Source organism: Polyodon spathula, chromosome 21 (assembly GCF_017654505.1).
Source record: "Polyodon spathula isolate WHYD16114869_AA chromosome 21, ASM1765450v1, whole genome shotgun sequence".
NCBI lineage: Eukaryota > Metazoa > Chordata > Actinopteri > Acipenseriformes > Polyodontidae > Polyodon > Polyodon spathula.
The window spans coordinates 1,686,960-1,808,855 of record NC_054554.1 but is presented as its reverse complement, the minus strand read 5'-3'; the positions used below and the strand labels follow the sequence as shown (position 1 = coordinate 1,808,855).

The following is a 121,896-nucleotide window of genomic DNA, read 5'->3' as shown; positions in this document are numbered from 1 at the left end:
AGAATCACCTCACTTTGTTTAAAAGGACGTCATCTGATTAAAAATACCCATTGAAAACTTAACGGGATACTACCGTATTCATTTCACTGCTCTGCTAGAGACTGCAACTGGACTATTCGAATAGTGTTTGCGCTCATTAAACCCCACTAAACATGAAACGGTACTTCAGTGTGGACACTTTATTTATTTAAATAAATAAATAAATAAATACATAAATGTTAATCGTAATCGTAATTATTTGCAATCTGATAATCGTAATCCATCAGTGACATTTTCTGAAGAAAAAAACAAAAACAAAAAACGGATCAAAACGGTCCAGATAAAAGTAATCTCGATCACAAAATATAGGTTTACAAAATTCAGATTACTTTTTATCCAGATTACAAATTTTGAAAAACCGGCCAGTGAGCATTATTGTTTCTTATTTCTCTCTGTGGAACTACGCTACTTTTCTATACTAAGAAACCGTGTTTAATTTATGTAATAGTACCCTGGGTGGAGCGTGGAAACTTTTGTGTTCAAGCATTTTTTTCCCAGCTGGGTTTAGTTGCTGAAGGTCATCACAAGTGTGCAGAACAACAACACGACAGTAAGTTTCTTTCTCGTATAAAACAGTTGTTATACTGGCCTTACTGTGTCAGAAAATAATAATAATACAAAACAATGTTGTTAGCTTTTATTGGATATACGTTTTTAGTTTTTCATTTTTTTTTGCCACTTTGGTACACGAAAGAATGTTAAAAGTACATTTGAGAAGCACGAGTGTACTGTAGACATACGTGTTGCAATTACATTTAAAAAATAATTGATAAAGTCTGAATAAATGATTGTATTTTTAGTGGAAAAGGCTATTTTTTACTTAAAAAAACAAAGTTAAGCAAATGTACACATGGCGGAACGTTCAATATCGATTCTGCATGTGTGGCTGCGCTCTGCAATGTAGATTCTGCATGTGTGGCTGCGCTCTGCAATGTAGATTCTGCATGTGTGGCTGCGCTCTGAATTGTAGATTCTGTATCTGTAGCTGGGCTCTCACATGTAGATTCTGTATCTACAACTGGGCTCTGTAGTCACTGCCCATGCATTTTCAAAACGTGTAACTTGTGATCGAGATTACTTTTCTCTGGATCGCATTGATCCCATTTTTCAGAAAATGGCACTGCTGGATTACATTCTCCAGATTACAAATAATTACAATTACTAAATCAGTTTTTAAAAAAATAATCTCGAAAATCACAAAATATAGCATTACAAAAACCTGATCACTTTTATCCAGATTACAAGTTTTGAAAAACTGGCCCCAGGTGTCTAACCACACTGCGCCATTGACTCACACGGGCTTTTCTTTTCATCAGCACTATATAACACACTGCAGCCCCTGTCTGCCTGGATTTGTGTTTTTTCTTTTCTTTTCTTTTCCAGGCTTCTAGTGCCCAGGCAGACTTCTCTCTCCATGTTGCTCTGGGACCCCCTTCAGTCGCTGTGGACTGCATGGCAATCGCAAGGATGCACAGTGACATCACTCCTCGTCATCATGCTTCTAGCATGGTCTTCAAGCACCACAGTGGAACAAAAGACCTTGGATTTAATGAGGAGAGAGCCTCTTATTGATGGGTAAGTGTCTCATTGTGTTTATTAAAGCAAACAGTAAAACTGCAAAAATAAAGTGGTAATCTTTTATAAGGGAACTGTCAGTATGTGCGTACGATTGCATGGTCGGGTCGATGCATGCTGTCTGGATCCTGCAAGAGCTGCAAGGTGTGATCAGTTCAACGTGTTGCTGGCTGGCTGGTTTGCTTCCCTGTTTTGTTGTGTGGCAAGTTTCTTAATTGCCCTGATTGAAAAGCTTCAATCTACAGTGCTGAAGACACAACAATAGCACATTCACGTGGTGATTGTTACAAGGTGCTGTGTGTGCGGATTCTGTACAAGTGGAAGCAGTTCAATGTTTCTGTACCCCAATAATCACGTACATTCTTATACTGAGCCATATACTTTTTAGATAAACTATGGGTTCTTTTCACAAAGTCTTACCTCGCAAGCCACTAAAAGAGTGTTTTAATGAACTAGATATAGTGTATAACAAGTTTTATACACACAACAGTTTATTTAATCCATCGAAACCTTTGAAGTTTAAATGTCTTCTCCCTGTGCACCAGTATTGCATTTTGATTTGATTTTATATTCAAAGACTGCAGCCTTGGAAAGAACATTGCCTTTACTGTGACTCTTTATTTTGTTAAAAAAAAAACAAACAAAAAAAAAAAAACCCTTCATAGATTTTCTGTGGATTTAAATCAGCTGGAAAACAGTTTGGATTCCAAAAACTATAATGTCTAATTATTCTTCAGAGCCTGAAATAACAAATTCAATGTTGTCCTGTCCCCCTCCCTCCTCTCCCCTGACTCTGTAGACATAACGACCTTGCACTGCGATTGCGAGTCAACTACAACAACAGGCTGAGCACCATTAACTTACTCAACCTCTCAAAAACCCACACTGACATTGAGAGACTGAAAGCAGGGCATGTGGGAGCACAGGTAATCCGCACGGGAAAGGTTTGTTAATGCAGCCACAAAGTGATTTATCATATTATACCAGCCCTGGCAGTAATTCTGAGGACATGAAAGAGTTAAACATGCAGGCTTCCATTCATCAAGCACTAGAACCTCAGGTAGAAGGCATTGCCTTCAAGAAAAAAAGGAGAACAGACAAGTTCACCAAGCGAGGAATTGCCCAACATGGGGGAGATAATGTCTTTATTGTGCTTTTAAACATTTTCAAGCTTGAATTTACATTTTCAATGTGTTTCTTTGCTTCTGTTTAGATTTTTTAAAAGTGAAGTCTGTTTGATGAACCACAGTGGTCTACCAATGTGCCAGTGCTTCCTGATTGGCTGGTGGAAATTCTGAGGGCCCTGATATATTTGTTGAGTGCCGTGTTCTACGCTAAACTGGAAGCAGTAGACGACTCTAAACTGGTCGTTGCAGTGGAGCTATCTCACTTCCTTAAATAGAAAAAAACTCGCAATGCAAAGTGTGCCCTTTTCATTTCTGTACTTCCTTGTACTCCTCCTGAAATAACAGAAGCTGGCCTTTAAAAACACTCGGTCATGCTTGTGTGTGTGTATGTGTGTGTCTGCCTGGAAATAAAAAGAGAGTGTCTGTAATTTGTCATGCATGTTTTCTGGAAAAAGAAGTGAATGATATACATGGATATAAATTCAAATGAACTAGAACAGAGAAAAAGTTATTAAATAATATTTAACTAACAGAGGGGGAAAAAACCTTGAATATTACATATGTAGTATGCAATTAATTAAAAATAATATATATGTAACACTTAACATTGTGTCTCTAATTACTGTGCATTTAGATGTGTAAATCTTGTTCCATGATATATGTACAATTACATGATTTACACATTAAGTACATTATAACTACGCATAATAACATTGCAATTATTTACCAAGTAACTAGAGGCACAATGTGCAGTGTTGCCATGGGTGTGTGTGTGTGTGTGTGTATATATATATATATATATATATATATATATATATATATTAGGGCTGCCAATTAATCACAGTTAACCTCTGCGATTAACATGTTCATTTTTTTTAGATAGATTTTTTAAACATGTGTTAATCGCCCTCTGCCTTGACCCTCTCAGCATGCTGTAATTAATTCCCAGCAGCACTAGTTTAATCTAGTTAGTCACAGAACTGCATTATGGATCAAAGCACTAAAAGTGAAGGACATATGAATGGGAAGTGTATTTTTTGTAAACTTTCTGACAGTTCATTTGATAGAAAGCCTGTTACTTGTATCTGTTAGTTCCAGTATCACAGAATGCATCCTGTCTGCTGTACCCCCTGCGTACTGTAAACTCACCTTCACTGCTCAAAATACACTTTCTAGCAGTCCTGCTACAGGCATCAACAGCACAACAAAACATGTCAGTTTCGACCAATATTTATGGCTCCAACTCTATGCAAGTCAATGGAGTTAATTCATAAATATTCATACCCTTTGCCTTAACTCAGTTAGTTCATCATTTTTTTAACTAGCACTTGGTAAAATGAATGATCCGTGTAAGTATAGTGTATAGTGTATCAAACAGTATTTATAACACTTACTACATTGGTAAATAGCATTGTTGCAAATAGAGACAGCTGTTTTTACAGGTAATGAGTATATGGTGTTGTTTGCAGATGTGGTCAGCCTATGTGCTGTGCAGCTCTCAGGACAGGGACGCGGTGAGGTTGACTCTGGAGCAGATTGATGTGATCAAACGCATGTGCAGCAGCTATGAGGAGCTGGAGCTGGTCACCTCCTCCACAGGTACAGATTCAGGAATGATACCTTACTGTGGAGCCTGTAGGATGTGCCTATATCAACACTGTGGAGCCTGCCAGACGTGCCTATATCAACACTGAGGATCCAAACAGTTAAACAGCAGAGCAAAAAACCAACAACAAAACAAACAACATTTGTCATGTTTCTGTGTTCTGTAATTACCTTTCAGAGAAACCCTTTTTTTCCCTATGCTATTATGCCATTAAGTTTAATTGGGTTAATGGTTTTCATGTGTTTAGCTGTATGCATTTAGTACTGCAGTTCTAAAACTGTTTTGTAAGTCCAGTTGTGTAGTTTTATGCTGTGTTGATTGTGTGTTTTTCAGCTGTCAGGGAAACAAAGAAGATTGGCTGCCTCATTGCGATAGAAGGAGGCCACTCAATTGATAGCAGCCTGCCAGCCCTCCGCATGTTCTATGACCTGGGTGTTCGCTCTCTTTCTTTAACCCACACGTGCAACACTCCTTGGTAACTGGGTCGTTACTTTGAGTACCTTAAGCGCCCGTCTTGAACAAAGCAGAAAGCAGTCTCACACACTACTGCTGATTTCCAAGAGTGAATCTGGTAGCTAACCACTGGTTTCAGATTCCATCGAGAGTCAAGGTCACGTAAATAAGAAAAAAAAAAACAGTATTTATTTGAGCTAGTTCACAAAACTTTAACTAACGCAGTGTTGAAGCTAATTATTAAATAGTGAGTTTTCTGTTTTATCAATTACTATATACACTGCTATGCAAAAGTCTTAGACACATTCAGGAGATTATTGTTATTATTATTATTATTATTATTATTATTATTATTATTATTATTATTATTATTATTTATTTCATAGCAGACTCCCTTACCCAGGGGGACTTACAGGTGTATACAAAAATACATATAAAGAATTACAGTACAATTAAGAGCAAGATACAAAATACAATGACTTCAGTCCTAATAAGAGCAAGTACAAAACACAGTACGATTTGATTTCGGGGCAATTCAAGAGCAGACAACTGTTAATAGTTAATCCACATTGATCAGAATCTTCCAAAACTTGTGATCACAACTCAACATGAGCAGCTAACTGAAGTGTTGTAGTAGCTAATCCATCACATTTACCCAGTGGTTTTTTTTTTTTTTTTTTTTTTTATTTTAAATTTAAAATGTAACGGGACGTGACGTTAGATGGCACGGGTTGATTCTATGTTAGTATAACCCCCCCCCCCCCAAATGTGCAAAATGTCTAAGACCTTTGCACAGCAGTGTGTGTGTGTGTGTGTTTGTGTATATCTATCCATCACTTTGCTAACAGCGCACGATGCAAATCCATTGTTTCTTTGCAGATTTGCAGACCGTGGCAGATGTTTCAAACCACTGTTTCTTCCTTTTTAGGGCAGAATCATCATCCAACGTTCACAGGGTTTACCAGAAGGATACCAGCTTGACTGAATTTGGCAAGGTAATATGCTTCTAATGCATAGCTGTGTATACTAGAAATGTTGTTCTCCATATTTGACAAGGTTGATTTTGTTTATGCAGCTTGCCCAGTATTTATTAAGCAAACATATCTCATGCTTAACTCTAGTCACGCTCATAGTCCATTTTCGTACAAAAAACAGAGCTGTGTCATCCATGACTATTAAACACACCACAGCGCTGAAGGAAGCAATACTGAAACACTCAAATTCAATGTTAGTCCTTTTCAATGTCTTCAGAATTGTGTGTGTGTATATATATATATTTAGCATTATTCTAATTATAACTTTCAGACTTGTTAGAAATAAGGAGCCAGCCCTTTCTGCTAATGCTCTAATCCAGAGGCTACCCCTCTTTTTTACCTGAGGCCCACCTGTTCAGCTGAATTAGGCACTGCAGCCCACTATTAGCACACCTGGGAAAATGGCAAATTAAAAAATATGTTTAGACGTGTAAAATAAATAACCCTGATCTAAAATGTCCATTATTCCTTTCAATATGTATTCTAAATGATGGAAATCACATAGAATATGCATTGAGTGAAAATATATATATTTTTAAGCAGTAAATAAAATAAATTGCAAAAACCAAAAGATTATTAGCAAACCTTTAAATTAGGTACCTTTGCATAATTGAACATTTTTTAAATGCAGTTATTTTTCTTGGACATCAAACAAGAAGGTTCATGTCTTTTATTATTTCCATTCATAAATGCCTGAACAGGAATTACTTCTGAGTAAAACCAGTACAACATGCACAAGAACTTAACTCTTAAATCCAAATTTCTGAACACTGGGTAACTAAAACATCCAGCCATTACCTCTCACGCTGAACTGTCATGTACAAAAAAGACGAATGTGCAACAGGAAGAAACGAGAGCCTTGCATAAGTTACTTTTCTGCCACCAGTCTGTACAACCAAATTCAAATTGCAAAATCACATTCACTTGGATTGCAAACCCCCCCCCCAAATAAATAAATAAATAAATAAATAAATAACAAATCGGAGCACTGCACCACTTAAAACATATTTTTTTAAGACGACTGTTAACGAACCAGTAATCAATTAAATAGCAGTGTATCCAAACATTTTAATAAATCAATTACCGGTAAATAACAAGATTTATCAGTTTGACTTGATTTGGTTAATATTGAAACATACATCAAAGCAGTCAATATTTTAAATGTTAATAGCTAATTAGTCACAAAAACGTATTCATCATAGGCATCAATTACATTTTTAAATGAATGTTATCAAGTATAAAAGTTAGTATGAAAACGTTTCCAGCACCTCAAAACTGAGCCCATAGTACAAATACATTAAAACTCCTGTAGCTGCCTTTTTTGTTCTTTATATTTTGCAAAATGTTTTATTTGGTAGCGGATTCAACATATTGTAATTTTATTATTACTGAACACACTGTTCACATCTGCCAGCAGAGCGATCACATGACCTTAACACTGCCCTATTGTCAGAGCTGTCGCTCTACATCGGATTTGTGAATTTCTGCTTTGATTGACAGTCCACCAATACTGCCTTGCTACACTTTATTTTTCTACAGTTCCAACTGCCGTCGGCGCCTGCTTTTCACTATTAATAGAAAAAAATACATAGAATGTCATTGCTGCTGCGGCCCACTTGGGACTGTGGGCTGCCAACCTCTGTTTGGGAACCCCTGCTCTAGTGCTGATATCCCCTGTAATAAATAATACACATATATAGCAGTGTCCTTCATTGAGCACATTTCCACCAACCCACTGATGTAAATATCTAAAAACCTGCTGTGCCGACACCTCTAAGAACGGATGTGGTTTCATTCCTGTCAGAAAAAGTGCTTCAAAGAAGAATCCCTTTACTTAGATCAGGGATGGGCAACTCTGGTCCTTCCAGACATGCTCTTCATTCAAACCGTGTTCTTAATTATTTAATTGAACCAATTCAACCTCCATCCAGCTTCCAAAGCTGTCAATTATTTCACTGAAGCTGGAGCAGAATGTCCTTCCAGGACTGGAGATGCCCATCCCTGACCTACACCCTTTCCAAACCACTTATGTAATACAAGATCAGCATGCATTGAAACCACAAGATTGCCATTCACTTCTCTTGACGATCATGCATCATGTGGATAGCGTATTAGACTATGCAGGTGTGTTACGAGCAGCTTATGCCTGACTGACGACCCTGTTTTCTAGGAGGTTGTAAAGGAGATGAATCGTCTGGGGATGATGATTGACCTGTCCCATTCCTCGGTGTCTACAGCCAGAGCCGTGCTCCTCATCTCCCTGGCGCCTGTTATCTTCAGCCACTCTTCCGCTTCCGCTGTCTGCAACAGCCCCAGAAATGTGCCTGATGACCTGCTGCAGCTGCTGGTAAGCAATGAATCAACACTAACACATATACATAATGCACAGAGATTGGGCATGCCTTATCTAAAACACTAGACTAAATACAGCAGATCACAATGATCACAACTCTACATATTCTCAGTGCAACACGCAGCTCAGATGAACATTCTGTATTGCGTCAGTCTGCTGTTTCTCCTTTAACTTCACATTTATCTGTGCTGTTTGGTGCAGAGTTCCTGTTTAACAAAGAGCCTTTACAGTGTGTCAGATTTCTGAATCTTCTGCAAATATTAAGGTCATCACTATGTAAACTACGGTGGAAAAAAGAGCACCAGTGTTTTTTGTATTTAAAAAATAAAACGTAAAGCTCTTACTCAATGCACAGTCACCTCACCCCTGGACAGTGACTTCTACCACAGCTTGACCTGACAGTAACTGGTATTGTGACAGAAACTGTGACTTCTATAGTCCTAACTCCTCCAGCTCCAAGTGTTTAATCTCATTTTTAAATGTAAAACCTCATGGCCCTCAACAGTGCACATGTGACCTCTTTCTTTCTTTAATACATCGCTTTCTTCAGCTTCCCTCTCGCTGCTGTCATTTTGAAAGTGTTGCTTGTGTTTTATTCTCAGAAAGAGAACGGGGGCATCGTGATGGTGAACCTGTACAGCCAGTTTGTGGCCTGTGGGAAGAAAGCCAACATCGCCACAGTAGCAGGTCCAGCAGCTTTGTTTTGTTCTTGTTTATTAGAGTATATGTAAAGTGCTAGTATAAAGTGAAAGCGTTCACGCAAGCCACAATGATGCAGCGTTTATTAAGAGCGACGTTGTTCTTTACTCAGCCCCTATAGGCCCAGCAGAAGTGTGGATTCTGTACTGTGTTACGCATTTGACAAATGAACCACATAAAACAAAGGAAGTGTTTGCTTTTAAACTGCATGGATTATTGGGGAATATAATGTATCAAATACTTTACAATAATACTCAGTAATGAAAATAAGCAACTGAACTGAAGTTCTTATTTTGCAATATTATCTTTCCCAGATCATTTCGACCACATCAAGAAGATTGCTGGTCCAGAATCAGTAGGAATCGGGGGTGATTATGATGGAGCTAGGGGGTTTGTAAAGCATTTCTATTTATTAAAAAAACAAACAAAATACCAGAGTTCAGCTAAAGACTAGCACTGAGTGTCTGTCTTAAATGTCTTGACAGGCTGCAATTTGTGAACTCTGCTGACCCTCTAACAATATCTAAACAGTGTGAATTTCAAGGCATCACAAAATTGTTCCAGACACAGAACAACGTATTTTCGGTGCAGGGGGGGTGTGGGGCTCCTCCCTCAACACCGTTGCAGAGGGCTATAGGGCTCCTGTGTATCTGTGTTTGCACCATGCCTTTTAGCACTCTAAAGGGCCTGGACACACCAGCGCTTAACTTCACTTTTTTTTTTTTTGACGCGTAGTAGGCAGTGCCACACCAGCGCAGCTATACCCAAGCGCCAGTTCCCTTTCCCAGGTTAAAAAAAAAATTCTTTATAGTATTACATTTAGAGCACAAACCCCCTCCCTCCCCCACTGCTGCTGTTGCCTGATATACAAAGAAAATACGGCTGTGTTTTGGGAAGACATGGAAAGTGTGACATCAACAGAAGAGGAGGAAGAAGAAGAGATTTGTACAGTACATAAGATTGAACAGACATTTCCATTTGACTTGAACTTCTTAAAAATTTCTTCTAAAAATAATGAACTTAAGGACCGTGCCTATTTAAACAATGATAGATAATCACAGTATGTGCTTATATGTATTTGTGTGTGCGTGTTTGTGTGGGTGTGGGTGTATTTTTTATCAGCATTTTGTGTGTAAACTGTCAATAATATTACTTGACCACAGTTTTACAGCAACTGATTATGCAGCAAAAGATCTGACTGGTACGTCTTGTAGCTCATATAGTGATATTTTTCCTTTCTTGAATTAATTGTATATGCTAGGTTTCAGATCGTTCTTCTAAGTCAATGCATAAAACATTTTACAATGCTACAACATATACTGACTGTGTTTCGTAGTTACCGACTCGGGTATATGATTGTATAGTTTGGCTGTCAAGCTTGTAAGCTCGAAACTGATTGGTCCATTCATGGTGTCCATGGAAACATAAGCTTGTAAATGAAATTCCCTCAGAAGGAATGTTTTACTCGACTCACATACGCAATGAATTGTGGAAATTGCCGCTATTTTAGCGGAACAAAATATACAATTTTGAATACTATTCACTGGAACATACGAGCACTGTAAAAACTTTTTTCTTTTCTTTTTGGAATAGCTATTTGAGGCGGCTTATCTGGCAAAGTAGACGGCAATTTAGCCAGCCATAGGCTGGAAATGAGAAGGGTGGAACCTCTGTATCCTGGGTTGGTTAAGTTGGAAAACATCCTTCCACGTTGCAGCTGTGCTCACAATATTTGTTTAACCTTCGTTGACCCCTACTTCATAAAGACACATTTGTTATCAAATTCCAAAAGAAACCAATTACTAATGTGTGGATTCCTTGTGCACGTAAAGCTAGCAGTTCATTGTAGTGACTGATCGTAGGTTTCCAGAAGGCCTTGAAGACGTTTCAAAGTACCCTGCTTTAATCCAAGAGCTTCTGCAAAGGGACTGGACTGAGCAAGAGTTGGCTGGAGTTCTGAGAGGGAACTTCCTTCGTGTGTTTGAACAAGTGGAACGGGTGAGTCAAAGGGATGCATTTGATCTACAGCATTTGGAAATGGCTGGGAGCACTGGAGAATGTTGGTGGGTTTGGGGTGTACAAAAGGGAGAGAGCAGGATCAGGGACTGACTTGGTTCAGAAGAAGCTGGAAGCACTTAAATAACTTTGTTGATTAATTAAGGGAAAGGTTTTCTTTTTCAGGTGAGAGATGAGCTTCAAGCAGAGCCAGCAAGCGAAAAGGAGATTTCACTGAAAGAAGTAGACAACCCATGTCGTTTAAGCCTCAGGACATTACCCCCCAGCTCTGGCTCTCGCGGCTGACATCACCCTTCTGCTTCTTTACCTCTTCCTTTATTATTTGCCATGTTTTTTCTTATCGTGTTTTGATAGATTATTCATGTTGTAATATATTTTTTTGTTTGTTTGCACAAAACCCCACTAAATTAAGGGTCATTTCTTTTTGTTTACTTACTGTATGTCTTATTGTTGGAAATGCCTTAGTATATTCATAAATGTATTATTTGTTTGCAAGACAGAAGTCTATTGCAAATATAACAAGGGCTCATTGGAAGAACGTATTGGATTTTAAACAGCCTTCATCTGTGTCAATGAGAAGGTTTAGCTTAAATACCTTTCAATTGTCCTTGTGTTGCTCCAGTATTGAGATGTATTTAATACACTTGCTTTGTACTGTATGTTTTGAGAAAAAAAGACAATTGTATATAGTACTTTATTGGAAAAAAAAGAGAATCTGCTTGCTTTTTATATTTGGTGCAATTAAAAAAGTTAGCGCCTAGAAAAGTCAACAATAATGCAACTGTCAACAAGTTATAGGGTTAAAAGCTATAGATATAAAAGCAGACTTTAGTTCTGTCTTGGCTGAATGAACAATACATTATACAAACACCCACTCATATTCCATATCATAGCTCTGCTCATTACCAAGACAACTGGTATTTTATACAACTTTATTTTGGGAGTTTTTAGCAAATAAATAATAAAATAAATCAGATTTTTTTTTGTAGCTCGCAAAAAGAAGACAAACCCCATCTTAACATTTTCACCTCTCCGTTAGCATAATAACCATTGATTACTATGAAAAAATAACTCTGGGCTTTTCTAATAAACCTGTTAAAAAAATTAAAAAGCATACGAAGTAAAATGGCATATTCAGCAGTACAAGAAGCATGTACTGCCATGAGTGGACGCACGTAAAGTTAGTGTCTGTCTTGGAAACCCTTGAAGAGGCTTGATCTGGTCCGCAGTGTTTCAGCTGTGCGTAAACCCAAAAGCACTCCCCCAGTCACATTACACAGCTCTGTACTGCTATTCCCATCCAGCAACAACATCTTCCGTTTCAGCTGCTACATCTTGAAATCTGCCAGAGACGAGCATTCTTCTAAACCATCGCTCTAAGGATATGTATTCTGTACTCGGGACAGAATAAAGGCAATAAAGTCACTTGAAGAAAGCTCTGAGCTTGACCAATCACACTTCTAATGCTCTGGCAAAAAAGTAAAATAAAAATGGGTGTCCTACTTTGGAATGTCTTCAATATACTGGAAAAAAAAGGGTAATAATACTGCTGGAGTTTCAGGAGTAGATGGTGATGACTTCTCGGCCGCCCCCTCGAACTAGCAGCACTCGCTCCAGACCCTCTGTCAACACCTCCAAGAATTCCATGTCTGTGCAGAAGAGCAATCAAGGAGAACACTGGACCGGGAGGGGCTGCACATTATTTAAAATATTCAATCTCAACAACACTTTCAAACCTGGCTGCCTGGTAAAACACAGGCTCGATTACAAAAGAAAACTCCCAAAACCTCACAGATTTCCTCACCCAATCAGGTTCTGAGTCGCACATCTCATTACCCTAATAGATTTAAACATCATAAAATCATGATCCAGTCTAAAACATATCCCAAAAAAACTACCAGTAGAAAATGAATCTTCGGCTCAAGACTGTTGCCATGGTCAGTTATCTAGCAGGTAATGGCTGCTACATTGGACAGTAATGCTTAAAGGTAGAATGGAAGAAACTTCCACCAACAGCTGAAAAAATGGCTTCAACACATCAGAGTCAATCAAGTTAAAATAGATTTAACACATGGATGAGAAGTTTAAAAGCTTGGATTCAGGGAATAAAGAATGCCACTGCACATCTTTCCAGAAAGGTTTCTGACTACTTCTTTTCCATTTTCAATATAACATGACTTTTCTTACCATTTATTTTCAAATTTGAAACCTTGAAAGACTTCAAGAGTTAAAGTACTGGATTTTCCTTCACTGTAGTACTACAAGGAAAAATCAAAAGGGAAGTGGTAAAGTGTAAGTGGTAACAAATGTTCTGTGGGGAGTGTTTTGTTCTATGCTTCGTTTAATGTTATCCCTGCTTTGTATCTGTTAATTCAGCACTGTAAGCTCTTTATGTGTGTTTTTAATTTAGCTTCAGTGGAATGCATTTTTTCTGGACTCCCTTCAATTAAAATTCTAATTCTTATTTAGACATTGTATTTACTATGTTGTCATGAGTTCCGATTAAAGGCAGAGTAAATGTTCCTTCAATGACTTTAAATCTGCAAGCTTTAACTCCTACACACACTGACCCGCGTGGTCCAATAACAACACAGGGGCAGCCCTAGCCTGGGAAATGTTCTGCTTCCATTACTTCATCTGGTCATTGACATCTACAGAAACTGTCACACAGAGAAATGCCTCTCCCATAAGCTGCAGATGTAGTTGATAAAAGGGAAGGAGGGGGACAGAATGACCTCACTGCACAACATGGAGCCAGACAGTCTGATCTGTACTTGACTCAGAGTTATGTTCCTATTTAAATCTGGGGGAAGTAATTCATATACATCTGTCTGTTAAGGTGCAATATTTAACCAGGTTATCGTGTAGAAATAAATTCAGTACGGGTGAAAGCTTGCATCATAGTTGCAAGAATTCGTCAAGGATACAGTTCTCATCTCCATCTGAGTTCCTTGGCGGCCCGGGCATGTTGAGCAGCACCAGTTTGGCATCATGGGATCTATCGACTATGACTTCGTTGAGCTTCACCGCTGTGTGCATCCTGCGCACGTTCGACTGGTCCCTGCAGATCACAAGCAGTGTCTCAGACCATGAATAAATTACACGTGTACTTTCGAAAAGAGCAGCCGAGAAAAGGAAAAAGAAAAAAAAAAGGTCAGGTTTTCCCACTCTCTTCCAGCGTGAATGCGCACAGAAGAAAAAAAAGAATTACTGTGTGAAGAGAAAGACATATTGCAGCACAGGCTCTCACCACATAAGACATGCTAGAGCCGTTTACTAAACAAGCAGAAACTTGCACACAAGTCTCGACTGATACAGAAGGAGACAACATGCACAGAAAGATCAGTTTATTCTAGAATGTAATCTCTACAATGTTTGCTTTACCTCTGGTCAGCGGAAATGTGCTGTTTTTTTCTGGGTTTAATAATATTGAAGTCAGTGGCCACAGAGTAGATAAAAAAATGAATACTCTCCTGGCTATCCAAGTGAGAAACTTTGAAAGAATAAAAAGATAAAACTGTTTGACAAACTGAGCAGCACAGACTTCTGTTCTTCAGTCAATGTATTTTGCGAAGGTCTTTGTACTCACAGTTTAATACTGATCAGTTCTCGGAAGTTCTGCGGGGCGCTGTGCCTGTTCCTCCTCTCGGACTCATACTTGTCCTTCGTCCAGGTCATCTGAATCTTCTCAGGAACGCTCTCCACCACCTCCTCCTCTTCATCGGAGTACAGACTCCCCATGCGGATCAAAGAGTGCCGGTCCTTCACCAGCTGAGCCTGCAGGGACAGCCCCAGGAAGAGCTGTGTGAGTGGGCAGCTATTCAACACTGCTAACCCCATTTCAAATGAAAGTGAAACAATATTACATTACAAGGGGTTTTGGTTTTTTGGTTGGGTGTTGGTTTTAACTAGGGATGAAGTACAGCAGCTATTCAAGCACCTATAAGAAATTCTACCAGTTTAGCAGAGTACAATTCCAAGGCCTTCGTAAGTAAGGGTTAAGTCAGAGAAAAAGGGTAGCGTGTCTCATGATCAAACGTCCATACCTCTCTGTCCCTCTCTGCACTGGACAAGCGCATCTGCTGTAACATCTGGGACCTCTGTTCCATCATCAGGGTCCGTTCGTACGTGTACGCTGAGATATCACTGTTGTGCTAGAGCAGGGGAAAAAATCAGAGCACAAATTCAACTGAAATACAAAGAACCCTGCTCTTGTTATTATTTTAACATTGTGTACCTGTGCAGGAAGATTACCCCTCTCTCCCTTCAAATGCTTCCTTACCATCTCCACCACCTCGACCTCCGCCTCTATTCGGAGCTGGTAGAGGAATGTTGCAAGATCCTTTTTCATTTGAATGCTGTTGTCATTCATTTGCGCAACAGTGAAAATACGCATCTTACATTTTCTCCACACCTACAAAACACACAAAAAAAGCACATTGCAATTAGGGGTGCATTGTACAGATCCAAAGGGCTTGTCATGCAAGCTTGAGGACTAACTATGACATACTGTATATGTTATATACTGTACTGATTCCAGACAGAATTAGGCAGATCTGTCCAGTTATAGTTTTATCTGTGGTAATACTATATCAAAGCAGCAGCCACGTATTATTATCTCAGGCGTCATCAGAGGACAAAAAATTGGCTGTATGCTGCACCTAATTTCTGATTTTCAGCTGCAGCTCAGGACCCACCTTGTGCTGTTTCAGCAGGAAGGGCAGCAGCATCAGCATGCCGCCGTCGTGCACGATCCACCACACGTCCACGTGGCCCTCAGTGAAGCGCTCATGGTTGCTCGGGTAGAAGGAGACGTTCTTTGGTACCATTAATGCCAAGTGAGCTGCCGTAGTGCAACGAATTGTGTCTGTGGAGAAAAACGAAGCAGGGCATGAACTGATGAATGACGCTTTGAAGAGCCATGATATGCTTCCCAGATATTGAAAGCAGGGTCTTTTTGTTGGATGTTGGTTAAAAATAGGTCTTTCTATTCCTCAGCCATTTGTTTAATTTATTTCTAGAAATCTTTATGTTGTTCTGTTGGTGGCTATGTGGCTAATAGGGTTTTTATTGACCAAAAGTCGATGTTTTAATGCAACCTGCTAAAAGAAAACAGCACAGCAACAACTGTGTTTTTTGTTCAAGAACAGGAAGTTAAAGATCTAAGTGCACATACAAACCCAAGTGGCAAAAATACTATTGCTAGTAAAGTTAACATCTTACTGATGAATGTTTTCCAGGCTCGTGGGTCCTCGCTCTGCCTCCACCCGTAGGGCCAGCCCATCACCACTGTGTTGTGTTTCATGCCGCCCAGCCCACAGGACTGAATCAAATGAGCAATCCCGTCACGCACCTTATTGGCTACGATCACTTGACAAAAGCCTTTCACCTTTTCAATCTCCATCATGTTCTTAATGGCCTAACGGGGGAAAAACAAACAAAACTGATGGTAATATTAAACACATCTTCTATACAGGACATACTTTTAGCAATTTGGAAAAAAAAAAATCACAACTTTACAAAAGTTACGTGATTGTAAAAATCAAAAACGAAAAGTTTTTTAAAGTTTATCACAAAAAGCAAACCCAGACTGTCGATACCTGTTCTGAAGCCTGTGCCTCTCCAAAGGTCTCCAGGTAATTGCCTTGGATCACTGATCCCACAATCGTGAGGCCTTTCCCGGCTTTCAGCTGGGATGCAAACGTCAGCAGTCGGGGGTATTTTACATGCAGGTCCTCATCTAACTTCAGCAGCACAAGCAGCTGGGGCCTGTCAAAACACAAAAGCACGGCTTGACCCAACATTCTCACATTCACTGCACTCTAGAATTCTTGCAAAGTGGTTCAGCTGCTGCTTGCCTTCTCTATGCGTAATCAAACATTAATCTCCTGTTATGGTGCAGAGTTAAACTGCATTGCTTTCCAATGCCTGCAGGAAACTTCAATCCCCATTCATGTTAGGCAGCAAAAACAGTATTGAAATACATTCAGGGACAAACCCCCTGCACTGGCCAGTTACTTGCCTCCAGTTCTTTGTATGAGGAGGGCCAGCTTCCAATCTCAGCAAGGCATAGCGGGCTGCACTTAAAGACAAGCCCCTGATACCATCCCCCCATTCCTTCTCAGCTCTGGGGAAAAAAGGATTATGCTGGTTTATAAAAATAAAAACAATAACAACAATAATACTAATAATAAATCCAGACCTACCCCTGGTACTCAATGTACTTGTAGATCATGCCTGCAATCACCATTGCCACTAATGCATAGTACCAGGACGAGATGAACATGAGTGCCAGACAGAGGCTCATCCCCAGGAAGGACAGAGCCCTGAGGGAGGAAGCACAACACCTCATTCAGAACCATTGTGCAGCTTCACATGGGCTTGTACACAACAGCAGTGTTGAACAGCTGCACTGCTGGGTGTCTTTCACTCATCAGCTGCATAGTCACTTACGACAACGTCCCACCCGAATCACACAGGATCACACAGCAGGAGCTGGGATTTGAACCAGGTACCTCCTGGTTACAAGCCTGTTTCTTTAACCAGTGGACCACACAGCCTCCCACACAGACATACAGACACACAGACACACACACGCCTTTAATAGTCACTCTGAAATGTATTCCTGGCCGTGGAGTTCTGTGTCAGATTGCAAAATAAGTAAAGATTACAGCAACCACAAAGTGAAGCTTTTCCTTTTGGTAAAAAAAGAAGTGATAATGACCATTGAACATAAAGAAAACAGACGACACAAAGCAATGGCAACAGGACTGTACTGGCAATAAAACAGACTTCTACAACGTGGCATTCAACGCAGTACCAGCCTCGACAAAGTCACTGTTGCAGAAAGTCACATGGTAATACCAGCAGATTAACCAAGGAGGGCTGGCCATTTCTCTAGGGTACAGCATGCACTTCTCTTCTTACCAGTGGTAGTATTTGAACCGGGGTCTCCAGTTGGGGGTTCTCAGCAGAGTCTGCACAGCACACGCCAAGTTAACAAAAAGATAGCACATCAGGAAGAACCTGAAGAGAAGATTCAACAAACAAATTCTTCTTTCTAAACAGCATAATTGTTACCATTATTATTATTATTAATAATAATAATAATAATAATAATAATAATAATAATAATAATAATAATAATAATAGGGCATTGTTGAATGTATTTGTGTACTATGTGAATGTGCTTACATGTAGAGCAGGTGGCAATGTGGCTAGTAGGGTTTTTTTGTTCATTCATGTTTAGGCCATGATGACCATGCATTACCATGAACTGTTCTTCAATGTGCAAGGATCCTAATGAGAACATCCACTGGTTAAATTAATATATTTAATTAAGCATGTTGCCAAGTAGTGCTCCTGGTAATCCAATTTACACACAAGGGAGTTTAAGGGCCGTAGTGATGTTTAAATAAACAGAGGCAAGTGAAACGGGACCGCCAACCAAAATTAGGCCAATTACAGTGTGACACCAAACTCCTGTCTTTGTATATTGCAAGTGGAAAAAACCCTGTGAGAATCTCAGGTCTTAACAAATCCTGGGTTATCAGATCCTGAAAAGCAAGATCTGTTGCCAATTCTGTATGACATGCACATATTTCTGAAACAGTGTGGGCTGCTCACATGGAGAGGATAGGAGCCACCATGTCCAGGGAAGCGATGAGGATCCCGAGCTCGGCGATTAGACCGGTCAAGAGCAGCGCCCAGGTCGGCTCCCCATTGGCCTTCCCATGACCAAACACCTGTCCAACAAACAAACAAACAAAGCAAAGGTGTTAAAATGAGGTGCACCCATCTTACACTGCTACAAAAACAGAAGCCAAGTTCAAACAAGTGTTAACGTAACCTCATTAGCACATACTGTGCAGCAGTATTTAAAAACAACAACTCGAGGGTATCAAAATATAAATGTGTTCTGGCATAAAGTCCACAGGTGCATTCATTAAACACTCAGTAACAAAAGAGGAACAAAAACAAATAAAAACAACCAAAAACAACTACTGCCACCAAACAGCAGCAAGCTGGTGCTGGCTGGTCTACTACTATAGAGTTCAGAGCCAGCACAGAGCAGCCAGGCAGGGCAGGGCAGGTCAGAACCATCTCTATTAATATGCAGAGGGCAACAGGAGGGGTGGTACGAACCCGCAGGAAGGGGATGATGTTGTCCTTGGCGATGGCCTGCAGGAGCCGAGGCGCCCCAGTCAGGCTCTGCAGGCCGGCCCCGCAGGTGGAGAAGAAGGAGCCGATAACAATGACCCAGGGGGAGGGCCAGGACAGTGTTCCCACCACCAGGGTCTTCTTCACAGCGTCCCCGAATCTGAGGGGAGGCGAGCAGCAGCCAGGTTAGGGGTGTGCACATAAAAACATCTCACACCCTTCCTCATGCTCCACGCAACTCCTCGTGCTGGCCCTGGTAATCTTCCGCCTAACTACTGCAACTCCCTCCTGGCCGGCCTCCCTGCGTCCGCCAACCGTCCGCTCCAGCTCATCCAGAACTCTACTGCTTGCCTAGTGTTCTCTCTGCCTCACTTCTCCCACACTACTCCACTGCTCGCTCACTCCACTGGCTCCCGATCACCGCTCGCATCCAGTTCAAGACTCTTGTACTCACCTACCGATGCCTTGACCAGACTGCACCCAGCTACCTCCAGACCCTCATCTCTTCTTACACCCCCACCCAACCTCTCTGCTCCGCCTGCACTAAAAGACTGTCTGTACCTTCTCTACGCTCCCCTGCCTCCAGAGCCCGCTCCTTCTCCACCCTCGCTCCGCAGTGGAGGAACGACCTTCCTATGGATGTAAGGACTGCCCAGTCCCTGACCACCTTCCGGCGCCTCCTCAAGACACAGCTCTTCAGACAACAAAAACTCAACTCTTCCCTTCTGGACAATACAGCACTCTGCCTTTAATGCACTTGAACTTGTACTTATCTGCTCCCTATTGTACTGTATTTAATCCTGCACTCAACCCAATCTGTAATATCTTGTATTTCACCTGCACTCGTATCTCACCCTGGTGTAACTCTCAACACTGTTGTCTGCGCTTGAACTGCCCCGATATCAAACAGCACTGTGTTTTGTATTTGCTCTTATTAGAACTGAAGTCATTGTATTTTATATCTTGCTCTTAATTGTACTGTAATTCTTGATATGTACTTTATTTTGTATACAACTGTAGGTTGCTCAGGGGTTGGTTGTAGGTTGTAGGTTGGTAGGGGCATCTGCTAATACATAAATAATAATAATTATTATTTTTTTGTACTTATTTTGTGATTTTTAATTTTTTTTTTTTATGTATTACACTTTTTGATTTTGTGTACTCGGTGCTCACTTCAGTTTGCATCCTAAGAGCTTCCCCTCACAGCTTTGCGAGACAGCGCCCCTCAATCCTGACCTGAACACTGGGTTACAGTTACTTTACTGCCCTACAACCATGACAAGCAGAGACTGCCAACGACAACCGCAAAATAAATATCAGATTCCACTTCCTTTCACGCCAGAGATCAATACCGAAGCTTGCGTGATTGATGTTACAGATGAAAAACTTCCTCCAAAACGCTCAACAGTGTTTGCTTAGGATACAGTCAAACTTGTTTTAAAAGACAACAGTGCCTGGGCTACATCCCACTCTCAAATCGAGCCAGGCTGGATTGAGTTGAAACACTTCTGAATCGACAGTGTTCAAGTACGGAGCAGATGAAACTGCTCTTGAGAACAGTGACAGAAGATGTCCCCCAGACCAGAGGAAGCCACGCTTTTATTAACGCACTTACTTGTCTCGTAGGACCACCCCTTCAAGGCAAGCTCCGAACAACACCACGGAACTGAAGTCTGAGTCATGAGGTCAAGGAATTGAAACACACACGTCTGTGAGAAACTGCACAGATTCATCACATTTCACATCATAATAAAACGCTACAAATATACATATATATCACATTTCAGAGCTTATATTTACAAGGAACTTATCCTTAGCAATATCAATATCATGTATGTGTAAGTGACAAATCATGTGGTAGATTAATATTAGTCTAATACCAAAACAAAAAAAAGACAACAGTGGTTGAAATGCTAGTTTGAGTTTTTTAACTGAGTTTTACTATAATGCTGTTCTTATCTAATATTAAAAATTTAGAACGAACTATATATAATATATATATATATATATATATATATATATATATATATATATATATATATATATATATATATATATATATATATACCAATTATTTTCTCCCCAATTTTTCTCCCCAATTTAGTCGTGTCCAATTATTTTTAGGCTTAGCTCACCACTACCACCCCCTCGCTGACTCGGGAAGGGTGAAGATGAACACACGCTGTCCTCCGAAGTGTGTGCCGTTAGCCGCCTGCTTTTTTACACACTGCGGATTCACCATGCAGCCGCCCAGAGCTACAGCGTTGGAGGACAACGCAGCCCTGGGCAGCTTACAGGCAAGCCCACTGGCGCCCAGCCAGACCACAGTGATCGCTGATGCACGATGAGCTGAGGACACCCTGGCCGACCTGACCCTCCCCCCCCTTCGGGCAGTGCTTGGCATATTATGCATCGGCCCCTGGGAGCTCCCGTCCTTGGTCGGCAAAGGAATAGCCTGGACTTTGACCGGCGAACCAGGCTATGGGGCGCATCCTACACTCTAGGTGGAGTACTTTTACTGGATGCACCACTCGGGAGCCCCCTCAAAGCACTTACTTTCATCTTTAATTTACTTTTTACATTTTTTTAAAAAAAGGAGAACGCCCCCCCAAAAACTAAGTAATATAATTATTAACAAACAAAACAAAAACACACCCAATACTTATAACTAATCTTGTCCTTTCTTATTTGTTTTTGAATTGTAATTCATTTTCTTTCCTTTCAGAAAAGAAATTGTGCAAACGATGTGGAGGAAATAGCTGTACGAATCTAGCCTGTTCTCCCACGTTCTTCTGTATCTCCGTTTTGTAGCAATTAAGTTAATTACATACCGGAGGAAATGCTTTTACCTAGAGAACAGTAAATGCTTGTGTTACAGGGGATGGTAGCAACAGACAATCAGGTCTTCTTTGTGCCATGAAAGGATACAAACTAGCGATGTTGTGATGATAGCCAGGATTGTCCCAACAGGGATGGATTTCTGTGCGTCTTTGAGATCTCCGGATCTATTGGAACCAGCCATAATTCCTGAGCAAGGCAAGAAGACAATTCTTGACAAGACATAAAAGCCCAACTCTGTAAATTGAACAACGGGTGTGAATACATTTACACTACTGAGATGCTAATGCTGACTCAGAGAATATTTCTTGCGTCAGAAAATAAAGATTGCATTGTCTGTCCGGTGCTATTGGAGAGAATTCATTTAGTGGCCTGTATGGTGCTACTGTATTGATTCGTTTAGTGGTCTGTCCGGTGCTACTGTATTGATTTGTTTAGTGGTCTGTCCGGTGCTACTGTATTGATTCATTTAGCGGTGTGTTCGGTGCTACTGTATTGATTCGTTTAGCGGTGTCCGGTGCTACTGTATTGATTCGTTTAGTGGTCTGTCCGGTGCTACTGTATTGATTCATTTAGCGGTGTGTTCGGTGCTACTGTATTGATTCGTTTAGCGGTCTGTTCGGTGCTACTGTATTGATTCGTTTAGCGGTCTGTTCGGTGCTACTGTATTGATTCGTTTAGCGGTCTGTCCGGTGCTACTGTATTGATTCGTTTAGCGGTCTGTTCGGTGCTACTGTATTGATTTGGTTAGCCGTCTGTTCGGTGCTACTGTATTGATTCATTTAGCGGTGTGTTCGGTGTTACTGTATTGATTCGTTTAGCGGTCTGTCCGGTGCTACTGTATTGATTCGTTTAGCGGTCTGTTCGGTGTTGCTGGAGTGCAATGCTCTTCCTGCATACAGGTTTGCAGTGCAGAATGAGATCCCCTGCCCAGCTCACCGGTCACGGAGGGGAAGAAGATGCCCACGAGCACAGTGAAGGAGGTGGCGATGTCAGAGGACACATACAGGTACAGGTTACTCAAAGATCCGTGCACATCTGCGGAGGGCAAGCCAGGCTTCTCCAAGATTTCGCCTTTCTCCATGTAGCTGGCCCACAGGTTGCCTGAAAGAATCAATCCCCACAAATTAGTAGCGGGTCTATGCCTTCTTGAAAACGCCACATGCAGTCATACATGTCAATAACGATAAAGCATGGGACATTTTTTTGTTGAAAACTGTTGCAAATCGGTATTTTTTGTAAGATCACTTCTTTCTTTTTTTTTTTTTTTAATATGTTTTGAACCTTTTTCGGTTGTTATTTTCATATTAATTCAGGATATGCACAGTTTGCAAATGCAATGCTATAGATACTATACTGCTGTTGATCTGATGGGTGCTAGACCACTGGAGCGAGTCTGAACTACATTACTAACCCCATGCAGCCAACCTAAAAGTACTACACCGGTCTCACCAGGCATATCTTTGTAAATGTACAGGACAGTTCTAAAGCCTCATTTCCATGCAGTACCTCTTATGATACCACTGGCCAGACCGGGGATCCCCTGTATTTCAGTGACATTGTTGCGTGCAAAATATTCATCGCATGTTTCCACCGTCATGTTTGCAGTGCTGCAGAAATTCTCCCACAGCTTGCTCGCTACAGTCACATTGTTTTCCACCACCGTCTTTGCACAGACGTCAAACAGGTCTCTAGAGAGGGTCCTGTTGCCCAACATGCAGATCCTGATTAAAAAAAACAAAACATACAAGCTCTCAGCGAGGAGGTGACTCTCACCTGCAAAACGTACAATACACCACTTCAAGATAATGGTTTAGCCCTTTGTAACAATAAACACTAATTAAGATTTCATTATCAGGCACTACATCCTTTCTATGCTTTTACCATTGTTTAACAAAATAATGTTTAACAGCAGTGATCTTTGAAGAAGCGTGTCAGGATACATGTCTTTACAGTATGTCTACAGGGAACGGTCTTAATCATTACTGTAATGATGTAGAGTATGAGGTGAAGGTAAAAGATATGACCACGCACACGCACTCACACTTACGGAAACTCCGGAGGGTTAAAGACGGATTTGACTGCCCCAGCATATATTGACAAAATGGATATTATCACGCAAGCCAAGAAGAGAGAGGCAAACTTGTTGACATATTTCACCCCCACAAAGACAACCAGCGCCATGAAGCTGAGGAAAAGGGTCCCATAGACTCTCATGTTGTTCAGCATGATGCTGTCCATGTCTTTCACGTTGCTGCTGTGGAATATCGCTGCCTGGGGGACGATGTATTTCTGTGCAAAAACAAATCAAACTGGGAGGTCAAAGCTATAATTGGAGGAATGTTTAAGGAGGCGTACAGAATCGCTGAACAGGTGCTGAAATAATCTGCTCTTTTCCTGTCTGGCAGCACTAAAACACAGTTTGCTAGCTGCTGTTTGAAATAAACTTCAGCATATATATTTTTTCAAGACGATGCAGTACTTTGCATGATCTGCTTTTCTTGGAATGCCAAGAATTACGCCATGACTTGTTTGCTCTGTATCACCTATGTAATTGCCTTACTAACTAGCTAACTAACTCTAACCCTAACCATAACTAACTCTAACTCTAACCCTATCCCCTGCATTACTTACCAGTAATATTTCAATAGCACCCAGAATATACATGGCTGCTGCGAAGGTGGTCCCCAAGTAAAAACACAGCCCCACTGCTCCCCCAAACTCAGGGCCAAGCGACCTGGAGATCATGAAATAGGCACCTCCAGCTGCAAGACAAAACACAACTCAGGCTTGCATTTTAATAAAGGGACATGCACCTGCACTTCTTGAAGGAAGGATTCCCATAACACTTGATGTGCTCCCGACATTGCAATTTTAAATGAATAATTGTTATAATATGCAAAAAGAGGAAAATTAAAAAAATTACAGTGAGATTATATATATATATATATGTGCGCTAAATAAGGCTTACTCTACTTGCACACATGATACAATCTAAACGTAGCAGAGAATGGAATGAGATGCTATACCTGGAACAACACCATTTGTAGCAATGGCACTCATTGATATGGCTGTTAACATTGTCTAAAGAGAAAGAAAAAGAATATTACACGCATTCAGGAAAGCAACTGTCACACTGTCTTTAAAACTATAAATTATATCTTTTTGTTTTAAGAAAAATACGTTTTGGCAGAGTCTTCTGAAACCCGCACTGAACTGTACTGTATCACTGATACATAAACAAGACAAATCACCTTCTTACTGAAAGCTTTCTGAAAATCTATTGTACCAGAGACAACTGATCTCTTAGGATTGCAGATTGAAGTCTGGGACATCCATGATGCAAGAGCCTGTAAGAGCCCCAGCGGCTAGAAACAAAACAAACAAGACAACGGCTCTACTGTCGTCAGCAGAGTGCTGAGTTTAGCATGAAGACAGAGCGCTCTTCTGAATGCAGAGCCCCACTCACACAGCAGAGTGCTGAGTTTAGCATGAAGACAGAGCGCTCTTCTGAATGCAGAGCCCCACTCACACAGCAGAGTGCTGAGTTTAGCATGAACACAGAGCGCTCTTCTGAATGCAGAGCCCCACTCACACAGCAGAGTGCTGAGTTTAGCATGAAGACAGAGCGCTCTTCTGAATGCAGAGCCCCACTCACACAGCAGAGTGCTGAGTTTAGCATGAACACAGAGCGCTCTTCTGAATGCAGAGCCCCACTCACACAGCAGAGTGCTGAGTTTAGCATGAACACAGAGCGCTCTTCTGAATGCAGAGCCCCACTCACACAGCAGAGTGCTGAGTTTAGCATGAACACAGAGCGCTCTTCTGAATGCAGAGCCCCACTCACACAGCAGAGTGCTGAGTTTAGCATGAACACAGAGCGCTCTTCTGAATGCAGAGCCCCACTCACACAGCAGAGTGCTGAGTTTAGCATGAACACAGAGCGCTCTTCAGAATGCAGAGCCCCACTCACACAGCAGAGTGCTGAGTTTAGCATGAACACAGAGCGCTCTTCTGAATGCAGAGCCCCACTCACACAGCAGAGTGCTGAGTTTAGTATGTACAGAGCGCTCTTCTGAATGCAGAGTCCTACTCACACAGCAGCAGCATATTAAGACTATCAGGAGAGACTGCATGATCCCCGCAGTGCCTACGATCCAGGTCATGCGCAGGAACAGGATCACCCCCAAGATATTCTGCAGGCATGGCAGGTACACCCCCATCAGGGTGCCCATGCTGGGGGCCTGGGGAGCAAAACAAAAACCAGCTGTGAATCACACACGTCAGTAAAAAGATAACGAAGATAACTAAACACTGCCATTTATTTTTTATTTAGTTGTGAACTTGTGTACTTAGAGCATCCGTTTCTATCTGGCAGATTTTGTAAAATTACATCTACGGGGAAGCTGGTGTGTATGTTGCAAATAACCCCTATTTTATTCCATTAAAAACATACATGGCTTGCTAACAACCTGTTCACTGACAGCCAGACCGGTACTCTTGTTAAATATATTACCCAAGGGCCTGTAATTAAAACACAACAGCAAATATGTTTTGTGAACAAACAGCACATACTACATGGTGCACCATTTCTCTGCACATGTGAACAGAAACAAGCTATTGATTAAAAGGCATTGATCAGGACTCTGAAGGTCACAGCACCCCCTCTCTCTGCAGCAAGCCAGGGCTGCAGGTATCGGACAGCCTGCTGGCTGCATCTCATGCCTAGGAGGCCCTGGGAGTCAGACAACTGCCGAGTTATCTAAATAACTGCTGATGTCATGGGCAAACCCTATAGGGCTGGGTACATTGTTTACACGCTCTCCCACTGTGGATCTGACCTAATGGTCTGGCTTTGATTAGTGACTGCAGACACACAGTGGTTCACACCCGGCAGCCTCCCGTCTGCAGAGCAGAGGCAGGTCTGCTGGCTATTATTAGTTTCAAACCTGTAAAGGAGGAATATTCTTTCCTGGGTGTGGCCAGGCTGCACTATGTTTTCAAACAGAAAAACAGCACAGGGCTTCTGTTTTGGAAGCTTATGGCTTTGGAAAAGAGAACAATTGGGGCTCCCTTTGCCAACAGTAAGCAGACAGCTGCGTAACTTTATGTTATGGTTCAGAGGACCCCAAATTACACTTTGTGCAGCAAAGTGGAAACCTAAAGGTGGGCTGCAGGACATTGTCCTGTATTGGACTCTTGAACTTCCCCCTGGGACCTGATTTGCAACAAAACATTTATGCACAGTGATTAATCTAGGTTTTTAAATGGGCAGAAGTAACAAAATGACAAGACAGTTCTCAATTGTCTTCAGATGTCTAAAGGTCCCATTAGTCAGGAATGATAGGCATAACTTAATATTGGTTGCCTCACTAATTCTTTATAGTCAACATGCTGTGGCTTCTTGATTTAACAGAGAACACCTAATCAGTGTAATATATGACATAGCCTGATGACCGAGTTCTGGCACGCTGTATAGTAGGTGTACAAGGTCCTGATGTCTTTTTCGCAAGTGGAATGAGTGCCCAGTTATTACCCATCCTGTCTCACAGCTGTGTGCAGTAGCTGGGTGTGGAGTGGAGCTCAGTTATTACCCACCCTGTCCCACAGCTGTGTACAGTGGCTGGGTGTGGAGTGGAGCTCAGTCGTTACCCACCCTGTCCCACAGCTGTGTGCAGTGGCTGGGCTCACCTTTGGGATCTTCTTCTTGGAGCCCTCTGCACTCTCTGCCTCCTCGTGCTCCTTGGCTCCCTGGGTGATGTTGGTGTAGTTGACCAGCCGGTTGAGGAGGGAGGACACCTTGGGGCGAATGTCCAGCTCCTCCTGCACACAACACAATGAGAAACCTGCTCATCATTTACATGCAGCACAGACTTTCATTACATAGCAGCTTGATCCATTCCTGGTTTTACTAGGAGTTTAATAAGACACACCTGAGCTTGTGACCTGTACACTGTGGCTAATCAAGCTCGTAGTAAAACCGGGAATGGCATAACTGCTATGTAATAGGAGTCTTACATGCATTTAGATCCCTGTCATCACAAACATATCCCCTATACAGAAACGGTGTCTTTCTGGGTTAGCATGAACTATATTCACATTATTCAACCTTTTCAAAATTCAGTTTTTCATTAACCCAACCAATCAGAGGGCAGAACTATCATGACCTATATTTCCATACCCTTAAAAACCTGTGCTAAGGAATGCCCCATTTAAATTGGATGAGCCTCAAGATACTGCTAAGATTTGAAAGAGAAGTCCTTTACCGACACTGGATTCTATCAACTTATCTAAAAAACAAAGGCAGATGTTAATACTGCCACTGTTTAAATACTCAATATTTTGGAAGACAGTTAAATCACATTTCATTTAGAACGACTTGATTCGGCAGCTGCAGCAACCTAGATGTAAAGCACAGGAGAGAAATGGCACTGGGTGAATACACGGTACCTCAAACAGGGCCAAGTTCTTGTCATAGTAGTCATTTCCATTTGCCGTGTCAGCGCTACTCAGGAAAGGGCTATTTTCTTTATGTTGGCTGTGACCTAGAAGAGAAAACACAAGCAGCTATTTCAATACAGCAACATAACGGGGCACTGTACAGTGGCAAGTGAAGGGCACTGAGACAAGAGCCTTTACACAGCTTAGCGGTGAGATCTGGCAATGGCCAAGGCTTTCATAAGCGCCCACAGTGTATTAAACAGGGAACCCAGTGAGGTACGGCTGGAATCAGGAACAGTAACATTGACTGGCGTTGTGGTTAGGTTAGGCTAGACTCGGAGCATGAGTCAATACAGTGGCTGTGCTCGTCCTGGCTTGGAGCCCTGTACAGTACTAGGGGGCTTCACAAACATCAGTTCATTATTTCAGAATAGAATACAGTGCCAGAAATACATTGATGCAGGTGGGATGTAAAAACAGTGCACATGCATGTTGAGGGATGCTTTTATACCCCTTTCTGACCCAGGGGTGCTGTCTGGGTCAGAAAGGGGTATAAAATGCTTCAAAATATCTGTTAAATTAAAAGAAAATGGGGAAATGCAATTAACTCTAATAATTAGATTAGCGTGATCATTTCTGCAGCATTCAAGACCATTTTCTCTTTAATTTTGAGTAAGCCCAACACAAACAGATTAGTCTCACGCAATCCTACCAAACCTCAACGAGCATTAATAAGTGATACTTCATATCACATCAATACACAAACAGGGCCTTTTTAAATGCAATAATATCCATGAAAAAAATGCTTATTCTTGAAATTGGATTTAACGAACATTGAAGAATTACTTGGAGCCAATGCATGGCATAAACATTTCCGTACCATAGCACAAAGGGAATGCAATACCACTCTTGTAAGAATGTGTACACTTCTCAATGTATAGCGAGACTAGTCTCGTATTTTATTGTCGATCGCTGTGTTTATATGGATAGAAATCACCCATGCTTGGTAGCCAGACTCCAGCTTGCCATCGGCTCTGGATGAAAATCTGTGTATAAGGTGTGTACAACAACGTATAGCGCTGTGACCTTGTGTGCCTCATTTAACTTGTGGGCTGTCTAATTAAATTATTGCTGTCTGAAATGTTCAATTAGAAGGCATACCGGCAGATCTTTTGTTTTAGTAACACTGCAGCTCCTGTTTGCGTTCCAGACAAATCCTTTACTCTAGTGGTTCAGAGAGCCAGAGTTTCAGAGACCCTGCCTGGGGTGGGTGTAGGCAGCAGTGTGACTGCAAGACAGCAAGGTGCATTAACAGGACTCTTTTACTCTTTAGAGATTTACAGTTCGGTCTTGCCATTTCAAGAGAATCAGCTACAATACCAGCTTAGAAAGTGCATTGAGACATCCAAGATGTAAACATGCAAATATGACTGGGGGCTTACTGTTGATATGCCGTCCAGTCCTTCACACAGGTGACTGGATGCAAAGGAGATGTTTTGTTTTTCAAAGCCTGTTTCTACACATCCACTATCCTGGGAGTAGTTAAGATTTAGCATCATTAAACTATTTACTCTGCTTTTGTTATAGATAGTGCATTACAGGGTTGCACAGCATGGTTTCTTTTGCAATATCTCCACATGCATGATTAAGACAATTCATTTTGCACAGCTCTTTTTCTGCACACACAAGACACCTACCCTGGAACCGTTAGTCATCAAATCACACGTGGTTAACTCATCCTCAACCACAAATGGATGAAACACCTCTGAGGTGGCACGTTGTTAATAATCACATACTTCTACATTTCCAATTATTACCTTAAAAAAGAAAGTGTGACGGATTTTAAAATTTTGTGAAGATGAAAATAAAACCCTAAACTTTCCATAAGACCGCACTCTAGACTCTTTCAGCAGCTCAAAAGCAAGAACAGAGCATGAACTCGTTATCTGAATGAACGCTGTCTAATCTTGAGATGTTCACAGTAGTTCAGAGCAAGTCCATTCACAATGTACAGTACTATCTCTCTCAAAATATGAAGGTGACAGTTCTATAGTACAGCAGAAGAGTCTGCAAAGAATCCTTAAAGGAATTTACCTGGCTCCTTTGTTAGAGCTGCAGTACTGTAGCTACAGGTGCAAGGTCAGTACATCCTTTGAGGTGTTGTATACAGCAGGAAACCCTGAACAAATTTGAAAAAACACAGAAAAACCCCACAAACCCCAGGTAATTCTAATTTCCAATCACTTTCTAATAGACTGTGTTCTAATACAATTAATAATCTCCATGTCCCCCTCCCCTTTCCACCATTGTACCATGAATTACAATAAATCAGTTTTAACCCCAAGACCCATTATCCTTCGAGGAAGCGGTTCAGCAAAGCGCATTCGGTTTTCAGGAATTACACAAACATTACACTACATTATAACTTGCTTTTAAAAGCACACTTCTGCCAATAGTCCTGTATTTAATGTAAACACTGCCACCACGGTGCAAGCAGGTTAACTAGAGTCTAGAGAAAGGCAACAACACAGGGTGCTAAAGTGGCTGGCTTAAACGTTTCCCAGCACATTCTACATCTGGTTTTCTACATTGTACAGTAAACCACCCATCTGTAACCTGATACATATAAAAGACCAGCTCATTATTAATATCTAGTATCAGAACCCAAACTAATCTGGATTTACACATGGTATGTAATTAAGTGTGTCCACTGCAGTATATAAGCTGATACGAAGCTGAAAAGGATCATTATCAAAATGTCATATAACAACAAACAAGCAATCAAACCACAGCAATCAAATTACCACGTTCTTTAGTGCCATTTCCTAACTAAGATCTCATGTCTTTGGTTGCACCTTAAATTATCCAAGTGCATCTCGGCAGCAAGAAAAAAAAACAAACAAACACTTAGACTGTTTCCAAGACACACCAGGATAACCGTACAGCCCACTATGCTGGCTGGTTTCCCCGTCCCCTCACAACAAACCCTGCACACTTCAGTCACACTGGTGACACTGCAATGCTAAGGCTCCATGCTCCAGCATGCTAAGTTATGCGTAAAAGGGCCATGCACCCACCTGTTTTGAACACTACCTTTCCATTTTCAGTAACCTGGTTTACCATTCTTCTCACACGGCAGCCCTCATTCAGTACACATTCCAGCTGGAGCTTGGGAAAGCCCTATTGCAAAGGGTATGGTGTCCCAATGGGGCTGTGCTGTGTTGACGAACAACTGCATGCATCATCAAGCATCCAGCAACATTAAGTTAGTTCTGGGACCAATAGGAAACCTCCAGGGGGAGGACTGTGGGCGCCCACTGAAATCCTACTGGAGTAGATGGCACAGGGTTTACTAGTTGCAAAGAGTTTACTTTTTGCACGATATAGGCAAGTACACAATTGTATAAGAAAAGGGTTAGGGTTCTTTTGGCACTATATAACTTTCTATGCAAATACACAGTAATTAGAGACACAATGTAAAGTGTAACCAAACTATGATATTAATAAATAATCACATTGGGTGGGTAGTTCTCAAATCAACCACAACTTCACAACAAAAAGGTGAAACTGTAAGAAACTCAGTCATATTAAATAAGCATTTTAGCTAGTTCCTCCTCCAACAGTACACTCTATATGGTTTATTTTATTGTAAACTCTCAAATTAATTTCTGTATTTAGATATTTTTCGAAAAGGAGAAAAAACACCTGTTAAAAGTTACAAATTGAGTACCAAATTAAAAGCCTTTGCAAAGTGTTTCTTTGTAGTTTGAAATATTTAATATATTTTAAATAATTCATATTTAAAATATCTGTATGGGTTACTAGATTTTTTTTTTTTTTAAATTGAAACTTTCAAAAAATTCCTTTCCCCTCACTGCTGTTGACCTTTCAGTTCCCATGACAACAAGTAATGTGCAGAGGCAGTTCCCAAAACTCTCAGACATTAACTCCAGATAAAAACAGCTGATTCAACTTCATTTTTTACAATTTTTTCATTAGTGGATTCACTAATAGAACTAGAGCTTGCCTCCAAAGTTTGCACCACTAATGTTTAAAAATTGAAAATAAACAAGTTGTTAGTTCGAAGCCTATATGTAGGGCAGCGTGCTTTTTTTTCTAAATGTTGCATAATCACCTGTAAAAAAAGAATTATTCACATTTCTGTGTTGCAGGGTTTTGCCCTGATCTGCTGAAAGAACCAGGATTCTTCTTGACTTCCGATGCATACTCAAATTCACAGCAGACGATCAAAAAGGGTACTGTATAGAATTCAATAAGCCAGGCCAAGAGCAAGATCACTTGAGGATCCTTGTCCTACACCACCACTGATGGTCTCCAAGACAAACAGTGATTGTTCTGCCCAATGCTGCCCTCTTCCCTCTTCTGAGGTAACCCTGTATCACTTATCGTTTGAGACTAACCTGAGCGACTTCAGCCCCATGCAAACTGTGCACAGGTTAAACTCATTAAATAAAGAGGGGAATGCAAAATAGCTCTGTACACACTGGGCTAGCAGACATTCCTCGATTACCTGATGTCTTGAGGTTGGAATCGCATAATAAATAATGGTTCAGTTAAGTAATGAGATTAAATAAATGTTCTGTAGAATTAGTTATAACTGGAATAGGTAAAGTACATAACCATTGGTAATTGTATACTTTATAAATGTAGATGCTATGAACGCACTACCCTTCTTTTGACAAATCTGTTTTTTAACAGATAAACAACAAATCAGCGATCTGCCTGTAACTCTGTAAGGTCTTCTCGACTGAACTGTAGTTTCAAATTTCATTGGTTTCAGCAGTTCAAGCATCGCTGGCCCACTAAGACATAAAACAAGCTCCTAATGATTTTTTTAATAAGTGGATTACCGCTTACAAGGATATTACAGTCACTTTGATGCTCACCCCCCCCCCCCCCCCCCCCCATTGAGCCCTGCTCAGAAAAAACAAGAGCTTTGCATGACAAGCCTGAACAAGTTCAGCTACATGAGGAATGTTTTCCCGTTGACATATCAAAGAATGTCAGCAAAAATTATTATAATTCTGCCAAATCTCTCTGTTATCACGCATGACAGAAATTAAGAATTACTTGGCATCATATTGTTGCCAGGACATTTATACGTCAAAGGTTTTTAAATTCTCTGTTGCAGGGTTTTGCCCTGATCTGCTGAAAGAACCAGGATTCTTATGGACTTCTGAGGTATACTCAAGTTCACAGCTGATGATCAAAAAGGTTACTGTATAGAATTCAATAGGCCAGTCCAAAGGGCAAAAGTACCTTATTCAGTGCAGAGCACGCTCTGGGATTTGATGCTTCACCTGTACATTCCTCTGGGGTTCACTGACTATAATCACTGATAAACTAGGGAGCACCTCAGTATCACTTGTTTTGGCTTTAGACTCAAAGAACACAAAAAGCTAACAGAAGGAATCCACTGCGCTCTTGTAAATGCTTTCCTCCTGTGAGTCACATCACAAGCAAAACTCTGTACAGTGTGCCGCTGACCTGAGACAACAAACCCCCAAGCTGAAGTCAACAGAATTTAAAATAAACAAATTTACACAAACTCAAATAACATTACAGTTACACAGTACAGGCAGGAGGGTAACCAGCAGTGGAGTGGCAAAAAAATCCCAGTAAATCTGGTCTCTTAATGAGACATAAAAACAGGCTTTTCTTTTAGAAAATCCAAGCCCTGAGGGGATAACTTTTTTTACAGGAAAGGTTCATTTAAATTTCAATTGGATAACAAGCATTACTTTGTTTGAGAAGTGACTCGCTATTTAAAGTTCAACTCCCTTACAAATCCAAACACATTTTCATTCTTGTTAAAACTGTGTTTAGTTTTCAAATTTTTTATTTAAATACACGACAATCACCCTCAAATTCAAGAAACAAATCTTGTTCTATTTACGTCTCCAAAAACACGCATAACCTTCTCGGAAGTCAAGAGCATTAATGTAATAAATTTGACGGTACAACACTTCTCAAAAGTGTTTCTATTAATAACACATACAATGGCCATTTGTGTACAGTCTGTGCTACCCTTTCCTTAAGAAACAGCTGCTCAGATAACAACAGCGGCTGTGATGCACACGTTTCTCTGAGAGCACTGAACGACTGCAGCCTATTTAGGGGACTGATATACACCTACTGTAAATACAAACTCATCTTTATTAAAATTGAAGATGAAGCGCACCACACTACATTCAGATTGAGACTTCAGGCCAGTCAATAAAACACAGAGATGAGATGAGATGAGATGAGGAATCAAGAAATGTAGGTGTTCAATCATATCTCTGGACCCTCTGTAAGGAGTGTGAATATTCTTCAGTGCTACAGTATGCCACCATTCGATTTGTGGATTTGTTGGAAGACTGGGATGAGTTCCAGTTGGTTTCCAAACAGCCACCAGAAATCCTACTGTACACGTAGGTCAAGTACTAACACACATCATGCTTAACCCAGATATAGAAACATAGGGAGGGCATTTACAGAGGAATGGAACTGGAATGGTTTGATCATGGTAGGTAAGACTGAATAAATGGCATCACCTGTGCCTTCAGGTTTGGAGGCACGACTCCCATTACATTCCATGCAAGTCTCATTTTCATTTCTTGTAATGGTGATCGTAACACAGATGTGGCATTTATTTATTTATTTCAATACTAGGAATTCTTATTTTCATCATTTTTTAGTCTACGCAAGAAAATGGTTACAGCAAAACGATATCAAATAAACTCAATCAAAATGATAAGGACAATATATAAGAAACAAAGTCAAAGTTCTCTAAAGTTTTTCTTTCCACTTAAAACTCCGATGTAACAGAGTCAACTGTTAGGTCTTCCTTTCTTTGTTTTTAAATTAACTTTTAAGATAGAATTAAACAGCACTAAGTACCATTAATTCAGCTAAGCTTGTTTCATGTTTGACTGCATCCCGGGCCATAAGGTTATGCAACGTTAATCTTTCATTTTACTTAAAAGAGGCACACTTGGAGGTGACATTTTTGGGGGGAGATTAATTTTTAGTCCTTTAATTAAAAATGTAACAGAAAAAAAAATGCCAAAAACTTCACAGGTCTAATAAATGCAATGTTGCCAAGATTGTAATTCATTCACGCCACAGCGAGCTCCAGCAAGCTGTTCGGGACCAGCTCACTTCACAACCACTCAAGCATGCACAGGTAATGTGTTTGTTTCAGTCTTAATAACTAAGAACCGGTCCACTGTTTACAAACATTAATGGATTAAATAAGGCTTTGCTTTTCATGAAACTTTTCCAGACTGCTGATGACATACTGAACAGCAGACAAAGAACATTCATAAACTTTATTTAAATGAACAGTCAGGGTAAGGTAATGGTGAACAGTCTAAAGTATAACATGCATGCTTCTTCATTTGACAAGTCTTGACAACCTACAAAGCAGGAAAGTACAATTTCCGGTAATTGTACTCAATCCAAACTAACACTGGGTTTACAGTAGTCACTCTGACTACTGCAGTCTGGGAGGGTGTGCTTTCAGCCAGGGGTTGCCAGTTAGAAGGACATGATGCATGGAGGTGAGATCTTTTCTGTGGCTACTCGCATGTCATTATCTTTGATAGTAATGTCTGGTGAATACACAGAGAGAAAAACACATGTTCTTCACACTATTAATATAATGTATTTGGGCGCCATGCAGGACCAGTAGCCCCGGGTGGATTTCAGGGTTTGTGGGACTCAGAAATGTACTTTCAATATCTGCATTATTGTACCTTCACTGCAGCCCATTGCCTTAGACCTTACACTCGATATGTTTGGTAAACAGAAAGGCTAACTAAGGAGGACAGTGTTTTCAAAGTGTTCATTCCAGTCTTTAATTAGATTTATTTATTTATTTTTTTAAAGAGAGCACCTGTCACGAAACTACTAAGTTATTTGTACACTGTAATAAAGACACACTGTAAAAATGTATCCCTGAAGTCGTTAATGGTGATACAGTGTATAACAGCATGTTGGTGTTTGACAAATGCTAGCTGCTGCTTATGGTGACTTTGTAACTACATAAATATTTACCGATCAAACTTTTTTTGATAATTATAAACACTATACATTTCCTGTATTTTTAAATGCAAATGCTCTGTACAAGGATGGAAATAAGACCCCCATTGCGTAGAACTTTGATCCATTCCTGGTTTTACTAGGAATTTGAGAAGACACACCTTAGCTTGTTACCTATACACTATGGCTAATGAAGCTTGATGTAAAACATGGAATGGGTGAAACTGCTATGCAACAGGAGTCTTATTTCCATCCCTGTGGCAGACTAGGACCTGCTAAATCCTATGCAGTTGTTACCTGTGTAGTGATCTGGTTGGGCAATCACTAGTGCCTGTCTACATGCTCTAGTTTGTCAACTGCAATAATATCAATGATACACCTGCACAGGGTCAAGAGTTCAACTGCAGATCACCTAAATGCAAATTACATGGATACATCGTATAACTAGTCAAAATACAACAGATTGCTGTTTTTCCATATGGTAGCCTGTGTCAGTCTATTTCAGGGGTGGGATGTAATAGATGAAATACCCAGTCAGAAATATATGGTAAATAATAAGCGATACAATCATCGCACCTTGTCTAACAATCCCTGGGGCTGTTTGTAAGCAAACTAAACAGCAGAACTATAAATCGGACAGTTTTTACTATAATGATAAAATTAATCAGGTTGGGGGAAAACAAAAACAAACAAACATTCAGAGGTAAACAGTGGCTGAGTTTAGCTTCGTCACAGGTTAATATCATTAACATTAGACCCAAAAAGAAAAAAACAAGAAAAGAAGGGGTCTCCTACATCAGGTAATACTCTGTGGATCAATATTCCAGATTGCCATTTAATCTGAATACTCTGACATTATGCCTTTGTTGTACTGCATCATCGTTTGAACAGCAATACTCTTAATGCTTAAACCTGTTAAGCTTAGACAAAAATGATTTTCTTCAAACCTCGTCTTAATTTCGTCCCATTTTTTTCTTTTTTAAAAGAAGAGCACCTGTTGATGTTAGAAATCTAGAAGCACAGAAACGACTCGGTACCAGGAGTTCTCTTTAGCACTGTCTCACAGGTCGCTTGTTTAACAGTTTGTAACATTAACTAGAATAATAATCACTATTTGTTAATATTCCCAATGGTTCTCCAAGCTATTTGCAGCTCTGTTCATTGCTGCAGGACTCATGTGACCTGACAGCTGCTAACAGTAGCTTTGCTGGGCCACTTAAGCACAAAGATCAGCTTGCTTTTTTCTTTTTTAACCTTTAACATGCAGTTTTTTTCCGCTCTGTGTACGGTTAAGATTTCGCCTTTATGGAGTAATACTATATTTGCAGCATGATCCAAACACAGGCAGTATCAAAGGTACATGCTTTCTCTGTGTGTGTCTTTCTGAGCTGTGGCTGCTGTCAGTGTGAGGGACCTCACTGCTCTCTACAGGATAAGTCAATAGTGTCTCAAAAGGTAATTTATTGTTACTTCCAATGAAGTGTTTGGTGAGCAAACTGTTAAACAAGGGATATGCCTTACCTCCAACACCCCCTACCCCTTCTGCTGCATGCAATGTACTGCACATCATATTATTAAAGTAATTCTACTGAAGCATGGGAATGTTACCGGGCACAGGGCCCAGAGCCGTCAACAGACAACACCCATTCATAGGCCATCACGATGCAACCAATTTAGTGGAAAAAAAAAAGGTAATCCACACACTCCAAAAAGTACTGTATTTACAGACAAAAACAACACAAAAAAGTGCCAAACCGTCTCACCAGACAAGATGTGCAGCTGCTGCCCCACAATGAATAAAGGACTGTATAAAATCACAGCAGCCAGGGAATCAGTTACTTCTGGAAAGTGTTACAAAAAAAAAAAAAAAAAAGTTCAGAACTTACCATCAGAGCTTACTGTGTCATTGTGGTCTCTCAAACCTGGCCCTGTATCTCTGTAATCAACCCAGTTGATGCCCTCCAGACTGTCATAGTTCGAAGTGTGATTGTCTTCCACCGGCACCACTGTGTAGTGAGGCATTTTCCTACAGCAAGATGTGTTGGCTTTTGTTACTTCTAGCTAAGACCAGCCTGTTACACTGCATCCACTACCAAACTCAGAACTGCATTCCAGCGGAGTTTGGTCACTTCCTCCAAATGAGATTACCATCCTCCCCCTCCCTCCAGCTCCTCCCATTGACTGGGCTCAAAGGCACTCTGTGAAACAGCATGCACAGACACAGCATCATTTATGTCTGAAAAGTTTTCCAGGCGCCCCAACCAGAAATACTGAAGAACAATGCCACGGGGCAAGATATTCAGTAGCCATTACAATAGGGAAAACCCAGCAAGTGACAACAAGGCTACAAAACGGGAATTCCACTGCTAACTAGGAAATACACTGCGCTGCCACAATAAAAAATACAAAAACTCATAAATAAAGAATCTAAAGTTTGCATAGCATTGTTTTCTCTTTTGCTTTTCACTATAGGGAGCTGTAAGAACTCCTCTTTCCGGTTGGCTATAAAAAGCACATACCCTAGGATGGGTCGATTTAGTTTTCCTCAATAAACAGTTGTTTTTTCCTGGTTTGGACACAAATCAAAGAGGGTTTTATAGTGTTTAACACAAAAGCCCTCTGCTTTATTCTACTCTTTCCAATTTCTAGACTAAGGAATCTGACATGTAATACAATTACAAAAGACATCAGATGCTGTGTTAAGGGCAGATTTCAATGATGCCACTGCTCAGTACAGCTGGGTCCGAGTCCCATCCTGTGTTGGTGATCTACATGTGGCAGGATTCCGATCTGGCACACAATGAAATAGCCGCTCATCTCAAAGCACTAAGGAATCCGAGGGTGTGGAAAGGTTTTTCCACAATCCCTCCGTGCCCTTCTGTATAAAACACTTGAGCGAGCCCAGTTGATTCTACATATGGCAATCCCTGCAGAGAACAATGAAGCAGTGCGATAATGAGGCAGCCCCTTGCGTTTTGTACCCTTGCCATTTTTACTCACAGATTTGTTATTTATTCAGTCATTTTGTTTTTATATTACAAGTGTGAACCATCATCCTCTCTTGAAGTTCAACGTATGCTGCATTCATTCCAAATGATTCCTGGAATCTCCAAGAGTTCTACAAGCATGCACCTGATCTGCACATTCCATTTGTTTTACTCTTGTTCTGCTACTTTGGGTCCCATTTAAACAGAGTGGCAGCACGCTTAAAAACAAGTATGAACCCAAGGCAATGCATGCTCCATGATCATGGTTATTATGGGTTGTTGACTGTCCTGAGAGAAATAAACACAGCACGCTTTAATGAATTGACATCTCAGCCCATTGAGTGGAAAGGCAAGAGCTGGACCTGAACCACAAAGACCTCACCTCACAATCCTATAGATACAGCAGGAATCATAAGCCTCCCTGTTCACATACTAAAAGTAATCACTCAGCTCTCAGATGCAAGATTTAAAAGCAGTCTTGCATTAAAGTTTGAATAAAAAAAAGTGAATAAAAAAAGAGCCGTGAATATGCAAACGGCAATGGTATGGAGTGTGTAAAATACAAATGATTGGCCAGTTGCTTTCTAGGTCATTCTTGAAGGCAGGTTCACAGCTGAACTATCAACCGTTACACACAACCCCCTCCCCCCAATCCACAGCTCTGATCTCTCAAGCATGGCACGAGCCAACGTACTCAGCATCAGGTGCAAAGGTTAAACAAAGGGGGTTGTAACACGATGAATGAAACAATGCAGAAAATATCAGGAAAGCCAAGAGCTTATCTGAGATCTTACCCTCTCCTCACAGAAGGATAAGATCCCTCCCTGTATACTCGAAGTGTTTGATTGGGGGTTAATCGACTAGTACGCATTAACAATACAGCATTGATAATCAAATATTTCACTTTTAAAAGCAAAACTGCAATTCCTTAAAAACCAAAAAAAAAAAGTCAAGGAAGCCTGTTAGGAGAAATCTGACAATTTAATTTGCTGTGTTTCTTCTCTTGAGTATAGTTATCATTTTAACTATAATGTTAAAAGAAAAAAAAAAAAACAAGACATACAGATATAGATCTCCAGACAAACACAGCATATATATATATATATATAATTATATATATATATATTATATATATATATATATAGATATATATATATAAGTAACATACTGTGATACTGTGTAGTACAGGCTGTGTAAAACTTTGTGCTCTCTCTCTCTCTCGCTACACCAAAATGGTATGTTTTTTTATTGAATTAAATTAGGTTCTTATGCACCCTGTATTTGTCTAATGAAATCCTTTATAATGAAGAAACACTCAAGGCTGCCATCATTCACACATAGATAATTTCTTAATAACTACAAGCACATTGAAGAGTAACTCAAATACTGCCACTTCTGGAACTCGTTTCCTGTAGTTACTGGCAATACGCTGCTGTGCACTAGATGGCGGTGGTGTGCCTCTAGCAGGCAACTGTAACTCCTGACTGCTTGTCAAAGCCCTTTTAACACAGTTATCAAAAACACATTCTCCATATACATTTCCCTTTGTGGCGTGGCGTGTTGTTTCTAAAAGAAGGAACAGCACCTGTGAGCTTATATTCTTTAGCTACCAATACCAAAGGGGATTCACTATTCCTGATTTATTTGTTTGTTTTATATGAAAGCAATTACCCATGTTGCTGTTCTTTCCAGTAACCTGGGTGTAAGGTTCTCACAGCTGCCAGAAGTGTTTACCTGTTATTTCCGATCTTTTTACTGTGAAAGACATGCAATGAAACTGCTAACCAATACAGGTCAGTATGCACCAACGCCTTTTATTTCTGTTCTTGGAAAGTCATCTTTACTCAAGTTAACCCTTCACGAATTAGATAGGAGTAAAAAAAAAAAAAACTTTGATAATCTCCCCCATTTAATAAAAGCCTCTTTTTTTGAACGCTGCTCTAGTTTCTTGGATTTCTTTGGAGCAAAGTTCCCCAATCTGCCTGGGAGCGCTGACCGGCCGCGCGATGCCCGGAAGCTTGTTTTTTGGGGGGGGGGGGGGGGGGGGGGGGTTGGCATAGCAGCAGAATTAATCAGACACAGCCTCCTCTGCAGTGGTATATTATTTCTTCTTTCGGTTTAACAAAGAGAGAAACATGCTGGAGTTCAAAGTGACCCACTGTGAGCAGAGCTTGGAAAAGGGGGAAAGAGACACAGGTCAAAAGCTTCATAATTCATTTGATATCTGGGACTTTAAGCCAGGAAAACTCCCAAGTGAGCTTGCTCTGCTTTAAAGTATTTTTTTCAGAAGGTGAACAAAAGGGTAACACTTTACATGAGGTGTCTTTACATTGTGGTTACTGAGTACATACATACATGTGTCCTTACACATAATTACAGTGTTATTATGCATCGTTACAATGTACTTTATGTGTACTTTAAAAAAAAAAAAAATGCAATACAATCGCAGTCCAACAGAGAGCAGTATTCAGTTGAAGAGATGCATAAGAAATAATATAAAATAATAACACATATTAAGTAAATAGCAGCGGTTGCGTTTGTTTGCTTGTTTATAACCCATATTATAAATACTTACAAAAACACATTTCAAAGTGACCACCCACCCGCCACATTTAATCCTTTATACATGTATATAAGCAAATACATGGAAAGATATAAATAAAATTCAAATCATTCAATTAAACCATTTGCATATTCGTTTTTGTGACAAAAAAAAAAAAAAATCAGTGGGTTTTCCAAGAAAGCAGTTTCTACTATTATTGGAAAAACACATTGTAATTCCATGTTTATTTTAAAAAGATAATGAACTAGAGCTGCCAACTCTCAACTCCCAAACACAAACCTATTCCTGTAGGCGTTTTAAATTGTTTTTTTTTTTTTTTTTTTTTAGACATGTTGGTTAATTTTAGACAGTGTGACTGCAGGTCGTCATTCATCATCATCCATTGTATATAGATGGCAATGCAATGTCTCATATACACAAAGGCTTCAGGCAGGCTGCAGCCACAGATTATTGTTTTTTTTCAATTCTGCTAATAATGAGCATGACTGAGTGAATAAAGGTTGTTCCACTAATGCAATATTAATTAAAAATAACTGTGTGGGCAAATTGCCCTTCGATTTCGTGTAGTGACAAGCTTTGTTGCTTCAGACTAATTCTGTTAGCCACATATAATAGATATCCTTATCTATGTCATCATCTATATCATCATCTATGATTAGTTTATTTAAGGCTCCGTTATTATTATTATTATTATTATTATTATTATTATTATTTATTATTATTGTCTACACCATTCTGTCAAGAAACAGAGACTTAATTTTAAATAAAATGTTATCTTAAGAAAAAAAAACTAGTACTATAGAACTGATAAAATTATATCAAATGAATTTGTAATGAACTGACGCTGTCTATATAAATCATTGGGTTTTGATTCAGAAATCAATTTGCCCTCCACGTTGTATTACAGTGTGTTAATGTCAGAAACTTGCTTACATGTATGCATTTATTTATGACTGCCGTTAGTACTGGGGACAGATGGCTTGTGAACTTGACAATAAGGCTGTGATTTAAACAAATTGCCACCTAATGCATCTGAGTGCTGGGTAATTTGCTTTCCCTGTCTTTTTGAAAATATCTGCATTATGTACAGTAAACTGAGTTACTCAGATACAGTGTCTTTGCAGTTGATTGATTTGAAGAGGTCTATCAAGCGAAGCCTCACCTTTGGCATAGTTTACTCAACGTCAATGCTGGATTAATAAGAAACTTTCTAGACCTTATTTCCGCATTTCACAGAAGTAACTTCCTCCAATCTGTGCAAGCTGAAGAGATGGAGTCCTCCTTCCCCGCAATCCTATCTGGGGCTAACAGACTGAACAATCTGCAGCTGATTGAATGGAGCGCATCTAGTTTCAAATCACTTTCAAATCAGGTGGAAACGTAGCAGGAGGTCTCCCTGAACCACTTTCATTGTAATAGGGGAACCTCAAGGTTAGGGTTACCATGTGACTCGGTGTACACAAGGACAGTTTGGGATAGTTTTCAACTCACATCACAGCAATGCATTCTGGTAAGTTTTACCTGCCTCAGGTACCTTTCACATCAGGACTACATTTACCAGAATGCATTGCGGTGTGAGTTGAAACATCTGAACTGTCCCAAACAGTCCTAGTGTACATGGAGTCATGTGCTAACTCTGCTCAATGTGTACATTTCTCGCTGCAATAAACTTTAATCAAATACAAACCCTTGTACTTGAAAAGAATACAAAGGAATCTGCTTGGGAACTGGCACACAGAGTGGAAATCTAGCACACACACAAGAAACCAAATACGGGAGCAAAATATCACTCGAATAGAACCATTGAAAACATATTTAGGAACAGAGCACAGTGGGAGTTTGTTTTGAGTAAAAAAAAAAAGTTATTCGAGTCAGGAAGGGAATATAACAGAGAAGTCTGATATAAAGAGCAGAACAAACACATGAAAGGGACCCCTGTAATAAATTTGTAATCCATAACATCCAAGTGAGATACGATCAGCTCGTGGGAAACACATCAAAACAAAAAGGTACATCAGGGTTCCGGTTAGGGCAGCAGCCAAAGAGAGTGTGTCTGGCAGATTGTAAGGGATAGATTGAGTGGGCTGAGAGGAGTCAGTATATCCAAAACAACTGCAAAAAAAATTAAACTGAAAATGTTAGAGTAGGAAAGCTTTTAAACACCCAGGAGTTTAATAACCTTTGTCTGCTGTTCTGTTTTTATTAACCCTTGTGCCTCTGGTTTGAAAGACCACAGTTATCTTCAATCTTTGACTACCTTACTTTAAGGTAACTTTTGGTAGTCCTAGATTAGTGCTAATCAGGGTCTGTGAACCAGACCACCATGCGAAGGAGACCACACTGTTTTTAGTACACACACAAAAAAAAAAAAAACATTACTGTGTATCAGCATATTTTCAAACATTCTGCTTTCACCTTTGATCCACACAGAAACACAAACCACTGTCCAGCTGAAACACTGAGCAACTACTTTTATGTGTCTCTCTTGGTTTGATCAATTATTAGAAATGGCTGCACTTAAACTGATACACTGCAGAAAGCTGCTTAATGCGAAGTTCCTAGAAAGTCTGATTGTAGATTGGGTCAGTGTGCATGTTTTTCTGCTTGACAGAGTGCAGCAGAAATGTATTAATAGCACACAGTTTCATTTGATTTCAGTCTTTTTCCCTCTGTTGCATCCAGAGGTCAGGCTTGTCTTTTCTTTCTTTAACATGTTAAATGAATTCATGGCAGGCTAGCATTGGTGCTAATTAGGGAGTGGCCACATGTATATAAGAAAGGAGAAATCCTTCCTCAGGTGGAAGGAGTTTGATAGTGATAAGCCGTGCGTGCGTGCGTGCATGCGTGCAGGTTCAGTGAAGGCGAATGCCCAGCCTGACAGCAGTTTTTTGTGTGTATTTTGTTTAAACCTTTTGTTTTGACCCTTGTGCCTGTTTATTTGTTCATTTCTTGTTTAATAAAGTGTGCAGCAATGAATCACTGCAGCTTCTGTCTGAGTCTCTCTTCCCTATGGTAACAGCTTGGGCCGTGACGCTATCCTGTCACAGCTACAAATCAATGGTTCCTCTGACAATAGAAATATGTGCACACCCATACTAGAACACTAGAGTTTTACTCTTTACAAGCTTTTCTGCATTTGGAACTTGCAAATTGTACTGGACAAAAGTTTATGCATTTAGTCTGTTCTGGCTGCAAATAATGAAATCCCTAAAAGACCATGGAAGCTAAAATAGAGTTGCTACAGCAGAATTATCCAAAATGTATGTCTAGAATAAATGAATGCTATGTTTTAAAACCTGAAGGACATTACTAGGTAATAGGTAGTGATGCTTCACTAGCAAAGTTGATGTTTCCAGTGCCTGCACAGGGGGGTGATTATAGTGCTACCAAGTTTGAGATCATTTATATGCAAATTATTTTTAAGGCAGTAATCTCACAAACAGAATAAAACTGTCGAAGCACCTACCCTGAAAGCGAAAATGTCCTTCTCCTTAATTAATTAAGCAAGTCAGGTGACATTTTGGTAAATTACTCAGATTTATAATCTGGATGTGAAGAGCCTATATGAAAACAGGTAATGGCAATGAAATGGGTACCTCCTGGGTTCAAGCTCATTTATTTAACCACTGGACCACACAGCCCGCTATATTAAGAATCCATTTAAATCATTTAAACAGCAGATGCATCTTAAACTTAGAAACCTGCCAAGTTTCCATTGTACACGGTATTTTGTAATGACAAATAGTGGACCGTAAGTCACCCATGCTCTATGTATAGAATATATCTGTTAAGATCATTAAAATAGAGATTGTTGACTTTGTTTAATGTTGTTACATAAAGGTTACATTTTAGTGGATTTCACTGGAGAAGTCTCAAGACATCAATTTGATATAAAACAAATCCAGTAATCAGGGTATATGGCAATGCATCTGATGTCTTTTTGACGTGTGGTCAGCATAAGATTAGTTTGTAAGAGTTTCCATTGTAAAAAGAGAAACTAAGCAGGTGTTGCTCGGGGGGATTCCATGCCATCTGTACCAGCTTCCTCCTGTCACAAGACATGGCACTAATGGGTATCACCTCAATTAGGGCAATCATTTTGATCCATTACTTTAATGAAGTTAACCTCAATACTGAGGCGGGTCACACAAGACAAATAACAGACTATTTCTTCTGTCCGGTGGGAAACTATTTCAAAAGCTACGGGTTTTTTTGTTTATTGATAAGAATGTACGGATGTAAATAGCACTGCTGTTTAACTATATTTATCCTGCCGGGATATACTGATATACTGTGTTGACAATAAAAATACAGTGAAACGAGGTTCATGGAGAATCAAGTTTATATGTTTCAGCATAGAGGTATTAAGATCTGCCACTGTTTAGATAATTAAAATAAACCCCCTGCATGCTCCTCACATACAACAGGAAGAACAGCACTTTGGCGTCCAGCTAGTACTGGAACAGTTTACTTTGCTGTGGGTAACATGGTCTGTTTGCAGTGAGATCGTTGCAGTTTGAACTATGTCACATCAAGTGATCAGGTACCAGGCCATGCCAGAATCTTGCCATCACGGCATTGTTTTTGAAGTGTGTGAACATTGCAAACTGAAGTCTAAAATACATGCAAAGAACCCAAAGAGCCACCAGCGTAGTATTGCCAGTGCTAATGAGAGGTAAGAAAATTGATTTAAAAACATTGGTTAGCATTCCTTCAAAATCAAGGTGCTGGTTTATAAAGTTATAGGGCTTGTAATGACATGATTTCAATGTTATAGCTTAGCTGGCTGAGGAATAAGAGTCAGTGTGTCTGTTTAAAGCTGAAAGAAGATTAGCAAGATGCTGCACAGTAACCTTACTGAACACGAGAGGCTATGCAGTGAGAACTGTTCCCTTTGCACAAAGCTATCAGGGTGTGAAATCAAATGGGGGTTGCACAATTTCATTTTATTTTCCAAATGCTACACTTGAATTTATGCTTGTGATAAAAAAAACTCCAAGCAAACAAGAAAGGAAAGGGGAAATGTCCTCCAATCCTAATCCTCTCGAGTGTCTATGCATGCCACAATACCTGTTACATGAGTTGGTCGGCTCCCCTCATACTGCACCCTATGTTTAGTCAATGCTAGCCTGTCTGCAATGCTTAGATAGCAAAGAAGGACTTTAGGGAGTTGCCATGCCTGTTGACTTTGGAATATCAGTTTCTGGTATGTGGAGTGCAGAGACATTCAACATGGTGTGCTATTGTAGCAGGGCAGAGGCTGAACGCGACCTGGCAACCCGGCACACCGCAGGCAAGCGTCCTAACCACTATGCAAAAGAGCCGGGCTCATCTGCATTCATGGATATAGAGCTTTTAACCTCACTGCATCACATCAGCAGGGTACAGATTCCGTAACAGCAGTGCATCACACGACACTGCCCGTCACACTAGGTTAAGAATACACAGTGTAAAACAATGTGTTTCAAGAAAGGGGTCTTGCTAATATTTTGCATTTCGTGCTTTGGTGTCCACTGTGTCCAGAAGAGAACTCTGCACTCTGCTTGTATGGTTGGAGACGGGTCACCAGCAGCTGGTCCATATTTAATTTTTTTTTTTTTTTGCAGAAATAGTGTCTGAACCATTCTTTCCTTTCCCCATGTGATGATACAGTACTTTTTTTTTTTATTTTCACAGCCATAAAAGGGCTTTGAACATTTTTCCAGCTGACGTTTAAGCATTGCTGGCAGTGTCTGCATGTTTTCAGAGCAGTATTTTATACAGTAATAAACCCTTCTTTGTTTAGCTCTAAAACCACAAATACCTCTTGTTTTCCATCTGAACTTGGTTAACAGTTTTGAGTGGGTCAGGAAGCCCTCTTGTTTGCGTTCAGAGAAGGTAAATAAAGCTTTAAAATCACACAACAATAAAACACTAATGTTGGACATAATCAAGTCCAGAAAACATAAGGTAAAGTATATTGAGGCTCTTAAATGAAATTTCCACTCAGGGAATATTGGCTGTGTTGTTTTGGGATGTGCATATCTGTGTTTATTTCATGCTTGTTTTATTAAAGAGCCACAGATAAACACATGTTACCACACAGGCTTGTTAAATGTCCTTTACCATAGTACTTGTAAGGAATATGAAAGAACTGCATTCATGGAGTGTGCTAGCTGTATTAGGCCTGACAGTATGTCAGATACTGTGAAAATGAACATCCCTTTACGTGTATATGTATTAGTGCCACATCTACTATTAAAATAATGTAAGAGACCCCACTTGTCTGAGTTCAACTGATTAAATTAAACATTGCGAGTTGAAGCTGTGCGTTTTACAATTCTTTGCCAAAGCAACAAACACAAACCATCATCTCAGTTCCTCTCAAGCTACTAAATTCACATGATTACAATTTGCAAAAGAAGGGGCATGCATCATGAAAGCAAATTCTGTCACCTTACAGCACATCTACCTTGTCTGTGGTTTACTTGAAGTCTTTTCCAGGTGATTCTGCTGAGAGAAGAGAAAACTACTGGTTGGTAATTGCAGATTTTACAAGCAGCCTGTGTAATAGCCCTGCCTTCCCTGCCTCATTGACTCTGTGGCTTGCAGCTTCATAGCTCCCATACATCAGCAGAGATCTGTCATTACTGAAATGATGCACGCTTTCCTTTCCCTGTTACACTTTCCTCCTTGAAATCCTTCAGGAGCACTTCTGGCTTCCAGGAATTCCTTTTATGTCAGACTGATGTTATTTCTGAAACTTTTCCCTTTGGATATCAAGCCACTGTGAGATGCACAGGAGAGGCCAGGAACACATGCAGGACCACATGGAGAGCGTGCATCAGGGCGGCGCATGATGCAACTTCTTTCCTGTAGTTTTACCATCAACAAAGTAGCATTATTTGAGTTATTAAAGAACACTTCAAAGACCAGCTCAGACTTCTTCAAATGGGGACCCCCCCCCCCAACTTTCTTACTGTATATTGTAAACAGCTAATCTCAGATACATATATCTTTGTTATATCTGTGTTATCTTTTCAATCTGAGATCTGAGATTATTGAACTGACCTCATTTTGTACTATATATTTTTTGTACTGATTAATTAAGCTTTAATGTCTGACACAGTTATTATTCCTTGCTGGATAACCGACCATGTCTACGGTTCACTGTCATTTATCTACAGGCAGTGAAAACTACGGAGGATATGTGCTATTATAAAGCACATTTTTAACTGTCTTTTGAGGTTGTATTTTGGTCTGGGTTGCTTAGGCGGCTTGAAATTCATGTTGTGGATTTAATACAAGTCCTGTCAGCTTTTACCAGGGATCTACCTGCGTCTATAATGACATGCTGCAAGGCCTGAGATGATCTGCGAGAGTTATATTTCAAGCTTCAGGATTCCTGTCTAAGCCTGCTGGATCAATCAGAATGACTCAAAGTTCGATATAATCAGAAATGCATATGAACAAACAGAGTCTATTTCCAGCAGCTTGTCTAAGCTGCATGTGTCATTTGCAATAGCTGGCAGCCAAGCGCGGTTCTGTGTGCAGTGGTGTGAGGGTATCAGTAACGCTGTACAAAAACGTGCTGTCAATTTCCACGTTTCCAAATGAATCAAGCAAATAAGGGATTGAGTGAGAGCAGATGATTGTAGCTGTTCTGGTTCCCTTGTGATAATAGCTGTGTTTATGTGACCGTGATCACAGAGGGGTAATTACAGTATCCTTATCTCTCAGCCCTGCAGAGCAGAAGACCAGTGTGTACCGACATCAAAATGTATGGGACCGGTTGGTGCCATTTCATTTCTTATTGTACATACCCTCCTTTAAGAAATTATGCTATTTTAACAGACACTGAACAAACTATTTTTATGCACGCATGTATTGCAAAACATTGCTGAAATGCAGCTTATCAAATCACTGTATCTTATTGTTTATTGCTTATTTAAAAAGAGGTCCTATTTTTGTGCTTTTCTTTATTATATTAACACTGAAAAATACTATTAGCATAATGGTGCTATCAGTTTTGGCATCTGTATACAAATGGGTATTACTGTGCCTTTCTGAAATATACTGGTGCAGATGTTGAACAGATTATAATGTAAATGTACTATTCCAGATGTGGAAGAAAAAATGCATGTGGCAATCTGCATATTCAAAGATGTAGATATACCTTTAGCAGCGATGGGAAAACTGACCAGAATTTAATGTAAACCCATCTGAAATGTATGTTCTTGTCTTGAAAGCAGCCAATCAGCATGTATTTCTGAAAGCTTTTCTGAGGAGTGGATCTAGTTAACAGTGAAAGAAAGAAGGGACTGTGAGGTTTACACATTTGGGCACAGGTATTATTTAGAAGGTTTCTTTTTCTCTCTGATTTAGCATGGTTTTCTTGAAAAGTTTTAAACTCAGATTTTCCAATCTGAGTAAAAACATTCTAAAGAAGGGAAAAAAAACAAAAAAACACCTATTCATATTTTTTTTCTTTTACAAAATAGTACCTTGGCCTGAGCTCATAACCAAAAAAATGAAATAATCCATTCCCAATCGCAACAAACTCCAGGAACCAAAATTCAAGTTCTCAACCATATCGAAGGGCTTTGCTGTCCGTATTTTGGCTCCATTCCATAATCCTTGCCTGATTTTTTTTTTTTTTGTTCCGATAAAACAGGCACATGTGCCAATATTCACTGCTCTGATTTCTGGTGGGGCTCACATTTCAGTATTAGCACACTATTTACTACAAAGCACTGCACCTTCATCCCAGGCTACACAGCATGTTTCACATAGTAAACTGTCAGTGAACATTTCAGGAGCCAATTTACTGCATCCTCAGAGCTGCTCTCATCCTCACCAACATACCAAGAGTACAGATGCGGTCTCTGTTTTTTTTTTTTTTTTTTAATTTAATTAATTAATTAATTAATTTTTTTAACGCAAGAGAAGATCCGGATAGCTGAGAGCAGATTGGCCAAAATCACTTTTTTGGCATTTTCATGTGTTGAGACCAGAGAACTTCAGCAAAATACAGTGAAGTGCACCATGGACTAGGGACGAGAGTGAACACAATATAAAAAGTAGTGTCTCGTGTCCTTGCAGTGTCTATAAAATACATGGTGCTTTCATGCTTTTGGTTTTGGGGGAGTTTTATCAGTTTAAAAAAAAAATTCTAATATACACAAACAACAGGTATCAGCAGCCCCTCTATAGCATCCACAAAAAATCAGGTTGATAAAAAGTTCTCTGGTTGTTGACTGACGCACACTTCATTTAACAAATACGAGCCTGGGGGTTCAGAATGGCTGCTGATGTAAAAGTCAGATTTTCAAGAATAAAGCTTTTAGCTGGGAAGTCACATGGATTATTGTGCAGCAATTGGGTTATACAGGAAAATTCTTTATATTAGGAAGTTCACCAAAACCTCTTTCTTCTTACCAATTGGATTAGTGTACCATTGTCACGGTAAGTGCTGAGTGTGGCTCGCCAGTTTGACTTTTATTAGTTAAACAAATTTAAAGAAAGTTTGTGGTTTTGCCCTTTTGGCTGTATTGATGCTCAATAGATAAGCAGGATTGAAATGGCAGACTCCACAGTAGACATTATTATCAGTAGAAAATAAGAACCTGAGGCAGATTTAAAGGTGCGCAATCCATTTTAGGAAAGACCTGTAGAGTGCATCGCAAAACAAGATTTTATTAAGCATGCAGTATTTTAACAAGCGATTGCAAACTGACAAAAGATGCAGTTTTGTGCTTCATGATATCTGCCTATACTTTTCAATGTTTCCACCATGCTTTACTACACTTTGTAATAAGCCTCAAATACATAGAGGGCATTTGTAGCAAAGCACCAGCTGAAAATGAATACAGTGCTGATATGCTGTATGAGAACAGGGCTGGAAACACAGTAATGATATGCTGTATCAGGACAGGGCTGGCCAAACTCAAAAAACAGCACTTGAAAAAAACTTAAAAAAAAAAAAAAAACTATTTGTTTTTTAATTTAACATTTTGTAACTCATAACTCGGTTACACTTGATAACATCCATTCATTCTGTTCTCTTGGAAACATTACAACATTGTTATTGTACTGTATGCTGCACTGAGGAGGGCATTAGAGGGGCTGTGTACACTGCACTGAGGAGGGCATTAGAGGGGCTGTGTACACTGCACTTAGGAGGGCATTAGAGGGGCTGTGTACACTGCACTTAGGAGGGCATTAGAGGGGCTGTGTACACTGCACTGAGGAGGGCATTAGAGGGGCTGTGTACACTGCACTGAGGAGGGCATTAGAGGGGCTGTGTACACTGCACTTAGGAGGGCATTAGAGGGGCTGTGTACACTACACTTAGGAGGGCATTAGAGGAGCTGTGCACACTGCACTGAGGAGGGCATTAGAGGGGCTGTGTACACTGCACTGAGGAGGGCATTAGAGGGGCTGTGTACACTGCACTGAGGAGGGCATTAGAGGGGCTGTGTACACTGCACTGAGGAGGGCATTAGAGGGGCTGTGGACACTGCACTGAGGAGGGCATTAGAGGGGCTGTGGACACTCTTAGTGCCTGCATTAATTACTGTATGTATCAATCAGCTTCCACCCAGCTTCTTGGGTACACATGCCTCTCAAATCATTTAATACCAAATGCAACTAAGAAAGCAGGTAGCCGTAACTACCTTGAGTAAGGCACACCTGCCTTGTTACAGAAACCACAACACCAAATTAGCCACAGATGATTTTGTAAGGGAACTGGGTGAAGGAACCCACTGGGCAGGCGAAGGCCTGGGAGTGAGAGAAATCAGTTTCTGAATTAGAGGCTGAAGCTGTTTAAGCAAACACCGTTAGGAAGCAGATAAACGGAAGGTAATGGACGATCTGTCTTATGGGGCTGGTCAGCCACGTAGCCACAGCCCGTGGGGCTCTGCTGTCACTCTTCAATTAGATCTAGCGACGATGTGCAATTGATTTGTATTGGTTTCTTGTTTAACCCATTAACACAGGCTGTAATCTGATACATTCTAAATCAGAACACACGATGTAATCTGATACATTCTAAATCAGAACACACACTGTAATCTGATACATTCTAAATCAGAACACACGATGTAATCTGATACATTCTAAATCAGAACACACACTGTAATCTGATACATTCTAAATCAGAACACACGATGTAATCTGATACATTCTAAATCAGAACACACACTGTAATCTGATACATTCTAAATCAGAACACACGATGTAATCTGATACATTCTAAATCAGAACACACGCTGTATATATGTAATCTGATACATTCTAAATCAATATTTCTTCACAGATTATTTTTTTTAATCCTTCATTTTTGGCTATACACTTCTGTATCCTATTTTGAAGACAGTCAAAGTAGATGTGCCCGTAATCACAGCAGTGAAATGAAGTACCTATTTGTACTTGTGGGACCAGCGATAATGTTGCTTGTGCCTGCAGAAGATTTCAATTTTAATTCCTGTCTATGATGCCTTTTAGTGAAAGCAAAACTCTTTCTTCTATTTACCAGCAGTCAAAACTCTTCTGCTCACTAAAAACCTGCTTCATAATAACACAACAATAGGGACCCCTGAGGCTCGAACAATTAATGTCATTCTAGAAACCTCTAATCAAGTTATCTCATAGACTAACCTTTGCCCCTTGTGCTGAGCTGTCCATTTAAAATATAAAACAATATGCCTGAGAATCTAATCAAGAGCTCATTTGTTTTCCTATTATCCAGTCCTGTCCGATCAGTATAAGACACAACACAGTCGGGATTGACAGGCTATGTAATACGCCTCAAGTCAGGGCTGAAAGGGCACAGGGCAGCACACTTAAAACCAGATCACCCTGCTCTCCAAACAACCTGTTTAAACTCTGTGGTCTGACATAGATAAGTGTGTATTTAATCATCCACTTAATGTACTTAGAAGGGGTTTTATCCTCACCTATGATCCAGGGTAACTATATAAATGAAGGGTGGTAAAGCATGGTGAAGGCATAGTATACAAGTGGGAAAAGCAGGGTGGACTGTAAAATGATAATGAAGATTCAACATGGTGTTTGGATTTGCACTTTCTAGGACTTTTTACAGTATATAGACATACGCTGCCAATGTGTCTCCTTGCATTGTTCTCTCCTGATTTCTGCTGTTTAGGCCATGGCTGCTTCATCAGTGCCAGGACTCTGCTTCTTTCAAAGCCATCTTGTTTCTAATGGCAATTTGGAATAAATTGATTCGAGAATACGTCCCAGTGTTTCCAGACATGTGCTTACAGCACTGATTGCACTGGCAGCGTCAATTACCATTGATATAGAGATCCTGAATTTGCCTTTGTGAGTAATTCACTTTCACATGTTATAGATACAACCCTTAAAACAAAAATCTAATATAAATGTACTAACAATGCCACTGAAGTATTATTGCTATAAAAATAACATAAAATAACAATACTGACTTATAACTTCCAATAATGGCTCAATTAAGGAGGTTATTGAAGAGATCAGGTAAAGCATTTGCTGCCCTGCTGACAAACACATTGAGTTTGGACATCCTGTTTTAAATGATAACCTTCGCTATCAAACCATTGCCAGCTGCTCAGAGACTCCCCTCTCTTGGCGATTAGATGTTTCTGACACACTAAGTGATGCTCCTGCAAGGAAACTGGTGTTTATGTCTGCACCCTTTTATCTTATTTAATTGCTTCCTTAGAAATAAAGGAAGAAAAGCATTCCGATTTGGAGGAATACTCTATCAGTGGCAGCTGCCAAATCTCTTCTGATTATTTGGGAAAACGGAGCACATTTTACAAGCCCTCTGGATTTGTAACAAATAACATAATACATTGTGTATAAGATATGATTTCAACTGGACATAAACCTCCTCTCCCCTGGGTTTTACTCCACTATTAGTTATAGCTATATAAGCTTTCTTTGAATTGAAGTACGTATTTTGTGGAGCTTGGTTAGAAATACTGCAAGGGAGCTTTAAACTACAGCAAAACACAAAATAATAGAATCGTGTGAATATTTACCAAGGTAAATGTTTCTCAAGATTAAATTATGCCCCATATCCATTTTTTGTTCCTGAGGCAATTCACTGAATTTCCCTGAAAGCTGGGGAAAATTATTATTGATCCCACAAGAAAAATGGGTGAATTGTCAAACCCCTACCTTATATCTAGGTGCAGCTTTATCCTTATTCCATGGTCAGAGAAACACATTTTTCAATGCGAAAATGATAAAAAAAAAAAAAAAAAAAAAAATTCAAATAAATTTTAAAAAAGCATATTATACTCTGGTGTTTGTGTTTGGATTTCTTCACAAGCGTAAAACATGATTTTTATACACTTCAGAAAAACATTGAGGTCAATAGTAAGGCTATGCTTATATGTTTCAAAGCAGGTTGAGATTGTGCTTTGAAATGCCTATGTCTATATTAATGGTACACTCAGCACACACCTGAAGGCCAACAGTTCCTAAATGATACTATCAAAAAATCCCTGTGGATGGAGAACAGAACTGGAAGATTTACATGCAAGGAAGAGGGGAGGGGCACCCCAATAGTATACTGTATACTATATTGTTTACAGAGAGGAAGCAAGGGCACAGGCAAATCTCTCATTCAAATCTCGTTATGGTATGAAACTAACAAACAATTTAGCTGCAGCCAGGAAGATGTACAGTATATTATTGTTCTGAGTAACTCCTGGCTGCAGTAATTTTACACTGACAAACGCTGCACAAGAAGTCCCAGAAAAAAGGGTTTGCCATTGCTTCACAATGTGCCCTTGTGTTGTTGCACACAGATAAGCCTTTCTTGGAACGAGGATCTCTGTTTCAACTGCTGGCTCAGTACTGAAAAGGAATTTTTTAATAATTTTACTTATCATTCCAGGCAATAAACTGATGATAAAAGCAATCCAAATGTTTTATTCTCTGATATCTGAACTCACTCCCACTTCAGTCAGAGTTAAAGTTAGGAATGTTTTTACAACAGACTGCAGCCCATGATCTGCTGTGTAGTTCACAGGTCCCCTGGTATAAAAATCATGCACATGTATTGAGACACAGATATAAGGACACAAGCTCATTCTCATATTTTACATTACATAAAGTGACCGGTTAGTGATACAACCATGTGATGCCTAGTGTCCAGAGCCCTGTCTCATTTCAGTGAGGCTGTACCAGCAACTTTCTTGCGTTAGCTAGACTCAGAAACCATCCAGCTTTCTACACTGTGAATGTTAGTGAGGTTTGCGGTGGTGAAATGCCTGTACTATACAGTCATTTTTTGTTCACTTCAATGTTTTTTGTGGTGTTTATGTTGTGCGTCCTGGCGGTGGGAGTCAGTTTGCCCAGTGAGTGATTTTCAGACAATTAAACTAGTGTTTTTACTGTACTGTGAAATGTTTTTCTTGGTCCGTTGTCGTACAACTAATTAAACAGGGAGCCACTATTATCCAGCACAAGAAAATATGTTTTGCTTTTGTAATTCAGCACTTTTGAGGAGGTTTTTTTCTCCAGTTGTTTTGATGTCCAGGGACCATGAAACCCAACCAGAATAAGACTTTTTAGTTGGTGTTTCTTTTCCAGTAATAAAACAAACAGTATTTTTCTAAAATAGCAAAGCTATGAAAATATATATTATTTAGAGGTAGCTGTCTTCTTTTCAGGACCCAGACTTTTGATCTTCACTCCAGTCTCTTTGCATCACAGACGGCCAATCTCCAGTCCCAGGACTAGCTGTGGACCTCCAGACCTTGAATCTGTCCCCCCAGGCCCTCAGCCTGTTCTGCTGAACTGCTGCATATGGCAGGACACTGCACTTGACAGCCACTCTGCACCCTGCAGGGACACTGGATTTAGCTATTTATATACATGCCCAACAAGACAACAGTCTGTTATTAGTTATTGTTATTATTATTGGTAGTCCTCCCATAGATTATGATTAGCAATAGCAGCCCTGAATCACTATACGTGTTATCAGAATGTGTAAGAGTAGTTTGGTTTGGATCTCACTCAGTGTCCTAGTTTTACTAAATATATTCTGAACTAACTCTGATTCAGAGCCTGCAAAGAATTGTCGAAACGAGGCAGAAAGCAGCAAGAAAGGAATATAAACAAACCAAAGTGTCAGCAACTACTTTCCAATATGTATAGAAGACACTCTTTATTGTTATAATAATGTGCTTGAGAGATAATACTTTCACCCACTTTTAACTGGACTTTGGAATGTACACAACAGTCTGTAGATAGTTCATACAGTGTAATACACAGCTTGTAGATAATTCATACAGTGTAATACACAGCTTGTAGATAATTCATACAGTGTAATACACAGCTTGTAGATAGTTCTTATTTACAGTACACTGAACACACAGAGATGGAATGGAACAGCAGACACTGACATTGAAAAGAGACTTCACATCCACAGATTTTATAAACAATTTGATAAATGCAAGATTCGAACATCAACCCCTGTGATCCGTGCCATCACTGGATAATTTTTTTTTTTATTTAAATGCCGCCTTAATAACTTATGCAATAGAAATAAAATACAAATGACATATCTAATAATATATAATATATATGTGGGATATATATATATACGGCGAGATAATATATCTATATATATAGGAATTCCTGTAAACCTTTGACATTAATACTTCATTAGCCTCAAAGGTATCGGCCACCCGTTCAACGTTTTGGTTTGAGAGGGTTGCGAATTAGTTTGAATTAGATTAAAACAACCATACAAAACTTAGATTTCTAAACATGACTATTGTAACAGTCCATTGTGGAATGGGACATTCCCAATATATAAAATACATTTCAGATAAGTTAGCGCCACTGGGATCATGCACTTCACTTACTGGCATTACATTTATGGCTATTCTTATAGCGGCTGAGGATAAGTACAACATTAGTTTGATTTCGTACCTCTTTAAAGCACCTATAAGGACATAATTCTACTTTCAATCTAATTTAATTTAATAGAGGCAACTACTTCACTTCAGTGTGGCCTGCTTACTTGATGCGAGGTGTGCACAACAACAGCGTCTACTTATTCGTATTTACAAAACCAAATAAACAAAACAAAACTGAACTCCCCAAGGAACAGCACATAGATAACACTTAACAGCACAGAGCGTCTGCTTGGGACATTAATTTCTGTCTTGGCCGAGACCTAGTGTATGTGTTGCCATACTAATAACATGAAATAAGTTATCTTGCATGGAGAACCACAATTACTCATACAGAAGATTTGGACAAAACAAAGAAGAAGAAGAAGAAGAAGAAGAAGAAGAAGAAGAAGAAGAAGAAGAAGAAGAAGAAGAAGAAGAAGAAGAAGAAGAAGAAGAAGAAGCTGCCAGTGGCAGTATATAATTTAATATTTTCTCTACTCCTCTGGAACACAAGTGAAAACCTGACTTCCTAACCGGACGGCCTGTTTATCCTCACTCGGTCTCCTACAAACAAACATCACGTAGATTTGGTGTTCATCTGAACAGTTGACAGTAGTAAGAACAACAGGTGGAATCCAGCATACAGAGAGCTTACCATCTGTCAGCGAAACAGGATGCACATTAAAAAGCTGTCAAGTTGTGTAAAAAAAATGTTACAAAAACTCAAAAGTCAGTTAGGCAAAAAACAAACTTGTCAAGCCACCATATCTGTGCTGAACATGTAAAGAAGAATCCTGCTTCATCCCAAAGATCTGAGGTGCTCCAACACAGGACATTTTTTTCATTGGCCAAGAGAGCACAGAACTTCAGGGGCACCGCTGATTCCAGACGGATGCAGCAAAGCATTCCTTTCATATAGCCAGCCAGTGCTTCAGCTGTAAAACACAGGAAGACGTGAGTCAATACTGTACCTGCCAATTGTATAATTAAAGAAGGACTAGACCGGTTTTCTTACGACATTAATATGGGTTCCACTTTCTTATTCTGTTGAGAATAATTTAGGTTCCTCACTTGTGTGTGTGTGTGTTTTTTTTATTTACTTTTTTTAATAGATGTACAAATGTTTCCAATGCAACACTCACCTTAAATTGCCGGACATTCCCCTCAGCTACAAGATGATGCTCATTCTCAGGGGTGATGCAGTAAGCCAACCTCTGAAATGATACATAGGTATCAATCATTGGAAAATCATACAGTAAAACCATGGCTTGTTGTCCAGGTGTATGAAATGGGAGTAAAAAGTTGCTGTGAAGCAAATACCCTCTTAACCCTTCTTTAACTTCTTCTTTAACTTCTACTTAAATACTCCTTTAACCCTGATATTGAATCACTACATACTGTATAGGCAACACTCGCTGCTTTTTCTTACATTGATCAAAATTCTCTAAACACTTAAATAAATCACTGAATTTCAGTACATGGCCCGTTTATAAAATTTTACAGAGAAATCAAAAGCGGCGTCTTTCGGTTCTGGATGCTGGTATGAGGTTAGCTGATGTCTGGCCAGCCTGCTATACAGAACACTTTCCTTGCAGCCCAGTCACTTCGCTTCCATTAACTTCTTATCCATGACGTGACCCTGATGCCACCACTAATGGCTTGTGTGACAACCTGTGAACAAGCCTGCACTCACTCACTCAGAGACAGCTTCTTCATCTTTGAGGAGGTGCGTCTGTCTGTTTGAATGAAGCTGTTTACTAGTGCAGCAGAGTCTAAAGTGTGGAAGGGGCCCTTTTGCAAAATGTACCGAATCAACACCTAGGGTCCTGTAGCAATGAACTAAAAGAGCCATTTTTTTTTTTATTACAAAGGGTATGAAAACAAAAAGTGCTTGCAAGTCTCTCTAACACACAGATTTGGGAATGTGAAACACTGTTTTAAACACCAGCGCTATTCCAATGTTTAAAACAGCATCCCTTCGCTTTGATCTACCACCCACCTCTTTAAATGTGCCTCGCACCGTCAGGAATTTGTAGATGGCATAAGCAGGTACAAAGAGCACTGATGACATTGTTATTCCCCAGCCGATCAGGCTAGCCCAGGGGGGGAAGGTATAGTCATCGTAGGTCAGTGTTTCCATCTTTACGATGCTGGCGATCACCACAAACTGAAACACAGGGAGGCACATTTTACAGGGTCAGGTACAACAGTGTATTAAATACAGCATGTGACTGAAACAAACCCTCTGGCAGCAGAGCTTATTACTGGGTTCTGATTGTTAACGGATCTGCTCTCAGCTACAGGGACATTTAATCACTGCTTTATAAAACATGTTGCCCATCTTCTAGAATGCTTGACCAACTAAATGTCAAAGCCTACACAGATGGACTCTCACAAAGGAAAGATGTAGCCAGGAAAATGCCTAAGAAGTGAAATCCAAGGAGATATGTTAGTTTGCTTTGTGATTTATTTCTGACATTCACCAGCTGCACATTCAGGGAGCTGGCAAATGCACATAGGTTTTTGAAAATTTTGTATTATTTAATTTTTAGTATTATTATTTCCTAAAGCATTTATGCAAACCTCAAGCAAAGGACAGTAGCCAACTATGTTGCAAGAGTTGTTTGGATAATAAAGACTTCCTTTTTTTTTACATAAATGGCATAGAATCCTAACAGTCTGGTTGCCAGATGAGGAAACAGCCCCTAAAACAGGACTCTGCACTACAGCAGTTTACAGGAAGAGGGTGGTAGCAGGATCCAAATATTTAATTAATTCAATGATTCCCACAGTTCACCCACATTTTTCAGATGTTTCATCCTAGCCCTAATCCCACTCTTACCATTACAAGCAGAAGCTTGGGAACCCTGCCATACTCATCATATTCCCTTGTAAAGCTGCTTAGCCCCTTTTGTCCTTTATCCCCTGCATTTCACACACCAAAACACATGAGAAGTGTCAATGGATTGTCAGGAAACAGGGCATTTCTTTAAATTCCCCACTTCACACAGACGCACACTCCACTGCTTTCTCAGGGCAGGCTTGCACGCAGCTTACACACATCGCAGGGATACCAGCAGCATGTCACAGCACTGAGAGCGAGAGCTGAGCATTGTCCCACAGCGTACCAGCAGAAAGGCAGGGCTAACGAACTTCCAGCAGAGCCTCCAGTAAAGACCTGGCTTGAAGCCCATCATGCGCTCGATGTCTTCACTGAATCGGTCCACGCCTGAGGGACAAACACAAACACAAGCCGTGAGGGCCCTGCTGCCAGACCCGGGCAGTCTTCCCCAGTTTAACTGTCAGAGAAAGCACAAGTCACATATTTCACAGCTCAACAGAGTAGACAATTAGGTGCCTGTAACTGTCATGTATTTCCAGAGAGGTTTGACCCATTCTATTCCAAAAAAAAATTGCTAAAAGTACAATTTTTTCAAAAACAGCAATGCCAGTGAAGCACTCCCACGTGGGATATTAAATATAGATGCTCAGTAATCGTATCCCGTGAAGCAGTGAATGGCAAATTAACAAAGAACACATTTCAGTGTAGATCTCAAACTTGACAGACAGATGTTAAATATAACACTATTCATTTTGCTTAATATAATGATACATTTTCTATACCACACAGGAACATTATAGCGGTTTCAAGAAAATACTAAAGACGAAACAATCCGACAGCATACTGAAACAATAAACTACACAGATGTCTAAAGAAATCCAATGACTATTTGCATCTTAATAAATTCAGAAAGCAGTGTCAAGGTTTGTCGATGGAATGATTTCTCTGACCCCTGCACTGTGTTCGCTGGGTGTAGTTCTCCTCCGAGTACAAGTTGAGGAACCCATACAGTGACTCACTAATCACATGTGGGAAGCCCTGGGAAATGGAACTTTCACAGCCACTTTCTTACTGCTTCACTCACCGTGCAGCACTTAAGACATTCCTAACAGGGCTGTAATTGTCCTCTTTGGGAATAACATTTGTACTATTTCACATCATGCAAGACATTTACTCCACAGGGTGGATTGTATTATGTACTGTTAGGAAACCTTCGTCCAGAACAATGGAGAAGTTGCCAACCACAAGCTTTCCCTGCAAGGAGGTGGGTGTTCCAGTGAATGAAAGTATACACATTCAGCTTAACCAAATATGCTTTTCTAGACCTCTTTACAGGGTTGCAGGGTTGAAAGAGTTAATATAATATAAACCGCTTGATTATATAGCCTTGTGGTAACTGCTGTGCTCAGTTAACATAGCGGTATTTGGAAGGGTTATAGATCACTCCAAATATAAACAAAAAAAAAAAAAAAAAAAAAAATGCACGACAATTGGCCTTTCCGTGGAGCAGATGGCAATGCCTCTCTTCACTGTCTAAATGTCAGGTGTGCCCCAGGGGCTGGGATAGAGACACTGTGGGGTCCGCGGGCCAGGTGGGTCCCTCTGCTGTCAAGAGAATGGAAGGGTAACGGCAACACGCAGCAGCCAGAGAGTTTAAACCCAGCCGGGGGCTCCAGCACACTGACATCCCCAGAAAAGACGCTCACTTCCATTAGACAAAGCTTCCCAGAGAAGGCACTCTGGATCACAGGTTACAATGAAGGAAAAGCAATGAGAATGTGAAAGGGAGGAACTGCCTCTGGCCAAAGGACAATACGCATAGGATCAAAGACAAAACATATACCTGAAGATGATCAAGTTAACCACTCTGTTTTACAGCTGAAGATGTCATTCAACTGGACTGCTATTTAATCTTCCTCTTAGCTGATAGTAGATATTGATAAAGCACACCGTGACAGACAACTTCTAGACAATTAGCGATAGTTTTTGACTAAGGGGCTGCTTATAATTCAGATGTAAAGCTCAGGGCACCAACCTGGCATGACGGGATGTCTATTGGTGTTTTAGTTTTGGTGATCTATCACCAGCTCATTGACGGCCTCAGTGATTTCCATAGATGACTACAGTAAACAACTGGCATTATCTGAAAGCTCACTGTTTCAAGGGATTGGAAACGGTGTTGAAACACTGGGACAGTACAATAGGCATCAATGATAGATATTTACGTTTAATTATGCCAGACCATGGATTAGACAAATGGAAATGCAACGGTGGCAACTCCCCTTCCCCTTACAAACGTACAGGGAGGCAGTAGAGTCAGCTTCAGATTCCATTGCATGGGCTGCATCTACGAGTGAGCATTACGAGAAAGGAATCTGTGCAGCTCTCTGTCAGGCCTGTAGAACACATTGCCAGACACTGGATGTATACGCATCATCAACAGCGCCAATGGAAATGCATTGGGAATGTCTGCCACTACTCCGGCTTGGATCACTCCATTTACAAAATCGCCAGTGTATCGGACCTCTCTGCTCATCTTTAATTACAATTTAGCATGAAGCTTTATGTGAACGGTAGTATCTGCCCTTATACAAGTTCACTGCGGTATTCTTGCAGTGTTCCCATGCTTTTCCCAAGCATTTACCATAGTTTACCCTGTTTTGTCATGATTTTTTAATATTTACCATACCTTGCTATTCCTTACAATGCTTACCTGTGCTTTACCATGCTTTCACTGTGCTTTATTACCCATTGCTATGCTTTTACTGTGGGAAAAGTTTAGAAGGGTGACTATTATACCACAACTGGATAACATAATGTCTATAACATTTAAAATATACATTCCTTTCATGTTGACAGAGTGAGAGTATTCAGAACTACAGGTATGCTGTTAATATATTTTTGTTTGAATAAAATACTGGTAGTGCAAGATTCTTAAAGTTTGATACTCATTTTTATAACACGGCAGTGAATCTGAGACGAGACATACCACAAGCAAGCATCTGAAGTACTATGGTGCGGTAAAGAGCTTTTAACCTCATCTCACTGCCAGATCCAAAGCACACAACACAGTCTGTTACATTTATAGTGAGATGAACATGCAGCAGCTCACCATAAAACCAGGATACTCCGATGGCCTCTATCAATACTCCAAACAGAATGGATGTTCCTGCTGAAAACGAGTCCAGCAGAGTCAGGACGTAAATTCCACCCTATAATAAAAAATAAATAAATAAAAAAAGACAGGATGTAAATAAAAAACCACAAAAACAAACTGTGGAGACAGCAGCACAGCATGGAGTAAGCTCACTGTCAAATCATCTGAAGCAGGGTTCGGCAACAGCGCCCCCCTGGCCAATCCCCCCCCCCCCCAGAGATTTTATTCAACAACTAAATGTAATTCTCATCATGTGTTTCTCATTGGGGATGGATCTCTAATTGGTTTAAAGTAAAGACTGCTTAAAAAGTACAATTCTTGTCTTTGCGAGTCAACTGCATTCCTTGCTAGGTCATTAACCCTTCATGTATCGAGACCTCATATCAGGACGGGAAATAAAAATTATAAGGATACATGGAAGATGCCAATGCATGATAGCCTTATATGTTTTACCCTATATAAAGCATTGTTTAGTGAAAAATATACTTATTATGTGTCCAAACCATTTATTATTATTATTTTTTTTAGCTATTTTCAATATTCCATGCAAATGTCTTTCATTTTTTTGGTTTTACCTTTGTATGATGTTTACAATGATTCACAGTAGTTCAAAAAGGATGCTGGCGAAGGATTCTCATAAACGCTCAGAATTATGAATTAGTAAACCTATAAGATCATTAATAAATCTATCCGCTATGCTGTGGGTCACCGTCAAGCAGGCGCCAACTCAACTTTCAAAACCGGGACATGGAACATCAAATAGAATTCAAAACACAATTGAAGAGGCTCAAACTCACATTTGTAACACAAGACAAAGCTACTAGGAAGGTGCCGAATGCCGTCACAAAGGTGAAAAGCTTCCTGTTTCTCTTCAGGATCTTGAAATCATCCGCCAGACCCGTGATGATTGCTTCCATGCCTCCCATCTGAGGGTCACGAGGAGAAGGCTTTATCAGACACATGCAGCTCTGCACAGGGAACCCAAGCACTCCCCCTTCTGCTGCTGAAGAAGCCTGAACTAAACACAGTGTAACAAAGTGATCTGAGGCGGAATCTCTTGTATTGATTGTGGCTGGAAACCTGCTGATTCCGAAGTGTGGAATGCACCATGATGCTAACTTGTTAAGTTCATACAGCATGTAATTAGATTTGAATACTGCTTTTGTTACGGATCTACCTAAATACTATTGCATTTCCTAGCATACTTTAATTGGAATGCCATATAGTTTCAAAGCAGACCAGTTCGAGGGGAAAGACACTTCTCGTGTAGGTAAAGAACGTTATGTTGTTACTGAAAGATGTACTCACGGAACTGTCGATGCCCAGCGTTAAAAGCATGAGGAAGAAAACTATTGACCAGAATGTTGAACCTGGTAGGGTTGAAATGGCTTCTGGATAGATGATGAACACCAATCCTGGCCCTACAAGAAAAGATTTAAAAAAAACAAAAAAGACTATGTGTTTTCATCCCATAACAGGGGGTGTGAGGTATTCCATTGTAAGAGACCTCTTTGGACGACACAATCCTGACAACAGAACCCCCCCCCCCCCACACCTCCAGCATCCTTATCAGTGCTTCTCTTTAGAAGAGGAAACATTTCCAAACAGTTTCGAGGAGTTTCTGAGTTTGAGTTGATTTTTACACTCACTGTGACACACATGATAATATGCACTTCATTTTTTTGATTTATTTAAAAAAAAAACAAAAAAAAAACAGAGCACCTTGTGTGATCTAAACTGATCACAGCTGAATACTGCAAATGGCTGACTTACCTTCAGTTGCTACATCCTCTATATTAACCCCATGCATATAGGCCATGTAGCCGAGGACTGAGAAGATAGCAAATCCTGAGAAGAAGCTCGTCACGCAGTTTATAGTGCTTGTGAGAATAGCATCCCTGTAGAAACAACAAGCAAGCAAAACAACAAGCTTTGGCGTTAAAAGTTCAGTTCGATTCATTATCCTGTTGTTCAGGAAAGCAAGAACAGTCTACAGCAGGTCCGTTACTAACAAGCTCTAATTTACTCTGATTGTCATCCTTTAAATAAATGCAATAAATAACAAAATGAATCCAATCAATCTGCCTGTGTGGTATTCTAGTGGTGGGACGAGCATGGATGTGTCATGTTAAATATTCAAACTAACATTCGGCAACCAATATTTGTATCTGAATAATTGAAGATCTTGCACAACAAATAGTTTAATGGTGAATATCCTCTGTCAACCCTCCTGTCAACAATACTTACATTCACAGACATCCCCGCAGCTGATTCAGATTGGATTAGACTGTTCGATTTTCAACACCATCCCAGTTGTCAGAGAAATGAAAAAACCAGAAACCTTCCTCAACTCAACTGACCTTGCCATAAAACGAGTCTCACGTTATCATAAATAACAACTGAATGATAAAACAGTCAGGTCGTCACCACATGGTGCGCACAAGACATGTACTATAACGACCATGTTAGAATGAAGGGCCCACTCTATAAAGATAGGCCAAAGTGTGAATTTACAAAAACCTGATCAGTCCATATTAATGCAATGGGCAGTGTTGAGGTGAGGTTAAAAGCTCTAAAACCACGAATGCGGACAAGCCCAGCTCGATTGCATAGTGGTTAAGACACTCGCTTGTGGTGCCGGATCACACCCAGCCTCCGCTCTGTTACATTGAGATGCAATATAAAAACATCCCTTTTAGAAACTGGTATGTAAGTATTTCCCTGTTTTTCCAAAAGTGTATGCAAGTAATACCAGCAGAAACACGACTAAAGGTTCACAGGTGCTGTGGTCACCAGCTAAGTGGTCGAGAAGGTTCAGTTGGACTGTGGTCACCAGCTAAGTGGACGAGAAGGTTCAGCTGGACTGTGGTCACCAGCTAAGCGTAAGAGAAGGTTCAGCTGGACTGTGGTCACCAGCTAAGCGGACGAGAAGGTTCAGCTGGACTGTGGTCACCAGCTAAGCTGATGAGAAGGTTTAGCCTTTACCTACACCCTACAAGCTCTGTTCCTCGACTTCACTGTTCCCTGCATTAGCTCTACTGTAAACAGCACAAAGAGGACTTAACAGAATTACCTGTACCTCGTTACTGAAGAGAACAAGTGATAATTGACAGAAACTCAATCAAGATTTCTATGCAAGAGGGTTCTTGGAATTGAGACATATGCTCTAATCATTGGCAGGCTCTAATGTCATTAAAACCATGGCTGGGAGCTAGCAACAGCTTTCTCTTTATCCCTGGGCTCGGGGATATAGTTTGTGTCAATTTAAACTTGAAACAGAAAAGAACAGACTAATAAGGTTTGCAATGACTTCCAGTTTTAGAACATCTGATTGGTTGTTTTGGCTGGCATTAAGCCCTTAATAAAGTTATAAACAAGAATCAAACTGCCACAAAGAAGCTGAGAAAAAAACAAAAAACAAACAGGTTCTCGAACTTATATGAAACCAGGCCTTAGACGAGTGTGCTATTTGCACAGTATTAACTTTAGCAGGGAATTTGCAGGTCGAAGCTAAACATGCAGGCACCGGTGTGAAGAATCTGAAGAGTGAGTAAACCCAGTGTCAACAGTGGTGCAGAGGTAATGTGTGCATTTCATTATCATGGCAGAGACCTGCTTGCACAAAGCAAAGGAGCGGATGAGACTGGCTCTGCTCTAGCACCTGTAAGTGTGTATGCTAACTGGCAAGCTAATGGTCCATTAAAACAGATCAAGGACCATTTTCATCCACTCTGGGGACGAGCCTTTTTTCAGATCCAAATCCACTCGTTAAAGATCAGGGCGTCCTCATGCATTTACCTTATCCTAAGGTTATGCGTATGTTGAACTACAGCAATTAAATAAATGCTGTTTAATACATTTGAACATGACAGCAATAACAAAAGTGGATGCATTGATAGGGTGTCCTGATTTTACCAGAGATCAGTGTGTAATAACATTACATATCTACAAAGTGGAAATAACTTTGGAAAAGGTTTGAAATACTCTCACCTGTAGCAGTTATTGTCAAACTTGTTATAGCTGGCAAATGCGATTAAAACTCCAAATCCTGCTCCTAGGGAATAGAATATCTGGGTGGCTGCATCAATCCAGACCTAGACAGAGAAACACGTTCTAGAATATTATTTACTGACGCTTCATTTTACACTGAAAAAATTTATAATAATTCAATCCATGCTGAGAAATCCCAGGATGTCAATATCATTTTCAGCTCTGCAATGATATTATGATACTTCAACATTGCATTGGTATACTCTGTATATATGTGTGTGTGTGTTGTTATTCAGTTTTAATATTCCACAGTTCTACAGCATTATTATTAATAGTTTGTATGAACTCTTACCGTGGCGTTGTTCAGGCGTTTTAAGTCTACGTGCAGGTAGGCTCTTATCCCATCCATAGCCCCCGGCAGGGTAATACCACGGATCACCAACACGAACAGCACCACGTACGGCATAGTGGCTGTGATGTACACCACCTGCAGCACAGAGAGACCTGGCTTCACATCACATCACAGAGCGCAGCTCAGAACAGCACAACACAGCACAGCACACCACAACACAACACAGCACAGTGCAGCGCAGCACAGCGCAGCACAACACAGCACAGCGTAGCACAGGACAGCGCAGCACAGCGCAGTACAGCACAGCACAGTGAAACACAGCACAGCGCAACGCACAGCTGTATAGAGGCTGCCAACTCTTGCTTCTCCACTCGTATTTAGGTTTGCCAGGTTAACTTGCATAGAACTTCTGCAGTTCTGCCACACTTTCCCACGGTTATAGTGCAATGCATTTACTACAGTTTACCATCATTTTCCAAGTTTTTTTTTTTTTAATACCGTACCTCTCTGGGCTTTGCATTGCTTCTCTTTTATAAGGGCTAAACAGCCTGTGTACAGTCTGAGTCAGGGGGTGGGTGAGGGGTCCCGTACCTTGCCAGAGGTTTTCACTCCTTTGCAGAGGGTGAAGTAAAGGATGAAGACCACTACCAGGAGACACAGCACCAGCTGCCATCGCGGAGGGCCCAGGTCATGGATCCCTTCACTTTCATGGAGGTGCAACACTCCTCGTCTGCTCACAAAGACAAGGGAAGGAAAGAGTTAACAACAATAGAGTCAAAGTGCTTCCACCATGGCTCACTCTACACCACCACCAGGATTCTGCACTCTACATCAGCTAGATAACTCACAGCATGTGTGGATACACGCAGACTAATTTTATGCTAGTCCTTTACATCTATGTCCAAATACTATTCCAATGCAAATCTGCAAATGTTTGAAGTTGACCAAATAACAACCCTAGAAGAAATTAAAGTGATTATGTGTAACCATCATGCACAGTTGTCCCTGTACCTCCCAAATTGCACTGCATTCATGTTCCACAATAAAACGCTTTCCTCAAAGGCACAGGGGCTGTAATGGTCCATGAAAAAGACCACCAATTAAACTTTCCAATCATTCTCCCCGATGGGGATATCCATGAACAATTGGAACACCAAATGGAAAAATGTTACAGAATAAGCATCAACAGCTCAAACTGGATTGCAGTAGTGGAACACAATATGAAAGAACAGACCTTGGCAGACTATTTTTAGAAAAATTACTTTGGTTCCCTGAAATACAATGCACTCCTGTTTGATCATGGTCTTAAACCTTTGTTGCTTAAGGGTTAAATGAGCAAAAGTAATCAATATTTTAAACCTCACAGATCTGGTTTTGAGTAGAACTGTAATTAACATGGGTGTAATTAAAGTATAGGGTTTCTTATTTCATGCTATAAAACAAATTCCTAAAAAATCATTCTTAGCAATTTCCTCCACCAGCCCCTTATTATTGGATGTGTGATTCACATGAGCGTGGCTTGGCAGAGACCTTGTGATTTTAAGCATGGTTTCACAATTCAAACGGGTCTTAGCTTACCTACCTAGGAAATGTCTCATTCCGATGGCGCTTAAGATTTTAAATATAATAAAAGACGGAGAAGAGCTTAAACAAAAACAAACAAAAAAAATAAAAAATAAATGGGCTGCTTTTGTGAAACGAGAAAGTCATTTAAAGCTATAAAGGATTTTTTTTAGAAGATTATCTGCGCTTTATTAAAAACATATTACACACCACAGACCTGGAACTGCCAAAGCTTGCACACTTCATTGCAGTTTGTGAGATATGATCCAGCTGAATGCTGAATTTAGCCAGGGCAGATACACACTTAGGTCAAGCGTCAGCCTATTGATTTGATACAATGCCAGCTGTTACAGATGACACGGTTCAGTGCAATTGCAATATCATAAACCCGTCACTATCAGTTCATCTTTTTAGATTGAGGTGTTTGTCGCATGAGAAATAGACGGACCGTCTTACTGATCAAATGCGGGTTCCTGTCCCGCTGATCGATTTGCAAGCTAAACCCTGATTGTGTTTGAATGCACTGCACAGCTTAGTCCTGGTGGTAGGATCCCCTGCAAGGCTTCTATCTAAAGCAGTTATTAGTTATTAGTTACTGGTTATCAGTTATTGCGGGATGTCGATTTCTTCTTCATTCAGAGATGTTTTCATCCTCTCTTTTCCAGTAGACAACCGATTTGTGTGTAAAGAGATGAATTACCCATTAGTGCCCAACCCCACACCTCTGGACTCCAAAACCCCATTTACTTGAAGAGCTTGCAGTCCACTACAGCTGGAACATTACAACATGTTTCATTGTGGTTTTCATCTAGTGGGGCACCAAGCTAATATTCTGCCCTGATGCTCTGTTCTATTGAATTTTTCATCGTCTCCTGGTTGGTTCAGAGACTGACGCACATCAAAGAGACGGTTTGAAGGGTGCTTTACATGATCACCAGGAGCTGTAATTGAGAGCTAATTTGCAGGCTGTCGAAAGAGACATCATGCTATCTGCTTATATTAAATGACATGAGGACCACTGCCAAACACCCATGATCAACACAGAAGGGAATACAAAATACAATATGATTATTAGTGTTTTTTTTTTCCACTGATAGCCAGTATACATTGGAATACCTACATGCTGCAAGTTTTCTATATGATTATAATTATAGGGAATAAAAGAAGGTTTCTCTACAATCAAACCCTAGTGCTGCGTTCTCCTCCACTTTCTTCTTGCTACAGATCAATAACCAGCCACTCAACAGTGATACAATGCATTCTAGAACTAGGCATAGCTTCCATTACAATAACCAGTCACTCAACAGTGATACAATGCATTCTGGAACTAGGCATAGCTTCCATTACAATAACCAGTCACTCAACAGTGATACAATGCATTCTGGAACTAGGCATAGCTTCCATTACAATAACAAGTCACTCAAAGGTGATACAACGCATTCCAGAACTAGGCATGGCTTCCATTACAATAACCAGTCACTCATCAGTAATACAATGCATTCCAGAACTAGTCACAGTACAAATCTGTAGTCCACCAATAGAATTCAATCTTCAATCTGCTTAGTTGTCAATAACACAATCAGTGCTATAAGGAGTCATTTATTCTGGGATCAATTTTGTTGTTGCTGGTTTTCTAGGAAACATTAACATTTGGCTGTTATAATAAAGAACTCCTTTGCTTGACAAATGGAGCAGACAGCTTGTGTAAATGTTTATGACACACAGAGCTTGGTTTGTGCTGAAACTCAGACATCCTGCGCCTTCGGTTAAATGCAACAGGCCAACAGTAAAATAAATAAATACAAATAAAAACCATGCCAAGGAAAGTGTTTTTCCTTCTTGTCAAACTTCCAGAAAACAATGAGTGTTTCTTGTGTATAAACTCGGTAGCTCTTTACTGTCGGGTGCACCCAGTTAATCACTAAATAATATGCTGGCACACCATGTTGTCAATAAAGGAAATTGTTTCATTAGTTTTTACATATAATGGTACTGTATGGAGGAGGTCAGAAGGCTGGGGTCTATTTAATTGATGTTGATTCTAATGCCTACTGTAGGTTTCAAGTACTGAGGTAGGCAATGAAGCCAACACCTGGGACTGTGTATTCTAGGCTCCTTGTTGTATTTTACCTTCCCCAAAAAAAGAGAGATTACTGAAACGCTGGCAGTATACAGATCAGATGAATAGACCCTGATGCTAGGACAGGGAAGAGGGCACTGTGTACATTTCTACACCTCCTGCTTGACAAGACAAGAGCTCTGGAACTGCTTCACAGTGTATTATCTTTACCTGAGACCTTTTCACCCACTTACAGTACGTCAATCAACTTTGATGGATCCTTGCTAGCATCACTGGTAATGTCTACAAGGTGCTGAGAAACTGAAGGAGCACGCCTTTATGAAAATGAATCATGAACTGCAGGGTCCGATAGAAAAGTGAATGTGGAAATGTCTAGAATATCTACACAGGTCCATTATGATCACAAGTGAAATCATGGAGGAGCAGCTACAGCAACCAGTGAACCCAGTATCTGTGAAGACTACTGAACCTCATCAAAACAATAATAATAATAAGAAAGCACAAGGGCAACTTTATACCAGACAAAAGAAAGACGAACAGTGAACTTCCTCTTGTGACTTCTAAAAAAAAAAAAAAAAAAAAAAAAACACTATTGCAGACCACTGTCTGGCAACCTCTATTAATATGTCCTTCTATAGGACCATTTCACATAACATAAATATTCTATTTGAACAGAGGCATTAGAAAATGACAACTGTCTGCAATGCAGTAACCTAGGTATCTGCATGGCCAGTCCTTTGTTCTCTGTGCCACAGCAAGCAGTAGAGTGTGTGAGTCCCACTAAGGCACACTCCAGGGAGCATCCTGTTACAATACAACACACCGAAGGGGGCAGGGGGCTAGGTGTGTGTTTGAATTGGTTAAAGACACCAGTACATTGAGTGTGGCGGTCTCAGCTGTGGGGATCCTCAAAGAACAACCACACCACATTATGTTCACTTATTGAGAAATGACCAGGAATAGCCCAGGAACGAGTGGCGGATCATGGCAAACACTCAAGGGGATGAACCTCTATGTGGATGCTTGGAAACGCTAGAGCTAGTCTTGCCCTACTACATCACACAGTAACAGAGTCATTCTACTAAACCACCTTCGCAGAGCAATCAATCAGACTGTGCTCACTGTCTCCCTCCTTTCCTATGGGAAAACTATCTGGGCGGATAGGTTTTATTAATCAATATTATCACATTGCTTATATTGACATAGACCTTTCCAAACTGGGCAGAACTAAGATCAAATACTGCACATTTTACTTTGATGGGATCACAAGTGTGTGTATGTGGGGGGCTTAGCCCAGACTGCATTGCATTTATTATTTATGCAGGAAACATCAACTGAAAAAAAGCTCATTCACCGCAGCAGTACCTTACGAAGTTACAAAATAACACTTCATGCAGCAAGATAAAACAGGAGAATGCTATGTCTAAAGCAAACAGTGTCAGACTGGTAATCTCTCCTGGTCTTCCAGAACACAGACAAATAAGTGTGCCATAGGTTACAACACAGAAATATTTTAACAGCAGCAAGCCAAGTTATTTTTGCAGGAATAATCGAGGGTTAATGGTGACATTTCAGTTATAAACAATCAATAAGGCATCTTTAAATGGTTTTTATAAAGAGCATTAGACTGCTGTTAATATTGGGTTATAAGATAGGGAATATCGTCAGGAGTAGAAGTGAAGACACCAAGGCTGAAAAATTGGGTTTCTTAGTGACCTGCCGTGGAATAAAGCAGGCAAAGCGTGCACTCTGATTGGCTGATAATCCAGGCTATAGCGACATAGTAGTGTAAGAACATGGAAGTGATCCTGATAATGCTTACATCTAGATAGAAAAGCATCTGCTCTCCACAAACTGCAGTGTTGTGTTTTCATCATGTATGATATGCAAAACTACCTTTTGTAGGTATTTGGAAATACTGCTTTGAATGGTTTTTTGCTCCTGTTATTATTGCTACCAGCATATACTGTATGAGTACAGTATGTGACCAGTTTCAATCCTCTATACTTCTGCTATACAGTATGTGTGTAATTCTGAACTGGGTATGCTTTCACAGCAGCTACTTTTAAATAGGAAATTGAAAAAAAGCATGCAGCTCATTTCAAAATACAAAACTACAGTACATGCATTAAACGTGATCTATGTAAAATAATTACATACAGTATATGTAATAGTGCTTAGCCTGGGAATGGAGATACAGTTAACTGCCAACTAAGAATAAATCAAATCACTGAGAAGGCCATTTGGTGTCCTGCTAAATTTCTCCCAGTTTCCTTTGGGGTGAATAAGCAGTCTTCAGTTGCACTGTTGAAGCATGAAGTTTCTTCGATGCGACTCTGCTTCAAAATTAAACATTTATCGGTTTCAAAATCTGCTACTAAGCTGTTTAACATGCTTACGGAGCCTTGAACATTTAGGAGGAGGTTATTTTCAGAAACATTGAATGAAAAACTTCAATGGCAGCTTAATTAGATAGCAACCCAGTTCAGCATATTCCTTTTATTTTAGCTGACGCTATTTATTATATTTATTTATAGGTGGTCCTTTATACCACAGGCTGTTCAGGGATCCCATTCAACCTGCAATTTTTCTTGCGCTTGCATTCTGGTTAAAAGGAGGGCCAGAAATAGCACAGCCTCTTAACAGATCCTGACAGCAGCCACACAAAAGGGCACAGTTATTTTCCTATGGGTATGGAAGGTCTTCACACTAACCCTTTACATACTGCTGCAATGGTCTGCCTTATAGCCAAGACATACTCAATTAATGAAAAGATGTTTTGTAACCTGCAGTTTGGTAACAAATTAAGCAAAGCACAATACACAAGAGTGCCACAGTATTCTATTTGCAGTTCCAGTGAATCACACATGACAAAGGCAGTTTGGATTGACACACAACATTGATGGTAGAGTAGGAGCTCGGAGGAATACTTAGCCAGGCAAAGGGTGAAACGATGCACCCTCACTTCCAACACATTCGTCTAAAGACACAGAGAGGCTCACAATTCAGGCCAAAAACATTCCTCTTCACGTTTCTCAAAACAAACGAGAGCGCTGCTGGCACAGCTTCCTATTTTAAACTGCTCACCACCTAACATCTCTGACAACCCGGGACCAGACAACCTGCACCTGTCATTAGAAGATTCATATCCGAATCTAATGGACCCTTACATGCTATGATCGGTCAACACAAAGCTTTTATTTAAAGTTTATCATAAATGACTTGTCTCTGCTACACCCTGAAGCACAGTATGTATTGCTGGGAGATAAGCTGGCCCTAAGACCTTGGTTTTGGATGCAAGGCTTAGCCTCATACAGTCTGTTCACAAAGCAGACAAACATGGGCACGGCATGAGCCTCTAAGTGTATTCAGATGTTGCATTGCTAACCAAAATGTGAAAAACAGTGTTAGAAGTAGCGACTTAAAGACCTTGGCATGGGTTTGAATATCTGAGTTAATGTGTCCTTCTTATTGTTTAGACTCAGTTTGTCCAATATTCAGTTCCAGTGCGGCACTTTGTTCTAATCAATTCCTAAATTAGCCAATTGGCAGGGAACGTTTGGTAACATTAAGGCAGACTATAACAGACAGACATGGTCAGCGCTGAAGGGTCCACATTTCTTAATGACTGACTGTGGAACTGATCCACTCCTCCTCCTCCATGTGCGCTATGGACAGTGGATAAAAGGCAGCGAGCACTCACTCGTAATACTCTGCAGCGGGAGTGATTTTATACTTGGAGTACTTGGTCTCGTTGCCCAGCAGCACGCAGCCGTTCAGCAGCTTGGGGTCGATGCAGTCAGGGCTGTTCCAAGGGTTTCCACAGCGCAGCCAGGGCACCTCGGAGGTGAACGAGGCGAACAGGTAGTACAGAGACCAGGCTATGATTACATTGTAGTAGAAGCCCACATACAAGGCTATAATGATCACAGTGTAGCCCACACCTTTAAAAGAAAGAAACACATTGTTAGAGGTTAAGCTGCAAACCTAAACTAAGTAGTCACGTGCCATTACCTGCCAGTAAGCAACGGGAGGCTTTCAGCACCCACAATCCACAACCTGGTTATTGCTTATTAAACCATAGTAAACCAGCTGTGTCGTGACAAAGTGGATTTCCTGCGTCTTTCTGATAAGGTATCTATTTAAAGGAAATACTGCACTGGGTTTTGTTATGCTACTGTTAAACTTTTATTACGCTAACATATCATCTCAACCCTTCAAAGTCAGCGCACACGATATGCAAACCGTGCAGAGACAGTTCTGTTTGTAGTAAAAATCTGTCGTGGCTCTTACTGTACACACTGTCTGCAATAGCAGTCAATTAGAAAAACGTGTTGGTGTCTGGTATTCGTAAAAAGCAAACGGGTAACAGCTGAGCTGGCCTGTTTACACTATACAGACATGAAGCTTGGTACACCAGTAATACCTGTTAATAGAAACATGTAAAACAAGTTCTGATTAATGTAAAACAATATGTACAGTCTTAGTACTGCCAGAACACATGGGTCACAGATGTGTTATGGTCCTTATAAAATAGTATCATAGTCCAAAAACAAACCTTCTATGCATTTAAGCTGATGGAAATATTTATTTAATAGACACGGGTGCTCAGTGTCACTGCTTGGAGCCCTCCTGCCGCGAGACGGCGGTCAGGAAGATTGCAGCAATCCAATGTTTTATTTAATGACACCTTTTTTGGAGGCCGCAAAAAAGAACAAAATAAACTAAAACTGTCTGTCTTGGTCGATTTGTCGATTATAAATGGCAAATATGTTTGACGTACATAGAAATCAGACTCCCCCACAGAAAAACCACTCTTTTAAGCATACAACACTTTACCTTTAAAAACAGGGCAGATTTTCCAGACAGTGGCAGCTCCTTCCCGATTATATTGCCCCAATGCCAGCTCCATGTAAAAGAGAGGCATGCCAGCAATGACCAGGAAAAGGGTGTAGGGTATCAGAAAGGCACCTAGAAGCAGACATGCACAGGGCTTTAGTATTTGCTTGCAATGTACTGAAATACTCTCCCCTTGTTTCCCCACAGAAGAGCGCTCTGGCTGGAGCTCGGTGGTATAGCGATCATAGGAACAAACATTAAAAAAAAAAAAGAATTATAATAATAAATCAACTCAGCTAAGGAGAGCTACGATGCAGAGCATATTGAACAATGTTTACAATTAGTTTGGCAAAAAATATATCAGGTGCCTTGTGAATGCCATGCCTTTGAAAGAACTATTACATTAAAAGACAGCAAAGACACTACTGCTGGAAGCGTTTCTGCTTTTCATTAAATTCATACCACGTGATGCTGTCTCTAGGTAGTCAAGCAAATTCCACATGTTTGGCACAGGAGATATTCTGTGAACTGTGAATCTGGATCTACTTTGCTGTTTTACAGAGAGAAAAGCAGAGCCATGGTTTGAACTTTATAATCTATAGCATACCCTGCCGTCGAGGGTAAGTGATTCAGCCAAATGTTTACATCCAGTAAGGAAAATCACACTTTCGTTTCCATGATAACTTATTTGAGAAGTGCTTGTGTGTTATTGCTTACTTAAAACACGTTTACTGGGAGATATATCACAGTGCAGCCCCTAGCAAAGGGCTGTAAAGCAGGTGAAAGGAAGGCAAAAAAGAGACACAGAGCTATCACTCAGTGCAGATACATGCAGCCAAAACTTATAAGACAAGGTAGCCAAATGCCTCGGCTAGTGCTTTCATCAGAGTACCGAAGCTGCATGCAGACAGGAATTCTAGTGGCTTCCAAAAAGTAAATCTCCAGAGTTATTCCAATTTAAGAATCCTGAAAATAAAACCATCAGAAAAGTGTGGGTTTCATAAGTTTAACTCTGATTAACTTTTCCTTTCAGGAAAATCTCAATGCATTTACAATCCAGTGAGTTGTAACTTTTATAAAGGTCTGTACATTAAATAAAGGCAGAATAATCCATACTAGGGCAAAGTAACTTGTACACATTGCTAGAATAAGTAAGCACTGAAGTAGCTTCAGTGTATATAGCCTCAGGCTATGCATAAGAAATGGATTGTATCCCTACCTCACACACTGCGCAGGGATTAACTGCAGTTCCACGGCACTGCGACGGCTTGCAGTACACAAGCAGTGTGGCAGGAATGCAACGCCAGCATTCTGGAAGAGTTAATTGGCTATAAAATCCATCAGGCGCCCCTTTAACCACACACAGGCTTCTCGAGTCTTATGTTATAAATGCAGTGGAACGTGAGGCTGTTTCTAAATGGAATGTATAGAGTGCTGTTTTCTGAGCCCTCCAATACTCCCTCCCTCCCCCCTCCACATAAATAGAGAACATCATCTGTACCCCTAACACAGTTCATGCAAGCAGATATACACGATACAGTATAATAAACTAAAATAACACGAGGTGAGAGAAGTCTATTGATTGAAATAAATAACTGGCAGGTTTTTTGGAGACAGATTCAAGCACTTAAAAGTGGACATGCAGCAGAAGTAGAAACAAGACTCCCATTGCATAGCAGTGTGATCCGTTCCTGGTTTGACTATGAGTTTAATAAGACACAGCTGAGCTTGTTACCTACACACACTGTGGCTAATCAAGCTGGTAGTAAAACCTGGATTGTGTGCTATGCAGTAGGAGTCTTGTCTCCATCCCGGATGCATATGCTGTCCCACATAGATGACATTTTGCCCACTGGCTGCATAAACCCCAGGATACATCCCATAAGAGTGGGACTCATAGCTTGGTTCTGTAAACCAGTGATCGATGTGATTGTTTCCCTTGTGCACTACCTAATTTTTATTTTTTATTATTTATTTCTTCGCAGATGCCATTATCCAGGATGGAACACATGTGTGGATGGAGAACAAATGGGCTTTTGTGGTCCATTGCACCCCTCCCCATCCGTTGCTCACTAAATATTTTGATATCCCTAAAAAAAGATAAAAAGTGCCAACATCTCTGATAAATAGATGCCAACGTCTTGTTGACTAACCCTTTTGCCATGACCAGTAAAACAACTGAATTTTTTATTGTTTTATTGGTATTTTATTTTTCCCAAAGTCTTTACGTCTTTGCAGAATGGTGACTTCCCATATATATATATATATATATATATATATATATATATATATATATATATATATATATATATATCACTTGGAGATCAAAAACAGGTGGTAGTATTCGTTCACTCTTCAGAAGTTGTAAAACCACCTCGATGAAGCGAGTCAGCTCACCAATTTGCAAACCAGCGCCGTATGCCAACAATTCTATAGAATAAGCGCGTTGACAGCGTGCTTATTGGGACAATAGCTGCATCTAGGAAGCTTCAATTCAGCTTTCAAAATTAATTATTTCATAAACACACAAATAATGATTCCATCCTAGATGTGACCATATTACTGACTGTGCCAGTTCAATCGCACTAATTGCATTGGCATCCCACCAGACGAGATCCCAGGGTCCCGCGGCACATTGAATACTGGAACTACTTAAATAATAATAATAATATTATTATTATTATTATTATTATTATTAATAATAATAATAATAATAATAATAATAATAATAATAAATAATAATAATAATAATAATAAAAACATTTCGGTTAATTTCTCCTCCGCGTGGATATACAAGATAAGGCAATTACCTTTACACAACAGTTATAATATGGATAACAAAACATACTGTATTGTCGACTTAATTTTAATTGTCGGTAAGCCTTCTCCCTTTGCAGAGCTCCGGACTGTAAAGCGCTGTTATTATAATAGTTTATATGAACCTTTCAGCAGTTCCTAACGGGGCACAACAAACTTACCTCCGCCGTTTTTGTAACACAGATAAGGGAATCTGCAGATATTAGCCAGGTCCACCGCGAAACCGATGACAGACAGGAGAAAATCGATTTTCTTGCCCCACGTCTCCCTCTCCTCGTCCTCGGAGGAGCTGACCTGGACGCGCGTCTCCGGGACAGCGATGATGGCTGTGTTGGTGTACTGAACCCCATTTATTTCCTTCACCAGAATCAGCTCCACGTCCTTCTTTTCCACGGTAGTGTACTGTGTGAGGGGGACCACGGTCGACAGCTTGTGGTCCGAGTGGACTTGCGCGTTCATCCTTTCGGCAGCCTAAACCCAACCTGCCACGCCAGTGTAAAACCCAGAGTGGAGTCGGTGGAGCTGATCAAACTCCAGTCGGTGTTGGATTCTTTCTTGGGGACATGGACTGCATTGCCTTTCTCATCAGCTGCGGAAAGAACATTGAACTCTGATTAGATGCATACAGGTGACAATGATGACCAAAGCCACTTAATCAGCAGCGCGTCACAGCACAGGAGTCAATCAAGCTTTAGATAGCCTTGTTAATAATAATAATAATAATATATTTTATAAAGTCTAGCAATATGCATGCTATTTTTACTGACTGGTGGTAATCAGTTATATTATCATAGCCAACAATTAATAAACACTCACAAGACGTTTTGAATCACAAAATAGAATAAGAACGAACAATTACTTCAAGATGTTTAAGAAGTTCAGAGGGTTACAAGAAGCATGCACTATAAACATTATAAACAATGTCTCCGCAAACTCCGAGACGGAGAAAGCCGCTCGTACTTGACTGTCAGAAGGTAAAGCCCCATAGCGAATGACACGGAGCCGAAGTGCTGCTGTAGGACCTCCTCTGAGCAGTAACTGTCCGGTGCGTTGAAACTTTAAGACTGCCCCTTTGAGAGGCTGCGGGGGGATGCAAACCGTGAGCTCTTTAAACCGGGCTCTCCTCTCTCTCCACGTGATTCCCTAGCTAAACGACGGCACCATCTGCACTTCTGGCTACCAGTGTGGTACAATTACATGTGCACACATAAAAAAAAACAAAAAAAACACATTGATTTAGTAATGCAATAGTGGGAAGGCACTAAGCCAAGAAGAAGAAGCACTGTGACGCATTAGCCTATGTAAAATACGCATGCAGTACTCTATAATGTATCATATAGACACTGTTCCCACTTCATCGAATCATGCATTATAACACTGCTCTTATTAAATGTAGACAAACATGCTATCGCCCAAAAGAAAGGTTCAGGCACAATACATCTGCTGTTTAATGCTTGCTAAGCACCTTGCTTATTGGTAGACTGCTAGTTTTGTTAAGTATTTATTGAATCACAGTTTTCACGGAAAAAAAAAAAACAAAACAAAAAAAACCCCAAACACACCTTTTTCTAGAAGTACACCGGATTGCTCTTTGCGCTGCGCTGCGCGTGGCCGTAGCTTTTCTTTCGGGTTTTCTGTCAGGTATATCTTGTTAAAATAAAGGCCATTCTTTTAGGAGCATCCAGTCCTTATTTTCTTCTTTTTTTTATGCGTTTCTGTCTGTTTTTATGTATGGAGTTTATATCATTCTCGTTGTAAACAATAGAATCTGTGTGTAACTAGTTCTTGGTATTCTACAACACAGCACTGTGAGGAGTTAAACTCAGAGGACACTCCAAAGAACTCCTGGTTGCTTAATACATGGAAATGTACTTTCTATACCACACCCGCGACAGGGCAAGCAAGCATATTTAATGTATTTCTTTCTGTTGCAACACTGTTTATATTATTGATCTGAATGGCAGTGACATTAAGACGTGCCAACGTGAAGATCATTAAGATAGACCCCATTATGTTTCTAAGGATTCAGTCACCTCAGTCTTTGAGTTCATATTTAAGAAGTAGTTTCCCCTGTTTTTTCCCCTGCTGTTTCTGCTTTCTGTTCCCTTCTGGCAGCTGGAAATTCCATTAGGACTAGCCAGTAAACAGCCTCCCTTTTCAGAGGATCTTCTGGCTAAGAAAATAATTCAATAAAGCTAACCTGTCGTGCATTTCCATTCGCTACGTATCTTACATCTACATGAAAAAAAAAATAGTGTTTTCATATTCAACATAATGGCATCTGTTATCATGTTTTTAACACGTTAACACATCCGGCCAAGTTAACAAACGTTTACGATAGTGCTCTCATCCGCGTGCACTGGAACAAGCCAAGACGTTTGTCTGTTTCGCGTTAGTTTCTGTTAAGTTTGATCTGAAGCTCTGTGAAAGTAAATTATACACGCATGCCATGGGTCTGAGTCTTGCACTTCCTCGGCCACTTCACCAGGATAGTGGAACTGTGCCCACCCCTTCAACGCCCTCTATCCTGTCATTAACTAACCAGACGCTTCACCTCTTGATTAACATGCCTTAAGACAGGCTTTGCTCCGAAAAGACACAGCTGAGGTTGAACTGCGACGGGCTACCCAATGCATGCAAACTGACAGCTTTCTTTAATCTACCATAGTACCAGATACAAATCTACATGGTTTTGCTTATGTAAAACCACGTGTCCTTCTTTCAAAGTCGCATACGAGACCTACATAACTGGAGGCTAAACGGAATGATAGAACTAGCTACAACCCTCATTCTTTTTGTTTTGTTTTAATCAGATGGCACTCAAGCCCCTTTTTCCTTTGCTCCCCAGAACTCTGCTTATTGACCTGAGACCAGCGATGACATAAAATCAGGGTTACACCTGATCAAATGTGAACCCTTCCTGGAATGGTGTAATACTGCTGTGGTGTAAAGCAGTAAAGCAAAGAGAAAGTTAAGGCTAAAGCAAGCATGATAAAACGCGAGGGGGGGGGTTTGGCTTTGTCTTATAGGCAGAACTGTGGTTACTTTTTGTATTTACATTCCATGTAGTGTATAATCTGGTGATGCCTGTGTCTATATATTCAGTAGCATGCTGATAGACTAGCAGGGGTCTCCAGCCCTCCTCCTGGAGAGCCCCTATCCAGCAGGTTTTGTAGGTGTCTTTACATCATCAGTGGCTAAAGATCTGGAACACCTGTTAATGTTGACTAATTAAGCCAATAATTGGTTCATTTAAGTAGCAGAGATTGGTTGAAATGAAAACCAGAAGCCCCAGTAGCTCTCAAGGATCAAGGTTGGAGACTCTCAGCCTATAGTATAGCACAGTACACTCCCACTTTATTGCAACAGCAGGAAAATACATTGTCAATTACATGCACTCAGAAATAAAACAGCATTAAAAAGAAATTGAATTAAACAGAAATAAATTAATCTGTTTTTCCGCACTTGCATCTTGCACCTGCAAATTGGGCCCCTGAGCTTGAAAATAAATTGAAGGGTGCAATAACTACAACAGCAACAACAAAAACGATCCTGGCTGCATGAAAACACGCCAATTAAGCAGCAGGCAGGCGTTTGCAGCCTTTGTTTTAACAAGATTCTTTATCGTTTCTTAAGAGGGGTGTCCACCCTAAACCAATTAGGTTGTTCTTGTTAGGTGGTGGTCAAATAAAATGAAATTACCAGCACTGAGCATTTACAATTTAACTAGACAGGCTTTCCAGGGGCTGTGGAGAAATGAACACTCCACGCTTGTGGACATCGATTCTTGTTAACCTTATCAATTGAGATTAAGGCTGGAGAAAGTGATGAACTGGCATCTACAAAGAAAAGGGTCAAACAAACTGAAGCAAGCAATGAGAGCTCTTGTTCAAGTATCTGTTATGCAGAAGAGCAGGGTCACTGGTAAAGTCTCTATATAGCCTAGCTTCCTGTTACAGCCATATGTGGTATTACAATATATTGTGGATTATCAAATATATTATTTAATACATGTGTGAAACTATATATAGTTGGTAAATATATTTTATATAGATCAATATATTGTGCCATACATGAAAAGTGGCATTAGCCTATCTGTATATTTTCCCTGACATATTAATTATATTATATTATAAATACGTTGTTAATATATATATATATATATATATATATATATATATATATATATATATATATATATATATATATATATATTTTACCATCTGTATTTTTGAAAGCAGGAGAAAATAATGCTTTTCATTAAAAATAAATAAATAAATACAATAAAAACACATACAATTAGATCACGCTCTGAACTGTTTCAAGTTTTGGAAAGACAACAAAGCTCACTACCTCCCTCTCGTGTTAGAGAAGAACATTGCACTGCAAACCAAATCTACAGTATGCACCACGTGTAGCAAATGTATATAACAATGCAGGAGTCGATACACGTTTATTGTTTGACAGAATTAAATAATATTTAACGTTTAAAGGCTTGCTTTGCTTATATTAGTAACTGTTCTTTCTGCAGGAAGCCTAATATTACAATTATATTAAATCTCAAACAACGTTGACAGCGCTGCAAAACTGGATTTGCTGTTTTATAGGGGAAAACAAACAAACAAACAAAACACCCCCTGTATATTAATATTAAACGAACGTGTATAATATGAATCAGTCAATGTTTTATTGAACCCCGAGCTTTGAAGACCACTTAAAGCCCCTTTATCAAATAACTATATGTATTCCGGACACATTCCCAGTACAAAGTCATAATTGTTCTTACCTTTATTTAACAGATCTCAATTAATATATATCGACATGTATTTTAATCATTAAAAAGAGGGTTGAAAAACAAAGCAAAAACCCCCCCCATTCATTAATTTAAACTATGTGAATAGTGAATACCTATAGATTACATTTAAATGTTTAGATTAACCGGTGCTTGCCAGTGTAAATGTAATAATCCAGCTATCACCACTGCTTGTTTTTTTTAAAAAAGAAATCCATAAAAAAGAAATCAATAAACACCTCGGGGTTGCTTGCGTTACTGTTGTAGTTTGTATCGATTACCGGGCCAGTTAAAAGTTACATATATAAACATTAACGTCACTCACTGACATGGTTTTCAGCAACTATTAAAAAAAACACGTTACATTTTACACTAACATATAATCCTTTGGTGTTTACTGTATTTGTTCATATTGTAGTTTACTGCTTACAATTCGTACGGATTGTTTCACAGTCCCACTAATCTTGCGCTACCCAATACAGCTTTGGGTTGATAGGTACCCGTGAAACCAGCCGTTCTAATAGTGTAAGCTTCTTACATCAGTTCCTATTGAGTTTACTAGACTCATAGAATCATTACAGTTGTGTAATATCGCAGCAGTTCTGTGTACTATTGTCGCCTATATTATTTATTTTTCTATTCAGCTGTTCAAAGGAGTGGTTAACATGTAGAAAACTGAAAGTACTGATTAGAGGAGCAACCTCAGAATGGAGCGAGGTAAACAGTGGAGTACCACAGGGATCAGTATTGGGTCCTCCGCTATTCCTAATCCACATTATTGTAAATTACATTATATATAGGATACAAAAACAGGAGTGGCAAACATTGTTGCAGCAGCAAAGGTCATTCAAAATGGTCTAGACAAGATTCAGAACTGGACAGACACATGGTTTGTTCGTTGTTCTTTCTTTACAAATAAAAATAAAAACAAAAACACAGGAACTTTTTTTGTAAAATTACAGCAATTGTTAAATGCCAAACTTAAAATCAGCAAGCGAAAACAACAAAACCCTTCTGATTGTTCTCAGTGGACTGTTCTAAATAATACTTTGCTCCCCTAAATAAAATATCTGCTAACTAATAAATCAATCAATAAAAGTTTCAAATCTCAAACCAGGATGGCCTGTAATATATGATGCTCTTCTGCCACTAAGTGGTCCTGTGGATGACTCTACTCTGGTTGCAGGTTGATGAGGCCTGCTGGTAACTGCCAGAGCAACAAACCTCCTGTAATCCTGAATGACTGCAATTTACAAGTCATTTAACTGAACCCGTTTTAAAAGCACTGGACAGGTGGATGATATTATTATATGTCTTTGTACCAGTGATTATTGCTTCCAAGATGAAATTCAACTTCATAAAATAAGCTCTGAAACAGGGTTTACAATATGATTTAATAATACATAAAACACCACTGCAGTATTTCATATCATAATGAACAATAACGTAATATTTCAAGTTTTCACAAAAGTACAGTTGCGCTTGCAGAGTTTCGCTCAAGTGGGCCTACGTAAGATCACAGTAAAACCTGGAGTGGAAGCGAATGCTGTGCAATTGGGGGGCTTGTTTTCCAGCCCTGCTGTAAAACAGAACTGAAAAGCCCCCCTGTTGGTTAGCTTGCATTAGAACAACTTAAATGATTATTAAGTTATAATTATTAACATCAACAGCCACTGGGATCATAGTTTCAAACTCATCTGCAGTACACAAAAGGTGCATGTGTTGTTTGTTTTTAGAATCAAGACTTCAAAACAGCAGTTAATCTACCAGGTTGTCACTGTTCTCAATTGACTCATCTAGATAAATAAAGGTTTTGATTGGTTGATTGACTGACTGATTAATTGAGTGATGCATGTCAATGATTTATTGTGGCAAGATTATTTCTTACCTGTCTTGAATATTCTGGAGAGACACCACATATACTTTAAGAAAGTGAAATACTGAATATAAAAAACAAAAACAATACATTGCACAACTGCTGTACCTCCAATGTTTGACGTGTGATGAATGCAAGTTGTTAACTGGTATTAAAGCTAGATATATAGAGTAAATGCCATAAGCCTGCAGTGGATACTATCAAATATACTGCAGCTAGGTTATGTGTAGACCCTGAGATAACTTATCTTGTGATCGGGACAGAACAGTCTGAAATGTCAAGATCCTGCAATCATTTATCACCTGATCTCGACAGAACACATTTCTATTGATTTATCCTCCACTGTCTTTAATGAGCCACTGTATCCAAGTCTCGTGTTGTATTTGTTAGGGTTGGAAATGGCCTGCAGTGTGATCCAGTGACTTCACAGTCAGTCTTCCTTCTTGTCCGAGGCACTGTCCTCCGCTTCAGGGCTGACTGTATTAGTGGGAGGTGCTGCCGCTGGGTCCATGTCCCCAGAGCGCAGTGCGTGGTGCCTCTGCAGCTCGAGGTAAGTCGTAAATAACTTGCCGTACTCCGGGTGCTTCAGAGCAAAGTCTTCAAACTCAGCTGCGGAGAGAAAACAACAGAAACATTCAACCTTTGCTAGAGAAACGGATTTTCACCCCCTCTGGCATTATATATATGGCACTATAAATTTACATCCCCTTCCATCACTGCATTTTTAGAAATTTGAAAAATGCTTTGTGTGAACTCTATGGGATTTCTGAGAAGCTGCCTTGCCATAACTTAAAAAAAAAACAAACAAACAAACAAAAAAAAAAAAAAAAAACACATGCATTCTACAATAGATACATAGATAGGAAACTTAACATGGTACAATTATACAGGCAGTGATGGAAGGGCATATTGAACATGCGTCTATACAGATTACAGTGTAATCAAAGGCCAACACCTTTGGTAATTACTACTTGCAGAAACGGATTGCTCTCTGCAGTCCATCCGCCGCTCCCTCTTCAACACTTACTGTAAGTAAATCTTTCTACTTGCAGAAACTGTTTACTCTCTGCAGTACAGCTGCTGCTCCCTCTTCAACACTTACTGTAAGTAAATCTTTCTATTTGCAGAAACAGTTTGCTCTCTGCAGCCCAGCTGTTGCTCCCTCTTCAATACTTACTGTACGTAATCTTTCCCGAGCCGTCTGCGTCTATGTCTTGGAAGAGCTTTGTGACGTCCAGGTCAGGCACCCCCAGCGAGGAGCGTAGCAGGGAGGTGAACTCCTCCTGTGATATTCTCCCGTCGTCGTCCACGTCAAAGAGCTGGAAAAAACGAATCCTTTATTTGTGAATCACTCCTATTGCACAGTACTCTACATTGCAGGTATGGCTTTTAAATACAGAAAAATCATGTTGCATTTTTACATACTGGTGGCAATAGCCAGAATAGGTACCGGTGTGCTTGTGTTGTGTCTGCAGCAGACATACGTGCGAGTTCAGATCTGTCGGGCAAACCAATGGATGAAAGCCTCAGGGACTGCAGGACAACCTAACTGTGGCTTGGTAGAGGAGCTGGGATTTGGTGCAGGTTGTAGGGCTACACATGCTTTTACCCTACAAGTATTCTTCAACCCTGGTCCTCTGGTCCCCCAAAAATATATATATTTGGATTAAACTGCATTAATATGCACAAGGGAACTGTGTTCTATGAAATAATTAACTACTTTAGTGCCTGGATGGAGGTTTAATTAGTTCAATTAAACAAGTCAGATCAGGGTTGGAAAGAAGACCAGGAGTGGTAGGGCCAACTTTGGCCACCCCAGCTCTAGAGTACATGTGCATCTCCAGACCGCTTGAATAAGGACTGGGGTACCTGAGGACTATGGTAGAAGACTACTGCCCTAGAAGACCCCACTGTTCCTTGATCTAGAAGCATTTTAAAGTTCTGATTGTCTTACGCAGTCATTTGAATTACCTTAAATAACATCTGGATCGTGCTCACTGTGTTGGCAGGTCTACACAGGACGGTTAGACCAATCACATATTCCCTGAAGTCTATTGTGCCATCTCCATTCTGCAGGAAACACAAAAATACAGGCATTGGTTTTTCTTCTCCTTTGACACCATTAAACTGTTTTGAAACGATTTTGTCTTGTACTCAGATCACTGAAATCGAAATGTTCCAGCCAGACAGAGGATAAAGAGAGATCTGGAGTCTAAAGAATGATCACAGAAGATGTACTGATGAAACTCCATGAAAATCTGTTTTATTAACCAATAAACAAGTTACAAGTTACAATTGGGATCGCAATGTTCCTATTAAAAACAGCAGTGAAAAGACAAGTGTGTTATAATACTGTACCTTAGACAACACACAACCTTTGAGGCAGAAACTAATGAGACATTATACAACCATTCTCTGTTCTGTGAAACTACAGCCCATAAAAGCACAAAAGTACAGAATCATAAACAGATGAACATAACTAATTAATCAACAGAAATAGATTATTCATCCACTGAACATCTTCACTAATAAGTTTGTTACCAGCAGAACAAGCTTTTCTGTAACAACGGTACTGCCCTGCTTTCGGGCATTGGGCCATGAAAGCAATTTTATTTATTAACAAGATAAAAAGCAAGAACATTGATTTCTAAAACTTGTTTAACAAATCCTTTCCCATCCGTTTGCTGGCACTATAACGTGCATTTTTTTTTTTTAAGAGTCCTGTCAAACGTTCTAATAAACTCCAGCTAGGACTTGTCTTGGCTGGGCAAGGGCTGATCACATCGACGCCCAAGAAGAGAGGACAGGCGCTTCGGCTCGTGGACCCTTCACCCAGTTAACATTGGAAGAGGAGGAGAGCCCCTCAGTGTGAAGGTGCAGATAAAGACAGAAATGCAAGAGTAAATACCAACCCTGTCGAACAGTGTGAAAAGCTCATTCAGAGCTGGACTAATGGGCAGCTTAAGGAACTTGGCAAATTCTTCAATCCCGATTCGTCCACCTTTAGATTCATTTGCGATTGCTGCAAAGCCCTCCAGCTCTTTCTTGATGTTATCCAATTTCAAGCTTAAAATGTGTTTCAAAAAGAATTGACAAAAAAATACATAAATAAAATCAAGTAAAATGCTTTGGAAATTGAGAATAAATCTAAACTCTCCCTAAAACATTTAGATAAAAATGTCATGATCATGCTTAATTAAACTATAAAAATGAGTTTAAAAAAAAAATAAATAAAAAATGAATAAATAAAAATATATATATATATATATATATATATATATATATATATATATATTATATATATATATATATATATTTTAGAACTGTGAGCACCACTATGTTATTGCCTTACGGTATCATAGGACCCCATCAATATTTGAAAATGTTATCATCAAAGCCAAAAGCGAAGACAAAAGAAGTCTCATTGAAGATAAAGAAAATTATAAACAGTAATTTGTGACAAAACCGCATAAAGTTGAAAAAAAAAAAGGAATTGGGATGATGAAATGGTGCAGTCATCCTCACTGACTTCAGCTTCCTGCTGATCTTGGTGAATTCCACTAATCCTGCTTCCATCGGCAGGGTCAACTCTCCTGCAGAAATCATGAGCCGGCAGTCTTCGTAAGTGTGGTCTGTAACAGGCACTCCCAGGGCCCTGCAACACACCCACGCAACATAGCTTTACAACTGGAGCTTACTCGTGCAAACATGTACAAAGAGGGTACCAGAGGGTACTAAGAGGGTAACATGCAGTAATCAATGAGTGACAAACACTCAGGTGGGAGATGGTCCCAAGCTGTCTATGTCTTTACTCATGAGTTTTTTTTGAGTTCCCTGCAAGAGCCGTTCTGTTATTACATCAATTTGATGCAGCAGTTTGTGGCGAGCTCTGAATTCAAAGCTTGGTGAAGCCGCTCTCGTTTTTTTAAGGAGAGGCTTTTGAGGTCTTGAAAGCTAGTGTTTATCACAGTTAATCTAATAAACCTGGGTTTATTATGCAGAAGGATGGGGTGAAGGAGGGGCAACCACAAATAAGCTGCAATACACTCTCTACTAGATTATACACACATTTATACACCATTAAGAACACAAAATGGACAGCCACTTCAGGTGTTTTCAAAATTTAGCATTACAAAAACCCAAATCAGTAAAACTGTCACTTTTGTTCACAGAACTATACTGTAAGATGCATGCAAATAAGAAAGGTGAATGCAACGTAATAAGCAGATAATGTAAATGAGTAAGAGGTAGGAAACAATGACCTACATTTGCAAGAAAAAAACCTAACTTTTGCATATATTCAAAACATTTAAAAAAAAATGATACAAGTGCAGTGAGGAGGCGTGCAATTAACTGCACAGTTCTTACATGGCCATTGTGTCCCTGACTCTGTGTGCAAACAGGGGAGGGTCCTGCTTCTCTTGTTCAGTGGGAACGTGCGGAGGTAGAAACTAGAAGGCCCAACAAGAAAACAAACAATTGCAAGGATCAGTGTTCTTGATTGGATGGAACCCTCAGTCAGATCGATGGCTTGGGCATAACAAAGCTTCTCTTACCTCGACCTCCACGTTTGTATACAACTGGCTCAGCGTCAGTAACAAGACTTCTCTCCTACAAAATAACACAGAAAGACGCAACATTAACCCCTGCATTGCACACATTCAAAGCAATTTTGTGCTTTCAGTAATCACTGAGCTTTAGCAGATGAGCATGGAAAATGGGGAGGGTTAGGTTGGTCACGGTGTCCTCGGCTCATGGCTCACCGCGCACCAGCGACCCCTGTGGTCTGGCCGGGCACTGCAGGCTTGCATGTAAGCTGCCCAGGGCTGTGTTGTCCTCCAACGCTGTAGCTCTGGGTAGCTGCACAGTGAGTCTGCAGTGTGTAAAGGGGTGGCCGGCTAACTGAGGACAGCGTGCGTTCACCATCGCTCCTCCCGAGTCAGCGAAGGGGTGGTAGCGGTGAGCCAAAACTAAATAATTGGACACTACTAAACTGGGGAGAAAATAACAAAAAAAAGATTGGCAACTACTAAATTAAAAATTAAAAAATAAATTAATAAAATGTAGAGAGAATAATAACTGAGCTGGACTGTGACTTTACAATGCAGAAGAGGGTTTCAAATTACAGCTATAAGTCTTTCTCGATGTCAATGCTAATTTCAAAACCTACAATTACTGCTGCAGACATTATCTAAAAAGCACAGATGTAAAGATAACTTTGCACTGCAGAAGGTGGTACCAAAGAACCATTTCCTCTCTGTCAAAAGCTCTCCCCCAACTGCTCCGTCTGACACATGCAGGCATGTTAATAAGACTCCTATTGCAAAGCAGTTTCATCCATTCCAGGTTTTACTAAAAGCTTGATTAGACACAGTGTATGCGTAACAAGCTCAGGTGAGTCACATTAAATTCACAGTAAAACCCGGAATGGATCAGACTGCAGTGCATCCAGAACCACTTACGCTTTGTATCCTTGCCAGGTCCAGGTCACTGTGTCCTGAAATTAAAGATTGGTGCACATGTAAGTGAAAACATTTAGTGGACATGTTCAAAAATGAGAAAGCCTCAAGTGGCATGGCATTGCAGCTGCTATCCAGCAGCAGATTTTTCCAAACAGAGGCTGGGTTTGCGATGACACTTACGCGGCTGTTTGGATATCTGAGCAACACTGGCTGCACTGGTACTCCAGGTATAAAGGCACCTACAGTAACAGAAACAGACAGACTTACTAGAACAATCCTCACCATTATCAGCAATACCAACAGAACGGTCAAAACACAGTCATTCTGTTGAACCAGGAATTCAACCAAAGGACTGCATCGTATATCCTTAGAACTACATGAACAGTCAATAATAAATTGAGAGGACACTGTGTCAAGGTAATGCCCGGTTTCAGCAGCCGAACTGACTACTGGCACACAAGTTAAACAGTTTACATTTAGATACTGTAGCACTAGTCTTGTACTGCCTTGTCTAAGGTAGAATAACGAAGCAAAGAGGTATCACGCGGGATATAAAAAACAAAATGAAAAGAGAAAAGTGGGGGTGTCTCATTCTGAAAATTTGCCTCAGTGTCCCAAGAACGATGTCCCGTTAAACGCAGCCCTCAGTGGCGCTCTCATTGTAGGTATGTAATCCCTTACAGGGCAATGCAACACATAACCTCTCCCACCTTGCTTAAAAGTGATGAGACAAGAACGATTTGTGCAGGTCCCTTCAGGAAAAATCAACACCTTTAAAACAAACAAGAGATGATGAGTTCAGTTGAGCGAGCAAAAACCAAACTTCTGAAAACTGAAAAAGGGACCCTTTAGCCATTCTGTATACTAAAAACAAGCCGCATTATAACGTATTCAAAATAACTGAACGCTCTCTGAAAACTGTGCTCGCGACTTAATCGTTTTCTCATCGGTTTCTTACTCAGGGGAGATGTCACTTCACTCTCGAACTGGATGTCAAAGTAGCTTTCCTCACCTAGAAATTCCCTCATTTCTTCAAACACACCTCTCTCTCTCTCTCTCTCTCTGAAGTAATTGCATGTTTTGTACTGCAGTCATTAATATGGGACTCCTACCTTCATGATGGTCAGAGAGCCATACAGTAGATTAATCGGTCATAGGGGACCTTGTTTAATAAACAAAGACCCATTAATATCCTCATTCTGGAATTAATTTGTCCCATGAATGATGACCTGGTACTGTTTTCCACTTCCCACTGGTGACATGACTTAGTTTCTTTCCATGAGTGTTACTGGGGAGCAGTGTTATTGGGTTACTGTGTACTTAAACAACACATTGCTGTTCCTTGGGGGACACACTTCTCAACAGCACACTCTTTATACAGGACCTTGCTCACCTGAGGCCATTCTCCACATGACTTGGCTCGTCTATTGATCTCTAGAATCGTATTCTTTCGAGAATCAGGATCGAGACGAGACACCAACACAGGCTGAAGACAGCGCAGGAACCCTGGGTTTTAATCATAAATCAAATAAATACATGAACACACAAAAATACTATTTATAAAAAACCTGAAAAAAAGAAATGGTACAATACTTACCAACAAATCATACAATTGTCAGCTCCCATTCTTTAATCAAAGTAATTATATCGTTCAAGTGTTACTGCAGAGACCCTCGATTGATTAACTTCTATAAACATTAATGACATTCTAATAGACAAGACACTCTGAGACATCAGGAATACTCCTCTGTACAAATTAAAGGCCAACTCTGTTTGTCTTGACAATACATACATTACATTTAATTGATGGTGTTAGATTAGCCTCCCATACAGTAGATGGCCGACTTGCTGCAGTATGCCTGGTTTTCAACACACGAATTGAGAGGTTGCAGTTGTCTAAAACTGTAGAGCTGATCCTTAAAAGGAATTCTGACGCTCTTTCCTCAAACAAACATTCAAATAAGCAAACAAAACTTGAACTCACTGCCAAAAACGGGAGTGGCTAAATTTTCTGAACGAGACACGGTTGAGGGAAGCCCAGCAACAACACAGACGATCCCATCGAAGAAGCTGGAATGAGGGGCCACAGCGAGAATGGGGGCCTCTTTACTGCTCACCCTCTTCCCCTTCACTGTCACTCTGAAGCCCATGAAGAAGAAGAAGGCACGACCGACACAGCTCACCACAGCGTGCCCCAGATACCTGGAACACAAAGCAGGTCAGGCAGAGACGTGCTGTTACCGTTCGGCCTGCAGAACTACTCAACTATCAACAGTACTAAACAATAAGTTTTATTCATCAGCGGTTTTCCTTTCAAACTGACTTGCCCACTGTGCAACAATATCTTAGAAATAATAATAATGTAGATATAATGAGCGTCAGACATAACTTCTAACGCTACATTGAGACTCAGAGCAAGGTCCCAGAGTGAGAGTGAGCGTTTCTTAATTACACATCTCTATTACTCTGCTATTCTGAAATACTTTTGGGTAACGGGCACTTTTTATGTGCAATGAATTTAAAAACAGTAAGTTGGTAGGATCATCTTTCATACTTTTCTTTCATGCACTAGCGACTTTAAAGCTCCTGATGCTACAAGATGCACCTGTACTTGCAGGGTAACTCTGATGCAACTGTGGTTTTGCTTTGCTACAGAACACCACACGAAACGCTCCCCTCCCAAAGCCATCTAATCTTCAGAAAGTATTAAAGGCAGGATACTGATGCACATTTGAGTTCAGCATTACACTCTCTGTCTCATCACAAGTGAACAGCAACACAGTTAAAAGCAAGTAGCTTTAAAAATCATTGCCATTATTTCCTTTACAATTGTATGGCAATCATTCTGAGGAATAATATTTTTTCTTGAATCTACCTAGTAACTGGCTTTGAACAGGTTTGAGCTTATCTGGATGTTAAGTACAGGGCGTTCCTCATTCCACTGAAACCATGTGACAATATAATCTTGCAACGCCAAGCCACAGAGAGAGAGAGAAACAGAGAGAGAGAGAGATATGGGTCAAGCAGACCTTTTCATTATCTCACACACAGTGATGTGCCCAAATGACTGAAAAGGTTTCATTCATAAAGCAAGGCTGTCATGTAATGGCAGAGTAAAGCAGGGTTCTAGCTGCAGTGTAATTCGAGTTCCGAGAAACCTTGCAGAACAGCTGCAAGAACACCGTACTCAGATAAATAATTAACTTTAACTACAGTGCTTAACACACACTCTGCAACCTAATGCACAAGTTGTTTGCCTAAAGGACAGTGCCGAGAGCTGCATGTGATACGACTGCTCTATACACCATGTCTTAAGACAGGGCAGCACTGGCAGCGTGCGATTCTGACTGTGCCGCTTATCATACAAGATGCATTTCGTTCTTAATACTGCAGCTTGCAGGAGTTGCATGTGCTCAAGGATATTTGAAAGCAAGTGCATGTGGTGGGCCAAGTGTCTTCGAGTCTGGTGTGAAGGTGCAACACTTCAGTTTATGAGCAATAAGATGACAAATGACAACACAAAATGAAGTCGATTCAAAACTGTGCAGAATGCCAAGGCTTAAAATAGATGCGTATGTTTTAATTGCTTTAAGTTGCAATAAGGGCACACAATTCACACATTCCTTGGACTGCAAAGAGGCAAGGTAAGTAGCAAAGTTAACAATCCCTGCCTAAGGGCTTCTCTTAGCTCAGCTTGACACTCATGCTCAGTTTTTTTTCATCAGACCATTTCCTATCACACTTGCTCTGCTCCGATCAGATATGTCAGTTTGCGTGACTTCTCATACTGCTTCCTCTTTTAAGGCAAATATGAGCCATCAGCTTTTAAATGCTGATACAGCCGCAGTTCTACAGGGCACACTTTCTAATAGCAATGTGTCTGGTTCCTAAATAGACATTAGTTATCAGTCAACAACTTTGAGATCAACCTCACAGTAAACACTGTTTTTAGGAACGCTGTGATTGGGCTTCTGAGGTTTATTAGCTGCTGCACAGGAAATGGATTTATAGTGTGGTGGTGGGAGCACAGTGAAGAGTCTGAATAACTAAATAGCCAATGCAATTATAAGGGACTTTTGTTATTATTTATATCACAGTCAAACCAGGATCAGACCAATGTTCTGTGCAATATAAATTGACACTAAACAAGCATTCTCTCGTGGATCCTCTAAGGGTTAAACAAGGTAACCCTGGTCACACCGTCCTACCTTCTCCATCCTTTAATGGGCTGGCTGGTTCCTTTGGTGGGACTGCACAGAGTGGCAATGGCTGCCAAGGGCCAGGACAGCACAAGGAGAACAGTAAGGCACAGCACTCGCATGGGAACCAGTATTGAACCAACCAAGGCCAGCTGGAGAGAGATACAAAAACATACGTGCCTACTTCAACAGATATGTACTGTGTGTGTAATAGGTCTAACAGTAACACCGAGAAATAGAATATAGAATAATATATCGCAATAAGAGATAATAAGTACTTGTAAAATAATGTTTAACATAAAAATATGCGCTATTATTTGTGTAACATTGCAATTCCCACACACTTCCTAAAAACGAACTGCGATTTAGCAATCTCTGATTACACAACAGTATTACTGCATGTGTCACTCACACACACACTACTGATGTATTTGCCTACCACTTACAAATAATTATATTATAATAAAATTATATATATATATATATATATATATATATATATATATATATATATATATATATACACACACACACACACACACACACCCATTTGGATATTTAATAATTGATTTTAATTAAATTGCAAATAACTTAAGTGTATACATTACATGTAATATAGGGAAGGTCTCTAGAGATTACACTATAAAATTTTTGTTTACAAAAGTTGGAGAATTTCTGTGAAGATTAGTGCTGCGAAGTATATATATATATATATATATATATATATATATATATATATATATATATATATAATCTCTGATTTTGTCCGCCGTTGTCAACTGGACTTCTTCTTGCACGAAGGGATTAATCACCGCCGGGAGGAACAGGGATTCCTGCCTCGGCAAAGCAAATATCCTCTGCGGCATTCTAGCAGGCTAAATTCCCAGCGTCTTTCAAAGCACTACAAACTCGAGCAGTGAGGCGACTGAACCCCTGCGTGTTCGTCCTAAAACGCTCACACCATCCCCTGCCCTGCAAGCCTCAGCGCGGAACACTCCAGCTGCCACTGCAGCAGCAGAATCAGCACCGCCCCGGAACAGGGGCAGCTCCTCTGCACACATTCGCAGACGCGCACTAAACAGGGCATGCTATACTTCCATTGCACAGCAGATGGCGCGTTGGCTTAGTCAATTACTGGTATCCTTTGACGACTGAATTATATATAATAATGTTTCCGAGGCCCCTCCAATAATGGTGCTGAAAAAAAAAAAAAAAAAAAAACCTTCCTAACCGATGCCGTCTGTCAATGCAGTCAGGCAATTAAAAAGGACCATCTATCACTATCACTTCATTAAACATTCTGCAACAAATGAAAGAAGACGTGCAGGTGATGTTAAAGGAGCCTAGTATGCAGAAGCTCCAAAACAACATTCTTAAAACAGTATTTAAAAGTTTAGCAACATTTTATTTTTCCTTTCAGAAGAACATGACCTACCGGTATTGTTTTATTTATTTATGTCCTCCACTCCACCTGCAGGTCAATCCTATGCATTACATGTGTTTGTGTGTGTCTTATACATGTCCTGGGGTGGCTGCTGCCTGCGGTTCTGTAATGAAGAACCTCTCGTTGGCCCCAAGGGGATGAGGGGCCCTTCCCAGGTGTGTCACACCTGAAAAACAGCTGTAGTTACAGACGATGCAGGGCACACCCTTAATGAGCGGTACACCCAGGTTATACAGCATGGTTACCTAGCCTGCAGCTCTAGACATGTCTACAGTCAAGCAAGCTGGTGTAGGAATGTTCTTTAAAATATATTTTCATTACAAGGCTAATTACAAGTTAGATTTTTTTTTTTTTCTGTACTGTATAATCTTACAATTCCAGAATGTCTTTGTTATTAAAACCTTGTTTGTCTGCTGTCATAAAAGAATATATTCAGAGCTGAGTTTCTGTGGGAGCTACTGTTATTGCAGGTGACCATCTTATGTTCACAAAAATTAAGGATTTCTCTTTTTCTATTATTATTCTTTTAGGTTAAACTGAAAATTAGTTTAAAATTAATACAACTTATTGCATTTTTAATTTGCAAAACATCAAGCATGTACAACTGTAGTTTTGTAATTCTGTTATAGCACCAGTCAGCCAGGAGATGGGCCCACCCCCAAAAAAACCCCAAACCAGATTATTTTTGGAATTGTAATTTTGTGAAAACCAATGCTTCAGTGCAGAAGGGATGTGCTCAGCAATATGTACTGATATTACTGAATTTAAAAGCACCCCTTACACAACCACATTCAGCTGCACCCTAATCTTGCCTCTTAATCCTGAACCTGACTGTATTCTCATAGTGTAAATCCCTATACTTAGATAGAACATAGGCTTTGTATCAAAAGGGTTGACCCCATGTTTTATCTCGAACCACACACACACGTTTCCAGCACAGAATGGAATAATATTTCACTGAAGTGGCACTGCGCAGTCCCTGGTTTCATCGTGCTTTAAATCAACTGCACTTAAGAATCACAGAGAGCTAAAATTCCCATCACATCATTGCTCGTAAGTCGCACCTGCTCAATTTGACGTGCTGGCTGTACTAAATCCACAATCACATGGGTTTTGTCATTTCTCATTGGCTTCATGACAGCGTCAATGCATTTTCCCTCCCTTTGCCAGCCTGTGTAGGGCTGCTGTGTAAAGCATACAGGTATATTTAAGTTCTATTGTTGTATTAACAGAGAGGTTTAAAAAAAAATAAAATAAAAAAAAAACTCAGTAATTTAACAAACATATTCTAATGGGGACATTTATTTTTTTAAACAAAGCATAGTGACAAAAGTGCACAAAGCAAAACTACAACGTACTAGTTGTCGATTTAAAACAAAACAACCCCCCCCCTCCCCAAAAACAAGTTATAATAAAAAGATTCCATTAAACTTTAATGACGGTCGCTTGTCATGACTCCATCATGCAACACACTACATACAAACCTTAGGCAACCTGTGCCATGGATCGTTCTGAACTGCAGGTAAAATTTTAGCAACACTGATATAAAAGAGAACAGGTGACCTTGTAAAGGTATTTGTTACAAAACCCAAAGTGCTTTAAAAAGAAAAAGATCTGTCCTTTATTAAACAGAATAATAAGAGGTCACAGCCAGTGGAATCATATTCATGTGGGCATACCCAATACAGTACCTATGCTATACAGGGCAATAGTGAAGGTCTGTTTTCAATTGCTGAAAGGTATTCCATACAGCACAGGGTTTATTTGCACACCTCAGCTGGAATATCAGCGCTGGTACTCGGGCGATTAGTGGAACCATTACCAGGCTGGACCTTAAACGAGTGCTGCCTCAGCTGTGGCTCCTCACTGATACAGCTTATAGGAAGAGGGAGGGATGGCTATGCTGCGGTTATATACAGTGAGTGTTTCATACAGCTCAGCAGCCTAGCCAGTCAGACTTCACACTTCCCACTTTCACAATCTTCAGATTGGTGTCATCCATCTTCAGATAGTACCAGTCCTTAAAGAAATAGGTGAAACCTGGATAAAGACAAAGACATACAATTACTAAAAACAGCAGTCCTCAAAACAGTAAATTCAGTAAATAAAATGGCTTCATGAAACTAAACAAACTTTCTTTTTTCAAAATAACTTGTAGCATTATACTCATATCTGGTATTCATATCACAACATTCCCATTCCTTGATCCTTCTACGTTTAATTTCGCATAAAAACTTTTACAGAATCAAAAACACACAATCAAAAATATCAGGTAAAACATAGACAAGCGTTCCGTTGGTGCCTTCAGTGTATAAGTGCTTTACTATCTTGAATGAGTCTCTGAAAAACAGAATAAGAAAACCAAGCTTCGGTGTGATTTCCTGTTTCTAAACACCCCTGCTATGCACCGCTGGGTTTGCATCTGGCAAGTTGATCAACAAGTCGACACAGGCAGCTTTGTAAAGCAGCACAGACACACTACACTAAATGCTGCTTCGCTCGGGAGGTGAAACGGTACTGAGAAAGACGGAGAAATAAAACGTAGGCCCCGTGAATCTCGACCAATACCTCACGCAATTACAAATGCTTGTCTTCACAAAAGGACAAACGTTGGAAAGTGACTCGAGAGTAGCCGTCTTGAAGATCTTCTTATTCTCGGGGGCACAGTGCCAGACTTAATGAGGGGGTTGGCTGCCTTCATCTAACCACTAGAAAATGTGTCTCCAGGAAGTCTCCAAACAGACAGCAACACTCCAGCTATCCTGCAAGCTCTGCTTTGTGTGAGGCTCGCCCAGCTTACCATCACCATTAAACTGGAAGGCAGCGTCTAGACTGTCCGGCACTCCATTCCAGGCATCTCCAATGAATTTGGGGAAGCCAGGGTCCATCTTCTTCTTCACCTCGTTGTATCTGAAAGAGAGCAGGAGGAGACGAAACGCTTCTTTACTGTGGTAGACTACAAGCAGAACATAGCTTCAAATGGAATTATCATTATGAGCGTTTGAGTGGTTCAGCCGTACCTGTCACTACTAGTCTGAACATACCGCTGGATAGTGCCCACCTCTTAGATAACACAAAAACATATGGAACATACCATGCTAAAGGAGTATGATTCCCTGCTTTATATTGTAAAATATATTTTATATTTTAATTAATAAAGCTCACCTCCAGAACTTGTCACCTGCGAAGAGGTAGGTCTTCTTGTTCTTCTGGAAGGAGAAAGCAGCATCAACACGGTCCAGATCAGCAGGCAGCCCCAGAGAGGAGATCTTCTTTGGATGCCCGCTCTCCAGACTGCTGGCTAAATAGACCCAGTACTTCTTGCCTGCAGGAGAAAACAGGTTCTGAATCACCAGGACAGCTTCATCAGGGACCAGGCCACTGGGGAAGCAATGAAAAGTGGTAGGATGCAATAGCAGAAAAGGAAAATGATGACACTGTTGAAACTTTGCTTCAGACTTTGTTGCATGTAGGAGCAGTTCATTTTGCCCCTTCTAGATTCTCAAAGTATCTTACTGTTGCTAGTTTTATACAGTTCCTGTCCCGCGCACTTGAACCTCACACAGTACCTGCGAAGAACACAGTCTTCTCCTCCTGAGGGATCTCATACACAGCATCAATGGTTTCTGGCAGCTCAGACCAGAATGTGGCCACAAGCATGGGGCCTGTGGGCTTTCCCCTGGGATTGGTGGTCCTCCATAGGAATCTGAAAAGCAAGAAATCACAATGAACCTTTTCATCGGCACATCTGTTTCTCCTCACTGTTGGCACAGAGGAGTCAAAAGTGCAAACTTGTAATTGCCTGCTTTTCGTACACACTGGGTTTAAAACAATCCAGTCTTCAGGAGAACTAATTTCTACTAGAAAAGGCTGGGAAGTACTGCAAGCAAGTGGTCGGGGTGCTCTGGTGAACTAACTTCCAGCAGGAGTCAATCTCCTCCAGCTGTAAAAACTCTGCTGCCAAACATTTTAAAAGCATTTAAATGTATCTAACTGTGATACAGTGTTACCCACAAATTCATGCTGGTTAATTACACAAATTATGGTAGCTGAGACAAGAAATCCAAAAGCATGTTGAACTTCAGCCTGTTTGGCGGTCAGGACTCCTGTGCTTGAAAGAACATTTGCCCTCGGGGAAGGGGAGGGGAGCTGGAAGGAGAAGCACTGTGTTGATGGGGGGGGGGGGGTTGCAGGCAGAGGCATGTTTTCATTCAGCAGCCCCAAGGCAATACAGCACTGATGAAGACTGCACCACAAGGGACCAGCCTATCTAAGGAAAGGAACAGCCAATGAAGGCCACTGCTAAAGCTCCCATTTTAAACAGCGAGGAACGACAAATAAACCTTCAAAAGGCTCCCTATGAAACAGTTTCTGAAAGCATACATGGATTTCACAACCCTGACTTCTCTCGATCCTGTCTCCAGGGAACCCACAGACTTTCTGGGTTTTGTTTTCAAATTCCTCTGCACTCTCAAGAGCGTTAGTCATAGCACTGTTTACCTAGGAAGTGATAGAGTACAGCACAGGCTACAGAGTTCAGCCAAGAAAGAAAGGTGACTGGAGAAATTCAAAACAGGGATCTGTGGTTTTGCAATAACCAAGATTATTTTGTTTATAATGTCTGGTCTCTGAGTAAAGAAAGCATGCCAGACTTTATATTAGATTTGTATACATCGCAACACCTTCACTGGACCTACAGGCAGGCGAGGCAAGTCTGGTTGCTGTAGTCAGCAACTCACAACCCTTCTAGGAGTACAGAACTGTTTTTCTTAGAGGAAAAAAAAAGCACAACACCATAAAAATATAATACTATAACATAATACCATTCAAAAATGAAGCGCCACCTGAAATCGGCAATTTGAGGAGCTAAGCCTTGAGAAACCATGCAACATGCAAGAGGCAGAAGTGGTACTGCACTAATAAGAACTGTAAATCCCCATAAGACTGAACAAAAGCAGGATGAGCCTGGACAATGAATTCACTTTGCATTACCTGTCTTTGAAGAGGAACGTTTCTCCTCTGATCTGGGCCACGCCGTCAAAGACAATGTCCTCCTGGCACAAATCCATGGGGGTAACTGGGCCCTGGGTTGGTGGCAAGGGTCTATCCGTTGGTGCTCCTGTAGCAGACAAACAGCTCGTCAGATACATCATGTTTTGCCGGGCATAACTGGAAATGACAGATTGGTGGAGGCTTGTATAGAAACGTAGAACTCTGTTGCACAGAACACTGTTTTACCATAGAGCTCCTGAATTCCTTTGATGTCATCGTTGGAGAGGCGGAAGTTCTTGGTGTAGGTGTACATGGGAGCCATCAAGGCCCCCGGATCATGGGAATGCTCCAGACCCAAGGCATGGCCAAACTCATGGGCAGCAACCAGGAAGAGACTGTAACCTAGGAAACAGAGGTGTAGGAAAACAATGAATACAATTCAAATCTCATGCAATGAAAACAACCTTTCAAAAAAGCACGTTAAGGACAACAGATCTCACGGCAGCACTTCTAAAACGGAAGAGCAGATGACATTTTTAATTGACTACATTAAGAGATTTACTTTTCCTTCTGCATATAATAATTCCGATAACAAAAGAAACACATTAGTTTGTGCAGTGCGGCCAGGCAACCCATGTTGACTTTGCTGTACCCTGATCAGGGCAGAAGCCCCACTGGCGGTCATCATCGTAGCTCTTCGTGGTCGCACACCACATTTTGCCATCGCTGCGCCCCTCGGAGGTGCACGAGTCGTACGTCTTTCCCAGGAAGGTGAAGGGGTAGACACAGGGAGAGCCGTCAGCATTCCCACCCACCGTGGACATGGCTGCAAAGAGAGCACAGCTATCACACATTGCAATTAGAATAAGTGGGGGCAGCTACTGGAAATCATCTGTCTTGCAATGCATGGAGACTCCATGACTGTCTAAGAACACTGGTGCTGGCACCCACGGAAGAAGTGGATTTGACACACAGAGGGTCAGTTTATACTGCAGCAATGCATACAGGTGTACTGTGGGACTAATATTTGTGTCTCACAGGTTTGCTTGTTGTTGTTTAGGTTCCTTTTTTTTTTTTTAATTTAGTCATCGGCTATTATTTTCTCCTAATTTAGAACGTTCCAATTATTCTTAGGCTAAGCTCACCACTACCACCACTGTGCCGATTCGGAAGGGGCGAAGACGAACACACGATGTCCTCCGAAGAATGTGCTATTAGCGCTCACCATGCCGCCACCTCAGAGCTACAGCCTCTGAGGCTAACGCAACTGTGGGCCGCTTACAGGCAAGCCTGCATGCACCCGGCCAGACCACAGGGGGTCACTGGTGCACTGTGAGCCGAGGACACCCTGGCAGACCTCAGCAGACCTTACAAATATAATTGCTTCGATATATTTTATTTGCTTATTTTCTTATTAATCTCATTTCATCATTCTTATTCATTGCCTGCTTTCTCCAATGGTTTTTATTTAGATTTTGTTAATATTAATATTGTTAATTTGTAATTTTTACTACTTCTTGTTGCAGACTTCTTTCTGTTTCAACCGACACACACAGCGCTTTTAGACAGCGTGGTATGAAAGACGCTATAAAAATAAATTGAAATTGAATTCAATGATGTTAAAATCTTTTAAAAAGGGTACTTTAAATACAGTAATCTCTAACAAGTCTGTTTCTTATATTTTTGTCTTTAAAAAGTAAAAATGCCAGGTTCTGACCTGTTATTAATGTTATTTTGAATGGTATTCAGATTCGTCACTATTTAAATCTTTGGGGACAGTGGTGTTAGCCTGGATCTGAACATACAATTAGGTGCACGTCGTCTCTAATACCATTGTAACATCAGGAGAAAGCTGCTGACGCCAAGCGAAACAAAAGAGCCCTTTGTAATAAACCCAGCTGCTGTGTTCCCAAAACGAGAGGCAGCAGTAACTTCGTAATGTCCTCAAGTCTGGAGAATCAGCAGCACTGCTGGGCTGGAAATGAACACAAAACCCTGGAAATAGCAGCTCTGCTAGGGCCCTCCATTGAGGATTGTTAATGATAAATCCTTACGATTAGAACAAAAATCTCGGCTGGAAATCTCTGCCGCCTTTCGAACGCAAGTTTTTTATAAGGGTAAGGGACAAATAAAACTCACAAACTGCCAGCTGCAGGGTGGAAAGCTGCCGTTACCCAAATGTCCCATAGTAAAAGCATAGCAAAGTGTAACAGAGCACAGCGAAAGCATGGTAAAGCGTCAGTAAGCATTGAAAAGAACAACGGTGTATGGTAAAGCATATTGATAAATATAAAAACTATGTTAAATATTTAGTGTAACCATGGGAAAAGCATGGCAAAGATGCAAAAATACAGTGGTAAACTTTTATAAGGGAAACTCTCCTCGTTCTTTAATAATAAAGGACAACTGTGTTGATTCTTAAAAACTGAACTGCCTACACCCTGCAATCGAGGCAGTGACCTTTTCATCTAACATGCCTTGTCCCGAGTATTTTAAAAATGGAAACTAGTTCAACAGCTGCCATACAATAGCTTTCCCAGTGTTAATGGCAATGCACCAGCAGCCTTGCAACTGACTCACCCTGAACACTTTTTCTGGTTGCATTTTAATTAGCCACATAAAATGCACACCCATCACTTTTCAGAGACCAGATTGCATACAAGCACGAAGCCAGGCTGCATTCTCAGTCAACTCGAAACAGATGAACGATGTGGCTTGACTGCTTCCTGTTACACTCCACTGTGCAGACAGAGTTTGCACAATGGAAACACTCCCAGCCAGCGCACCATGGGGTTTAACACACAGCTATCTTAAACATAAGCAGAAGAGAGGCTTTCCGCTTCAAGACTCTTATATATCGAAAGACCAGGCACTAACTACCAAGACTCTGCAGGTTATATGGTTCTATATAAGTGGTAATTTTGCACTGCTGCTATATAAAAAAAAAAAAAGAACACAACTTACAGAAGCAGATAAGATCAGCAGTCAGACATTTTGCCTTCAGTGCATGACTTACTAGGGGTGTGTGTTTAGTATTGAGCCGGACCGTTAACTAGTTTACCGCAGTATATTATGGGACTTGCATAACTTAGTAAAGGGAAACAGAACACAGCTAAAGGGCAGAAGCATGGTGGGCCCTTGAGAAACAATGTAAAGCATGGCTAACACATGGCATGTGTTGCACATGACACACTGAAACCATGTCAAGGGGGAAGAATTCCTCAAGACGGCGTATAAGATTCAGTGCAAATACATCTGGTCGTGTTTGTCTTTGGCGTGACTCTTGTTGCCGCAGTGTCTATCACTGCCCCCTACACAGCTACACTGCAGGCTTGACTTCTGCTACAAAGTTTACCAGCAAAGCAGCAGACGTGCAAAGTCACCTGTCTCTGGACAGAACCCGTAGGTCTTGTCCTTGTCGTAATCTTCCGTGGTGCCGCACCAGCGGTAGCCATCAGTCCGCCCCTCCGTGGTGCAGCTCTCGTATTTGGTGCCTTGGAAATTGAAAGGGAACTTGCAGGGGGCGCCCTCGGCATTGCCTCCCAGAGTGAACAGCACTGAGGAACGAAGCACACAGACAGTTAGGCAAGGGTATAAAACACTGCTTCATGCAAGCTGCACTGCTAACAGCAGCCCTGGTACCAGCAACGCCTCTGCAGGAACATATCCGAGAAAAAGGATCAGGAAATTCTTTATAGAATCACTGGTTAATAGAACTAACTGTGTATTGTAATTAAAAGTTACATTCTCATAAGATTTTTATTTATTTATTTTACTGTGCTTTGAAAAACAGTTGCTTTTATCACCAAGATGGAGAGTTGCTCTACAGCTGTACAGGTCTCAATACTTCACTAATCCAATCCACAGTGGACCTCACCAACAGAATTTTTTCTGTCCCATTAAAACACATTTCCATGAAATACTGTTTCCCAAACGACAGTAACAAGTTATCTTTCATCTTGTAATGTTCCCACTGCAAAGCCACTCTGTTTACTCAGGCCAAATAAGCTTCGGATTTCACCTAATTGAATTAGGAGCAAAATGGCAAACTGACAACTTTAGCTTTATAGCGAAAATAAATGGGTTTTCCATTTCTTGGGCAAGCTCTGCTATTTTCTTTTTTGCTAATCATCAGGAAATGCCTGTGGCGATGCACTGAAAATCAAGATGTTTTGACACCAAAAAAAAATCTTGATGACTATATATAAAGAAAACAAAACCTTACATTTAATTTTAAATCTGTCTCTAACAAACTGTAGTTTAATGAAACTTTGCAGCTGGCAAGTCTACGATGTAGTGCTGCTCTTACTCTAGACAATCACTCGCACACACACAGCTGCTTTGTAGCTATTGAGGGGACGCAGGCTGCTAATACTTTATATATAAGTAAAAGCTTTATATACATCGCATGAGTAAAGAGGAGGGGTTGGCAGTTTCCAATCGCTGTAATTTGATCAATGTAATTATAATATTAAATCGCAAGTGAAAGCAGATTCCGTTTTTTGGCGTCTCCGATAAGCCTGATTGTACTTTGAATTGCAGCTGAAATGCAATCCCCCTTCCAGTGGCCTTTCAAACTCCCCTTGCTGGTTCACCTGGTCAGGTATCGACTCACAAATCCACTCCAAGTCCTATCTGAAATGCTTTCAGCAGCTAGCACAGTGGGGAATGCGCAGAGGAAGAGGGTGCAATGCACACCAAGTTAGCCGTCTAATCAGAAACCAGAAACAGATTCAGAGCTTCAGCCTTAAGCTAAGGCGAACAAGAACACAGTCATTTACAGGGCGATTCGTTTTAGCCGCAATATTTTCTAAACAGTCGGCAAGGTATTATATGTATTTATCTATCAGAGGTGTAGCCATTAATCAGGATCAGTCCTATTGCTGTCAGAGTTTTAGTTCCTGTTTTTTTTTTTGTTACTACGTTTTAAAGTCTAGTAACACTGCAGACATTTCAACAAGCTTGTTTGATGTTACCTGTAAGTTTACTTCCGCATGTAAATCAACAGATGGGATTCATCCACCTCGTTCTTTGTCTTGTCTGACAAGGCAAGACAGTGGTGAGGAGAACTGACAGCAGTTGCTGATGGAGCAATATTACTTCCAGATGGAGTAGAAGCAAGACAGAGTTTCCAAACAGATGCTCAAACACAGGGCTTAGGTTGCTTGGGTTGAGGAAATTTGATTTCTTGTCTTCAGGCAGAATCGCATATAAAAAATATATATATGTTGGGTGTAGGGTGTCTTTTACTATAAAAGGCATTGTTCTGCAGTATGTGCAGCCTGAATCATTCAGCTTAATTTCTATTCTGCACCAGGTGACACCCTTATTAACTTCTTACAAGACACTGGGTAAAACAAGTTGCTTTGGCAATAATAACTGATACAAAACTGTCCTCAAGTAAACACAAAAAAAAGCTATTGACTGGAAACATCTATTTTGCTGTGTGTCTTCTAAATAAATGTTTCAAAACTATCATACTGAAGTCAAACAACCTAACCACTTATAATTTCTCTCTCTAACCACAAACAGGAGCATTGTAAAGCACATTCCTTTGCTTGCTCACATTTGCTGTTACTCTTAAAAAAAAAACCCACGTTATTCAGTCACTGTGGTCGCGCTCCAAAAACGTTAACAGTTTAATGTCCGGTATGGAATTGTGAAGTGGATGCAGTGTACATCATATACAAAAAGACTTGCGAGTACATCTACTTCAAGATCCTCGTATCAGTGCTTCTATCGAGATCCCCAGCGTTGTAAATGTTTCACATCACTTACGTTCATGGGGGCAAAACCCGTACTTGGCATCGTCGTCGAAGTTGTAGGTTGTGGAGCACCACAGGAAGCCGTCGTCCCGCCCCTCAGCTGTGCAGCTATTGTACTCCTTCCCCATGAAGAGGAACGGGAACTTGCAGAATTCACCATCTGCGCTTCCATACTTCACTTTCACCACTGCAACCACACCAGAAATGATCCTTTCAGCTGCTTTACATTTGAACACTTTCTATTTATTCCAACTCCCCTCCCACCCCCACCACTGTTTAACCTAAAAAAAAGTTAGTATATCATGGAAAAAAATCTGTAGAAAAACTAAGAAACATGTAGATTTGAAAGCATGAATATAGTAGATGAGAAACCAACCCAGTCAGAATGAATCCACCCCCCCCCCCCCCCCCACCCCACCCCACTGCCCCACCTGCCCTTAACCCAGCATCATTGCAGATCTTGGGTACCTTGTCCTTCGCCGAGGGTCCAGTGTTCATCGTCGTCAAAGTGAGAGTCTCCACCCACGCCTGGGCCGGGGGCGAAGGCGTGAGCCAGCAGACCATCCTTCCCATCGAAGGGGTAGCCATCCCCGTGCTCTTCACAAGAGCAAGGAAGAGGAAAACACTTTAACACTGTTAGGCTACACACTACATGAAGCACTATACTACTGTCCTTAACATTAAGAGTACCTGCTGCAACTAAGCCTGGACTGTGTAGCAGTGGCACAGTGGTAGAAATGACTCTGGTATTTAGGTTATTAACCCTTGTAAAAGTTTCCATTGTATGTTTTGCAGGTTTACCACTGTGAAGCTCGACTGCAAGTAGAGGTGGTAAGATATTTACCTGAAGTCAAGGTCCCTTTCTTAGGAGCAATTGCACTGAACTGTGTGATGTGGTCATTCTGAATCCATCTACAGACAGGCTCAGCTCAGTCCACCAAACTCATTTTGACTTTATACCAAATCCAAATCAGATGTTAAACTAGTATACACTGTATTATAAGAGTAGATAACTACCCCAGCGTCCGAAGTTGATCATGATATCAGCTTCCCCGTCCATGATCCTTGTGAATTTCAGCGGCGTCACGTTACTCCACACTTGAAAGGCACGAGCAAAGGCATCATCCACTACCTCTTCATCCAGGTCAGGCGTGTGCCCCAGAATCCTACAGGAGGAAACGACAAGACAATCATTCTAAAAACTCTCCCCTCAGCAACTGCAAGGACAGAAGCTCCGAGATACAATCTGTCGCAAAGGAAAACCAAGCTGGATTCGAAGCCAGACTTTCAGAACCAGGGCTTTGCTTTTACTTGAACTTCTGCCATGCAGGGGTAAAGTCCTTTGTGAATATGAAAAGCGATGAGCAATTCTAGTACGTATACCACCTCTATCATCATCTCAGTGTAAAACGAGATACAGGTACAAGTATTCTAACTGCAAGGTAAATGAACCTCTGAAAGATCAAACTGGGCAGAACCATCCAGGGGCATTCGTCACATTGAATTTTCCTTCTTGCATCACAAAGCAGGTCTCAAAGGTTAAACAGGAGATCCCATTCGTACACGCCTACCTGTAGGTAATGCCCGTCTTTTCCCACTTGGGCCTCCTGGCAAAGAAGTTATAATTAGCTAGGTCTGGAACTCCACAGCGAGGCTTCTTCATCACCTCCACCGTCTTCTGATCAATCTCCCCTGTCTCTGGCAGTGAGAAGAACTTCTGCATGGTCTTCAGGGTGTCCTTGAGCACCATGAGGTTGCAGCGGTCTTGTGGGCAGCCATAGAACTTGTTCAAATAGTGCTTAAAGAGACGGACAATTAGCAGACTGAAAAGGCTATTCACAGGGAGACACTGGGCATGCAGGGGATGAGGAAAGCAAAGAGCTTCAACAGTGCCATAAACAAACAAATAAGCAAACAAACAAACCTCCCTTTACAACAGTGCATACTGCTCCATTCAGTACAAAAGCATACAGTGGGAACTTACAGTTAAAAGTTAAATTTTAATTATTGTTCCAAATTCATATAGAAGGCTTTCTGATTAAAATGACATCATTGTCTTCAAGATTAGTTCCATTGCCAAGTCATTTTGCTGCGATTAAACCCAGAAGTAATGCAGGCGAGAGGCAGCCCAAACCCAGACCGCATATAGATGTGCAAGTTAAGTATCAAACTGTTTAACAAGTTGATGGTACATTGCTAATTAAATAAACACGCGATGTTGAATTAAAATGATTATTACTTAAAATCCAATTTTAGATTATTAATCTTTTAAACAAGAACCAATACATAATTATCATAAAAAAATATAAAACCAATGTAAATAATGCTTGGTCTATCAAAACATTTTAAGTCTCATATAGCTCAAATAACTTCAATACACTAATAATAATAATAATAATAATAATAATAATAATAATAATAATAATAATAATAAAGTTTATTTTTCCCTGACCTGTAACCTACACATAATATACATAGTTTCTAAATAACCAGTACAGTAAAAAGTAATGAAAACTCAAGTTTAAGGAAACTTACCAGTGCAATCTCTTTGTCTGTTTTCGGTTTTTCGTCTCCAGGGAACTTTATGATTGGTGAGGGTGCAGCTGAAGTTTGCTGCCAAACAAAGAATTGGACGAGAAACACATTTAAAAGGTGTTTAGGTTGAAAAGCGCTCCTCATTTTGTCGAGATTATGTTTTGCCCGTGCTCACTGTCGATGTTTTCCCACTGAAGCCCTCTTGTCACTCCAGTCTCAGCCTCTACAGTGTGTTCTTATCTGCACATCCTGCCTCTGTGATTTACACAGTCTTTTCCCCTTGTATTAGCAGTTCTTTTGTGCGATGTTTTAAGCGCATATTACTGCGCAGTCTCCAGTTCTGGGGAACGAGGGAAGCGGCTGCCAGATGCAGGAATGCCAATGCTTTCTTTAAAAAGTGACGATTTGCTGAAAAAGCAAGCAAGCCTTGTGATTTGCATCAACGAGGGCGCCAGGGCGTTAGTAACCGCGTCTGTGGATGAGGTAACAACTAAACATTCCACTTATCGAAATGTTAATGATTCCTGTTAATAACTCTTATTACTTTTTCGATTAACCCCAATTAAATTCCGATTAAATAATAAAGCAACGAGTAGATTAGGTGATTACCTTGAGCAGACACGGTTTTACAGAATTTACACTTTTCCCTTTGTCTTTTAATGGTGAAACCCGCAAATTGCGAATCCCGTATCTTCAATTTAGACCTGTTATATTAACGACTGTTTCCCATCCCACTCCCCACTCGTCCGTCTCCAGTTTCAAGATTTTGGGACCATGGTGTGTTTTTGCTTTAGAGTGGGTCTCTCACAGTCTCCTATTCTTTTCAAAATCTCCCAACACTTCCCTTCTGACTTGAAGCAGGGCAACATTATATTCAATAGAGAGCCGTGATGCATATTTCCTTCCGACATCCAAAACAGAATTCCTGTTACAGGTACACAGACTTGCGCTGTGCATGTCCACCTTCAGTATTTAAGGTTTTTCAATGCATGGGATGGCCACTAATTTGACCACTGACATTTCCGCAATAGGACATGCTGTAGCCACACAGACAACCCCTCTACAATAAAGCACTGTATTCTCATTAAACAAGCACATGCATGCATTCTAACTGACCACAGCTGGATCACCTCAAAGTAAGCACAGTTCCATTCTTGATGGCCGGTACAGTAAGGGTTGGTAGTGGTCATTTTGATGTGCTGGACAAAACAAATATGAGAGCAATACATTGTGTTATGTGGGCTAATGACAGGTCCTTCAGAAACATTAAAAGACTTTCTGTTATAAAAGCATATAGTTAAGTAATGTTCAATAATGTGAAATGAATAATATGCATTGTCATGGTAAATGCTGGTAAAGGCTGGTCGCTTGGTGCATTGTCGTGGTAAAGGCTGGTCGCTCGGTGCATTGTCTGGTAAAGGCTGGTTGCTCGGTGCATTGTCGTGGTAAAGGCTGGTCACTTGGTGCATTGTCGTGGTAAAGGCTGGTCGCTTGGTGCATTGCCATGGTAAAGGCTGGTAAGGGCTGGTCGCTTTGTGCATTGTCATGGTAAAGGCTGGTCGCTTGGTGCATTGTCATGGTAAAGGCTGGTCGCTTGGTGCATTGTCTTGGTAAAGGCTGGTAAGGGCTGGTCGCTTTGTGCATTGTCATGGTAAAGGCTGGTCGCTTGGTGCATTGTCATGGTAAAGGATGGTCGCTTGGTGCATTGTCTTGGTAAAGGCTGGTCGCTTGGTGCATTGTCATGGTAAAGGCTGGTCGCTTGGTGCATTGTCGTGGTAAATGCTGGTCGCTTGGTGCATTGTCATGGTAAATGCTGGTCGCTTGGTGCATTGTCATGGTAAAGGCTGGTCGCTTGGTGCATTGTCATGGTAAAGGTTTGTAAAGGCTGGTCGCTCGGTGCATTGTCATGGTAAAGGCTGGTAAAGGCTGGTCGCTTGGTGCATTGTCGTGGTAAAGGCTGGTCGCTTGGTGCATTGTCATGGTAAAGGCTGGTCGCTTGGTGCATTGTCGTGGTAAAGGCTGGTCGCTTGGTGCATTGTCATGGTAAGTGCTGGTCGCTTGGTGCATTGTCGTGGTAAAGGCTGGTCGCTTGGTGCATTGTCATGGTAAAGGCTGGTTGCTTGGTGCATTGTCGTGGTAAAGGCTGGTCGCTTGGTGCATTGTCATGGTAAAGGCTGGTCGCTTGGTGCATTGTCATGGTAAAGGCTGGTCGCTCGGTGCATTGTCATGGTAAAGGCTGGTCGCTTGGTGCATTGTCGTGGTAAAGGCTGGTCGCTTGGTGCATTGTCATGGTAAAGGCTGGTCGCTTGGTGCATTGTCATTGTCATGGTAAAGGCTGGTCGCTTGGTGCATTGTCATGGTAAAGGCTGGTCGCTCGGTGCATTGTCATGGTAAAGGCTGGTCGCTCGGTGCATTGTCATGGTAAAGGTTGGTAAAGGCTGGTCGTTCGGTGCATTGCCATGGTAAAGGCTGGTAAAGGCTGGTCGCTTGGTGCATTGTCGTGGTAAAGGCTGGTTGCTCGGTGCATTGTCATGGTAAAGGCTGGTCGCTCAGTGCATTGTCATGGTAAAGGCTGGTCGCTCGGTGCATTGTCATGGTAAAGGTTGGTAAAGGCTGGTCGTTCGGTGCATTGCCATGGTAAAGGCTGGTCGCTTGGTGCATTGTCGTGGTAAAAGCTGGTCGCTCGGTGCATTGTCATGGTAAATGCTGGTAAGGGCTGGTCGCTCGGTGCATTGTCATGGTAAAGGCTGGTCGCTCAGTGCATTGTCATGGTAAAGGCTGGTCGCTTGGTGCATTGTCATGGTAAAGGTTGGTACAGGCTGGTCGTTCGGTGCATTGCCATGGCAAAGGCTGGTAAAGGCTGGTCGCTTGGTGCATTGTCGTGGTAAAGGCTGGTCACTTGGTGCATTTTCGTGGTAAAGGCTGGTTGCTTGGTGCATTGCCATGGTAAAGGCTGGTAAGGGCTGGTCGCTTTGTGCATTGTCATGTTAAAGGCTGGTCACTTGGTGCATTGTCATGGTAAAGGCTGGTCGCTTGGTGCATTGTCTTGGTAAAGGCTGGTCGCTTGGTGCATTGTCATGGTAAAGGCTGGTCGCTTGGTGCATTGTCGTGGTAAAGGCTGGTCGCTTGGTGCATTGTCATGGTAAAGGTTGGTCGCTTGGTGCATTGTCATGGTAAATGTTTGTAAAGGCTGGTCGCTCGGTGCATTGTCATGGTAAAGGCTGGTAAAGGCTGGTCGCTTGGTGCATTGTCGTGGTAAAGGCTGGTCGCTTGGTGCATTGTCATGGTAAAGGCTGGTCGCTTGGTGCATTGTCATGGTAAGTGCTGGTCGCTCGGTGCATTGTCATGGTAAGTGCTGGTCGCTTGGTGCATTGTCGTGGTAAAGGCTGGTCGCTTGGTGCATTGTCATGGTAAGTGCTGGTCGCTTGGTGCATTGTCGTGGTAAAGGCTGGTCGTTTGGTGCATTGTCATGGTAAGTGCTGGTCGCTTGGTGCATTGTCGTGGTAAAGGCTGGTCGCTCGGTGCATTGTCATGGTAAAGGCTGGTCGCTTGGTGCATTGTCGTGGTAAAGGCTGGTCGCTTGGTGCATTGTCGTGGTAAAGGCTGGTTGCTTGGTGCATTGCCATGGTAAGTGCTGGCCGCTCAATGGGTGTTCTAGCAGAGATATTATCAAGGTTGGATTTTAAACAGTAGGTCTACTGAGCTTGCATTATAAACAGACGCAAGAGCGTGCATTCCTTTTGAGGTGATATACTTTCATTGATTAATTTCTGGCAGTAAGGATCTGGTGGTTTCACAGTGAACTCTACAGATGATTATGAGTGTTCTGTGGTCATGGAGGTTCAGTCTTGTGGAGCTCCCAGACTCTGAAGGATGAAAGGTTGAGATGTAACCATGGTGTTGATTGAGACACTGCTGTTTTGATGCTTCATGTCCTTGGCACATTCTGTTCTCAGTCTCTGTATGTTTTTCCACAGAACCTGTTTGCTCTTTTTCGTCTTTTCCAGCTTCATTCATATGGCCTTGTTGCATAAGGACTGGTTGCCTGTGGACATTGATTAACAGGTGAGCCTGTTATAATAATACATAGAAATGTTTTGTTCGGAATATACCTTATCACACAATAACAGATAAACATGAGACATAACTTCTGTGATAATATATGCAGACTCTTTCATATATTCTATGTTTAAAATGATATATATATATATATATATATATATATATATATATATATATATATATATATATATATATATATATATAAATAATGTAAAGGTCTGTAATCCCACCAAGCTCTGAAGCTGTGCTGGTATAGAAACACTTAAAATCAGTTCACCACAGTGTTGCATGTTTAAGGACTGAGAGCAACACTTCATTTCTTAGTGATGGTTCTATAATTCCAGACACAACATCCACAGCTGCATATAAGAATGCAGACTGGCTTTATCTTTGCTTTAAAATCCACCAGCTCGTATGCCATATGTTTAAATTAAACCATTCACGTCATTCATTTTGGGGAAAAAATAAACACCAACGTAAAAGATTGGTATGTTTTTTTTGTGGTGCAGCTCTGCCATCTAGTGGTTATTAATTGATATTGTTATACAAAAGAAAATAGTAAAAGTTTTATCAGGTGGCACCAATAAGCAAATGTAGGGATATGTAATAGCTTCTACTGCTACAGGAATGTAAAAACCTACATTTTTGTATTTTTTATGCGTATTTTTGGTTGAATATGAAAGGAAGGCACTAAAATTACAAAGTATTTCAATAGATTCATAGATAGATAGATAGACAGATAGATAGATAGATAGACAGATAGATAGATAGATAGATATCCTCGTTTTCCAGTCTGTTGGTTCGTTGCTTTATACAGTATTTGCATAGGGCCCTCTTGTGGCCAGAACGAGTATGTTTTATATTCCAGGCAGTCCTCTTAATTGTAAATGCTGGAAATGAATGAGGGCACTTTACATTGTGGTCTTTTGTTTATTGTGAATTTATATTGCGAGGGGAGTACTGTAGCGTTTAATTCAACAGCCAAAAGACCGAGCGGAACGGGTGCTACACACGGCTGCACATTAAACCAAAACACTCATTTCCACTTTTTTTTTTTTTTTTTTTTTACAGAATTGAATAAAAGAGCAGTTAATTTCTTTTCAATATAAACATAATAACTATTTGTCTGTAGCCAGGATTTGTCATTACAGAAAATTACCTTTTCATGCTGTGATGCATGCAACTGTAGCCTACAACTGACACCAAGCGATCTGCAGCTAGGAGAGTTCTGTATTAAAAGCACATCCACACGTTCATTTCAATTGGAAAGTTTATTCTGGGTTTAAGTGAATGATCTGCATGCATACGAATGCAAAGTTGTACGGTACAGACGCACGCAGATTGAAATGGTAAACTTAGATTGGTATGTGACTGTTTCCTGTATCTTGTTTTGAGGGCTCTTTCAGACCGGAGTGACTGTTATGTTAATCGCAGACTCAGCCGGGTATATCAATCACTCTTTAAAATATTAATTGTCAGCATTTTAAAAGGAAAATACAGACACGTTTGTTTTATATAATTCCATACAACTTCGTATGTAGAATACCAGATCTGCAACTTGACATCTTGTGTGTTTGGGAGCGCTGTGGACAGGGTGATATATTCAACCGGCCAATCAGGGCAGCCTTAGCATAGAGACCTATCCACAGGATGCTGTAGAAAGCGCGGAACCAATCATTGAGAAACATTATATTAATTGTATTGCCTACGCGATGCATATTGCATCAACCCGATAAAAATGTAACCCTAAATTATTGAACACAAATCCATTATCTTCGACGTGTTTTATTTACGTCCACACCAGACACAGGCTATCATGATTGTGACAATGTTTCTATAAGACATATTGTTGATGTTTCTTTAGTTGCATTTTTCATGCAATCTCATGATCTGCTGGCATCTTATTTATAATACTGAATGTATTCTGCTCGTCCACATCAATGAATTAAAAAAAACAAAAACAACAACAATTCTAAAATGAATAAGAAGCTACTGGAGGCTGTTTAAAAGCTCTAAATTAAAAGTTTCACTTTTTTTTTGTGTATTTCTGGTTTGATAATTTTATTGTGCTAATGTAAATGTTGAGTAATTGTCTTTGAGCTGATAGCCCAAATTAATACCAAAAATAAGCAGGTTATTTGTATTACCAGTGTGCAGTATATGCACACTGAAATGTGTTCAGAATATGTTCTATACTATTATGTTAATTTCATAAACGTGTAGAGCCCTCTTGTGGTCACTGCTGGTATTCATGCCTTGAAACATGGTTAAGAAGGACAAATTCAGTGTCACTGTGGGAAAAGCCTGCTGATCTTTAAAATGACCATGCAAATTTAGTACATTTTAAAATGTATCTATATTGTTCCTTTTTGGAAAGCACTGAACAAAACATTTTAAAATATTTGGGAACCTTACTCAAGCCAACCAGAAGGGATTACTTAAAAACTGAAGTTCTCTTAGCAGCTGTTCTCCAGCTCAGGCCAGCCGGCTCACTGGGATATGACACGTCCAGGTATGCGCTGTTAATCTGCTTTAGAGCAGAACACAATCTGGGATAAATATGGTTTGATTTGATGTGTTTCTATAGGAAGTAAAGCTTTACATCAAACAGCAAGCTCCAGCAGCTGGGTCCACTATGAGGCGCTGGCTTTTGTAATCTGTGCAGCAGACTTATGTGCTGTGCTTCCTGGGGACGGATCTGCCTGTAACCCCAAGCATGCCATTCATAAGCATTGTTTCACAAGGACAGGGTGCAGATAAGGGCTGGGCTCCTCTTCTGTGTTGCGATGCTGTTTACAGGAAGTCGTTGTTCTGTATATTCAGCTCAAGTTAGGGTGTCACATGTCACCTACATTATTAATAAAATGCTGTTAAATACATCCTGTAAAAATGCACGTCTTTTTATTTTATTTTCGTTGGGAATGTTCTGGTTTACATGTGCAATCTGTTATGCTTACGCTACTGCAATGTCCTCTCATTTTACACAATTTTTAAAATTTAGGTGACACTTTACGTTATGTGTCTCTTAATCATCTTGTAGAAACACTGATAAACATGGGTGGTTGTGTTGTAGCAGTGCAACTAAATGCTTAATTACATAATGATACTGTCACGTGTGTGGTTGTGTATTTACAAAGTAATGTAATCAGTGTAAATGAAGGTATAGTCATTTGCACTGATGAAGGCACTGTATAGACTCACAATCACAGTTATATGTTTAAGTTTGATAACATATCATATATTTTTTTTTATTGTCTAAGTGGCGTTATGTAGCTCCACCACAGTCTAGAAAATGGGTCTCCAACCCTGGTCCTGGAGAGCCCCTATCCAGCAGGTTTTGTAGGTGTCTTTACATCATCAGTGGCTAAAGATCTGGAACACCTGTTAATGTTGACTAATTAAGCCAATAATTGGTTCAATTAAGTAACAGAGAGATTGGTTGAAATGAAAACTAGTGTAAAGCGTCCTACGACTGTTACAATCGATGTGCTTGGAAAATCGGAAATGAAGACGAACATACAGCCCTGCACTGCCATACACTGTTATTGTTTTATACCTGTCTAATCTTTCTGTATAACGTTCTTTAGAACACATTTATAGATGCAAGCTTTTTTAGGTCGAAAACAAATGATGATTACATTCAGGGGAAATCAATTTAAAACAATTGATTTAGGGCTTACCCTGACACTGTACAGGGTTTTATACTATAAGGTTGAATATTTAAATAAAAAGTACAGTATGCGTAGCATATTGAGTATAAATATATAAATGCTGGAGGATGGGAGGTCAGTCGGTACATTGATGTTTGCCATGTAGGAATCTGACTTCATATGCAGTAAAATAATGTTCTGCAGTAACCTGTACCATCAACATGCGAGGAAAAGAGAAGGCTTTGGTTTAATTTATGTGGTTCTCAGAATTATTATTATTATTCCAAGGATCTTGGCAGCAACATTTGGCCTAAGAAGAAATTAACTTTGTCTCCTCTCTAAGCACCGCAATACATCAAGCTATAATCTTTACCGTAGACGAATCATATTTCATTTTATAGAAGAATATATTAATTTTTCATATTTTTTCCTAATTTTTCGTTTCTGACCATCTGTATGTTTTAAGTCTTAGTAAGATTAATCCTGTGGTCACATTGGAAAGAGAGGCAGGTGTTTTGTGTTATACAAGTATGGATAAATAATGCAAACCAGTATTGAAATATAATCCAGCACGTTATTTTTCTATCTCCGTAATATATCAGGGACATTTGTTACGAGGAATAAAGCTTGGTCCCTGCGTGATTATGACAACAGCAAAGGGATTGCACAGGAATGGCTTGCTTAGCGTCACTGACATATGAAATTACTCTCCATGTTCCCAGATCAGAGTGCTAAATCATTTAAGAAGTGGTATCCATCCAACGTGCATCTGCTGACCCACATCGAGTCCCCTGGTAACAAGGCAGGGGTGATTATTTTTCTGAGAACCTGTTGTACTTTATCCATGTTGACCCTTAACCTAGCGAGGCTCTGATCCCTGGTACTGCGGTCCCACCAGGCTCTGATCCCTGGTACTGCGGTCCAACGAGGCTCTGATCCCGGGTACTGCGGTCCAGCGAGGCTCTGATTCCTGGTACTGTGGTCCAGCGAGGCTCTGATCCCTGGTACTGCGGTCCAGCGAGGCTCTGATCCCTGGTACTGCGGTCCAGCGAGGCTCTGATCCCTGGTACTGCAATCCCATGAGGCTCTGATCCCTGGTACTGCGGTCCAGCGAGGCTCTGATCCCTGGTACTGCGGTCCAGCGAGGCTCTGATCCCTGGTACTGTGGTCCAGCGAGGCTCTGATCCCTAGTACTGCGGTCCAGCAAGGCTCTGAATCCTGGTACTGTGGTCCAGCGAGGCTCTGATCCCTAGTACTGCGGTCCAGGACAATGTGCAACATGCCATCCCACCTACTGTGCCTTCATGTCCAACTGACTATTCTTATAATGACCTGCGTTTACTCTTTTTATACAGAATATTTAGATACATCACTCAAGCACCAGCTCTCAATACAGTGTTTATTACTGTTGTGTTTGTGTGTTTTACAGTGCTAGCAGCGATACATGCATACTAACCTGAGATTTCATGTGATATATGATTTTTAACTCGATAATTTGCTTTTAGTATTAATTTGAATATATACACACACACACACACACACACACACACACACACACACACACACACACACACACACATATATATCAACTCAAACTTACTGAAGCCGAGTTACTTTAATTTACACATGATTTTAATTTTTCTTTAGACTTGAATGCATTTTCCATTTTTGTTAGTTTCTTTTATTATTACAACTCTCTCTTTGTGTTTTGCTGAGAATAGTCTTTGGCTAGATGAGGAATTGTAACTCATATTCTATGAAAGCAAAAAGCACTTCTTTATTTTAGTGACAATCATCCTAAAATAAATAATAGGTGTTAATTAAAGACTGCCTTTCCTAAGAGGACACCTTCAGATAAAATTCCCATGCAGAAAATGCAGAAATTCTACACAGAACGTCTTTTAAAAAGGTTCAGGTTTTATCCAATGAGAATTTAAGATTTCCCCAGTGTACAATTTATATTACCTAACACTGTCATGAAATGAAACTAGCAAAACCTGCAATTAACTTAATTCATGTATCACAATCACATTTTTAATAGGTGTAAAAAAATGACATTGTGATTTGTCAAAGATATTAATTTCATCGTATAATGACACATTTAATGTATGTAGTTCATTTTACATTGCATGTTACCAGGCCGAAGTTCCCGTTGGCTAACTCCATTTCTTGCCTCCTAATAGCATGGCTTGATGGCAACAGCAATTTTAACAGCAACAATGAACTCTTTGTCACAATAAGGCATGTTGATTAGATGAGCTCAGTTGGAAGATGAAAATGAATTCTTCATGCTCTGGAAAGGTGGCATCTTGGATATTGCTGGGTCAGCCTCTGACTGGAAGGTTATGCAAAGTGATTCATCTGCGGCATTATCCTCAATAATGATATATTTCAAGGATTATAAATTGGGAAGTTTGCATGGCTGCAGTTTAAATGTTATTTAGAAAGTGATTCAAATCATTCTGCCCTTTAATCCACAGCTAGGTTGGCCACCTGTGTGAAATCTTTTATAATAGCAAAAGAGCAATTTGTAACATGCAGTATAATCACAAAGATAACTATTACAGGAGGACGGGGGACGGGGGACGGGGGGGGACAAGCGGTTTCAAATGACATTCTTTTACACAGGACTTTGCAGGTTATTATTTCAACAACAGCGTGCGTGTGGCATATAGAGCCGTTGCAAAATGATCAGCATCAATGCTTTTGACTTTTGTTTGTTCCCTATGCTGGTTTTACAAAGAAAGGGCTTGTTTGCAATGTATTTATTTACTTATTTCATAATATCCTTGTAATATCAGTCCGTAGATCCTCGCCAATAAGCATTTGCATAATGGCGAAAGAATCAACCGTGCTAATCTGGAACAATACAATAGCTGGGATATACTGGTTTACCATTAGCATGAACTGTATTTGCTAGTTTTGACATCACACAATCAAAAGTAAACAGTAAATGGGGAATACAATATGATAGAATAATGTGGTATTGGTTTGCATGGGCTTGTACTGCATGTGATTGCTGGTAATCAGCTGCTATAGATGTGAACTTCAAGCAGTTTGCAAGCCGTTGGTTATGCGGAGTGGATCAAGCCTCTACTTTTGAGCAATCAATCTGTACAAGTGCTGTAGGTGCGTGACCAGCTTGAAGATGTGCACGCTCAAACAAGCCCCCAAACATATCAATTTCAAAGAGATTAACACAATAAATAAATACAATGTTCTGCAACCTGGGTTCCGCGGATATACTGGCCAGACTCCCTTGTGAATAAGGATTAGAAAACAGAAATTGTATTAAATAATATTAATTCTCGCCTGTCTTATTAACAGATGTGTGTAAAGCATAGTAGAGAGTCTTAGTCCATGCTAATAAAACAGTTTCACCAGAATTACTCCCTGAATTAAAATTGCATTTAAGTAGCTTATTTTTACATTGCGTTTAAAGCCTGCTACAGTGTGAGCCTACTTGTTAGTTTTTAATTAAATTTGCTTAGAATTGGATTGAGTTATAACCAACTTAACCTGGAGGGTACTTATCTAAATGCAACTGTGGGTGGATGTATTGAAGCAAGCAATAAAAGAGCCATACAAGATTTATTACACCAGACCCTTTGAAAACGAGGGGAAGGGGCTGAATATGCAAACC

General features: G+C 40.4%; 5 protein-coding genes across 9 annotated transcripts; 1 reads left to right on the top strand and 4 right to left on the bottom strand.

Annotated features, from left to right (window-relative positions):
- The first annotated feature begins 450 nt into the window (after window positions 1–450).
- Window positions 451–11,662, top strand: LOC121296204 (dipeptidase 2-like). Its single transcript, XM_041221493.1, has 11 exons — window positions 451–589; window positions 1,423–1,614; window positions 2,414–2,540; window positions 4,211–4,340; window positions 4,681–4,822; window positions 5,729–5,795; window positions 8,005–8,181; window positions 8,790–8,874; window positions 9,201–9,276; window positions 10,749–10,884; window positions 11,068–11,662. The coding sequence occupies exons 2-11, from the start codon at window positions 1,454–1,456 to the stop codon at window positions 11,185–11,187; spliced, it is 1,221 nt and encodes a 406-aa protein (XP_041077427.1). The 5' UTR covers window positions 451–589; window positions 1,423–1,453; the 3' UTR covers window positions 11,188–11,662.
- LOC121296203 (solute carrier family 12 member 4-like) lies at window positions 11,583–38,557 on the bottom strand. Of its 2 annotated transcripts, none has more exons than XM_041221491.1 (24): window positions 38,274–38,557; window positions 28,351–28,445; window positions 27,592–27,723; window positions 25,998–26,144; window positions 24,930–24,984; window positions 24,535–24,665; window positions 23,951–24,192; window positions 23,410–23,624; window positions 22,840–23,004; window positions 21,991–22,089; window positions 20,678–20,735; window positions 19,048–19,222; window positions 18,529–18,647; window positions 17,830–17,928; window positions 17,109–17,228; window positions 16,925–17,029; window positions 16,503–16,671; window positions 16,126–16,321; window positions 15,600–15,769; window positions 15,185–15,316; window positions 14,949–15,056; window positions 14,492–14,679; window positions 13,830–13,963; window positions 11,583–12,551 (listed from the first exon to the last, which is right to left on the bottom strand). In XM_041221491.1, the coding sequence occupies exons 1-24, from the start codon at window positions 38,407–38,409 to the stop codon at window positions 12,460–12,462; spliced, it is 3,282 nt and encodes a 1,093-aa protein (XP_041077425.1). In that variant the 5' UTR covers window positions 38,410–38,557; the 3' UTR covers window positions 11,583–12,459. The 2 variants fall into 2 exon arrangements, with proteins under 2 accessions (XP_041077425.1, XP_041077426.1); XM_041221492.1 differs by lacking the exon at window positions 38,274–38,557 and adding an exon at window positions 31,419–31,580.
- Window positions 38,558–58,258: 19,701 nt separating this feature from the next.
- slc6a2 (solute carrier family 6 member 2) lies at window positions 58,259–81,230 on the bottom strand. Of its 4 annotated transcripts, none has more exons than XM_041222486.1 (15): window positions 81,039–81,230; window positions 79,638–80,065; window positions 76,660–76,791; window positions 75,524–75,764; window positions 68,769–68,907; window positions 68,178–68,312; window positions 67,826–67,929; window positions 65,609–65,733; window positions 65,144–65,256; window positions 64,633–64,761; window positions 63,791–63,890; window positions 60,965–61,065; window positions 59,836–60,003; window positions 58,979–59,050; window positions 58,259–58,771 (listed from the first exon to the last, which is right to left on the bottom strand). In XM_041222486.1, the coding sequence occupies exons 2-15, from the start codon at window positions 79,933–79,935 to the stop codon at window positions 58,748–58,750; spliced, it is 1,881 nt and encodes a 626-aa protein (XP_041078420.1). In that variant the 5' UTR covers window positions 79,936–80,065; window positions 81,039–81,230; the 3' UTR covers window positions 58,259–58,747. The 4 variants fall into 4 exon arrangements, with proteins under 4 accessions (XP_041078420.1, XP_041078417.1, XP_041078419.1 ...); XM_041222483.1 differs by lacking the exon at window positions 81,039–81,230 and adding an exon at window positions 80,437–80,635; XM_041222485.1 differs by lacking the exon at window positions 81,039–81,230 and adding an exon at window positions 80,336–80,430.
- A 4,413-nt stretch (window positions 81,231–85,643) lies between these two features.
- Window positions 85,644–96,829, bottom strand: lpcat2 (lysophosphatidylcholine acyltransferase 2). Its single transcript, XM_041221861.1, has 14 exons — window positions 96,561–96,829; window positions 95,815–95,957; window positions 93,591–93,808; window positions 93,000–93,112; window positions 92,317–92,377; window positions 91,787–91,845; window positions 91,607–91,641; window positions 90,701–90,755; window positions 90,513–90,595; window positions 89,674–89,799; window positions 89,057–89,210; window positions 88,116–88,214; window positions 87,322–87,463; window positions 85,644–86,753 (listed from the first exon to the last, which is right to left on the bottom strand). The coding sequence occupies exons 1-14, from the start codon at window positions 96,669–96,671 to the stop codon at window positions 86,575–86,577; spliced, it is 1,578 nt and encodes a 525-aa protein (XP_041077795.1). The 5' UTR covers window positions 96,672–96,829; the 3' UTR covers window positions 85,644–86,574.
- A 1,706-nt stretch (window positions 96,830–98,535) lies between these two features.
- LOC121296334 (72 kDa type IV collagenase-like) lies at window positions 98,536–110,938 on the bottom strand. Its single transcript, XM_041221761.1, has 13 exons — window positions 110,542–110,938; window positions 109,578–109,804; window positions 109,024–109,172; window positions 108,475–108,603; window positions 108,020–108,193; window positions 105,625–105,798; window positions 102,894–103,067; window positions 102,488–102,643; window positions 102,242–102,368; window positions 100,819–100,955; window positions 100,415–100,574; window positions 100,050–100,159; window positions 98,536–99,289 (listed from the first exon to the last, which is right to left on the bottom strand). The coding sequence occupies exons 1-13, from the start codon at window positions 110,683–110,685 to the stop codon at window positions 99,186–99,188; spliced, it is 1,965 nt and encodes a 654-aa protein (XP_041077695.1). The 5' UTR covers window positions 110,686–110,938; the 3' UTR covers window positions 98,536–99,185.
- Between the last annotated feature and the right edge of the window lie 10,958 nt (window positions 110,939–121,896).

Bases quoted from the DNA above. Each gene is read 5' to 3' on its own strand.
- LOC121296204 (XM_041221493.1), top strand. From the start codon at position 1,454: ATGTTGCTCTGGGACCCCCTTCAGTCGCTGTGGACTGCATGGCAATCG. The intron at 2,541-4,210 runs GTAATCCGCACG...TGTTGTTTGCAG, and splicing joins CAGGGCATGTGGGAGCACAG to ATGTGGTCAGCCTATGTGCT. The intron at 4,823-5,728 runs GTAACTGGGTCG...CTTCCTTTTTAG, and splicing joins CACACGTGCAACACTCCTTG to GGCAGAATCATCATCCAACG.
- LOC121296203 (XM_041221491.1), bottom strand. From the start codon at position 38,409: ATGCCTCACTACACAGTGGTGCCGGTGGAAGACAATCACACTTCGAAC. The intron at 23,625-23,950 runs GTAAGTGTGAGT...TTTTTTAATCAG, and splicing joins TTTAACCCTCCGGAGTTTCC to GATCTGCATGTTGGGCAACA. The intron at 17,229-17,829 runs GTAAGAAGAGAA...TTCCTCCCTCAG, and splicing joins CGGTTCAAATACTACCACTG to GGCTCTGTCCTTCCTGGGGA.
- slc6a2 (XM_041222486.1), bottom strand. From the start codon at position 79,935: ATGAACGCGCAAGTCCACTCGGACCACAAGCTGTCGACCGTGGTCCCC. The intron at 67,930-68,177 runs GTAAGAGTTCAT...TTCTCTGTCTAG, and splicing joins AACGCCTGAACAACGCCACG to GTCTGGATTGATGCAGCCAC. The intron at 63,891-64,632 runs GTGAGTTTGAGC...TTTTTATTATAG, and splicing joins CTTTGTCTTGTGTTACAAAT to GGTGGAATTTACGTCCTGAC.
- lpcat2 (XM_041221861.1), bottom strand. From the start codon at position 96,671: ATGCCGCAGAGGATATTTGCTTTGCCGAGGCAGGAATCCCTGTTCCTC. The intron at 90,756-91,606 runs GTAAGTGGTTCT...GTTATTTTGTAG, and splicing joins ACCTGGCAAGGATACAAAGC to GAGAGAAGTCTTGTTACTGA. The intron at 86,754-87,321 runs GTAAGTATTGAA...TTCTCTCCGCAG, and splicing joins CTCGGGAAAGATTACGTACA to CTGAGTTTGAAGACTTTGCT.
- LOC121296334 (XM_041221761.1), bottom strand. From the start codon at position 110,685: ATGAGGAGCGCTTTTCAACCTAAACACCTTTTAAATGTGTTTCTCGTC. The intron at 109,173-109,577 runs GTAGGCGTGTAC...TTCCTCCTGTAG, and splicing joins AAGACGGGCATTACCTACAG to GATTCTGGGGCACACGCCTG. The intron at 102,644-102,893 runs GTACAGCAAAGT...TCTGTTTCCTAG, and splicing joins GGGCTTCTGCCCTGATCAGG to GTTACAGTCTCTTCCTGGTT.